The sequence below is a fragment of the Brienomyrus brachyistius genome, unplaced genomic scaffold (genome assembly GCF_023856365.1).
Source record: "Brienomyrus brachyistius isolate T26 unplaced genomic scaffold, BBRACH_0.4 scaffold47, whole genome shotgun sequence".
In the NCBI taxonomy this organism is placed as follows: Eukaryota; Metazoa; Chordata; class Actinopteri; order Osteoglossiformes; family Mormyridae; genus Brienomyrus; species Brienomyrus brachyistius.
In genome coordinates, this window is record NW_026042322.1 from 2,359,783 (window position 1) to 2,502,760 (window position 142,978).

General features: G+C 43.0%; 10 protein-coding genes and 1 long non-coding RNA gene across 15 annotated transcripts; 7 read left to right on the top strand and 4 right to left on the bottom strand.

Moving 5' to 3' along the window:
- Positions 1–301: 301 nt before the first annotated feature.
- Positions 302–28,300, bottom strand: dchs2 (dachsous cadherin-related 2). The gene is made up of 21 exons (XM_048999823.1): positions 28,289–28,300; positions 25,648–27,351; positions 22,456–22,647; positions 21,924–22,155; positions 20,331–20,567; positions 17,759–18,775; positions 17,345–17,532; positions 16,877–16,976; positions 16,500–16,654; positions 14,703–15,540; positions 14,338–14,577; positions 11,750–11,884; positions 10,306–10,515; positions 9,120–9,974; positions 8,605–8,718; positions 7,575–7,786; positions 6,795–6,946; positions 6,371–6,501; positions 5,837–6,123; positions 5,392–5,533; positions 302–3,017 (listed from the first exon to the last, which is right to left on the bottom strand). The coding sequence occupies exons 2-21, from the start codon at positions 27,331–27,333 to the stop codon at positions 460–462; spliced, it is 9,681 nt and encodes a 3,226-aa protein (XP_048855780.1). The 5' UTR covers positions 27,334–27,351; positions 28,289–28,300; the 3' UTR covers positions 302–459.
- Positions 28,301–28,917: 617 nt separating this feature from the next.
- plrg1 (pleiotropic regulator 1) lies at positions 28,918–34,329 on the bottom strand. Its single transcript, XM_048999824.1, has 15 exons — positions 34,183–34,329; positions 33,728–33,834; positions 33,469–33,602; positions 33,222–33,269; positions 33,027–33,120; positions 32,327–32,417; positions 32,052–32,153; positions 31,834–31,926; positions 31,580–31,729; positions 31,391–31,492; positions 30,802–30,904; positions 30,350–30,458; positions 30,035–30,174; positions 29,421–29,614; positions 28,918–29,274 (listed from the first exon to the last, which is right to left on the bottom strand). Exons 1-15 carry the CDS (start codon positions 34,189–34,191, stop codon positions 29,215–29,217), a joined length of 1,536 nt encoding a protein of 511 aa, XP_048855781.1. The 5' UTR covers positions 34,192–34,329; the 3' UTR covers positions 28,918–29,214.
- Positions 34,330–38,434: 4,105 nt separating this feature from the next.
- fgg (fibrinogen gamma chain) lies at positions 38,435–41,768 on the bottom strand. The gene is made up of 9 exons (XM_048999832.1): positions 41,611–41,768; positions 41,458–41,502; positions 41,065–41,251; positions 40,885–40,969; positions 40,565–40,695; positions 40,073–40,206; positions 39,798–39,982; positions 38,915–39,192; positions 38,435–38,769 (listed from the first exon to the last, which is right to left on the bottom strand). Exons 1-9 carry the CDS (start codon positions 41,737–41,739, stop codon positions 38,582–38,584), a joined length of 1,362 nt encoding a protein of 453 aa, XP_048855789.1. The 5' UTR covers positions 41,740–41,768; the 3' UTR covers positions 38,435–38,581.
- A 7,050-nt stretch (positions 41,769–48,818) lies between these two features.
- lrata (lecithin retinol acyltransferase a) lies at positions 48,819–50,900 on the top strand. The gene is made up of 2 exons (XM_048999834.1): positions 48,819–50,059; positions 50,448–50,900. Exons 1-2 carry the CDS (start codon positions 49,235–49,237, stop codon positions 50,598–50,600), a joined length of 978 nt encoding a protein of 325 aa, XP_048855791.1. The 5' UTR covers positions 48,819–49,234; the 3' UTR covers positions 50,601–50,900.
- A 1,150-nt stretch (positions 50,901–52,050) lies between these two features.
- si:dkey-30k22.5 (lecithin retinol acyltransferase family protein) lies at positions 52,051–54,689 on the top strand. The gene is made up of 2 exons (XM_048999835.1): positions 52,051–52,542; positions 54,146–54,689. The coding sequence occupies exons 1-2, from the start codon at positions 52,051–52,053 to the stop codon at positions 54,299–54,301; spliced, it is 648 nt and encodes a 215-aa protein (XP_048855792.1). The 3' UTR covers positions 54,302–54,689.
- Positions 54,690–56,891: 2,202 nt separating this feature from the next.
- Positions 56,892–61,371, top strand: si:rp71-1d10.8 (uncharacterized). The gene is made up of 3 exons (XM_048999831.1): positions 56,892–57,073; positions 57,682–58,091; positions 58,530–61,371. The coding sequence occupies exons 2-3, from the start codon at positions 58,029–58,031 to the stop codon at positions 59,883–59,885; spliced, it is 1,419 nt and encodes a 472-aa protein (XP_048855788.1). The 5' UTR covers positions 56,892–57,073; positions 57,682–58,028; the 3' UTR covers positions 59,886–61,371.
- A 931-nt stretch (positions 61,372–62,302) lies between these two features.
- Positions 62,303–69,406, bottom strand: map9 (microtubule-associated protein 9). Of its 5 annotated transcripts, none has more exons than XM_048999827.1 (15): positions 69,327–69,406; positions 69,218–69,240; positions 68,901–68,982; positions 68,527–68,617; positions 67,442–67,882; positions 66,916–67,097; positions 66,118–66,232; positions 65,911–65,981; positions 65,642–65,721; positions 65,004–65,166; positions 64,756–64,845; positions 64,372–64,533; positions 64,140–64,285; positions 63,295–63,430; positions 62,303–62,557 (listed from the first exon to the last, which is right to left on the bottom strand). In XM_048999827.1, the coding sequence occupies exons 3-15, from the start codon at positions 68,973–68,975 to the stop codon at positions 62,441–62,443; spliced, it is 1,869 nt and encodes a 622-aa protein (XP_048855784.1). In that variant the 5' UTR covers positions 68,976–68,982; positions 69,218–69,240; positions 69,327–69,406; the 3' UTR covers positions 62,303–62,440. The 5 variants fall into 5 exon arrangements, with proteins under 5 accessions (XP_048855784.1, XP_048855786.1, XP_048855783.1 ...); XM_048999829.1 differs by having other exon boundaries at positions 68,901–68,978; positions 69,327–69,380; XM_048999826.1 differs by having other exon boundaries at positions 69,218–69,401.
- Positions 69,407–85,019: 15,613 nt separating this feature from the next.
- Positions 85,020–92,880, top strand: gucy1a1 (guanylate cyclase 1 soluble subunit alpha 1). The gene is made up of 8 exons (XM_048999849.1): positions 85,020–85,461; positions 85,761–85,822; positions 86,312–86,379; positions 86,469–87,184; positions 87,647–88,132; positions 89,803–89,946; positions 91,192–91,346; positions 92,347–92,880. Exons 1-8 carry the CDS (start codon positions 85,219–85,221, stop codon positions 92,540–92,542), a joined length of 2,070 nt encoding a protein of 689 aa, XP_048855806.1. The 5' UTR covers positions 85,020–85,218; the 3' UTR covers positions 92,543–92,880.
- Positions 92,881–94,470: 1,590 nt separating this feature from the next.
- Positions 94,471–108,404, top strand: gucy1b1 (guanylate cyclase 1 soluble subunit beta 1). Its single transcript, XM_048999850.1, has 13 exons — positions 94,471–94,623; positions 95,035–95,108; positions 96,664–96,764; positions 96,866–96,984; positions 97,438–97,635; positions 98,856–99,086; positions 99,385–99,501; positions 99,597–99,730; positions 99,938–100,135; positions 102,542–102,779; positions 103,307–103,447; positions 106,402–106,556; positions 106,997–108,404. The coding sequence occupies exons 1-13, from the start codon at positions 94,621–94,623 to the stop codon at positions 107,142–107,144; spliced, it is 1,857 nt and encodes a 618-aa protein (XP_048855807.1). The 5' UTR covers positions 94,471–94,620; the 3' UTR covers positions 107,145–108,404.
- Positions 108,405–111,255: 2,851 nt separating this feature from the next.
- LOC125723361 (tryptophan 2,3-dioxygenase B-like) lies at positions 111,256–116,044 on the top strand. The gene is made up of 12 exons (XM_048999868.1): positions 111,256–111,356; positions 111,544–111,646; positions 111,828–111,918; positions 112,005–112,075; positions 112,340–112,467; positions 112,689–112,875; positions 113,321–113,428; positions 113,748–113,859; positions 114,011–114,068; positions 114,152–114,231; positions 114,453–114,543; positions 114,790–116,044. Exons 1-12 carry the CDS (start codon positions 111,322–111,324, stop codon positions 114,941–114,943), a joined length of 1,218 nt encoding a protein of 405 aa, XP_048855825.1. The 5' UTR covers positions 111,256–111,321; the 3' UTR covers positions 114,944–116,044.
- An 8,322-nt stretch (positions 116,045–124,366) lies between these two features.
- On the top strand, positions 124,367–126,299 carry LOC125723308 (uncharacterized). The gene is made up of 3 exons (XR_007386856.1): positions 124,367–124,603; positions 125,197–125,337; positions 126,246–126,299. It is a non-coding gene; the product is annotated as an uncharacterized LOC125723308 (long non-coding RNA).
- The last annotated feature ends 16,679 nt before the right edge of the window (positions 126,300–142,978 follow it).

Sequence of the window (142,978 nt, forward strand, 5' to 3'; positions counted from 1 at the left end):
TTGGCGTGATGTGGCAGCCGGCATTGGCGTGATGTGGCAGCCGGCATTGGCGTGATGTGGCAGCCGGCATTGGCGTGATGTGGCAGCCGGCATTGGCGTGATGTGGCCCCACCTGTTATGTGTCACAAGGGGAACATGTGACTGTTGCCAGATATACCCATACAGTGCTATGTGGTAAAAAATAAGACAAGAAATGAAATACAGGCCCTGACTAATGCAACAAACGCAAAGCACATCTAATACAGCGCACATGAGTCTTATATAAATTTTGTAGGGTTTTTTTTTTGTTTACTCTGTTTAGAATCTTTGTATCTTTACAGTTTATTCCATAATCAGTTACTTTGAAGCACTCACTAAATTTTATCCTGTGGAGGCCACCCTGGCAGGTTTCCGGGGCGATAAACTGTCCGTTTGTATTGCGATGAATGCAATTTCAATGCATCCTGACACGGGAGTAACCTACAGTTTTATCTCGTCGTCCGCAATTTTGCACAGATGTGAGCATGCCCTGCCGGGGCCCCCCAGTCCTGTCTCTGAAACCAATGGGGAGGCACTGGGGGTCCGCATGGTGAGCAGGGATATTGCAGGGGAGAAGCTGGGGGTCATGATGGTGGGTGTGAGACCAGTGTTCTTGCCTAGGGGAGAGTAGGAGTGTTTGGGGAACGAAGGCCTCCCTGCCATTGTAGATGTTCTCAGGGGCATTCTGGGGGCCACGGCCCTGATACTGGGGTGGGCCACGGATGTGATGAGAGGTGGAGGCTGGAGGAACCCGAGTGAATCCTTCGGCAAGCTATGTGTCCGTGCCGCCCCATCAGGAAGCAAACCGATGTCTGAGAAGACAGAGGCTAAAGGCTGGAACTGAGGCTCCCAGTCAAGCAGATAATCCCAGCTGTAGCTGCCCTGGATCTCCTCCTCACCGCACACCAGGGAGGCGAGTGAGCCGCCCATCGATATCTGGCTCTCAGACAGGGCAGTGTCGTCCCTCACACTGTCCATGCTGTCGGGCAGCCTGACCCTACGTGTCAGCCTTCCCTCCCCCACACCCTCCTCACTCAATGTGTGGAGGTTCTCGAAGCTCACTGTTCCCACCGCCATAGTGACTGGTTCCACATCGCTGTACTCTGATGGGCTGGACAGCTGGTCTGATTCCCGAGGGACCCCCGAGTTAGGGACACGGGATGCCATGTCACTGAGCACAGAGCCGGCACTCTTCTGGCAGGGATGCTCGTTGATCATTTTGATCTCCTTATCCTCTGCAGTCTCCCCTTCCGCAGAGCCCCGCCCACTGGAGTCTGAGATCCCGTAAGACCTGGTTAGTTCTCCCTTCACCTGGAGGTCCATGGAGTTGCTGAAATCACAAAACTCTGCAATATCTGGGCCCTCCATTCTGCTGCATGTGTCCACGCTATGTTCCTGTTTAGGGACCGGTGATGAACATCGTCTCTCTCGCTGTCTCAGAAGCAGGGCCAGGAAGCTAACTAGTAGCAGGAGACACATCGTCAGAAAGATGCTGAGGCTGATGGTCTGAGCGTCAAGGGTTGTTCTTGCCATCGTAGCTCCGATACCAGATATATTTACAGTTACCAGGCATGAAGCAGACCTGGAATCCAACTTTGGACCTCCGGCCTTCAACAACAGCTTGACGAGATTTTCCCTTCTCTCCCTTCTGTAAAGCGTGTCTGACAGGTGGATAGTGCCGCTCGTTTTGTTGACAGAGAAAATCATTGAGGGGCTCACTAGCGAGTATTCAACGACTCCGTCCAGGCCGCCATCACGGTCCGTTGCTTCCACTTGACCGATGATTTGCCCATGTTCTGCTTCCTCTGGCAGCTGGAAGAGGTAGAGGTGTTGAGTAAAGAATGGGCTGAACTCATCCTCCCCTTGGACATCGATCTCAACTCTCACAGTAGCTGTCTGGTCTCCTATATCTCTGGCTTCCACCAGAACGCAGTACTGGCTCTCCCTTTCATAGTCCAACACCTGTGCTGTGTGGATGTTCCCAGTGACAGCATCTATGGCAAAGGCCTGACTTGTCTCTGGGCTCCCACTTTCATAATCCAAAAAGCAAGACGAAAGGATGGAATAGGTCAGATGACCACTGGGTCCAGCATCAAGGTCGACTGCTTGGACGGCACAGACAGGGGAGAAGGTGGGCTGATTCTCTGTCACGATGCAGTTCAGCACAGGGAATGTGAAGTATGGGAAGTTGTCATTTTCATCCAGCACAGATATATGAACCACTGAGAAAGCCACGTTCCTTCTCCCCAAGCCATCCCCATCGGAAGCCTGGATGGTCAGCGCGAACCTAGCGTCTTCCTCATAGTCTAAACTCTGGTTCAGCACCAGAGAGCCAGAGAGGTGGTCCATTCTGAAGCACCCAATGCTGTTTCCAGAAATGATCTCGTACTGGATTTGGGCATTTGGCCCTTGGTCTAGGTCTTGGGCCAACACCCGTGTCAGCATGGTGCCAGGCGGGCTGCGCTCACTGAGCCGCACGTGGTACTCCATGCTTTCAAAAGCTGGCGTATTGTCATTGACATCTAGCATGGTCACCTTGACCAGGGCGGAGCCATCAAGCGGGGGCTGTCCTCCGTCAAAGGCGGTCACAGTCAGGGTGTAGCTGTCGGTCACTTCCCGGTCCAACGATGCACGCAGCACCAGCTTCCCCACAGACCTCCTCCAGGGTCCTGACTGGACCACGCTGACCTCCATGCAGAACCGCTGATCTTCATCACCCCCGGTGATGGTGTATATGAGACGGGTGTTCTGCCAGGACCAGTCCTGGTCCTCAGCTGAGAGCAACAGAAGAGTGGTGCCCACCGCAGCATCCTCGGCCACGGTCACCTGGTACGTGGCCTGATTGAAACGCGGGGCGTGGTCATTAGCATCTGCAACGTGAATGTAAACAGAAGTGACCGCTTCTAGGGCAGGGTCTCCTCCATCTGAAGCCTCCACCAGGAACTCTATGGTGCTTCCACTGGTGATGTTTCTCAGTGGTCTGCTTGTGTACACAGAGCCTGGGGAGGCAGGACAGAGTAAATGATATGGTACACGCCCATAATGGTACTTATGTCCACATTCACCAAGCACAAACAATTCATGGTTTCCATAAAATGAGTCTGTACACTGGCAGCTTTCTCTTGTACCAGACCCATCAAAATTTAACAAGAAGTAACTGGACTATCCATCCATTTTCCAAACCGCTTATCCTACTGGGTCGCGGGGGGTCCGGAGCCTATCCCGGAAGCAATGGGCACGAGGCAGGGAACAACCCAGGATGGGGGGCCAGCCCATCGCAGGGCACACTCACACACCAGTCACTCACACATGCACACCTACGGGCAATTTAGCAACTCCAATCAGCCTCAGCATGTTTTTGGACTGTGGGGGGAAACCGGAGTACCCGGAGGAAATCCCACGACGACATGGGGAGAACATGCAAACTCCATACACTTGTAACCCAGACGGACACTCAAACCCGGGTCCCAGAGGTGTGAGGCAACAGTGCTAACCACTGCACCACCATGCCGCCCCCTAACTGGACTATTGTTTGGTGAAATTTTAATTCAATACTTGGCCTTTCACTAATCTAAATTCCCCAAAGGATTGTGTTACAATACCATTTTTAGGTTCACTGCTCAAACACAGAAGTTACCCTGACTGATATCTTAAATCCATTTCAACAACTTAACTTCACTGATGAAAGTTTGACCTTGTATAATTTTCCAATTAAATCAGTCTAATATCCAGCATTTCCTGTTATTTTGTATTTAGAAACCCACTGCTTCACGATGTAGCCAAGTAATTGTAAAAACATGGTGGAACAGGAACGAATGATGCAGTGTCAAATTGCAGACACATTTTGGGGTAGATTGGGACCAAATTTTGAGAACTCCAGTTTTCTGTTGTCACTGGTCCAAATATCGCTTCCCATTAATCACTTTTCCTTGAAACATGCAACAAATCCTTTTTTTCCAGTAATAGGTTTTGGCTTGGAACAAAAAAAGGAAATCCTCGTCTAGAGAGCCAAATGACAATATTTTAGTCTCAGTTCATCTCGTCTTACCTTTGATTCTGGATGTGATGCCGAGCCAGAAAAAAAAAAAACTTTCGCCGAATTGACTTCATAACTACCTTTTACTCATAAAAAAAATGTTAATCTCATAAAACCTCATCATTTTTCTGTGAGGCTGTCCCTTCGCAAATTTGACCACTTGAGCTCACAAACTGGAAATCGTAAGGAGAATAAATACTTAGCGGTATTGTGCATAAACCCAAAACACACGGCACGAGGACGATTCCGGGCACCACTCCCTTTTGGCAGGTGGGTAAGGCACAGAAGGAAATGCCAGGACGTAATTTGTTCAGATTAGCAGAAAAAAGACGGCCTTCCAAATAGATTTACAAGGGGACTTGGAAGGGACATCAGAAGCTGTACCTCCATACAGAAAAATGTCCCTATATTTCCAGGCTTACTGTATAAATGGCAGTGATGCAGTACAAATCCGGACCAAGATTTTGTTTCAACCGACCAGCTAAGTACTCTGTGACTGTGACTCTTTATACCCAACTGGTCGGTTGAAACAAAATCTTGGTCCGGATTTGTACTCTCCGGACCTGAAATGTCCACCTCCGATAAATGGCGACCACCACGGACGGCCTCCTCACCAGACTGTCGGAAAACTAGCCTGGCCGATTCCTGCCTGTTTTGAGGGTCACATCGCGAGGGCTTATATGGACAGCTGTAAAAGTGACATGACGAAAGGCACTGAGGAATATGGCAGAGAACTGCGCCGCACCATGTCCATTTATCATGGAAATACGGCGCTGAGTCTTAGAAGAGAAAAGAAACAAATTCTGCGTACTGAAGTACAGCAAAGGAACCTGAATCAGGTTTGACCATTTTTCTATGTATTGACATGTAACATGTGTTCAGTACACATAAGACTATAATCATACATTGGTATTTAAGCTCATCTTAAGGAAGTGTAAATGTCTAAACATTAGGAATAAGCGGTTGTGCTTTTTTGTCCTGGATCTCAAAATATGACATCATCAGTTCGTTATTAAACTGTTTAAATACCAATGTGTTTAAATACATTGTGTTTGCTTTGTGTTTTTTATCTGTATTGATCATTTCCAAGCTATGTCGCCACCTGAGTATTGGATTTATGAATCTTGTGCAGGGATGGTTAATCATTTCACAGTTGGATAAGGAATGTGAATTCTCTGCAGTATATATGAATTAGGGGGTTAAAACAAAGGGTTATTCTTTGATTGTATTGCTTGTGAGGTAATTATACTTTTTGGTCTTTTGACGAATTCTCCATAGCCTGTGCACAACATTGGACATTGTTATAGGAAATGCAGGTCACAATCATCTGGTGTTACCATTCACTGGACTGATGAAGAAGCCTTCTGTGGGTGGCGAGACAAGTCTGTAAGTGACGATGCCGTTGAGTCCGGAGTCTCTGTCAGAGGCACTCAGGGTCAAGACAGAGGTATCAGCTGATGTCAGCTCTGGCAACAGGACCTGCCAGCAACAGGAGAACCGTAAAACATCGAACCATCTACAGCACCTCCTTAGACAGAGAATGGAAAACGGCTGTAAATTGCAACAATTTAGGTTGCATTATGGGAAACGGTTACAAAAGTGATCTTTTCTTGGACAGCGCCCCATAACCACAAGTGCTATCCACACAACTGTGGCTGTATTGCGACCTGTCAAAATGGATATCTGAACCAAAAGAATTTGGAAGCTCTTTGAAAGATTTTTCTGGACAACCACCCTTGGAAATCCTCCCTCCCTCCTGCTGCCTGCAGCAAAGATCCAGACCTGATAAGATTCTTCCGTGAAGACGGGAGGATTGTCGTTGGCGTCCAGCACTAGAACCTTAACCTCTGCTTCCGTCTGGTGGACGGAGTCTGATGCGCGGATCCTCAGCGTGTGTTCAGACCGGTCCTCGTGATCCAAACTTCGGGTCAGTGTGATGATGCCAGTGTAGGGGTCAATGGTAAATTGCCCACCTGAGCTGCCCCATTCTGCAAAGCTATAAGTTATGCTGGAGCTGAGGTCCATGTCGCTGGCCATCACTTGCGTGACCATGTGACCAGCTGGAAGATCTGATAGGCCAGACATGACAGATGTTTTATCCATGTTAGTTAATTACAGATTTTCTCTATTTTCTACTTTAGAACAAGAAGCTGAACTTATGCTAGAATGCCTGTAATTTATGCAAGAAAGGAACTATTCCCTATTAATATGATTTTATTACTGAATGACATAACATCAGGATCTAGTGGAAATATAACATTTCTGTTTTCTTTCTGTGAATATTCAAGGTTTTGAAAGTACGTCGAAGCATCTCACTTTCTGCTATGGTTATGGGCTCCATGGGGGTTATTACTGGTGTGTTATCGTTGACGTCCACCACCTGTATCTGGACGGTGGTGGTTCCTGTTAGACGAGGGGTTCCTCTGTCGACAGCCTGGAGAACCAGCCTGGGGCAACAGCACAATCAGTTACCAAGTGAGGGTCTCCGATCTGGTATCCCACAGACAGCCAATAGCACAGATGTAACTGTCACAGGTTTTCAACCAACCATACAGAATGAATCAGAATCAGAGTACTCTTATTATCGTGGAGTAAATTGCAGACAATTATTACGAAAGGCATCATGAAAGTTTTGTGCCTCCAAACCTAATAGATTTTTCAATGCAATAAAAAAATCAATATACAAAATGATTTAAGTCAGATGGGTAGCACCTGCACTGGATGTTAAGGTAATATTTACTTGTAAGATGGGATGACTTCCCTGTCCAGGACAGCACTCGTAGCCAGGATGCCCCTTGTGGTTTCGATGAGGAAGGAGCCGTTATGGTTTCCAGACAGGATGAAATAATCTATCTGTCCGTTGACGCCACTGTCTGCATCATCTGCAAACACCTACAGCAACAAGGCGGTGTCTCTTACTACATGTCTGAAGTGCGTTTCCTAAGATCTTAGAGGTGCTGCACTGCGACCACCAACATAGATAACACTTCTAGTGACACTTTCTATGAAAGCCATGTCTGTGAGCACATTCGTAGTGCATCATAATGCATTCATAAAACATTATAAACATGACTTTAACTATTTATCAAAAGGCACAATACATTATAGCCATGTTAATATGCATTATGAATGCTTTATGAAGCTCTCATCTATAATACACTGTAGATACCTTCATAATGCAGTACAAAACATCCTTAATACCGATCATTATAATACATTATGAAGGTATCTATAGCGCATTATAGATGAGTGCATCACTGGAGCTTATGAAGTATTATAATCAACCGTATAATTCCTTATGAAATTGTTACAATGCTTTATTAATTCTTATACCGACTGTAAAAATGCATCACGAAGGTATCTATAATGACAGCTTTAAGTAAGGATGACAGTAAAGTGTTACCACAATGTATAATGCCAGGAAACAGTTGAAGTGATGATACTAAAAGACTGACAGTAGCTATAGAAAAAGATGAGTAAATATCTTAGTGAAGGGAATCTCAGCTTACAAGGACTTTACCTGCATGATGTAAGTGTCGTGGGCTTGTCCTTCCCACACTGCCGTTCTGTAATATGTTTGCTTGAACATGGGTGCACTGTCGTTGACGTCCAGTACATTGATGACTACCACGGAGTGCGTCGTCTCTTGGCCATTATCTGCCAGAACCACCAGCCGGACTTCCTTCTTCTGCTCGAAATCGAGGGAGGTCTCCTTGTTCACAGAGACGTCACCTGCAAACCCAAACAAGCCCGCTTTCACCTGGTGCCTCTCAATTAGCATATCTCATCGCTCTTATTAATCCGTTCCTTCCATCCATCTCTTGGACCTACTTATCCAGTGAGCCTGGTGTTTACGCTCCGAATTACAGAGCACGAGGCAAAGGCCACCCTAGACGGGACGTCAGTCCAACACAGGACACATGCACAAAATCTCATGCCAGCTCTGATCAAAACAAAATATACATAGTCACCCAGTATTATAAATGGACTTTTCAGGTGAGGATCCAGGCCCTGGCTACAAAAAGGCTGACGTTAGAATCTGTCTAGTATTACCTACAGCTTGTAGCTTCCAGCACAAAATACAACTTGACTGAACTTCGCAGCTCAACATGTAGCTAAATATTGATTTAAGATGTTAACACTCTTGCCGTACCCTCCTTGGGTGCCGCAGACTAGCGCTGTTTAATAAGCCAGAGCGCCAAGAAATCAAATCCAACACGAAAAGCCATCTGGAAAAACCACAAGCGAAGGAACGCATACAATTCGGAAAAACGATCTAAAGAGCACAAGCAAGACACTGATGGTCTCCGCAGAGGTGCGGGGCGGCAGATGACGCATTGAGCTTGTGCTCCTGGCTCAGAAACAGAGCTGAGACAGATCATGCTTGCGGATCCTGAGGGCGATTAATCGAGCAACGTTTCCGAAACGGTGCCAGCTCGTTTGCCACAGCTGGCTCCGACCTGGACCCCTTCTGAAGCGATCCATGTCAAAGAATGTATGCGTTCATTGCGAAACCGGGTTAGGTCACACCAATTTTACATAGATCTTACCGGTGTCCTGGTTTATGGCAAAAGCCTTGTCATCATTGCCGTTGAAAATGCTGTACTTAATAGTCCATTGGTTGGTGCCTTGACCGACAGCGACTACAGTAACAATCCAGGAACCTAGGGACATTTAAAAAAAATCTGCTGAAAGGCATTGTTTTTCTCATCACTAAAGCTAAGGCAGATGACTATTAGGGCATGGAACTGGGGTAAGCTGGGGGGTTTCTGGAGGTGATACCACTGAACTGTAGGGAAGAGGCACATACACTACAGTAGGGTTCAGTTCTGGTCAAGAAGTTCTGGTCGGAAGAATCAACAGTAATACCTGCTTGGCCACCATGCCATTCACCGCTCAAATTAAGATTCAAAAGCAAAACCGCCACTATCAGCTGATTAAGGCAGAGCTGGAACAAAGCTTGTGATTCATGAATTTAAATTCTAAAGCTTAATAAAACATATGTTGTAAACAGTTCATGACATAGCATGTCAGAATGACGAATGACCATATACTGAAAGCTCACCAGTTTTGCTGTTCTCGGGAATTGAAGTCATGTAGGAATCCTCGGTGAACCGCAGTTTGGGTTCTTCTTCAAGATGGATGAGAAGCAGAGAGGAAGAGGACAGAGATGGAACCCCCAGGTCTGAAGCGATCACATGCAGGAGTCTTGAGACAAAGATGCCGGGTGACAGAGACGCTTTTGGCCGGATCTCCCCAGTGTTGCGGTCAATGCTAAAGAATTTGTCCGACTCGGATAAGCCAAATGTCACCGTCCCATTGTTCCCGAGGTCACCGTCACCAGCTACCATGGTGACGATGGTCTGGTTGACCACAGTGTCCTTGGAGACCAGGCAAACAATGAGGTTCTCTGCGAAGGCTGGAGCATTATCGTTGACGTCCTCGATGTCTACAGTTACCGTGGCGATGGAACTGCGTGGTCCTTGGGAACAACCATCGGTTGCAGTGACATGGAAGGTATACTGCCCCTGAGCCTCCCTGTTCAGCAGCCGGGCAGTCCTCAGTATGCCTATGGACTCGTCAATGGAGAACATGCCCAACGTGTCCTCCAGAAGGGAGAACGTGACTTCCCCATTAGAGCCCTGGTCATTGTCGGTGGCGATGACCTGCAGGATCTCAGATCCTGCGGGCGCGCCCTCACTGATAGACACATGGTAGGCCTCCTGACTGAAGACTGGGCTGTTGTCATTCTCGTCCAGAACCAGAACCTGGAGTTTGGCCAGGGAACTCCTGGGAATGGCTCCCTGATCATGAGCCTCTATGATGATGGTATAACTGCTTCTCTTCTCTCTGTCCAGACTTCGCAATGTGCTTACAGCTCCACTCGTAACATTGATGGCAAAACAACCATCGGTGTCACCTAAAAAGAATTCGTTCACACAAATGCTTGATATACCCTGGATACTTTTAGTTGAAAAGCAGTGCAATAAACTAGAGTTTAATTATATCCATTGATCTTTCACAAATCACTACATTTTTAGAATGTAGGGGGAAACTCAGAATACCTGAAACGAAATGGAAGAATATGCAAACGTACAGCCACAGAGGTGCACGGCTAGCACACTACCTACCGAGTCATAATGCCACCCTGGATCGAACTGTTTATTATTCGTAATTGCTGTAAATGTTGCCATTCACAATGACGGAAGCAGAGAGTAGTTTTAGAGCGTTAAGCTTTGGAGATCAGCCACCTTCTATGCCGTAACGTATGTCGCCATTGGGCCCAGTATCCGCGTCGTCAGCCTGGGCGATGTAGATGACTCCTGGAGGGAGGGTCTCTGGCACGCTGACCTTGGGGGTGGGTCTGGAAAAGCGGGGTGTGTTGTCGTTGTCGTCGAGCACGGTGCAGAGGACCGTGGTGGTGCCAGAGAGTGGCCCGGTCCCACTGTCTCGAGCCAGAACTAGCAAGAAGCAGAAATTGTGAATGCTTGGCCCACTGGCGCATCTTACTCAAAGTCCTGCATATTTCTGCAGCCTAAAGGCACGATAGCTGCACGCAACGATTCACCAACAGCTGCCATGTGTGAAAGCCCCTACATGTTTATTTTCTCCATCGTAACATCCGCCCACCTATTTTCCGAAACCACTTATCCAGGAGAGGGTCGTGGTACGTCTGGAGTCTATCCCAGAATGCAGAGGAGACGAGGAGAGAAACCAAGGATGGGATGCCAGGGCAGACACTCACACACAATCACACTCAATGGGCAGTTTGAGACTCCAGCATAGGTAATCACTAGTTTTTGGACTGCAGGAGGAAAAACACAGAAACACAGGGAGAAATTCAAACTCCACATACAGAGCCAGGCGTGGGAATCAAACTACAAGCTGTAGTACTTTAGCCAGGCGTGGGAATCAAACTGCAAGCTGTAGTACTTTAGCCACTTAATCACTGAGCTGCCCTCCATCGTAAAAGTGGATGCGATATTCAGATATTTTACACGTGTGATCAGCAAGTTCATGTTGAATGCAGCGATTTCTCCAACCAGAACTTAGAAACAGAGAACCAACTGAGGTCAAATAAAGGAAGATTCATTTAATATACACAACTCATTATAACAGAACTTGTTTTGCTGAAACCGCCTTTCTTCCTGCTGAGTGCTGGGAAATAGACATTGAAAGGACTGAAAATATGCAAGATATTTTATTAAGCTCAGAGGCAGAAACGGATGTGACAAGCCAGCAGGTGACCTCAGTGAAATTGGATCAAATGTCAAAGGAAAGCGTTTGGGCTGCAATCTGAAGCTCAATTATGTAAATGTAGAATTGGTTCCTGCAGGGCCGCGGCAATAATGCTAACATGAGCCAAACATGCAAACACGGAGAATAAACACGGCGCAAACATCCCCATTGTAAATCCTAGTGGACTTTCAGGGACGTTTAGGTCTTCTGGTAATGCTATTAGTCGCATCTGATCCATAATTTCATTGATTGACTTTGCTGCTTGAAGTTAAGGTACCAGCTGCCTACAGGTTATTGCCTCCAACACTATTGCCTATCCCCCCCACCCCACCCCACCCCCGGGAACTGAACCTACAAAACCACAAGGTTTCCAGGGAGGTGGTGAAGTTGGCATAGGTGCTGGGGGTGTAGTACAGATGGAGGTAGGAGTCCAGCTGACCCCAGAGTGGAGTTTACCTAGAAGTGGGAAACTTTCCTGGAGCTCACGGTCCAACTGGGCTGCCGTGCGGATCTCCCCGGTGTTAGGGTCTATGGTGAAGTATCGAAACCCTGGGCCAGGCAGAAGGCTGTAACTGACAGCGGCACTCACGTCTGTGGTACACACACACAAAGACACACGTTTGCAATTCTAGCTTTGTAGACATTTCTCACTTTAATGCAATTGATGATCCCTGACCACTTCCCAGCAAAACAGATGATAAACAGATGATAATTAAGAACAAACAAACAAAAAAAAAAAACCCTCAGCACTTTTAGACTCTATCCAAAAAATCAGGAGACGTCTGCAGACATCAACACCACACTGGTTTTTCCACTGTGTGGAGTCTATTTTTGTGTGTGGTGTAGATAAATAGATCAACGCACACCCCCCACACATTGAACAAGTGTCACAGCTAATTCACTCTCAAACTAAAAGCCTCTTCGGAAAATTAAAAATGCAAATATTGGACTTAATCAAACACTGGAATGGTTCCTAGAGTGCCAAGACTTTTCCAAACTAGTCAAGCTGTCATGACTGTTGTATAACACCGAAAGTGTGGTAAGACCCCATTGTGCGTGGAAAACTACTATATTTAAAAGATTCTGACATGAAGCCCCAGCGAGGCCCATGAACGGCTTGCTCTATGATTGCGACCTTGTCTGCCGAAGTGGTATTGGGGGGGGGGGGTCTTATCTGATCAGAAAATTAGAAACAGCAGCAGAGAACCAAGTAATTTCAGATAACATCGGCCAATTAAAAAACCTGCCGCAGACTTCAGCTGCAAAGCCCTTGGTTTAAAGGCTGGGGTCCTCTAGGTGACAAATGCATGTCCCTCTCCACAGTGGCCTTCAGGGGACCTTTCGAAAGTATCTGTAAATGGAGGGCTAATGGCCAGGCAGGTCCCCATTAGGGTTGGCCAAGCTGCTGGAGGCGCAAGACTCACAAACGTGGAGATTGACAACCCGTCTCTCACGTCGAGGCGCCCCCCCCAACCGGGGCCGGGTGGGCTTCTGTCCCAACAGCCCCCGGGCCTCCTTCACCACCACCACCAGAAACCTCCTGCATGTGGTTTGCATCAGCTCATGCTTCCACCCTCATCCCTCTGCGGCTGCCGTTGGCTGCCTCTCGTACCGCACCGGCATCGCACTAGTGACTCGTCCTCCCCGTGCGGATCAGCATTCACGCTCCATCTCGCCGTCCAAGTGCCGCAGCTGGGCCTGGAACGCGAGAGTTGCCGAGGGGCTGGTAACGCAGTGGGGGGAGGTCAGGGTGGTCTGAGGTGAACAGACCCTCAACCTTGCTTTTGGGGATTGGGTAGAGAACCGAGAATCTAGGGTCAGGGTAGGTTGGACGCCCGCAGGTCTCCCCAGCAGCGGCGGTCTGATCTCCTCGACTCGTGCGTGGCATGTCCTTTGCTAGTCTGAGATGCCTACGACGTGTAGGGAACAGGAACATCTGAAATGACCCTTTGGGAGGGCCTTGTAAGGACACAACATAAGCACCTGAACACCTAAACATCGGAACCCACAGCTGGATACATGGAACAGAAGAACATAATAAAAAAATAAACAAACCCAGCTGTAAATGTATAGTGTGATATAAATGCAACACTACTCCCATACTGGGCAATTTTTTTGTAATTGTTTTTTGTCATTTGAGGTTCTCTGATCACTTTGTAGTAACAGAGGTTGTAACCCTACAAATGGTCAGTGCCAGGGGTCATCAACAGCTTCCCCTGTCAGTCACAACCAAGAGAGAATTTCCAGACACAGAGATTTCCAGAAAGCAGGGGGTATGGCTCAGGGTTCTGCCAGAGTGTGCAAGATGACAGCTAAGATGACGGTCTTATTAGCACAGATGGTCCGAATCAGGAGTCATTCAAGGACTGCGGAAAAGCCGACCGGGTTAGGGGCTTGGTTCCTGTTCGTGGATGTTTCTGACCGCAGAGAAAGACAGGAGACATCAATACCGACATTGAGCATAAAATATTTTGAATGGGAGTTAAGACACTGTCAATATTTTTAAGAAAAATAAAATCTGGAAGGTAAGGAACAATAAGGGTGTGCCCATCCAAAGTCAAACAAACACAGACGTTTGTTCGGTTTGCATGTGATGAAGTTCAATGGGGGGGGGGGAAGAATCACCACCCAGCTCAGACAAGACAGAAACATGTGCAAACTAAATATTATGATGTCCAGAAATGTTCCAGGAATTAAAATTCTGGTTGTAATCAACTCTAAGGAACACAGAACGGCAAACCTAGCCTGTATACTCATAAAGAATTCGGTTTGAAGGCTAATGAAGGTTGAGTTTTAAGTGGGATTAGAGCCTTCCTACAGGACCAGTGTGTACTGACATTGGATGACAGGGCTGGATGCGGGTCTTCTCACTATGCTTATAATAGTACTGCCACCTTGAGGCATTATTGTGCTAAAACACCTCTGATGGGTGATCCCGAATGCTGCCAGTTGAGATCTATGAAAAACAACTCCAAGACAAAAAGCATTAATCCACTGTCATTCAGCCACTCCAGCTTACATAGACAGTGGTAAAGGAAACGTACCCGAGTCCCTGTCAAATGCCGTCACCTTGATCACATGCTCCCCAGACTCTCGGTTCTCAGCCACAGCTGCTGTGTAGACGCTGTGTTCAAACTCAGGGGCCTGGTCATTGACGTCAAGCACAGCGACCATAAAATGCTGCGTAGAGGCGTGGGGCGGCTGGCCAGCATCCACAGCCTTCATCACTATGGCGTGAAAATTTGCCAGCTCGTAGTCCAGTGAGCGAGCCAGGTGGAGCAGACCTACAGATGTTGAAGTAGATGTTTTTAGGTTTGGCTATCATGAGGAAGAAAACGTCTACAGAATTACATTTATGCAGCTGAATCGAGCTAATTGAGCAGATTAACTATTTAAGGATGTCTCTTACCAGTTTTGTCCTCTAACACGAAGAGTCCATCCTCATTTCCAGACTCGATGATGAATGTCAGCTGGCCGTTTTCTCCCAGGTCGTCGTCCCTAGCGACAAAGTGGTGCACCAAAGTTCCCACAGCAGTGTCCTCAAAGACGTGCGTGGAGTCTGAGGACATGAACACAGGGCTATGGTCATTGACGTCCTGGACGAAGACCTGCACGGTCAACGAGGCCTTCCTGCGCTCCGAAGGGTCCTCGGCCTGGTCGATGGCGGTCACCGTGAAGACGAAGCTCTCGGCTGCCTCTCGGTCAATAGGCCTGGCTGTGCTCAGGGTGCCGGTGAATGGGTGGATGATGAAAGGCAAGTTGGGATCGGCAGAAATGGAGTAGCTTAGGCCACTGTTGGCTGCAGTGCCATCTCTGTCCCCAGCATTGAATGTGTAGACAAATGTCGCTGTGGGCAGGTTCTCCAGCACACCAAATGTGAGGACATCATCTGGGAAGCGTGGGGTGTGGTCGTTCACATCTTCCACGTTAATGCCCACGAGCAGCGAGTGGTTGTGAACAGAGCGCCGGCCGCTGCTCTCCACTCGCACCCTGAGGAAGTGCTGGGTCGCAGACTCATAGTCCAGCTCCTGGCTGACGTACAAACCACCTGAGGTGGCGTCGATCCCAAACCGTAGACCGCCATCGCTCTCGGCAACCGAATACTGACTCGGCACATCGTGGTCTGCTGCTGAGCCCAGGTAGCCAATGATGGTGCCGGGCCTGATGTCCTCTCTCACAGAGAAATGCCTGAAGTTATGGGTCTTGCTTCTGTCCCCGGTGGCATCCACCCACTCAACGGAGTGAACCTAAGACAGAAATCGTCAATGTGGTGGTCTTTGTGTTGTGTTTCATACATGGTTCCATTTCATTCGCAGTTGTGATACATTTATGCTCAGAAATCTGAAATCTATATCTAACATTAAAGTTAAATGTTTCATTAATGAAAACTAGAAAGTCTGTTATTGGAAATGAATAGCAACAACACAAAATTAATATAAAACAGCAACAATAATGGGTAATGCTTCACATTGTACTTTAATAATGCCTTTATAACACATTGAAAGAACATCTAATGCCTCTTCATGATGCATTCATAAGCAGCATGTAGGTATACCTTAACATTCTAACATACAGCTTTATTATACATTAATAACAAACATTATATGATTACAATGTTTACACGTAGTGCTTGTTATTAATGTACAGCATTACCCAGTAATGATTATAATGCTCCATGACCCCATACTGGATAAGCTCTTATGGAATATTAGTATTAATCCATCCATTTTCCAGTCGGTAATGCAGCACAGGGATGCAGTATAATAATAATCATTATAATAACAATGGCCACATTATCATGTGGATGTTGGAAACTGGCCTCCTTTGTTGTGGTCTCCTTGTAGCTTCAAGTCTAGAAACATTCATCAAATAAATCCAAGTTGTTTAAAGTTCCTGTCATGTAACATTAACAATGAATGTACTGTAGTTATTTTGCTTATTGAAACCACCCAACCACCAACAAATTATACTTCAACTTTACAGAGATTGTGAAATATGATTTATATGGATTGCGTCATACAGAAATATGATTTCACTCAGAGCAGTGTGGTGTCGCATGAATCTGGATCAGACCTCTGAATGTGAGCTTTTCTTGAAAGAATTTATAGTTTAGCGAAAGTATACTTTTCGCCAGGAGCATAAACAGCAACTGATGAGTATGGCCCTAACGTGCTCGGGAACGTCCGCACGCTGCTTAGGGCAGCACCTGAAGGTGGATCACGATGGTCTCTTTGAGAGGTACTGGCCCGGAATCAGCTGCGACGGCGGTCAGAACGTAATGAGCTGCTTCACTCTCCGAGAAACGTCCCGTGGTTCGGATCTCTCCGCTGCTGCCGTCAATCTTGAAGTGACCGGGGTCGTCTAAAGCCAGCAACAACGTTGGGAAAAAGGAACAAAAGCAGCTTGGTGGATGTCTAAAATAATCCCAGACATGCTTTTGGTAAATACAGCAAAAAGTCTGAAACATGACGCTATTAACAACTAAGAGACGGTAAAGTAGTCACCCTTCACAGCCCAATGTCAACTCGAATCGACTGTTTTCTTCTTGAGCTTGAATTTTGAATCTCTAACTCGGCCTGTTACCTGACATAAGAAAGTAGTGGACTGTTCCATTTTCCCCAGCATCCACATCTTCAGCGTGAACAGTGGTCACCAAGGAGCCAGCCGGTGATCCAGCCCAAAACTATCAAGAAAAATTAGATTCAAACTGCTAGATGTACATAAATCCTTAAAAACCAAAAAAAAAATGTCCTAATTTCTAATGATGAACAAATTTGTCTGGTTCTATCAGTGTTTAGTTCATTCATCTTCCACCGGCTTGCAGTGATAAAATGTTTTATCCCTTTTAATCAGGTGAGGCAACCTTTAAGAGAATTAACCAAACAGGATGTTGTAAAAGAGCTTTAAATTCAAAATGTACGTACTCATCCAGCGCCTGAAAAAAAATTGTTACGCAGAGGTCCACCAGGTGGAGCTCTTTCGGAGAAACTGAATAAAGCTCTCTCTTCTGTGGTAGTATAAAACGGGTTGATGGCACTCAAGCAGCCCCACCTGGATGCTGAGCTGCCGGCCTGCAGTCTGGCTGGTGAACTGCGGTGGGTTGTCATTCACATCGGTGACAAGGACATGAACGTGGGCGGTGGCACTCAGGCCAGGGTGACCATGGTCAATCACCAAGACCTTCAGGAAGTGGTGGGTGTGCTGTTCACGGTCAAGAGCGATCCAGCTGACGAGCTCCCCTGAGACACAGACACGCATTCAGAAAGGGAGAGACACAGTCCCAGTTCACAAATATGGATTTATGCTGCTTTGGGCTTTTCTATGCAGGAACATCTGAACCATTGACATACTTTTAAAGCCTTGCCAAGACACTAGAGCCGCTTATCTTAACAAATAAGGCAAATACATAAACACGCTTGTTTGTTTGATGTCTTGTGTGTTGCTGAACTTTGACATGTTTCTAACCTGTGTTAGGGTTAATCTGGAAGTGCTTCCCATCAGACAACAGAAAGTAGGACAGTTGGGAATTCTTCCCGGAGTCTTTATCTGTGGCTCTGACGGTTCCCATCAGACCCTTGGGGAAGGGACCCTCTTGGACAGTGTAAAAATAGGCATTGTGGGTAAAAATGGGGGCGTTGTCATTCTCATCCAGCACCGTAATGATAACGGTGGCCGAGGCCTGCTGGGGAGCACAATCATTCCACTTGGTGGCCAACACTGTGAAGTGGTACCTGGGGACTGACTCAAAGTCCAGGCCCTGGGCGAGGAAAATCCAACCATTTTCATGGTGGATCCTGAAGGGCAGGGACAGAGTACTTGGAGGGAGAGAGTAGGAGACTCCTGTAGGTGTTGACCTGTATTGTCCATGTGCCCGGGTCTGGATGACCTGGCTGTTCAACGCGGCACTCTCACTTATCTCCACCTTATAGACCAATGCATCAAAAGTCAGGGTGTCGTTGGCAGCTAGACTCTCCACGGTGACTGAGAGGGTCATGGTGGAGGACAGAGTGGGGGTGCCTTCATCCTGGGCCTGGATCCTGATGAAATATCTCTCTGGTCCATCTAGGGGAAGGCTTCGCTTGAGAAACACGGTACCCAGGAAGGTGTCGACACTGAAGACTGCATCACCAACGTCCTCCAGCAGGTGGTACGAGACGCTGCCATTTGAGCCTGCATCTCTGTCATGAGCATGGGCAATGAAGAGCGCCGTTCCAACCACTGTACCCTGGGTTACTGTGACAGCCTGTCTATCCCTGAAGAAGATCGGCAGATTGTCATTGACGTCGGCGACGGTGATATTAACCCGTGTGCTGGTGTGGACAGGCGAGGCACCTCCCTGGCACTGCAAAATGAGCAAGAAGTAGGGCTGGGTCTCGCGGTCCAGAGCCCCCCGGGTACTGATGAGCCCAGAATGTGGGTGAACCGAGAACAGGCCCTGGGGGTCCCCTGAGGAGATGGTGTATGACAGGGACTCCGGCGAGTCTGCAGGTACGGAGAACGTAGATCAATGAGAATGGACAGCTATGAGCAGCTCTTTCAGATTAACAACATGACCAATATGATGCCAATGACGGTCACATGCTACAAGATACTACATTATATTTACATTACACATTAAAATAGGATGTATGATGTGTGTATATACACACACAAATATATATATATATATATATATATATATATATATATATATATATATATATACACTTTCGCACATACACAAACATATACATCCATCCATCCATCCATTTTCCAAACCGCTTATCCTATTGGGTTGCGGGGGGGTCCGGAGCCTATCCCGGAAGCAATGGGTACGACGCAGGGAACAACTCAGGATGGGGGGCCAGCCCATTGCAGGGCACACTCACACACCATTCACACACACATGCACTCCTGTGGGCAATTTAACAACTCCAATTAGCCTCAGCATGTTTTTGGACTGTGGGGGGAAACCAGAGTACCCGGAGAAAACCCCACGATGACATGGAGAGAACTTGCAAACTCCATACACATGTAACCCAGGTGGAGACTCGAACCTGGGACCCAGAGGTGTGAGGCAACAGTGCTAACCACTGCACCACCATGCCGCCCCCAAACATATACATATATACACTAATTTTTAACGTTTTTTAATTACCAGGAGAGATGCCGCAAAGCCCCCTGGATTCCCCAGTGTGACCCAGCACCAGACCAGAGGATCAGACTGCCCCCCTCCCTGCCACAGCCCCCTCATCTCTTCAGCCCTGAGCTGGATTAACCCCTCACCCAGTGTTTCAATGTGTGATGCATCCAGGAACGTAAACCAAGCTACATTTAATGGACAGCATCCAGCTCTCAACTATAAGACCGGGACAGCCAGTTCTATTCCATGGAGTGACCATCAAGAAGACTGTCTACTGATCGTTGGTGGCAGTCATAAGTTAACCGAGTCAAAACCTGCACTATTCATACAGGATGTTTGTTTATTTATTCATATTTGTCTTGTGTAAAGCCATTTGAAAAGCCTTAGATGAACACTATTTTGTTTCACTGTATGCCTACTAGGGGTGGCATGGTGGTGCAGTGGTTAGCACTGTTGCCTCACACCTCTGGGACCCGGGTTCGAGTCGCCGCCTGGGTCACGTGTGTGGAGTTTGCATGTTCTCCCCATGTTGTCGTGGGGTTTCCTCCGGGTACTCCGGTTTCCCCCCACAGTCCAAAAACATGCTGAGGCTAATTGGAGTTGCTACATTGCCCGTAGGTGTACATGTGTGTGTGAATGGTGTGTGAGTGTGCCCTGCGATGGGCTGGTCCCCCATCCTGGGTTGTTCCCTGCCTCGTGCCCATTGCTTCCCGGATTGGCTCCGGACCCCCCGCGACCCAGTAGGATAAGCGGTTTGGAAAATGTATGCCTACTTACGTTAAAATGATAGTAGAGCTTGACTTGATTTGATATTGACTTATCAAATTAAGTCAAGTCAATAGCAAGTCAAGTTATTTAACAAGGTCAGTAGTGACATTTTTCATAATCCTCACCCCCAAAGGCCTGGACACTCACCCTGGGTACTGGTGGCCCGCACCGTGCCCACAGTGCTTCCCGCGGGGGTGTCCTCGGACACCACAAAGGTGTAGTGTGACTTTTGAAATACGGCGGGAGCTGGAGAGCTGTGCAGGATATGGACGGTAATATCCGCCGGGTGGGCGCAGACGAGGCCCACGCCGTCACGGGCCGACACAGACAGGCGCACGCTGCTGCCGCTCAGGTGACTGAGCGAGGAACTCAGACTAACGCCCCCTGTGGCAGGAAACACAGACACGCTCAACTCGAGACTCCTAGTGCACTCAAAGTCATCAGCCCAGGTTGGCCACTGTAATACTTACAAACAGTATTCAGCACATTCAGTGACTAATGATCATTCTTGGAGGAGTATTATGTTTTTATTACATAAAGGCGGATCTGTGTGGCGCTGGCAGTAATGCGGACGATGTACCGTTCTGTCGTGGTAACGAGAAAGCTGAGCTAGAAGGCAAAGCTATTGATTTACTGGTCGATCTGCGTTCCTACCCTCACCTATGAACGCCTCCCTAGGGAGGTGTTTTGGCCATGTCCAGTCCCAGGGCAGACCCAGGACACGATAGAGAGATTATACCTCCCAGCTGGCCTGGGAACATCTTGGTATGACCCTGGAGGAGTTGGAGATGGTGGCTGGGGAGATTTGGACTACTGCCCCCGCAACCCAGACCCAGATAAGCAGCAGATGATGGATGGATGGATGGGTGTACAGACAATATGCTAATTCCTACTACCAGTTACCTGTTTCCTTTCATTTAGACAAACACATAATGGTTTATTGCTACAAATAAAAAGGAAGGAGTAAGAGAATTTATACATGAACATATTATTTCACGTTACTAATTAACTGTGAGCGTTGCCATCTTTCCCAATTATCTTGCCGTTTACAGCCATGTGGTCGCCTCCCTGTAGCCCCTATATTTCCTGGTTTACAGAAAACCCGATACATTCTGGATGTGTACGAGCTTGGCCATGATTTAATCTCTTGGAGTCTCACCCGCTCTGTGTCCGGAGTCAGACGTGCAGCAGATGGTGTGGGGTCCACCTCCAAATCTCCCTGAGCTACTTGTACATTAAATTGATCTGTAAGCCCCTTTTAATGCCCCCCATTAACCGAAAATGGGGGAGGTACAGATGGCCTACTCAGTAATTATATTACCCATTGTGCGTTAATTAAGGCCATGCTGAGGAAATAAAACAAACTGATCTTATTATTGTATTAGGATGCAGTTTGTCAGACTTACGGCACAATATGAGTTTGATTATAAGGCTTAAACAGTTTGATTCATTTTTCAGCTCCATAAATTGTACAGAATATCCATGAGAGATCGTTACTGCTGCCGGACATTATGGCACAAGGCTCAAAAATGGTACTGCTTCGGTAACAGAAATAAAAGCAAAAACGTTTGAAAATAAATAGGTGGGAAATTCAGTGGAAAAGTGGGTGACGACTTATAAGTAAATGGGGGTCCTAAACTTCACTTACGTTTTAGCATGACGAGTCTCGAAGAATGCATGACTGGGACTCCCTGCCTACCTGTGTGATGCACCTCTGCCGGTGCATGACTTTCTGCCTACCTGTGGACTGATCTACTATGAAGAGATAGGAGAAATCCCCGGGGAGGAGGTCATAAGAGACATGGCCGAATATCCCAGCATCCCGGTCGGTGGCGAACACACTCAGGATATCAGTGCCAGGCAGAGAGTAGCTGCTGATGCTTGCTGTGTACACCTCTGGACTGAAGATGGGCCGGTTGTCATTGATGTCCTCAATCTCAATGTGAACGTACACCTGGGCACTCAGTCCATCCTGTTGGAGACAGGAAAAGGAGGTGATATTTAGAGATGGGCAAAAAAGGTTTATGAACCATTTGCTGTATTTTCTGACTCCACTAGATGGAGCTCTTGGTTTGCTTTGGGTTATGCTTTGAGCCCTTTTCTGAACAGAGAGCACCAAATAATGGCCATCACTGGCGATTTTCCTACCTCTTTAGCTTTTCTGTGTTCAATTTTTAACTATTTGGTCATTTGGTGATGTGACAATATGACTTCAGACCAAAGCAATACAAGTGATTACGTGTCATTGTGATGTGTGCACAACAATGCCCACCGGGTCTTCAGCCCTGACCAGTATGTTATAATCCACCGTCCCTGCATCTCTGTCGAGATCCTGGCAAATGCACATGCTGCCGGAGTTGGGATGAACTCGAAAGGGAGGCCGTCGGTCATAGGGATGGAGGCCACCACGGAGGGAGTATCGCACCACGCCAAAGGCATCGCCGTCAGTGTCCAGCGCAGTGACCTGGATGGGGAGGCAGCATTTCCACACTGACCAATAACCCAGTTTTTCCGATTCAAACGCCAAGGATCTTTGCATTTCACGGTGTACCTTTATATACCAGATATTTCGGAGATAGCAACCTCTTGGTACCTGGAAGATTTGGTTTGCCGAAACTAAGCTATTTACAGCAATATCAGTACTGTAAGGCACACACAATATATGACCAAAAGAATGTGAATACCAGGTTGTCCGACATCTCATTGAGAAACCAAGGGTATTTATTTGAAGTTGGTTGGCCCATTGTTGCTATAATAGCCTGTTCTCTTCTGGGAAGGCTTTCCATTAGATGCTGGATCATTGTTGGCGGGATCTGCTGCCATCCAGGTTGGGGACTGGTGTTGGGTGATCGGGTCCCTTTCTGAGAGTTTGTATTATCGAACATTTCCCTATTGAACTTGCTCCCAGATGTTTCCAATTCACAGTCACTTCACTTGGAGATGACGAGGGCTGCTCTAGCAGGACAGAAATTTGGCAAACTGATCTGCTGGGATGATGGCATCCCGTAATGGTGCCAAGTCACTAGCCTCTACTGTACATCAGCCACCCATTCTTCTGCTAATGCTTGCTGCAGGAGATTACATACTGCGTACTTAATTATACATCTGCGGCAGCACTGGGGGTGGAATAAATAGGAGATACTTTTGGCCATATAGTGTACTGCAGGAGATCCTGCAAACGATGGCCTTCATATGAGAATGGCCTAATTTGCTTCAGTTAGCACAACCGTCGTTATCTTAAGCCAATCATAAGCCAGATGTCTCCAGCAAGGCGCCACCATTTTATAGCAATTTATGGCACAGCTGTAAAAGCAAGCAGTGGTGGAGCGTGCATGTGACAGGTCAAAAAAAAAAAAGGATAAGACATTTACAAAGCTGGGGCATTACGTCATGCTACAGTCAGATGCAGGTCAGCAAAGGTCACTAGCCAGCTTTGGTGCCTGAAGCTCCGCAGAGTACAGCGACTTTCCCCATTCACGGGCGTTACTTTTTAATCGAGGAACGCGCATGCAGCTATCATAAGAAAAAGTCTTTCAATAAATCTGCCAGAGATTAGATCAGAGTTTAGAGCGATGATGTTACTTCAAATCATCATATTAAACGTCAACACACAATGCTTAAAAAGTTAACCCGGACCAAAAACTCTTCGTTTAGGATTATGGTGACCTTAGTAGTACACAGAGAAGTTCTGTGCAAAATTTAACGTCGACGTCAGTGAACCAGCTACTTCAAGCAATATCAATTATAGCTAATTGTTCTTTTTTTTCTATGGCGTGTCAAGTCACTGAGTTTTCTAAAGGCAGACAACATCCTAATGACACCGGAAAGGTAAGTAAAGACTTAAGGGCTTTGCAATCCACTCAGGGATGTGTCAAGCCGATTAAAATTATCCAGAAGGCCAACAGAGCTTAGGCCTCTAGTGCAGCTGGACCTTTTCCAATGCAGGTTTCTCAGTGGCCCTGCCATCCTGTCCAGGACCAACGGCTGGAAGTTGCATGGATGGATTTCCTAACACAAAGCTTTGTGGTTCATGTACCTTTCTTATTTTGTAAATACAAATGCAGAGTAAGCGACAATGAACAGTGGCATCTGTGAACTGTCACATGCACAGAATGGACGGTTCTTACAGATACCAGAATGAATGCAAGACCAGTCATTCATCAAAAGCCCACCAGCTCACCACTGTTGTCATTCCTATTGACTGGAGTCCACAAAACCAGCCACTGGGAGCTAATGGAGTGTTTGGGATGCGAGCGACAACATAAAAAGCCATGTTTAATTGCCATCCCGTGAAAAGATAATTAATCACAATGCCCTGCAGTGGAAAATGTGTTAGACCGCGACACAGATAATAGTGGTCGCACAATAATCTCACTCAGAAGCAGTGGTTAAAAAAGGGTTCCTACGAATTCTGTCTTTGTAGTTTGCAGCTTAGAAGAGATATCCACAGAGATGCGAATACTGCAAAGAACAGGCTGTAGACTGGTATGTTAATAATAATAGAAACATTTTAAGTAAATAACATTAAATATATCAAAATCTTAAAGTTTAAAACCTATAAGAAATGCTGAAGTATCTAATTGTGTGTTTTTTTTTATCATCTCACCAAAGGTCTTGTGTCATGTGCTGTGATTCTAACTGGCCTCCTTTGAAGTTGTGCTGGTTAAACAATCAGTGAAATGACTTCATGGTAGAATTTATTACTCTGACAAATGTTGCAGGTTTTACTGTTGGAGGTCATGGTCACCCTGTATAAACAGCCGCCACAGGTGGTGCTGCACAGCTCGACTGCTCGCGCAGGTGGTGCTAACATTATGGGTTGATAGTGTGCACGCATAGTACCTTTTATGAGCTGCTTCAACGTTATTTTTGACAGGGTACGGCTTTGGGTCAATATCATCCTGGCACTAATGCGGAAGAATGAACTTGCAACCGCACTGGAAAAACAAATCACAGGTATGACTTTTGTTCGACTGCAGAGGAGTTTACTGTAGCGATAGTACATTTACTAAAATAAAAGGAAAACGTAATTAAAACAAATGCATAATGTCCTTACATCTTGTACCTTTTAATCTGACTATGTTGGTATGGTATTGTAACCCTGTGCCAGGTTGAAGGAAATCCTCTGCAAAGCTAGTAATGGGTGAGCTGAAGGTTTGAGTCTCACTGTGGATGGATTAGCATGTACTGTCAATCATCTCATCAATAATCAGAAAGCTCCTTCTTCACCAGCAGACCCACATCTTCCATATCATTCGACGTCCTTCTTGAGTTTTTTAATGCATGTAAATGTGGAGATTTGGGGTCTCAAAACCATCTAATGACACCTAACATAAATCAATGCAGATAATTCTTATTATGTTTTATATAAAATTATGTGAATCTGGGCCTCATACATGCTCAAGCCAACCAACCACACGACGTTGCCATTTTGTAAACAAGAATGAAGGGAAGAGTGCCCTACCTGAAGGACGCAGCTTCCGATTGCCAAGTGTTCCGGAATAAATACGTTATACACTTGCTTCTCAAAAACTGGCCTGTTGTCGTTGATATCCTCCACATATACTGTCACACTGGCCGTGGAAGATAAGGGTGGAGATCCACTATCCACTGCGACTACCGAGAAGTGGAATTCACTTTCTTGCTCATGATCCAGCGATGTTTCTGTAGTAACGAGTCCTGCTTCAGAGTCTATATGGAACGGGAAGCCTTGGTCTGGTTTCATCATTGAGTAACGGACAACTGAATTGACCCCTTCATCCAGGTCTCCAGCTCGAACGTGCAGAAGTGTGCTTCCAGGAAATGCATCTTCCGAAATGTTCACAATGTAGAGGTGCTTCTCGAACACTGGTGGGGAATCATTCTCGTCGGTCACTCTGAGCAAGAAGGTCCGCTCACTGGACAGGGAAGGGGCTCCAAAATCAGAGGCCACAATCGTAAGCTCATATACGTCACTCTTCTCCCGGTCCAGCTCACCGCTGACGCAGAGGGAGAAAACAAATTCATCTGATCGTTTAAGTGTGAATTTCCCATCACCGCCTTCCAGGGAAGCTCTGACACCGTTGACCTCCCCCAGATCAGGGTCATACACAGAGATCCTGGCTACGTAATGGCCCATACTAACCCCCTCCGAGACCTCCCCAGCCCCAGACTCACTGAGGAACATTATGTTTATGGTGGGCCTGTTGTCATTAACATTCAGGACCGTCACCGCCACCAGAGTGCTGGTGTATTCTGGCTGGATCCCGTTATCTCGAGCTCTGACGATCAGCTCGTGGTATGGCTGGCTCTCATAGTCCAGTGGGTTATTTACCCGAATTAACCCAGTGGCACTGTCGATGACAAACAGCTCTCTTGGGTCACTTAGCCGGCGACTGATCTCATAGACCACTTGTCCATTCCTACCGAGGTCTGAGTCGGTAGCATACACTTGGCATACCGAGGTCAATAGTGCTGCATCTTCCCTAAGAAGCGCATGGTATTTGCTTTGGCTGAACACTGGGGTGTTATCATTCTCATCTAACACGTAGACCTCCACCTGCAGACTACCGGTCTTACATGGAACGCCCCCATCAAATGCTTCAATACTAATGGCATAAAAATCCTTAATCTCTCTGTCCAATTTGCCAGACAAAACGAGATCCAAGTTGAACAAATTTTGTCCCCCACTACGGCACTCAACCTTAAACAAATCTCCAACTGTATTGTCTATAATCCGGTACCCTTGGGTCCCTAACCCACCCTCATCTTCATCATGAGCACCTTCCAAATGAAACCTGGTTCCAGGGGGACTCTGCTCAGAAATGTTCAAAACCACAGTATCCCTTCTGAAAGCTGGAGAGTGGTCATTTACATCCTGCACCTCAATCCTTACCTTTATCACTTCTCCAGTTAAGGTGGCTGCCACAAATTCATACTTATCTCTGCTCTCTCTGTCCAGTACCACCGCGGTTGCTATTACACCAGTGTTTCCATTGATCTCCAGATCTTTAAAAACGTACGATTCTCTGCTCTCCGATATAAAGAATCCACTGCTTGAAGTGTTTTCGGGTAAAAGGGCACTCAAATCTCCCAAAATTGTTCCAGCTGGCATCCCTTCCTCAATTGTGAGACTGAGATTATACATGAGAGCAGAAGACGCCTCGAACATAAACCAAACTGCGGCGATCTGAAGAAACAGACATCGCAGCCCTGTAACGGTGCGCTCTTTTCCAAGACATCGTAAAAACATGGCAGGCTTCAGCATATATAAAGCCCAGTCCACAAAAAAAAAAAATAAAACAGTCATGTCTCAGCACACCAGATCTCCAAAATACAGGGATTAACAGAAATCCCACAGATTGTTGCAAAAGGAGTGGGCTTGTCAAAGTTTACTCAACAAAAAGCTGCGTGCATTGAGAGGTATATATTTCCAAAATACGCATTTAAGATGCTGATTTTCCCCCCTTGAATTGCGCGTAGATGGATTATCCTTAAAACCGTTCCCATCCACAGACCGGTTATTACGCCTGGAGCTCTTAACCCGAACTGTAGTGAGTCGGCGATGTCACGTGACTCGCAGTTTATAATGTGGATTTAAACGCCACGAACCAAGGTAATAATCCCGTAAACAATCTATCACCGAAAACGACTCTCTGGGCCTAGTATCTATCATGGAAATGTGCTTGCAGAAAGAGAATTGTTAATCTAGAAACACCTGACTTTCAAAATCTAAGCATTATACTGACTTTATATAGTCGATAGGATTACGACACATAAAAAAGTTGTAAGTTTATTAGGTACACCTGCTTATCACACAGTCTGCGAAAAGAATATATACCGTAATAAATAATATCATGTACAAAATATAATAGTTATTGTGCGGCTAAACAAAACGGCTATGCCGCCTGTTCTAAGTGATTCTTAAGATGCAGTGCGTCCAGCATCTTATAAACACCCACCCTCCTCATAGGATATTCACTACAAAGCTTGGAGGCAATAGTGCAAAAAGGGAGAACGGGGTCGTACCTGGGACTACGCAGAGGCACCTAATAAATTGGCAAGTCTGCCTTATTGTTTCCAGTGCAAATAGGTTAGTATTTGTGAAGCAGGCTGTGGGTCCATACCTGTGGGTCCGATCGATTGCCGCACTCATCGCTTTTAAAGGTGAATGCGTACTCTCCTACCAGTTATGTGCATCCACGTTAATAAAGTATAATTCACAACAAAAGCGCGTCATTAACTGCGGGGCGCTTGTCGCCATCTGCAGGTGGCACCGGTAAATGCACTTGAGTGGGCAATTTTGACCAATCGGCACGATTCCCTGGAACTTATCTGCTATATAAGTGGTTAAAAGCCTTGTCTGGATGACATTTGGAATTCCCTCCTAATGTTCATACAGCCTTATAAGGAGGCATAGTGCTGGTCCCCGTCAGGGGTGTGATTTGCTTTCCATCCACAGGCAGGAGGCCTCATGGTCAGGAGACCGGCCTCAGGGATGAGCAGCGGTTTGCATCTCAAAGACGGTCCCTACCCATTTTCACACATTTACTGTTAGTTAAAGCACCAGTTTCCTACTGATTTAAACTGAACATAGATTGACATGTTTTTTCCTAAAGTAACACCACATTGTCATAAAGTTAATACTTTTGACTGGCAAGTCTTTATTGTACAGCACAAAAAGCCTAAACCAAGTATATTAATCTGTCAATCTGATTATATGCTATTGTTAGATTGTGGATGAATAAAAAGCAACTTGTCAAAAATGTAAAGAAATTTAATTTGGGAAAATTACATGCAGAAAAGCAATGGATTTTCCAAACATGTATTTCATATCAATGTCTGCCCAGTTATGAAAACCTGAAGTTTTAAGTACAAGTCTAGTCTTGCAATCAGATCTCAGTTCTTTCTGAAAATGACTTGCGTTATTCTAGAAGAATTGAAGTTTTGATATGAAACGATCGAAAACGTCGCACAGGTTCGGGAAAGTGGGCAATACTCAAATTAAAGCAAACATTAAAAAAAAAAAGAAAAAAAAAACGACAGTAAAATTCTAAAATCTCTTTCTCTTGAGGATCTCGGGTTTCCAGTTGATGGGGTGTGTTTCCTCAGTCTGAAAGCAGGAATAGAGAAAAGGTCAAACACTGGCCGCCAGGACACGGGAAACCCTTCCCGGCGCATTCTGACATGTAATATTCCAGAACAGCCTAAGGAACGCAGCAATCAAAACCGCGACAGAACCAGCAGGACAGTCCTTACCGCGGTGTCGTCCTCCCGGTACACTTTGATGGTCTTGTCGGCTTCAGCAGTGATCAGCCGGCTCTCCGAGTGGTCAAACATGCAGGCGAAGATGCCCGACTCACTGTCCAGGGATCCAGGCTGCACTGCCGCGTGGATCCTCTGGAAGTTGTAGCCAGTCCTCCAGTCCCACATGTGGATGGTGCCGTTGTCCGCTGCAGAGAAACAGCAGGCTGTGAACAGGCGTGCCCCCACCTCCCAAAACGTAACTACGGTACGCGGGGTGCCCGCTTAACTACACCACTAAAGTAGAATTCGCGACATGGGTCGCTGACCTCAATTCCAAACGTCGCATTACATGCGATTTTGAACAGCTCAAAACAGATTATCTTCCATATATAAAAGTTTAAAGTAAGCTTATAAACATCAAACCACTACTCACTCTCAGTAATCAAGCGTTTCAAAGCATTTGTATGGCTGAGGCTAATGCGACTACGCGGCAAAACATTTAACACTTCATAATGGAAATCCTTCTTGTTTTTAAACAAAATGTTCAAGGCAACAACCGACTCGGTCTAAACAGGAAATGCGGCATGCGGATTCCGCGCGCAACAGCGACGCCCTGGCTTCGTTACCTCCAGACACCAGCACTCCGTCGGAGTTGACGGCCAAGGTGTTGATGATGGCGTTGTGGCCAGAGAGGTTCTGGATGAAGTTCCCGTCCGGGAACTTCCACTGCTTGATGTTGTCAGGTGAACCAGAGGCGAAGGTGTACCTGTAGTAAACATGGAGAAACGGGATGGTATGTTCTAGCACACGCGTGCAGCATGTCGGAAGCTTTGGGAATTTATGTACGTTTTACACTAAACATGTTAAGTGGCGTGTAATATGATCAATGTATTCCTATTGTCATGCCTTTGCACCGCAGAGAAACGAAGCGAGTTACTTACAGTCTGGGGTGCAAAACGAGAGAGCGGACAGACTTCTTGTGATTGGTCAAGGTGGTGCGCGTCTTGCCCGCGATGAGGTCCCATAGCCTGATGGTCGTGTCGTGACTCCCTACAACAACAAAAAAAAAAAAGAGAAAAAATGGCCAATGAGGAGAAGACGCTACAGGGCACGCATGTTCCCATTGGTCCAATGAGACACGTGGCACCCAGGTGTGCCAAGGCACCGTTTACTCATCGACTCATTGCCGACTCATCTCGGCAAGTCGGTTATGCTAGCTAGCTAGTCAGCTAATGTTGATGCTTAAAGCCATTCTACTTAATGTTATGAGCTGTAAAGTTTTCCGTTTTGAAATGCATATTCTCTCGAATCGTTAATGGAGTTCGATAATGTCGGCGTTACACCCAACGACTTGAGCATCACACCACGAGCGTGGGCACAGCACACGCCTTACCCGTGATGATCTGAGGCTCTGCGCCCTGGCACTTGACTGTGGCGACCGTGTTGGTGTGCCCGGAAAGCGTGTGCACGTTGGCCTTGGTCCTGATATCCCACACCTTCGTAAACAAAAACAAAAATCGAACAACATACATCGACGCAAACTGCTCTCCATCACTAGGCATGCCAGCAGACAATACAAAGTACCCCGGAGACCAATACTCTTACTGTCCACTCTCTCCACTTAAAAAAAAATTAAAAATCCCACCAACAATGTATGTCTGTAAACCGTTTTTCCCCTGACGAGGTTTTTATACAACGTACTTAGCGGAAGCTTGGTTTTAATGACAGCTGTTGAGTTTAGGTCTAAGCTTATAGATCGAAGAACAGTCACAGACGAAAAAGCACCGTTGCAAATGCAAATTAATCTTTAGTCCAAAGTGTCTCGGTGCGACAGTGAAGCTAGACTGTGAACAATCGATGTGAAAAAACAAAAAGCTAAAAGAAACCTCTATATCACAAAAAAAAAAAAAAAAAAAAAAATAAAACATTCATAAAAAGCCATAAGGAGGCCAAGAACCCAACAGTCAGCAAAGACATCTCACCCTGGCAGTCGAGTCACGGCTACAAGTCACGAGCACGTCGATGGTGGGATGCAGATCCAGGTCATATACAGCACTTAGGTGGCCATGGTAGTGCCTGATGACCTAAACGATATAGATGCAAAAGAATTATTCAGTGCCTTTTTAGTGGTCCGACTGGATGGCAGGAGCCATAGAAGGTTGTAGGCGTACCTTGTTATACTCCAGGTCCCAGCACTTGACCTGCTTATCTTCTCCACAGGAGAACAGGTAGGGGCTGCGGGAGCTGACAGCCACCCCACGGACGGTGCTGATGTGGCCGGTGAGAGAAAGCTTAAGCTTCCCGCTGGCCAGGTCCCAGATCTGCCAAAGGAACGCGAACTCTGTCAGGAGGTCCCCAGCGACTTCAAGCAGTGCAGCCTCTGCCACAAGACGACTCCCAACTGACTTAAGGACATCGTACTTGCCTTTATGGTTCTGTCAGCTGACCCGGTGACAAACCACTGATTTCCTGGTTCCACTGCAATAGATCGCACCCACCCCAAGTGACCACTGATAACCTGTGGAAGAGGTTTTTAAAAGTATTATATACATCTCAGGCGGCACGTAAAGGAAAGCGCCCATCGACGTGAGCCACGAAGATCCGGAATGGCTCCACAACTGTACAAAGGTCAAACTTCCGTACCCGATACAGCTTCCACGGAGGGTGCCACTGCGGCTTGGGCATGGTGGGGGCTTTTCTCGCCATTAAGGAGGAGGACTTTGTACCTCCCATTTCCAATAGAGACTAAAAACACAAAACCAAGAATACAGAAGTTACGTAGCCAACGGACATCACTGATACCATAAAACAGCGAAAATTACAATATGTAAATTAACACATGCATCTAACTCAGGCTCTGTCGGTGTCTTGTCTTTAATTTTTGAATTAAATAATAAGGAAGAGCGAGGTGATCTTACCATGGCATGTGAAGGCGGCTGTGATCGTTCAGGAGCCCCAGCGTGCCTGTGTATGTCCGCAACACTGGCCGCCGTGCGGCTGGCCTCCTGCCTGTGGATCGAAAGCAAATCACACCCTGACGGGGACCAGCGCTGAGCGACTATGTCGTCTCTTTATAAGGCTGTCTGAACATTAGGAGGGAAGCTCCATTAAGAGACAAGGTTTTTAATCATTTATATAGCAGATAAGTTCCAGGGAATCATGCTGATTGGTCAAAACTGCAATCTATCAACAACTACTGGCCAATACATTACAGACACTCCCTGGGTCACGATAGTTGGTGTTACGATATTTCAGCTTTACAATATCATAGTACTTTTTCTTCCCACAACCTTGAGCAGGATGGCTAGAAGAGGGATGGACGGACGGATGGATGCATGGACGGACAGATGGATGCATGGACGGACAGATGGATGCATGGACGGACAGATGGATGCATGGACGGACAGATGGATGCATGGACGGACAGATGGATGCATGGACGGACAGATGGATGCATGGACGGACAGATGGATGCATGGACGGACAGATGGATGCATGGACGGACAGATGGATGCATGGACGGACAGATGGATGCATGGACGGACATGCAACAATGCCTCAAAGGAATACGTCTATGTACAATACATGTGAAGAAGTGGAGAGAAAGAGAGACTGTACCCTGCTTGTGAAGGGGGCAGAGCGAGGGCCATAGACTGTATGCCACCCTCGCTTGGCATCGTCTGTATCTGAGTATCTGCTGTCAGGGCGAGACCTGCGGCAGAAGAGAACACAGGCACGTCACACACGTACCATACAATTTCACAATTAAATAATGATCAGACACATGAGTAACAGCAGAAGTTGGTACCATACCAGGTCCTGATGGATATGGGTGTGTTCCAGTAATGAGATACTCCGGATCTGAACGTTAGGAAAAAATGAAGCAACTCATGTCAAGTTTAGAACAGGCAGCCTGTTACAGAAGGTGTCCAGCACTATACATATGTTTTCTGTATAATATGTACAAACCGATGCTGTGATTTTTCAATGATCAGCCTTAATCTCAGTTCACGTATTCAGACACATACATACCCATAGCCCAGGTCAGGATAATACTCACCAGGATGAGAGTAGCTCTGATGTTCATATTGGTCAGACATGTGGGAGACGCGGTCCTTCCCCTCTTTAAGCACAGGCATGTGCAGAACTGCACTGTACTCCGCACGTAGCTTGGCTGCCATCTTAACCTTATGGCTATTGGACAGAGAACGCACGAACAAAAATGTTTCTCTAAAGTTCCATCTTAAGGCTGTCATCGCATTTTATAATTAAGAAGTTCGCACAATGTCTATTTGTAAAATGATGGAAAATCATCTGACCTTTTTTCATCCATGGAAATGGGTTTGGCGTGATCAGACACAAACATGTCGTGCGTCCTTTTCAGCGATCTAAACACCAACGTGTGCACGGAATGCTTCTGCACCTCCTGCAAAGGCACAAATTTAGAGGCTTGCGACGTTAGGTTAACTTAAAACCGTATTTTATTACTCAAAAACCAAACACTGCAGCATTTTAACCGCAAGTGGCCCTTATAATAGTAACGCTCAAATTCAAGTTAGACAAAACACAACATCCTTAATCACACTACAAAATACTCATCTATAAACGTCATATTTTAAACCGAACTTAATGTTTACAAGCCAACAAGCCGCGCAATTATTCACTACAGCCATCAAGATATGAATAAACCTTCAGCTGCGCGGGTAAAACGGAGCAGCCTAAATGAGAATAATCATAGAAATATTCGGACGTCGTTTCACTACACATATATTACCTCAACCATTGTGAACGCTGTCTAACAAAACGTCGTAAAGATAATCGCTTTATTGTATTCTTTTGCAAAAGAAACACAAGCGCGAGCCGCTACGCGTGGAAAAAAGCATAACAAGGTGTACAATTCCGAAGTACTTCCGGCTCAACTTCCGACACAAAATACGTGGAACTATTACCAGCGCCACCTGTTGTTCAGGAGGAAAAACTTATTTTATTAATCATTGATGTATTGAGCCCATCAAGCTATTTTGTAATATGGTTTATGTCTGGCTATTTATATACACTAGTTGCAGTTATTAATCATTACAGACAAGTTATACATCCTTATACACACTACTTTGAAAAGAAATATATATTTTTATTTGATGTATTTGTTTGCAAATATTTTACAGACTGAATTCTTTTATTCATAAAACACATATGTCACATATTGTGGACCTAACCATAATAATTGTATTACATTTCTGTAAGTAATTAAAATGCTTGTTTAAAACGCCACTCCTTCTATGTGGATTATGCAGGTTGTTCTCATCAGTAATTTAAGATTATACTAGTCACAGGATCTAACGAGAATGTCTGGATCACTTAATTTTGATTCTTGTATTGGAATAACAGAGTAATGATGGATTGTTGTTTGTTTGTTTGCATGTTTGTATTTGTATTTTGCAAGAGTACAAAGTGTCTGTTTAACCATCCTCTTTGGGGCCCTGTCCTGTTTCACCACAAGTAGGGGGGGTGTTGGGCGGTCAAATGTTTATCAGGCAAAGTACACCGGTTCTTCAAGTTCGCTTGAAAGCACGATCACATGAGAATGTGAAACATTACACGGCCGAGTTACAAAAACGTTTTTTGGAATCATTAACCTCGTTCTAAATGAAATTTAGCATTTGTGAGGTATTTTGAAAGGATCTGATAACACTCAAAGTGATGAGTCAGATTTACTGACAGCGTTACGCACAACATTCCTACTTTTATGTCTCAGGATAAACACTGAGTCAGTCATGCCTGCCGCTCAGTGGCAAAAGCCTTTGATTTATAAGATTCATTCTGGCACTGGGCTGGACTGGGATTAAAAGTCAGTCCTGGGCTGTTTCCCAGACACGCGAACCGCACATACATATCTATGTCACATGTTGCTGATTGTGTGTGCGGGGGGGGGGGGGGGGGGGGTGCACAATGAATTTTGCCAATCAGTGGGGTCCCCTACTATAAATTTTGCCGACTCAGAGGTCAGTAGGTCCCCTGGGAAAATGCCCAGGATGCCATAAGGCAAGTTCATTTGGTCTGAATTTACTGTTGATGATGACGATGATGTTAAGACGAAAGTAAAGAGCTGGAATATGGCTTATGAAATATGTCTATAAAAAGAAATCTACAGTACAAACCATACTGAACAATTGTTTCAGTCGCAAGTATTGTCATTGTAATAATCCTTCGTATTTTCATAACTGCAGCCTTATCCTGTGAAACCTTCTAATTTAAGTGAATATTACTCACTGCTTGTAGGAAACTGATCACACTGCAGTTACACCTTAATTGAATTGTGCAATTGAATGCTACAATGTATTTGATTTTTGACTGATTAAAAAGATAAGCAGGGCGCCCTGGTGGTGCACTGCTGCCTCACATGTTCTCCCAGTGTCATTGTGGGGTCCCTTCTGGGAACTCTGGTCTCTCCCACAATCCAAAAATGTGCTGAGGTTAATTAGAGTCACCAAATTGCCTGTAGGTAGGTGTGTTGTGTGCGAGTGTGCCATGTGACGATCGACATCCCCTCCTGGGTTGCTCCCTGTCTTGTTGCCAATAGGTTCCAGACCCCTGACACCCCCCCCCCCCCATCCCCATTTTAGAACTTGTCAGTATCCATATAAGGACGTTTCATCCTCTATGCACTCCCATGGCATCCCAGTGTATCTGCACTGCACTAGGCTCCACAAAAACAGTTTTTCAGACGGTGTTAGGCAACATTACAAATTGTTGGGTAGATTATTCAGCTTTATTTATTTTGGCTTATGGTCCCTTTTTCAAATGGCTGCACCAAAATTCTAAAATGCATGCCTGTGGTATACGGCCCACAGTTAGTGGTATTTACTAGTATACCGCAATTATCTGATAAGCAGAGAGACCGACGTATGGTATTTCAGGCCAAAATTAAAGAGAGAAGTGTGTGAAACAGCTGAACCCAGAATCTGACCAGCTTTGTTTGTTTTGTGGTCTAATAAACAGCCTGTCAGTTATTTGTATATATTAACGGCTTCTCATTTAGCTACTGCATTCCATTACAACATCCAGGTCGTTACACGAAACGGTAGCCTCCGAGTGACGGCGACCGTGTTTCACGCTGCCAAGATCACTCCTCGCTGGCATCTCACTCTGATAAATCTCTCGTACAGCTACACCAGCGTTACTCTCACTCCGGCGTGCATCGTTGTTAGAAAAAGTTTTGCCCTTAAATTCGCACATTGGTCAGAAATTATTTTTTTTTTATTATCCTTGTTTTCACTAGCTGAGGAAGTCGCTAAATGAGGAGAGGGTCCATTAGTATTTTAACTCATCACTGGCCATCCATCATTGTTAGTTTGGTGGTTTAGTAGATAGCAGTACTGCTCCCACACTTCCCGGGTTAGGGGGTTCAAACCTGCATGTTTTCCCTCTGTTCTCTCCATTTCTGTTGCATACTGCTGATACCACTATGCAGCTTTATAGCCTTATTCAGTGAACTGGGTTCCTATTGATCGTTTGCTAGTACACAATAAAGTAAATATGATTAGATATGTTTTCTCAGTGACTGGGTCTGGCCTGGAGCCTATCGAGCAGCACAGGCCAGCCGTAAATCCCAAATGGGATCCTCGGGCGTCACGGGGCACATGCACACACACACGTGATGTGCAAGACAGGAAATGGAGCAACCCACACGAGATGGGAAGAACATGCGAACGTCAGGGTCCGATCAAAGCGGGGGGGGGTTTGTTTTTGCACTGAATCAGTCAGTCTGCTCCACTGTGTACTCAAACAGTCATTGGTGTGTTAAGAAATAGTGTAACGCAATGGCCTTCTCTTCTGGCTGACCCAGCAGTGTACCAAACCGAAGCCGGTCAATATTGACTCTGCTGCATAACCACTTACATAACTTGCACCATTGATTACCAATGAAGGAGCTTTAGGGTGGAGTGGACAGTGGGTGATTTTAGCTAAATATTCTATAGAATATTGAAATTGATGCTGCTATTTTATTATTGGTTATTTATCCAAACTACAAGATCACATACCTGTTAGATTTCGTGTCAATGCGGTTTAACTAAAGTGATGTAACCGTGAACCGATGGGACAAAATTTCCTTCTCCGAAGTATCAAACAACCCCGAATTTGTGTCTAAATTAGGGGTGACCAATCATACTCAGAAAGGGCCATTGTGTATGTGGGTTTTCGCTACAACTTCCTAATTAGATTACTAATTAGAGGACTGATTGGCTGAAGAGTCCTCACACCTGGGTTTGGACAGCTGGCCTAAAGGTTACCCCAAAAACCTGCCGACACACCGGCCCTTTGCAGATAGTGGAAAAGATTACCCGCCCCTGGTCTAAAGGTCACTGTTTTTATAGCTTTTCTCTTAGACTTTTTAATGGAGGGGAAACAATTTTGTCTTTTTCCCATGAATTGATTGATGATTCTTGCACCATAATTGCTAGCAGAAGTCCAGAAAGTACAAATCCAGACCGAGATTTTGCTTCAACCAACCATTTGAGTATAAAGAGTCACAGTCACAGAGTACTCAACTGGTTGGTTGAAACAAAATCTCGATCTGGATTTGTACTTTCTGGGCCTGAACATCCAACCTCTAATTGCTAGTTCTTTCACAGCTAGTTAGCCTCCCAGTAAACTGGCACCCTCTTCTACACTCCTGATCTCCTGTTCTGGTAGCCTTCCAAGTCTCTGAAGGCCTCATCACCAACGTCGGACTCAAACCACAGATTGCTGAACCTGGGTGGACACAGCACCGAATGATAAAGAAAAAAACACGTACAAATCATTCAGCGACGAAAAATTACCTACAAACAATTTCATGGAAACAGATACTGTAAATAATTAGAAGCCTGAATTATTTCCTTGATTTTTAAAACAAAAGGTTATATCAAAACCCAGCAGACAAATGGACATGAATTTAAATTCCCTCATGGACTCCCCTTGCTCATATGTATCCCACGATCCATGACTCAAACACTTGATTACGAATGACTCTACAAGACTTAACACATGGTGCACAAAAAAAATTTATTTGTCAAGTGGTCAAGCAGCCTCCAGTCAATCGAATTGACTAAATCCTTGGCATACATCTGCCCTCGGTGACCAACACTGGAGTACAGCATCACGAACACAGCTAGGTGTTTGGAAAGTGTCCTTCAAATGTCCCCAATACCACCCATTTGTTTGACCCCGGTGGTCTGCTGGCCAAGTGTGCCCATCCTGTTGATGGGGATGATCTTCATGGTGGTCTCTTTCATGGAATACCATCGACTCTGCCATGTCACCCAGATGATGCCGTTGTCGAAACCATGTGGCCCAGCTTGCTCTGCAGTATACTTTCCACCTTTTGGTTTGAAAAAAGAAGTTAAAATTAATGACAGCAAAATGAGGGAATGAAATGTTGCCACGGTAACAGGCTCCATCACCCAGGCTACCAGCACAGATTTGACCGTGAGGAACATGGAGCTCAGGAGCTGTGAGGTCTTTACCTTGGTAGTATTTGCCATTGAGGTGCGCAGCATGGCAGCGGTTCATCCACCAGCCCGAGCCGTCCTGCGTTGCACAGTTGCCATCATATTTGTCGTTGTCCCGGTCGCTGGTGCTGAACTGCATCCCGTTGTGAGAGGTGAAGATTTTGTCGCTGGCGTCGTCACCGAAGTCAAAGCCATCGAACGCATCGCCCGCATCTCCTCCTAAGTGGTAGGCGTAGATCAGCCGGTAGCTGTCTATCTCAGGGCCCACTTTGAAGCTGGCGTAATCTGCATACCTGGAAAGCAGTGACGGACAAAACGAAGCTTCATGAACTATTTGCTGTATTTGACGTTACTAGATGGTGCTCTATGGTAAAAAAAAAAAATGGCACAGAACATGCCCCAAAGCATCCCAAGAGCGCCATCTAGTGGGATCAAAAAATACAGCAAATGGTTCAGGAAGTGTCATTTTGTTTAATCACTACTGGAAAGGTATGAATCAGCAGAGGCTGATGCCCAGAGGCCTCCATAAGACGGAACTTCGGATCTAACCTAACTAATGTTTAATAAAATTGACAAGATTTAATATCGTCACCACTGTGGTTGACAACTACAGCATCATAGAAAATAGCCCTGGGGTCTCCAAACCATGTTAATGTGTCTCTATGGACGACACACATTCGCTGATCTATTCCCTTAGCCCATCTGTTACATAATTGCCCAGAGGTGTCACTGTTGCACATCTAGTATGACTCATCAAGATATAAAAAAGTAAATATTTTTGTTGTAATCGGTTAAACTATGACCTTCTGTACACCAATATTAACATAAAAAACATTATATACAAGTTATTTTTTGCTTAGCAAAATATTTAACGCTTAACAATTTAAAATGTATTTACTTTTTGTTTCCCTCCCAGTCTGTCATCTCTATCCTGAGCACATATGGAATAGTAGACTGTGAAGTGATCAGGTGCATCTTCTCATTGCCCAGCCAGAACTCGGTGGTGTCATCCGGGGATAGGTAGCCAAAGCCCTCCTTGTACGGGATCCAGGGCCGGGAGAAGTCAACGCTGCCGTCGCGCCTCTGAAAAGTCAACACAGCAGCTTGAAGCCTCCTGGGCATCGTACGGCCCTGCGTCCCGCAGGAAGGAAGTCTGCAGGAAGAAGTACTTACCCTCTGGAGCACGGTCCAGCCATTCCCATTGTTGTCCATCTCACAGTAAACCAGGAACTGTTCTTTGGCCTTCAGGGGCTTGATGAAATACAGGCCACTAGTCTTGCCACCTTTATTAGCAACGTCTTGACAATCTGATGACACAAAACCAAGAACGTAGGCACAATTTTCGCCATTCCCCCTCTGTGGTATTTTTTTTTTTCAGTCAGCATACCCGACTTTCCTTCCCAGTTCGAAAAGTAAGGTATAGCAATCTTTTTTGAAGACCAATCTAAGCCGGTGTTTGTTAAGCCAGTCCTCAGGGACCCTCAGACTTCAGAGTCTTTGCTTCCTTCCAACTCTCAGCCAGTCAAGAACCACGAATACCTGGTACAGGTGTGCTGGGAGCTGGGAGGGAGCAAAAATGTATACTGTCTGGGGGCCCCCCCCAAGGACCGGGTTGACAAACACTGATTTGAGGAACTTTTAATGTGCATTGGCGTTGTGGCTCACCTTTGCCTGTGACGGTCTGAATCTTGACAGTGTCCTCACAGGGAAGCTTGCACATCTGTTCCAGGTTGAGCATCATCTGCTTCAACTGAAGCATCCTTTTCTCATTGGAGTCAATCGATTCCTGAAGCTTACTAAGGAGAGACAGAGGAAAACCGACTTTTATGCTTTTGGTTCATTGACTTTTTTTTTTGGATTTCAGAAAAATTAATCTTAAAAAGCTTTTAATATAACGAGGTGCCGTCTAGAAGATAGTGTTTAGCTTTAAATAAAAAAAAAAAAAAAAAATGCACGCCACATTATCAGCTAAGGATGTGACTTACTATATTTGGGATTCCTGGGAAATGATGCTCTTTTCGAACCTCAGAATGTCGTCCAACATGTTTGTCGACTTTTTAATGTGAACATCTGTAAAGAAATCGTACTGAAATCGATTTCTCTCTATATATGAGTTAAGCAGATATTATTGAATGTAAATAAGCAGAAACAAAGCTGTTTCTTACCTGGATCGCTGGATTTCTTTGCTGCGGTAGCCGAGTCTCTCATGTACGTCACTTTGTCCTGCGCCCCCTTTGTTTGGTTGGATATTTCCTCCAGTAAATACTCAAGATCATTAAGGTCCCTGTCAACCACAGGCTTGTACCTGTTCAGATAATCGGCGACGCCACATGTGGTGGGACAGTATGTACCCTGTTAGGGACAAAATTAACAACAAGGAAAGAAACTAAAATGATCAGATCTGATTAAATATATTAATTGCATGCATTGCAATTTTCTTAATGCTTAAATTGATATAGTTTCAAGTCCAATTGAGAGACTGTGACTCGGGGAAGTGGAAAAACAGAGTGTGTGCGTTTAGAGATACGTCATTTAAAGTGTCATGTGAAGATACTCACAAAGCCATCCATTAGGCTGCATGAATCAAAATCCCCCCTCATTTGCTGTTGTAGAAAAAGCAGAAGATACAAAACAAAATTTCAAGACATGGTCAGAGATCGGAAGAAGGACAAGCCAGGTTTGTGCACTGGATGCCGGTGCAGATTACTTACGGCAGATGACATGGAAAATATGACAAGTAAGAACAGGGCGCTGTGTATGAGCAGGTCGGCCATTTTCTTCAGGAAGCCTCCACTGGATCGCTCGAATGAGAGTGAGGACCTCTGGAGGAGTCCGGTCATTTATCTAACCAAGGTCCGAGTTCAGACACAGATAATGGCTGATGTGTAAACATGAAGCGGCGGCCGATCCAACCTCCGCATCACTTTGACTCTGTGCCCCTCTTACTCACTGTTTGAGGAACACTGATTAGTCACCCTGTTCTTTGTGCGGTGCAACAAAACAGGGTGAAGAGCTGACGAAAAATGTAGCAAACTGGTGGCGGTTTGAAACATTGCATTTAATTCCTTGACGTTTCGCTGGTCACTCCTGAGTCAAGACTCTGGCTAAGAATCATTTGAAAACCAGAGTGCATTGAGACAAGAAGCCCAATCTGTTACTGAGCTGCTGGTATTTGAGCAATATTACCGTATGTGTTTTGATTTATTGGAGGTTTTGTTTGTTCAGGTAGTACGTCCAGTGCTGCCGCGGGACTTAAGCAAGCCTTCACACGCGGGACCGGTCAAAGCCCAGGGGGTGCTTCACTGCCAGTACCCTCCCCCCCCCCCCCCCACCAGCAAATTTCCCTGCTGAGACTCACTCCAGTGGTAAAAATATTCATTCGGGGGGGTTATTCTGGCTGTCCTTCAGAAGATTTAAATCATGCTGACACAGATATCTGCAGTGTAGATACGACATCCGAAAAATGTTCATTACGGTAAGCCTGACTCATGGTAAATACATACAGTTACCGTCCAGCTATTTACATAATTACCTAATTTCCTGTATGCAACTTTTTCCCCCTGCAGATGTAACAAATGTTGCAAGCGACTCTATCAGTTTAGCTTAGCAGCTTCACCTTGGAGTGCCGGGGTTCATCAGTGGGTGGTGCGGGGCTGCGGGTTCAAATCCCGTCCGAGCTCAGCTTGCGGAACCAGCACATTCAGCTTACACCTATATTGGTTTCTTCTTACAATTTAGGGGCGGGCTGGTGTCTCTAAATTGCGTATTGTGTTTGTGTGTGTGCGTGCATGCCCTGTGATTGATAGATAGATTGGTAGACTGATTAGCTGGTGCCTAATGCACTTGTGAAATTCACAGTTGTGTCAGTAAAGCAGAAATATCAACAACGCCCAGAACACTTTCACTGCTGTTTCAAGACACAACCACTAGTGGGAGCCCTTACATCTCAGCAGTAACTAACAGGAGGAATGAGGCAGGAAGAATGACAGATCACAGAACCCAGCATGTGTGTCGTTTTTCTGTACTTTCACTTGCTTACTGACGGTCTAATTTGGTTTTAGCTATTTCTTCTTGATAAATCCAGCAGAAAAGCTGAGACTTACTAGCTGGTAATAAAAAAAAAACACTGATAAAAAACCTTTCACAAGATGAATGTGTTTAAGGAGCGGTAATAGAATGTTTTGTAAACTCTAGCTCCAGAACCAGGCTTCTTTTTCATAAGGACAACGGCCTTATGAAACACCGAATACTAAACAAAGCGCGTCGATTAAAGTTTGATCTAGACCCCCATTATCTTCAGTTTGGTTTAATACGCGTATTTCACGCACACAAACAAGCTGTGAGATTTTTAATCCACAGGGAGGCTGAATGTGCGGATAGTTATCATTTATGGGGGATGTAGTATTTCTGCTTTGGTTCCAGGGTGATTTGTCAAAGGAGAAGAGGGACAAAGAGGCAACAGGCCTTTCAGCAGCTTTTCAGACCCCCGAGTAGCGCCTAAAGCCCAGCAATGCTAATGCGAGCCAGATTGTTACGCGGCTTGAGGTCTTTGCCTAGACCCGGTAGCAAGGAACAAGAAGGCCGGCAGAGGACCGGACAGGGAAATCTGTGCTCATTGAGGTTCCCATAAAAGCCTCGCTAGGCGGGTAGCTGTCTGGGAACTCTTTTGGGACAAAACGGGATGGACGGGGCCATGAAACGCGGTGGCACAACAAGCCCAACAGTGGGATTGGACCGTGGCTTTGCATGAGGCTGGTGCATCGAATTAACGCAGTTAAGATGGAGGTCGATACAACTGAAGGATTTAGCAGCCATGAAATTCCAATACAGGCTCTTTAGACTGAGGCAATGCGACAAAAATAAATCACTAGGCTCCTGAACTCTTTTCCTTATTTTAAAAAAAAAAAATTGCACTTTCCCAACTGAGTATTCAGATAGATGGGATTCATAGCCCGGGTCTTAATTGAACTAGTATCGGAAGATTCATTGCAGAGTCTTAATATATATTAATAATATATATTAATTAATATAATAATATCACATAAATGATCGCTTTTTTATAGAAATTGAACAAATAAAGGTTTCAAGCATGATATTGTTTCATTAAGAAGTTATAAGTTGATAGATCTAGATAGATCTAGATAGATAGAGCGCAGCTTCAGGTCCCAAACCTCATCTCAGGGGCACCTCAGCCATTCTATATATGTCATATATTCTATATTCTATATTACATTTTAACACCAGCTCACTTCCTTAATTAACTTAATTAGTTAAAAAGTCAAAGAGATATCGATTAGTTACACTAGGTGTGCTACACGGGTGTATTGTACGGCTGATGGAATTTATGGGGTGAGGTTTTGGATAGAGGAATGGTCAAGCTGACACACTTTCACAGCCATAATAGCACAGTTATACACCAACATGAAGAACATGTAATCATTTTCTTTTGCTGCCTAAGAGTTTTGCACAGTACTGTACTTTTCACGATTTCTCAATCCAGGTGTCCATCCCCTCCAATAACCGTAAATATTTACTGCCCAGCGAGACCAGATCGTCAGGGTAATACCGAAAGCTGTTTGGTGTTTATTTGGTGTTTTCATTTACTATCTAATATTTCTTTGGCTTTGACGTGGATGTAAACATTTATATTAGCCTAATAATGTATAATTTCCATGACCATCTCGCAGCACAGATAAAGGGAGCTCTGCCTCCCGGCCACGGCCTGCATGTAAAACATGACACGCTGCAGATAGCTAGTGGGTGACCTGGAGCTGAACTGTGCCTCGTTAATGAACCTGAACAGAGATGAACTCCTGGTGAACCGCCCCCACAGGAGAACGGGACCAGATCCCACCACACGCGTAAAATTCCATATGGCGTCCAACAAACTCGCAGCCCTATCGATAACATTTATTTACTCTGCAGAGAGGCAATTAAAAAGGTCTTAAAAAAACAAGCGCGACTTCAGTCTTCTGTCCGTCCATTTATAGAATTCCGGTTACACCAGCAGTACCTCAAGAGAGACTTCAGTCTTAAGCTTCTCCTGGTATAACCAGAATTCTACAATGCGGAGATGCTTAGAATGTATCACAGGAACATGATATATTGCACATTTTAATGTTACAATAAACTGGAAATGATTTAACGAAAATCAAGCCCGAGATGTTGGCATTTGTTGCAAATTTAGACACACAGCTATTGCTACACATGCAACTGATTTGCGCTCACATTTTCTCTACATATTTCTTAACCGTTTTCATTCAGATCAACAATCAGGGATCTACGTCCTGCCATCTTCAGCGAGCAGCTCTTGGCTTTTCAGTACCACGCTCTTTTTTGGCACAAACACACCAACAGCATCCCCGCGATCAACACGCAGATTTACAAGCTCACACAGAGGATCCCACATTCCAGCCTTTGATAAACACTCAATGATAAAGCTTAACAACAGACTCCCTGGAGACAGTGTTCTTTCCAGACACTGTTTTGAAACAGAGGAGAAGCCCGATAATGCAGAATTAAGACAAATATCGCTTCTGCCAAATGGGTCAATGCTAATACGGGGCCGAGCGTCGTCCTGCTTTTGCATTTCATCTGCAAACGAGACACAGGAGGGTTTGCTTAAGGCCTCGGCCTTTCAAAACCACAGCAATGTGAAAGCATGGGGATTGTAAATGAGCACAGTTACACTCATTTAGGTTACAACAGCATCTCGCTTCTGCAAAGCTTCATATCTGAACTGATCGACAGACAGAAAACATGGTTCGCCAATCCTGCCTCACCGCACCCACCTCCTGGGTACCGTTTGTGGAATACTCCGACCTATAGCGCCGAAGAATTTTCTAATGCAATGCCACTTTGGAATTTCAGTATAAAACAGAGCAGTATATAATGCTTTTATTATAAAAACTTTACAGGCTTTGCATTGGATTTTAAGTGATTCATTCTATACCAAGGACTTCTTACAAAACAACTACATTCTTTGTTTTGTGTCTGAGTCAGCCATCATCCGTTTCAAAATAAATTCATATTTTTGTTTCGGTCATGATCAGTAAAACACATATATTACTGCATTAAAGGGCTGTGTCGAGTGACATTTGGGTTAGTGGCTTATAGCGATGCCTTTTAAAGTCAAATGGATACTGTTCCCAAACTGACCCCTGTTATACATACCACAGATGCAGAAGAACATCAGGAATTCTGGCTGGATGGGTTATGAGCTGGACACTTGTGTGTTGACCTGGACATGACTGGAAGCTGACCCAAGTTTGACTCCAACCTCACAGCAGGCAAACGCTGATCTGCAATTAATGTGTCTGCAAACATCACACTTCAGTGTAAGGACTTTGCTTATTAATCCTTCTTTGCTGTGTACAAATCATTTAAGAAAAGTATTTCATTCTTTCATTAAAATCTGAAAAAAAAGCCTTTTTAGCAGGTAATTCATTTTAAATTATGAAAGACAGCTTATCTTCATGGAAAACCCTTATTTCTAAACAAACGATGTGTTCCCAAAAGACGGAAAGGTTATCTGGTTTAGTTGTTTTCATCATAAGCTTGAAAAAGTCCAAACTTAAACTAGGAGGCCCACATTTGGAGGTTTCAGTTGCGCAGATACCAAAAAAAATATTGCCTGTTGCTTAACTCTTAAACGGCAGCTCTAAACTACCGGATCAATGTAATCTGTATACTCCAATGGCCAAACGTCGCAGAGCAAGTGAACAGGAACATCCCATCTCATTTAAAAAAATAGCAAAGACAGCAATTAATATTTTAGACAAGACTTCTATTACATTTTTGTGACTTTTTTTCCAGTGAGGACTTCCAAAATATATATTGTCACCCTGAGAATGGAGCTTTTTATTTTCAAATGTGTGGATCTAAAAACTTTGGGATTATCAAGCCATTTGTTCTCCCGAGATCATGTCAAATTCTATGCAGACGTCCTTGGACAATTAAGTCAGTGAAAACAAGATTTCAATACAAGACTTGGGTTATCTTCTTTAACCATGGATAACAAACTGATAGTACCTTCTATTGTTAGCAAGAAATTAGATTCAAGCTGTAATTAGCGTTTTACATTTCACTGTGACGAATGAGTCCAGATTCGTTTTAAAATAACTACAGCATTTCCGAGAAAGCATCGCAAGTATTGAGAGCTATATACTGAACATATGTCATCTTATGTTAAAATTCATTAAACAAATATGCAATTAATAGTCTACGTGAAAATGCCGTTTTCCCACCGAATGTTATGGAAATGTTTGTAGACTATAGACCAGATGGCTGGGAAAACACAAAATATTCTGTATTACAATGCACATTATGTAAATATTAATAATTCGTTAATTTATTGTAAGCATCGTTTGTCTTGGCGGTGGAATTCTGTTTGCTTTCAGCCAGGCACGTTTCCTGATTGCTTATTCAGAGCGATATTAATTCAGGCATAAAATGCATATTAATTCATCTATAAACTTGCAGTCTGGCGAAGGAAAGCGGCTTGTATCTGAAAGGAGGGTCACCCGCAGCAGGTCATGCCCTCTGATCTCGGGGAAGAAGGAAGCGATGGTTGCCGTGTTAGTAAAGTTCAAGATTTACAAGCTAGTAAAACCAAATGAGGATCAAAGCTGTTGGCTGGCAGATAATCGTGGCTGCTTTTAAGAGTCTGAGTCAGTGCCAGTACTGGGGCAAACCATCCATTCATCATAAACACAGCACAACTAAGTGAAGCGCTACAGTTATCTCTGAGACGCTAGCTTCTCATTTACTCATTTATGTAGTGTGTTAGTAAGCTGCCACAAATGTTTCCATTGCTAAAGCTTGGACTCCATACTCGGTTTGGTTCAGCTTGGTTTCTATCTATATTTCCCTACAAACAATGATAGCCCAAAGTGCGCAACAAATATTCAGCAATGGCGTGCCTATTTAATTTAAAGAAGTTAATGTATTGAAAGTATGTGGACAAAAAGCCTGTAAAACAACAGAAAAGCATTAAGAGGGTTCAGCTCCTTGAAGAAATGTAGGACGCCATGCGATGAAATTTGCCTGAGCGGGGGTGTACGAAAGTTATACGAAAAAAAAATCGAAAATAAGTGACAAATCGCAAAATAGATTTAGAATCATTTAGAATGGTTTGATGATATTTAAAAGAATAGGGGGGCGGAATCTGTTTTTAAACAAGAAATTCTGTTCTGTTGCAGACTGATCATGATTAATTCCCATACGTGACACCGCCGTCTTAAGCGCATTGTTTTGGGGGCACTGTGTCTACTGGTGCTTAAACCGAATTGGCATCCACTGAAGGGGGAATCATCCACGGTCATCAGTCTCTGCTGTCAGCGGTCTGTCAGTGGGGCAGATTCACTGGGAGCGAAGCGCCGCGCCATTATCCATGCGCGCCCCGCATCCCGATTAATCAGGGGCCGTTGTCATGGAGACAGCAGTGTATCCCCCCCCCCAAGTCCCTATGATGGACGACGGGGATCGGCACCACGGGGCTGAGAGCCATTCATCATCTCCCCGAGCGTCTCTGGCATGTAGGTGCTGCCACTGCGAAATGCCATAGATATCCGAGGCACTGCGCCGCGTGCGTCCTGCAGGATGGGGTTAGTCAGTCCGCGCACGATGCTTATAGTGTGCCATGTAGAGAATTATTTCCAGTCAGTCATAAGTTTTCCGGCAGCTATTTCTTCAGCCCAAGACAAAAAAACCTTTCACCTTCACAATCTCCCTATGTCTAATAATGCTGCCATGCTGGAATATGCAATTAGTACCCCACCATTACTACTGACACCTTAAAAATTCACATGTTTGACGCTAGTCTTTTCTCCCATACAGCTTGCTGACAAGATTTCCATTTCCTAATCCAATTTTGGGTACGGAAGGACCATAAAGATTCACAAAACACTTGAAATGAGTCATGCTACTCATTCTCGCGTTACATGCACCAGTAAAAATTAAGAAACGTGCATTATGGGCTGACAATAAGATTGGAGAATCCCTACCTATAAGTTTTGCCATTATCCTAAATGTAATGTCTTGTTTTACAAAGGGCTTCTACGAGGGCAATCTATTAATTAATTTGTGGATGCTGAAAATAAAATCAGTCACGAAGTTTTGATAAATACATCAAATTAAAAAATGTATTAATTAGGCTAATTATTTAACAAAGCTTTTAGACTGCATTGTTAACCCGTTCACCATATAAATGAGGGCCTGGATAAAAAAATGCAGTTGAATATGATAGCATGACATGATAGTATCACCGTAAATATGGAATTTTCAAAGAGGCTACGAACATGTGTACAATTAAACTTGTGTTTGTAGCCCTACTAAATGCATCCAAATCTCATGAAACAATTTGAAATGCCATCGACCAATATCACTAGTATATTAGCTGAAATGTGTCAATGTAATTTTTTTCAGTTAAAATTCATCTCTAATTCCCACGCTACGGGGTTTGTACACATAAACGTCATTATTAACAACCTCACAGCTACACTTTCTTTGAAAATACAGATTCTTGTAAACCAATCGTATCTCTGGGAGACGCATGATGTAATCCCGACCCTCCTTATATTCCAGCGGATAAAAGCCTTGAATGAAGTAACCGCACTTACTTGGAAACATAGCAAAATGTTTGACTCGCTGACGTTAATTATTGGTAAGGTTTTGGTACTCTCAAATCTGAACATTTTTAAGTTCATTACGCAAAAGGAAGAAGCCCGCACAAATAACTGCCAGACACTCTCCCTCCAGAGGGGCGATCTGCTGGAGGTGCCTCGGACACTGTTCATTCACTTCGGAATTTACTTGGGTGACAACAAAGTGGCGCATCTCATGCCTGACATCCTGCCCGCGTTTACGAGTGACAAATGCCAGATTAAAAAGGTTGTCACGAACAAGAGGTTGCTCTGGGGTGTAATTTCCAAGAATGCCACCATTCGCGTTGACACGGTTGAAGATTTTGCTTACGGATCAAACATCTTAGTCAATGATATGGATAATACAATGAAGAGGCCGCCTTTACCAAACGAAGAGGTTGCGAGGAGAGCTGAAAAACTGATCGGAGTCATACCGTACAGTCTGCTTTGGAATAACTGTGAACATTTTGTCACGTTTTGCAGATACAGCTCTCCTATCAGCCTACAAACGGATAAGGTAACGGCACAGTCTGTCATACAATAATCTACTATTAGTCTATATACGAACAAAATATAGATGACGACTGGAATAATAAGCCACACACAAATATGTAGTTTTCAGCCTTCAGCGCAAATAACTTATGAAAGACGTATAGAAGCTATACTGCACTTGTGAATTGGTCAAATAAATTAAAATTAAGAATTTATGCCCTAGATCGCATAATCACGCATGCATCAACCAACAATATTGAAACAAATAGTGACTTAATTGTTATCCGCATCCTTAAAAGGGATGGATGTGTGTTGGGGGGGGGGGGGGTGTTGTTTTTCTGCATAATTTCATTGTATTTTAATGCTTAGCGGGAAAAGGCTGGTATTGGAAATGTCGCTTCTGCACCCTGCAGTTCTGCGAGGCCCTGAAATCGATTGTCCGCGACCAGAGGAGCGTCCTGCTCGCCGCCCTGCTGGGGATGATGTCCATTGCGTGCCTGGGACTGGCTCCTTCCACGACTCTGCCCAGCATCCTCGTTCCCTTCGTCCTCTGGATGGCTGGCTGATGTGTGGAGTCCAAACACTCGGAGTGTCCCGCTCAAACGGGAGCCATATGTGTTTAACTTATACGCTATGAATGGCTTAGGAGACGCCCGCTTCAGTGATGGATATAGATCTCCGCGGTTTGTTTTAACTTACTGTGTAAGTCCACTTTACCTGTTAGTAGCCTTGAAGGAGTAAATACTTGCATATCTTGTTGGTTTATGTACAGTATCTGTTTTTGTTTAAATATGTAACACATTTATATGCTTACATTTTAATACACTCAAACCAGGTAATTTTACATATTAATAAAGAAATTAAGAAAAAAAGTGTTGGTCGTCATGTCTTACAGTAAAAGGTTTATGCAAGCATATACTTATATTGGCTAATTTCTTCGCTTGTGAAATCCACATGTAGGAGATTTCATTCAATCTTTAAATCTATTTTGGGAAAATGGGACACTAATCTAACAATAATCCTTTGGCAAAAACATTGTCTTCCGAATAAAGAATGTGGCATAAACTAGAGATTATTCCAACTGTAATGGTGAAACTAAGGCTAAAACTGAGGGTGTCAAACCATTTCCAAAATTTGCATAATTTCTATACAAAACATACTACATAATTGGTATGTATGAACAATTTCACATTTCTTTTTGTTTCACTTCATATTTATTTTAATATTAGAAAATAAGCTTCAATTAACTTTTTCAGTATTCACAGCTTTTACATTGTGATTATTTTACTTGATTGTATAAACAGTTCACTTACACCTGATTTTATTTAAATCAAAGTTAGTCACCATTAATTATATCTGTCACTTACCGTGTTTCAGAATAGGTTTCTCCGGTCTGCTTGTTTTCTAGGTAACAAAAAGAACATATGATTCTTAAACCTTGCCAAGGCTCCAGCATCAGCGACCCTTCAAATAGCTACTGTACTTACTACACTAACAGACAGCTGACACCATGCATCATTCAAACAAATTGAGGACAGTTGTTCTGGACTGCTCATGAAAACACCACATCAATTCTTCTTGGGTTTTGAACCTGGCAGTAAGATGGTATATTGGCTTAAACTGCCTCTGTAACTGTACAAGTGTTCATTTAATCGCATTTTTACTCAATTTACTGCGTACTGGAGCACCTTCTGAAAATAGCTGCATCTCATTCTGGCACATTGAGTAAACTGAATGCTCTACTCACTGTAGTATTAACCAAGGGGGCAATTTACCACATGAGAAATCCTTGCTGTTTTCATTCAGACTTTTAAACCGGTTTATTGGCAAGTCGACACGCATTAAGCAGAGAACAAAGCCTGGAATTAGTCTTTGAGGAATCCAAGAGTTCTCTATAAACATGTGATTGTAAGAAGACTCTTGTTGCAAAGTATGTAACCCTATAATCTCCTGGCCCCGCCCACCGCTCGTGGAATAAAACAGGCAGGTGTGAAACAGTTTCCCACATTAGGCACAATGTCCCCTTTTGAGCTCCTGAGTCTGTTTTTTATTGCGAGCAAAGTTGAAGAAGACAAGGAGCCCAAATATGACATCTCGGTGTACAAGAGGGGGGACCTGCTGGAAGTTCCCCGCACTCTCTTCACACATTTCGGCATATATTTGGGGGACAACAAAGTTGCTCACCTGATACCTGACATTTTGCCAGTACTTTCTAGCAACAAGGAGGCCATTAAGAGGATGGTGACCAACAACAGGCTGGTCTTAGGGGTTATTGCCAAGGTGGCCAGCGTCAGAGTGGATTCTGTGAAGGACTTCGCCTACGGGGCCGAGATCCTGGTCAACCACACGGACAAGCTGTGCGGCCGGCGCCCATTCAGCGGCGATGAGGTGGCCAGGAGGGCTGAGAAGCTGTTGGGTACCATTTCCTACAGCCTTCTCTGGTACAACTGTGAACATTACGTCATGTACTGCAGATATGGAATCGCAGTCAGCTTTCAGACTTACCAGGTATGAGTGATCGCGTTGAAACGACACACCTCGTCGTTTGTCTGAGATGTGTGCAGACCTGTGGTGTGACAGCTGGGAATGTTCTGGAATTTTTAAAGGTGTCTTTGATGGTACTCATTAAGAGAAAAAGCACATGCTGAGTAGAATGTGTGACATAGGGATTTGGGGTTTAACTGTCTAGAAATTGCTGCGACTGAAGAATGAAAATGAAAAATTTTAATTATATGAAACAAAAGATGAAATGTAGTTTTAGGCTATAGCTACTTTGTTTACGATGGAAAATTAAAATCTTCGTTCTGGTACTTCCACAAATCCCTCCATTGTCCATTGTTGTCCTTTAAATACTTGGATTTAAATCCTTGGCAAAAGAACCACTATCAGAGCAAACAGTTCAGTTAATAGTCAGCGCACAGACTGGAAAAATCTTAATTTATTACTAATTTACTACTATTATTAAGCCATACATGGGCTACTTTTATCCATCCATCCATCCATCCATTTTCAAAACCGCTTATTCTATTGGGTCGCGGGGGGTCCGGAGCCTATCCCGGAAGCAATGGGCACGAGGCAGGGAACAACCCAGGATGGGGGGTCAGCCCATCGCAGGGCACACTCACACACCATTCACTCACACATACACACCTACGGGCAATTTAGCAACTTTTATCCTCTGCTCTATATTGTAAGAGTTTAAAAATAATTTCATTCAGTCTTTTTACACTTTTTAAAATATGTTAATAGAGATCTGATATAAAGGATTTAAGTAGCACATATACAGAAAATATAGTGGCTTGCACAGTTGCCCCCCACCTCCAGGACCGAGGGTTCAAATACATAATGTGTTCCGTGTGAAGGTCTCCTACTTGCATCAGGCAGGTATCTTCATGGAGTCTGGAGACGTATGGTTAGTTTAACTGATGCCTCTAGGTTGCACCGCTCTGTATGAATGTGTGAATGCGCCACGTGACAGACTGGCATCCTGTGCGAGGTCCATCCCAGCCCCATGAACTATGTGGCCTGGGGTAGGCTCTGGCAGCCCTGAAGGGGGGGGGGGAGACAAAATTAAGGGACATTATAGAATGTTTAGAAGTTTCACCTCTTTGTGTGCGGACTATAATCAATGACTGCTGCTAAGGGCAACCATCTCGGGGGGGGGGGGGGGGGGGGGGGGGGGAGTGGTGACTAGGTGGCATTTTTAGTCTGCATGATTGTATAGTAGCCAGGAAAAATTAGGCCATTTTTCATGGCCAGATACATCAGACTACCTCCATGCCTCCGTGACCTGAAGGAAGAGTCCAGTATCCAATATGGTTCAATAATGGTATACTGAGTAGATCCTGCAGTAGCATTCCTGTATATGCAATGCACACATTTTCAAATTTATTTAAAAATCAGACTAATTTTCTGTGTATTCATGTTTTCTCCGGGACCCTGTGCAACACAGGAGGTTTAGACATTAAAATCTAAACATCTATCTTGTCCATCACGTCACTTGTTAGTTGGCGCTATTTATTTGGTACACAGCACCATCTGTTGGTGGAAACAACAAAAATTATGAGAAGTCTATACTAGTTGCTAAAATGATCTTCTTCTGTCTTTACAGTTTTGCAAAAAGGTGCGGAAGATTGTCTGCAGCAAAAAGACGGCATTCGCCAGTGCCCTGTTAGGGATCTGTGTGATGCTGTATCTCAGATCCGTTTCAGCGTACACAACGCTTCCTACAGTGTTCATCTCGTTCACCATCTGGATGGCGTCGTAGCCCTGTTTCTCACAGCAGCACTAAAAATCAGAGGCATCCATCCATCCATATGCCAGGACATTACATGCGATTTTGAAATGGACCTTAAATACATTTCAAATACTTGAAGCACTAATACATTTTAGTGAGAAATCCACACGGAAGGTGGGTGATATTTCAACTTAAACGTTGCAGCTCACAGCGTCATGCTATGAGCTGAGATTTTATTATTTTTCTTTTTATTACCATCGCAAGATGTTTGGAATTAATTTCTGGACTATTTGATTTTTTAAATCATTTTAATATGCCAAACGCAAATTCATATTTTAACCCAATAAACATTTTTTGATGTTTAAGGAATTGGAGCTTTGTAAAATTTCCTATGGTGTCTGTGGAACTATGAATTGTATAGATCAGTGTACAAAATATTGCGTGGATATCAATTCATTTCATGACTATTCCAATCAATACTTCTCATGGGTAATGTATAATACGAACCGGATGACTTTCCATAGCATTCAGGCCTACAGCCTGTCAATTCAAATTCAAATTGTCCAGCATATATTTCTAGTATGGTTAGCTAAATTAATACCTGCGTCCAAAACCCATACATTTCAGTGGAAAGATATTAACATAAATTAATGTTACTAGAGTGTCAGAAAGAAAATTCAAAACATGAAATGTAAAATGTTAACTACACAACAAAAGCTGTGCATGCGAATAAAATCACACTTTTTACACAAATTCATAATAACCTGATTGCATACCTGATTATTATTATGATTATTATAAAAAGCTCTATATTCAAAAATGTCCATTTGAATTCAATGTCATAATTATTCCTTTAATTCCTTTTAATTAGATAGACAGACATTAAGGTTCCAGAAACTGGATTAGTTTAGTATACAAACTGTAGGAAAAAGAAGATCTTTGTAGTTATTGCTTCCGCATCATTACATATTTCAAAGTTTTTAACATCAGTGCTGAGCCTGGGCTTAGTTACACATGGTGCGTTGTTCACTGGGGTAATTAAATTTCACATTTAATGGTATTACAGCACCTGCTATGACCTGAAACTGACTACAATCCCACTTCCTTGATAGGTATGCAGCCTGACCTTGTTAGGAGTTATAATTAAGCATCAGCGCATCGTACAAAGGGTGGATTCATTCATTTCACCTAAAATGCTGACTTAAAAAAAAAAAAAAAAAAGATTTTTTTTTGTTGTTCTGATATTTTTTGTTTTTAGGGGTAGGTGGCTGGATCCTTTTCACCCCCCCCAAAAAAAACCCATGAAGAAAGATGCTTAATTCCTGACATTCCTATTTCCCATGAAAGACTCTGGGGGGATATAGTTTACATAGTTTATCAGAAACCGGCGGCGGGACATTCGTCCTGTTTTTCAGGACAGAGCTGAGGGACCTTATAAAGCCTGTGTTCTTTGTCATTATTTAAGTGCAGCAGGCTGGAATTGGAAACATGGCTTTATGTAATAATCATTCTTCCATCGCTATGGAAATCTCACTGCATGCAGCAGGCAGACAAACATAAGAAGGGTGCAAAAAGTGAGGTCATCTTCTATATTGCCTTTTCATAGGGTGCTCACTTCTTCTGAGTGTATTTCCACCCAATGGGTTTCTAATGCAAACCTTTGGGAGTGAAGAAAAACATTTGGTTTATGAAGCAGACTCAGTTGCTCAGCTGAGTACTATGACATCATGCTGGTCAATAACACAATATACTAATAACAATAACTGCACATATGCCTCTTAGAGGTATAATACTTTATTGATCCCCATGGAGAAATTCTCTTATCACGTTTTCCATGCCGCTCTCCATGACACACAGTAGGTGAGAGCGAGCTTGGTAGCGAAGGGCAGCCATCCGTAGCAGCACCCATGGAGGGCATATGATTATGAGGTGATGATTATGCCGAGGTCTGGGCTCAAACCAATAACATTCTGATCACAGGTACAGAGGTTTAGCCCTCAAGGCCACACACTGACCCCATAAACAGACAATGGAGAATGCAGTTATTGCATCCCGCTACCTCTTGCAGGCAGTCCAGGGAACCCCCTGGCAGGATGGCAGGCCATCGCAGGGCACACACAGAATCATACACAGCCACAAATGGCTCCTATTGGGTTCCTGTGGGAGTAGCTTATGAGAAAAATCACCCATCCTGGTTAGAGTGCAGTTAAATTAGCTTTTATCTTAGCAGTGGAAGTTTATATTTCGATTAAATATATGTTTAATATTATCCCACATCATTCACTCAACCCCAAAGCAAAATTATATGTCTGCAGTATGCATTTTTCCAATTAAGACATTTTAGTTTAGCCAATCACAGACCTGATCTTCGCGACAGCCCCTAAAAATACGCCTGCAAAGCAAACGGCGACGACCTACATTTTAACACAACACATTAACTTTTCGGACGACTGATGTTTCTGTCATAAAACCCCGTAGGTGTCCTTATTGCCTTTAACAAGTAGGAGCTCTTGCGTAATATTCAAAATCCTGGAGTCTAGTAACCAATAATATCACACAAGATACAGAGCAACAGTACCAAGGAAAATCATCACATCACAGCTGATACATATGTGGAAAATTCGCGTGGGAAATTTAATGAATGCACGTTCAGTATTAAAAAATTAATGTTTTAATTCTACAGTTTTATTGCATATGAATACAAAACAGTTAACGAGATAAGATATGCGGGAAACTGGAGGCAAACGTGTTAGTGACGATAAAACCATGCGTTTCCAATTAAAGGCTCCGCTGCTGGACTAGGTAAGTACAATCTAGTTATTCATCTGTTTTGGACTGAATACTAGGCATGTAAAATTAATAAGAAAAGGGAATAAATACATGAACGAGTACCTGCAAGATTCTATATGGAATAATCTCAAACACATTATTCGGGGAGAAACTGTTAGAAATTCCTACCTGTCATGCATTTAACATGTGCAGTTTGTTTTGGTAAAAACACAAATAACGAATGGGTGTGAGATGTTCGATATCGGTAAAGTGTCGCTATCACGATTGAAAGATGCAAAATCAACCTGCTTTATTTAATGCCTTTCTATCGCCTTGTCTTTTGAGCGCATCATGCATAAATTAAACTACTAGAAGGGTATAGCGTATACACATCCGAAGCATTATACATATTATTGCAAATGCATAGTCGCTATATTACACACTGGCTCTGATTATAATTATAATGCATTGTAATATAATGTTATAATAAACGCGATAAGTTTATTCACTGAACGGGCGTTTCTTTAAAAGGTGGCATGTGACTTAATACGTTTCACGTGTTTTGGGCATTGTAAATAAGTAGCCTATATAAATATGAATGATCTGGTTTAAACATCTGTTGCTGTTTACCTCTTTTTTAGGATGGTTTGTGAGACGCCGATACTTCCGACGGACTCCGCCTCAGTTGGGCGTAAATAGGGTCTCGTCACGTGACCAGACGAACCTGGACCGGCTGCTCTACGTTATCTGACCTGAATTAGGAGACTCTCTGGGGTTTAGAAGACAGCGGGGTGATGTCAGATAAACTGGGCCAGCAGTGAAAATGGGCCAGATAAGTCTGAAGCGTCTCTCCCCCTTTAAACTCCAACAGCCCATCTCTGAAAAAACAACTCGTAGTGAGTTCAAATAACGTAGGACAGTTAAGCTTTTCCCGGCTAAAGTAGAGCCAATCAGAATCATTGTTACTGAGAGCGGGTATAGAAAGCACATGATCAGAAAAACAAGATTTTATTGGACTGAAGTCACAGGTACATCGCTCGTAAATCATACGGTAAGGTCACGCTCTGTAGCTCGTATTGATACTAAGGTTATAATTAAATCTGTCATAATAAATTGTACTTAATTATGTAATTGTGTCTATGGTATACTAGTACAATAATTTAAATAAGCAAAATTATATTTATTTATTTTAAACACATTTTTTATCTGCCCCACTTTGCCAGAATAGTTAGAGAAAGTAGGACAGTTTTGTAGGTCTACCAAAAAGAGAAAAAGTACGTATTTTACATTATAGAGGCCTCAACTCCTACATATATACAAGAAGCATATGTAATAATGTAATATATAATAATATATAAAAACAATCGATTATATTTATTTTTCCACGTTTCTCACGTGTTGCATAATTCATAGTTACAAACCAATAAATGTCACAGATATTTTTTGACACAGGAAAGAATAGCTATCAGCTTCTTTAAATTAATTTTAGAACACAATGGCACCAAAGCAGAGAGGGACGGCAAAGAAAGTTGGAAAGCGGACGGGACAGCGCCGGCTGAACACGTGGAGTGAGGAACTGATGGCAGCAGCAATCAGTGAGTACAAGCAACTGGAGCAGGAAGGGCAGATGCCGAACCTCAGACTCTTGGCACGGGCCTGGAATGTGCCAAAATCTACACTCCAGCGCAGAGTGAAGGGCAAGGTTCGGGGCCATGGGCACTCAATGGGGAGAAACCCTGTACTCGCAAAGGAGCAAGAAGAGATGCTGGCAAACTTAATCAAAACCTTATCAAAAAGGGGGTTTCCAATGAGAAAGCCAGATGTACAGAAGCTGGCTTTTCAATATGCGGCAGCAAATGGCATCCGGGGTTTCTCCGAAGGCAAGGGAAAGGCTGGACATTACTGGTTTGAAGGCTTCATGGCAAGGAACCCAAGCCTCAGCATGAGGAAGCCTGAAGCTCGTTCTGCGTGTTTCACCTCCACCGCGGTTCAGCAGTGGTTTGGAAACTATGAGGAACTGTTGCGTGACCTGGAGATTCAGGACGTGCCGTCACACATCTGGAACTGCGATGAAACTCGACTGCAGGATCACTTTACCTTGTCTAAGGTGGATGTAGATCTTGGTGCCCCCTGTTACCATTTAACGGCAAGTCTGAGGGGCGAGACAACGACTGTGCTGGCCAGCCTAAATGCTGCAGGACAGTATGGTCCCTTGTTAATAATCTTTAAGGGGAAACGACTCAGGGCAGAGTGGCTGTTAGGGTCTCCAGACAACTGTATGGTGAGAATCTCAGAGAACGGTTGGATAAACCCTGAGCTGTTCTTGGAGTGGGGCAGACAGTTTGTTGCCATGCTCCCAAAGGATGACCTCCGACCACATGTGCTGCTGCTCGATGGACACAGCAGCCGTGTTTTCAATCTGGACTTCCTCATGCTAATGATGAACTCCAATGTGCATGTGGTATGCTTTCCATCTCACGCCGCACGCGCTCTACGGCCAGCAGAATGGTCCCTCTTCAAAAGTCTAAAGCATAATTGGAACCTGGAAGGCCAAAACTTGACCAGGCAGACTGGAAGAAAGAAGCTCCAAAGGATGGACTTTTTTGCCGTTTTCACCAGGGCATGGGATAAGGCAGCAGTGGCACAGACCGCTCAAACTGGGTTTAGAAGGAGTGGCGTTTACCCAGTCAACATAAATGCCACCAATCACTTTCGCCCAAGCATAACCACAGAATGGGTAATGGATCCTTCACATAACACTACCCAGCACTCATCTCACTGCCCTCCGCCAAGCGCTTTTCAGCATGGACCACCACCATGCACTGCTTCACACAATGGAATGTAGATGGTAGCTATTTCCCCATCACCCAGTTATGAAGCTGATATGGAAACTGCAGGAACCATCGTTGCAGACTATCACCATAGCCCAAACCCATCGCCCATGCCCACGCACTCTCAAACTTCGAGACGCAATCCCGCTAAGTCCTTGAGGGCTTAGGGCTGTCCTGCTGTCAGGTCGTGAACTGCACGAGAGATCTCTCATAGACGTTTTGAGCCATTTATGCACACTCACCATAAGTCACCATAATTTCTGTGACCTTTGCCTGAGGGAATTACCCACAATTCATGGTACTGTGATATAAGCGCGGAAGCATAAATGGTAAACAAACCATTTTTGTGTAATTATGCTATTTTGACAAAAAAAAGAGTAATTTGATTATTTGACAATTACCTCTCGCCCACTCTGTAAGGAAAATGCCTGCAACACGTTCAAATGAGGCAACTGGTCACTTAAGCGTCTTGGTTGTGAAGAAAGTCCTAATCTTAATGCATAAAGTCCCAAATTCACAATAATAAAGAACATGTTTTGGTGTTGCCAAGGTAACGTGATACGTTGCAACGTGCTGTCCCATTTCTATTCATACCATTCTCAACCCTTGCAGCCTCTTGTACTCAATCACTTACCAAGTGACACCAGTCAAGTCTGTGAGGGTTCAGGGCTAATGCTGTGTTCCATTTGAAATTGGAAGTTGGAATTTATGACTTACAAGTTGGAATTTTCAACTGAAACGCCCCCCTGAAGTCGGAAAACAGTTAGAGGAACCTCTGCAACAGGGACTTCAGAATTCAAGACGGCCGCACACTTCGTTAAACGAAATGAAAGCTGTAGTTTTATACCGTTTATTAGCACTTGTGTCTTACTTGTGTTTTATTAAATCAGTCATACACGCAGTACTGTCCAACCGCTGTTTGTGGACGTAATGCTATGATGTTTGTGTGTGTGTGAAATACTGTGTAATGCATTGTTATTTTTTTCTTTTGATGTGATAAGGGAACATAAAAGATTGCAGAAAATCAGAGATGGGATATTGCATCCCGCTTTCCCTGTATCCACCCCAATCCAAGTGATTCTTATCCTTGCGTATAAGACATTGATCTTCTTTGACCTGATCGGACACTCCCTCATAATTTACATTGTCTTTACGCAATGTCTTATACGCAAGTATTATGCAAGTTTTACGCAACTTCTTATTTGCAAACCTCCCCGCGGCTGATTTGCTGCATAACACCTCCTGTCTGCCCTTTGATGTATACCCTTTGTATGGATGTTTGTTCAGGGTCTTATCATGAATGTCTCCATGGCTCGTTGAACGTTACTGCGCTGGACAGATAGAATTATATTGTCCACCATATACCTTAGAACATGAATTACGTGTGGTGTTCGCATTACAGCACTCTGCTGAGGACAGGTGCCCTGCCTCATGCCAACTACGATATGCTTCAGGTAACAAGAAACCAGCGGCATAAAGTCTTTGAAAATGGGCGCATGGATGGAATAAAGACCCTTTGCTGAATGTCGACGCCCCGGTGGGATCATGCTTTCACACATTCCACACAGATTCTAGGAAATAAATAGTACCAGGAAAACAGTGTCTGTTTAACAATTCACAGACGCTGCCCGAATGGATTTTCTGGTCTTTTTACATGCAGATGAACTAAAATTGATCAAAGCCTAAGTCAAAAGAAAAAAGACAGGAAGCTATTTCTTTTTTTTTTTTAACAAATGTATCAACTTGGGGAGCCCCTTTGTCAGAATTTGCTTCATGAATATATGGCAAAGATATGAGGTGACCAGCTCTTATTAATACCTGGCTGCAGAGATGGTAAAAGTGTTAAATCACTTGAATAAATGTTGTGAATAAATGCTGAATAAATGTAAAGCAGCTCTTGTGAATAATAACGAAAGAAATCAGTCACTGGATATCCAGCACACCTATATACCATTATATATGGACGTAAACACAAAGTCATACATGCACCAAGGAGCGAAATCCTCCTACATGCTTAAGTAAGCAAACACTGACCAAAGTCTACATCCCGGAGCACAGTATGGGTGAATGACACACGAGGGTTACGAAAAGCTCACAATAAATTAGCTAATTGTACAGGGCTGTGTTGTGTAATATTTAATCATATGATGCCAAAGGATTACTGGCTTACTGGTTTTACTAACATGATATGTCTTAAATAGGCTAAACATAGTTTGCATTACATGAAAACAGGGATGTGGTTTGTTCACGAAGGTAGTTCCAGTAACCATTTATGCAGTCAGGACCAGAGGGACCTGGTTCCTATCCTGGGAAGTGCGGGGCTGTCTCGCTCGCAGGCACGCTCGCTTGCACACAGGAGTAAAGACACCCAACTCAGAGTCACCCATTCATTCGAATGGCATGTCCTTGGTGTTACCAACAACACCCCAGCTAAGCTACAATACATTTAATAAAGGATTCCAAATATATTTATACACGTTTGTCAAAATATGTACAGCCATGTTTTAGTCACAACACAGAGATCCTGGTCTGGCTGCATCGTAATGCATAAGTTAAAGAAACTGTGAGTCTATTTCCCATAGGGTACCGTCTTACTGGGTGGGCTCCATGGAGGAGGGGCCTCCAGCAGAATGGAGTCGATTCTCCTTTGTCTCCTCTCTCGTCGCCTCTGACGCTCCTTCCGTCGCTATAAAAAACGATGCGGCAGTGACAACATACTCATTATTAACATTTATATAACTGCAAAGTACATCGCTAATATTTCTCCTCCACATTGAGCGAGTTCCATTCCAACCAGCAGGTTGCTAAGTGAAAGAATCGCTAAGTGAAAGTCACGGTAGCCTAGGCGTAACCGCGACTATGCTTACGACTTTCATACGGATTTCTTTTATCCTTCATCAGGTGGGCATTTTTCACAACGTTTTGTACATTCTGCTTCAAAGGACTCTCTCACTCCGGCATGCATTGTCAGGTGCGCGAAATTTGGTCGTAAATGTGCCCTACTAATGGAAATGGGTTTTTTCTGCGACTGGTAGACGCTAAACAAGAGTTATTTGTAATTATTAGTGACAGATTAATAAAAATCAGTGATGCACTGGCATTCTGTCCCCCCCAAACAAAATATGCATTTATATATTGAAAATGCCAGGGTGGAATTTGTCCTGTATGCAGAAAATCCCTACTCCCAAACCATGTATATAAATGTAAAAATTCATTAATAAGGGAATTACTGTTTGTTTAGCAATGTGTGCCATCATGCATGAACCCAAATAGCCAAACTAGCAATTAAACACTTTGCTTGTGAGTAAACAGTTAGTCATCATTGCCAAAATGACTGTAATTATCCTCGAAGAGTCGGGAACATTAGAGTGATTTTGAGCATGTAGTTGCTGGCTACTGAGACCCCGTGCCCCGCAAACGCACCATCCACGTCTCATACATCTCCAGGGCCATTCTGCTCTTCTCCTCTTTCTCATATTTCTCTTCCTCTTCCTTTATCTTCTTCTGCCGACGCTCCGACTTCACTTTTTCTTGAATGACCTCCTCCTTTTTTTCACTCCTAAATATTTCGACAAAAAAAATAAAAAATCTGCCCAATAACTAAATCGAGAATGAGACAGACATTTGCAGAGATGCGGTGGGACGCATTAGGATCCACAAGCCTCCTCGTGAATTTCCTTTTTCCCTGAGAACCGTCTCCCATCTGTGGTGAAGCAACGTGTGTCAGGGTGACGATTAACTTGTCTGGGGGTCCTAGGCAAACATTGGTATGGACACTAGGAGGTCGTCTTTCAGGTGGGCAACTTGAGCAATCTTTTTAAGCCGAAGTGAGGGATGGGGAGATGCCGGCGGATCGACCTATTTTATAAGTTTAGCTATTCCATATGTTCCCAAGAGGGCCCTGATACTTGCCTAGGATAGCCTATGTGTTAATCTGCCTTGGTGTGTGTGTGTCTGTGTGTCAGTCCCCTGCCTTTTGCCCTGTACTTCCAGGGAAAGGTTTTAGGTTCATCTCGACCTCTTTGGATATTTGGGTCGAAGATGGACTGATTTATTTACTACATACAGCATGCTACATCGGTGTCACTCTCATCTACACCCCATAATACCAAACAAATGTAAACTGTACCTGGTCCTAATTAACTATAATTTCCTCTCTGTCATGGCTTACTCTGTGCCATTATCTTCTGATCTCCTTCAAAGGCATTCAGCAAACGACACACGCAATCATCCGTCGAGTCGCACGCTCCCCGGCGGCTCCGCCTTACCACTTGCTGAAGGCTGACGTACACTCTCTCCTCCTCATCTCCGTCTGCTCCTCCCGCTTTTGCTTCAGCCTGCTTTCGCTCACCTTCTCCGTCTGCTGCCTCTCCCTCAGACATTTGTCCTGGTCCTGCTTCCACTTCTCAAAGACCTTATGCAGAAGACAGTGAAGTCAGACGTTACAAAGAGTCACAGCGGGACTCGGGAATCAATCTGGCTGATGGATGAGCCACCTGCCTTCTTGGCCTCTTCTCTCTTCTCCTCCTTCTCGTCTGTTTCCATCTGCTGCTTCCTGATCTTTTCACGCTCTGCTCGCATTTTCGTTTTCGTGACTTCTGCTTTCTTTTCCTTCCAGGCTTCAAATGATGCTTTGGCTTCACCTGTTTTATCCAGGGCTTCCTGTGTGGCAGAATGAGCACAGGAATACCGAGCAGTGAGGCAAAAGTGCCAAATTTGGCTTGGTCTGGGTTGGGGGTTTAATATGATGCACTTCCATGGGACCCCAAAATCTCTAGCGGTGCCGATGACGACCAGATGTTTAAATTAGTAAAATTGACCCTTTGGTTAAAACTAATGTCCAAATGGTTGAACAATAGTAAAACAAGTGAAATTATTCATTACCTGAATCTTTTTCTCCGCTAATGTTTTCTCTTCTTGTTTTTTGACCCTCAGTGTTTCCTTCGTTTTCTGATCTTTACCTTTTAGCCACTCCTGTAAACACAACCAATACCGAACAGCAGGAACATGAAGGCAATAAGTTACTCTCACCATGTTATTCATATGATTCAATTGTGATTTAATGTTGTTCTGGGAAAGGTTTCCAGTGTCTGGGGAGGGGTGACTTGTCTGCTGATCATACATGTTCCTACCTGGTACACCGTGGCCCTCAAAGAGTCAGCATTTTCAGCCTGGGATTCTTTAGTGTACACTTTGTGATCCAATACTTTCAGCGTCCCCAGATATCGGGATTGTGCTGTGTGCGGGCGGCAGATTTGGGTCCTCTGAGATCTGGCCGTGAAGGAACTTGCCGGCCTTAAATTCACACAAACGTCCACTCATATACACACAACAAAACAGACTGATGACACTGCATGCGTACCCTTACAGGCAAATGCCAAATAAGAAATACTGGTGTCTTTGAGACTGACTCTGGTTATCCAGTTCTGAGAAAAAGATTTCAAAAATTGCAGTAATCTCCCTCAAAAACAACACACGGTAAACTTGGTCAAATGTAATGGCAGCTAGAGGCTAAAAAAAGAAATAGGAAGATGATACGTTGTACAATTTTACAATAGCATTTTATTCCGAAGAAGAGAGGAAATGTGTTTTCAAATGACAATAGTATTTTAGTAATTAGTTATTTTAAAATTCCTTGTTTCATAGTTTAATCCCAAAAACAGAGGATATGCCACCACCTCTGCCTCTATGGACCAGCTGCCTCTAATCGAATGATGCCCATCCTGCTCCGAAGACCAACGAGGAGACGCCCACACATGCAAATGCTCACCTCTCCCTGGCCTTGTAGGAATTTTCTGCGACACAGCTCTCCATGTTTCCGCTAAGCTGGGATCCATCTGCAGTGTCCTCCTGGATGAACGACCACACACAGCCACGTTATCCTTACTGTGCAAGCTGTCATGCTCCTATTGCTGAGGCAGGACTAATGGAGAATGGAGAAGAAGCGTTCCAGGTGCTGCCCGTAACCCAGCGTTGCCCTCTATAAATTTACCGGTCCTCGGACCAAACCCACCAACTGACATTTTATTTCATTCTCACCTGCTTCTCTTCAAAGGACGTGCTGTTTTTTTGTGAATTTCCTTCTTCTCCGTCTTCCAAAGCGCACGACTCTAAAAGGATTGCCACAAATAAACGCCAGCTTCAAACGCATAAGAACAAATTCATTTCACAGTTAACGCGACACTAACAGACAAGCTTGCAAAGGGTCAGAACGTTTAATGTGGCTTCGGAAAATGGACTCCTCGCCTTTGCTCACTGAGCCAGGTGTGGATTTGTGGACAGAAATGTCAAGCTGGTCTTCAGCAGAAAACGTCTGTGTGCTGAACTTGGCTGAAACGGAGACGTCTTCTCTGGGAGCCCTCTGATAAGTATGGACACAACAGGTCATTCCAAAAAGAACTACTCTTGTAAGACTGACCATATTCATATTTTTCCTTGCAGCCAATCACTCCAGATTATTCAGATTATCAGTCAAAGAAAAAATGCAATGATTCCAACCACCTTACATAGATAAAATTCTCCCACTAACCAATTTAAGCAACTGGGTGATTTTTATAATTTTATTTATGGTAAACTAGGTCCTGGCGCCTGTTTTACAAAGCGGGATTCCTTGCTTAGCCGGATAACTTGTAGCTGTTGTTGTAGATGGTGCTCTTGGTTTGCTTTGGTGCACACTTGGAGCCGTTTTTTGAACAAAGAGCACCATCTAGTGGGGTCAGGAAATATAGCAAATGGTTCATGAAGCTTTGTTTGGCCATCACTATTAGTCTGGGCTAAACAGACTTTATCTTCGTTCACTTACATTTAGCCCAGGCTACATGAAATCCAACAAGCTATCTGGAAGAAATCCTGCTTTGTGCAACCGGCCCCTGGTCTTTAGCTACATAGTGCAGGGGGACAGATTTCAGGCCTGGTGGAGCACCATGTTCATAAAACCCCAGGGACACCCCCAGTGCTCTCATTGTGAGCAAAACCTTTCTACGTGCAGAGTGGCCCAGAGACAGATTAGAAACAAGCCGATTTACTAGGCATGAAGGATCTTACCTGGGGACTAGAGCTGTGGAAGACCCTGTTTGTGATGCTGTCCATCTCCGTGGGGTACAGGGGGATGGACACAGATGATGTGAGAGGCCTCTCTGGCAGCGACTCGCTCTCCATGTTAGTGGGGAACTTCAGGGTCCTCTGACGAGGCTTTGGTTTGGGCAACTCATCTTCCAAAACACTACCTACAAAAGATATACATTCAGGCTCCAGGTATATAAAATAAGGCTGGCATTCTCCCAATCAAAAACAATGGTGACTTTAATGAAAATGATAATGTTGATGATGAATTGATTTTTCCCTCTATATTCAGTCTTTGTTTTTTTCCCCGTTACCGTGACAACCTGTTCCTTTGTTGTTAGAGAGCTGTCCACCAGATGGCAATATAAGCCACTGTAAGGACATGTGTTTGCATGCGAATTAAATTCCCGTTTGTGTTTAAAACCAGTTAAAACAGCAATTGAAAACAATTGTGTACATCACAAGAGAACTCTAAAATGTTCATGAGCCAAAAACTTTATTAGGGTACCAGAACATGTGGAGCTGCTCTGTAATGTGCTTGGTTCCTTAGGCTGGAGGCTGGAATCTTCTTCATCTGCAATTCTTGCCTCTGGTCTGACCTCGCCAGTGTCACGGGGTGAAGGGCATTCCCACTGACCCCTCTCCAAGGTCGGAGACTCCCTGGAATCCAGGACATTGCTTCTAGAGTGAACCGGCTGTACGAAATCACTATGGCTACCATCCGAACCATTGTCTACAGGTGCCTCCGGGCTCTGCCTCTGTTCCGGAACTTCTGGGGGTGGGCAGGATGTCTTTTTCTGTGTCTTTAGAAATGATACTCGCTTGGGTTTCGCGTTTTCGTCCTCGTCATCAGAGAGCCTGAAGTCATTGATTTTGGATTTCTTCTTATCCAATTTCAATGCCCCAGTCTTCTTCTGTTTGGAAAAATGTAGCAGTTCCTTAAATATATCTGGGGGAGACAGTTCAGCATAATGTGTTATAATGGTTACAACTGAATCGAAGGAGTTCATTTGTACTGAAAAACACACCAAAATTTTTACCCTCTTTGATACATAAAGAAGATTATAAACTGCCATGATCTACACTGCTTATTAATTTCTAGATCCATCTATCCATCCATCATTCAATAGATAGGGTTCACTGGAGCAAATTCCAAGGGTTGGGTACACCCTGGATGGGACGGAGCAGCATTTAGAATTTCGAAACACCAAATATCCTAACTATGTATCTTTGGACTGCAGCAGGCAAGGGGTACATGCAAAATCCAGGCATGTTACAGCAAAGGTTGGATTCGAACCCCCCACTCCCAGGGTAGCAAAATAACTGTCCTAGCCCTGAGCAACACTGCTACCATAACTGATAAAGGATGATAAAATTGCACGAAACCAAACATAAATAAAACACAATTTAAAGATATTTTTTTAAATACTAAGACACCTACTTTCCTTCCTGCTACAAGTTACTTAACTGACAATATATTAGCAACTACCAATGATGTAGCACCAATAATGAGAATCATGAACAGCAACACAGACGGCAAATAACACCAAAAAAACAACATATAATTTGAAGCAGAGTAATAGAAACTCTCACCATCTTCATCGTCAAAGTCATCTGCGTAAGAATACCTTTCCTCGTAGGTACTCCTCTGAGCCCTGGCTGAGATTGCAGCCTGTAATTCGTCCTGTTAATGCAGACAGAGTCGATCAGCTATCCGTTTCAATGAAAAACACTTAAAACTGGCTATACAGGAGTATTCAGGTTCATTTCCATATAGCGTAGGACTGTTAAATGCATATGTAACAATGGGCTATTTAAAGGCATAGCCACGATTACGTGTATCACATTTTAATTACATTTCTTTTGTAACGATCAAGGAAGCATTAGACGAGTCTACAGTCGACGCCACACTTCTAGCATCACATTTTTTTAAATCGTCGTATCAGCACCATATGTGTCTTTTGCACCTGAAACGTGGTTCTCCTTGAGGTTTTGCGGCTCCTTGTGTAAGCCAGCATGGTCCCCAAAGACACGTCTTCCATCTTCTTGCTAATGAGTGCGGCAGTTTATTGCTGTACGGCGCTAATCTTCCAATAACATCAATACGACAGACAGCGACCTCCCCGGGGCAGGTATTATTTATCGTATTGTAAGACAGTAATTTTGCATGTTACGGCTGTTTAACACATGGTAAGTATTTCTTTTTAATTAGGTAAGCTACAGGCTTGTTTACTTTAAGAAGCAGGCTAATGCCTTGGGTGCATACTACATTTGCTGCGCTTACCGTTATTTCAATGGAAGACTCGACTAAAAACCAAGGGACAAATCCATCAGTTATGGTACATTTAGTGACCAGCTACGTATCATATTTTTAAAAGAAATTTCTTATATACCTGCTGAAATATGTTGCCATGACACAACCACATTATAAGAGACTACAGAGTGATATGAGTTTTTGCTTGGCTGTTCCTAGGTAACGGACTGCGGCGGAAGTGTTCCCGTTTGTTTCTGGGAATTGGAGGCAATGGGCACGCTTAGACGCGAACACAATAGCACGCATTGACGCACTTGTAGGTGCGAACACAATAGCACGCATTGACGCACGCGTAAATACGCACACTAGCTCGTTTTTACAGTTGCGCCGCAAATGCGAGCACACGAGCTTTTTATACACCTTTGGCTTAGGTAAGAAGGGCTGCTAGGGGCAAAATACCGGCGCCCTCCAGTGGTGAGAAAGTCAGCATTTCTGCGCAGGTGCAACGCAAACATAATGATGTTTTCGTTTTTTGCGTATTCATTATATATTTATTGCCTTCATTTATTCTGACTCATTGTATGCCGGTTTATTTCAAGCAATTAATTAATTTTTGTAACAGAATCAAACGGCTTGTTAAGGTCATTACCTGTAAATCTCAAGTGGTTCCAAAGGTAATGGCCAGTTGGAGAAAAGGTAAAGGGAATAACAGGAAAGTTCGAGTCCCCGCCTGGGTCACATGTGTGTGGAGTTTGCATGTTCTCCCCATGTCGTCGTGGGGTTTCCTCTGGGTACTCTGGTTTCCCCCCGCAGTCCAAAGACATGCTGAGGCTAATTGGAGTTGCTAAATTGCCCGTAGGTGTGCATGTGTGAGTGAATGGTGTGTGAGTGTGCCCTGCGATGGGCTGGCCCCCCATCCTGGGTTGTTCCCTGCCTCGTGCTTATTGCTACCGGGATAGGATCCGGACCCCCCGTGACCCAGACGGATAAGCGGTTTGGACGATGGATGGATGGATGTCCCACTGGTTTTCTTAATGCTGATTTCAGTATTTGAAATGTGTTGAGGTTGATATCTTAAACAACACTGAAAAAATGCCAGAATGGCAAAAATTATTTATTAATACAGGTGAATGTTTTAAATGTATTTGTTTATAAGTTAGAGCACAAATTTAACAAAAACACTTTTATGGAATACATTCACAGTAGTTTTCACAAGTCCCTATTTGGTGATTAGTCGAAATACTGAATAATTAAATGATGTTCCTAAGTAAGACCCACACCCTTAATGAAATGTAAATCAAAGGCGATTTCTGTCATGGTCTAGTGGTGAGATTATGTATTTGATTTATAATCAATGTCTGGAAAAATAAATAGCTCAGTGATGTCCCTAAATTGCCTGGGGATAGCATAATCAATACCTATGTTTTCCTGGGAATAGCATAATCAATAAATGGGCACTCAAAGGAACAGCACAATGAGTTCACTGGGATTTCGGGGAATTCCTGAGAGGAAGATAATGACATAATTAGTACTTTTGAATAACCTTGTGGTTGGTATCTCGTGGTGTGTTAAGTGCTCTGAGCCATAACTGTAATGTTAATGGCTTGAGACACACTAACTAATGCACCCTCAGTACTTTGCCTGTGTCACATGACATTCTGACATCATTAGTAGGTGGAACGTTGCTCACATTGCCTATTTGCTTTAAGTGTGATATCATGTGTATTAACTTGTGAAAAACTATTACCCTTTGAAAAATAGTACATATCCATTAGCTTTCATCTTTACCATCTCTCCAGTACTATTACTATGCCATATTTTTGACTCACCATTTTATATATACCAGTGTAATATTTTTTTCTTCATTAATAGTATTATGCGTCTTAAAAAAATCATCAGCTAAAGTTATATGCATCTGAATGAGTTCTCACCAGGGGCAGATTAACTTAAATGGGGGGGGGTGTCCAAGGCTGACATCATTATGGACACTCAGGTATTGCTGATTTAACTAACAAACTAACATTTAAGGTGGGATGGGGCCTGTAATTTTTGTATAATTTTGGCCTGGGGAATGCCGGCTTATTATATGTAACCTGGAGGGTCTGCCAGGTAACCCTTTTACTGTTTTGTTGCCCTGCGATTTACCAGAATTACGTTATTTGTTGGCACTCCACGGAAAGTTCAATGAAATCCCCATTTTCAGAAACAGAGCGCAGAGCCCTACAAATTCCATCGTAAGTATTTATTTTACGGACTTCCCTGTGTTTTGGTTTCGGCTGTTCTAGCGTAAACTCTGGAAATAGTGAATTTCAAAGTGTGACTTTCAAAGTGCCAGCCGCAGGACAAACTGAGATTTTCCTTGGGCAAGGATGTGTCCCTTTTCCTTATTCTGCTCCGGGTTTAAAAAAATGTTCTGGCTCTGCCACATGGTGTCTGTCTTTACTCAGCTGGGAGACATTCTCATCCTCATACTGACATAGAGTAACAATGGTTGTCACTGAAATATGATCGTATAATCATAACTATTTGATATATTTCAGGAACTGATTAGTATGGGGCCCGCTCATGAAAAAAAACCGATAAAAATTATATATATCGTGGCGACGTTGTAATATATCGTGGGAATGAATTAATTAAATGTGGCCACAATTTTACTAAAACAAAGGAATGAATGAGTAAAATGTCACCATAATATATACAATTCTTATCCTGAGTCTTGAGTTGGGCTCCATAGATTAATGGTACAATTAATGATTCCTTCACAATTAAGCCAACTGTGCATTTTATTTATTTGGTCTATATGTATGTTTGTTTATAAAAACTTATATCAAAATAAATAGCTTATTTTGATACAAAGTTATGCTATGAATTCAGACCATATAACATGTATACATTTATTTATTTTGTCACCAAATGACGTGAAATTGAACTGGTTGTTTTAATATTAATTACAAATATACAGAATGATGGATTAGTTTGACTGGAGCCATAAACAACTTTTGAAAAAATATGAGTGAAAGAATAAAATCTCGAGAGCCCCACAGAACCCCCCCCCCATACACACACACATTTTTTATAAGGGATTTAGATGTTTTGCAGGATAACTGTAAAGCACTCGGTCTGGGTGCTTTTCAGTACACAGCAGATGGGAGAGGATTGGAGAAGATTGACCGGAATATGAATATCCTCTTCACTTTGCCAGATGTCACTATTAATAATTCCACAAAAACAGTCCTGGCAATTTGCCTTTCACATCAATCCTGGACTGGCAATGCCCCATACGTACATAACCCAGGGCAGTAATCTTTTAAAGTTCCCAAACGTAGTGGCTCCCCACAGTCCCTCACGCTCTGCCTGACCTTGTGTAGTGGCTGCCATTGTACTCAGAGTGGTGTGCGTCCAACAATTTCTGCACATGGTGGATCGTACAAGTGCCAAATGTACACAAGGTTTTATTCCAGTTTTGAAATGTGGAATCTGGACAAATTCTAAAATCCTCAAATTCAATGTAGATTAACTTTTTGCGTAGTTCTGTGTTGCTCTTTTCAGAGAGTTACATTCATTTTCCACTCACACTAGGATCAGTCTTCTCTTCCCATAATGTCGCACTGCATAACACACAATTGTTTGGGCATTATGGGAAATCTTTTGAAATCAAAGTACTCCGTTTTGTGACAGCTTGTTTGCAGAGACCTACCATTTAACAAACTCATTCAGCTGTAATCCAAGTAAATCTACAAAATGCGTGCTCTTAACAAACACTGTCACTGACAAATTTTTAAAGGTTGAAGTAATACACTTCCTAAAGTAACTCGCTAGCCACATGCTAATGCTAATGGTCATCATTTTAGGAGCAGTTGGTACCTTGTTTCAAGCACAGGATGATAGCAGTGTTATAAACACTAAACAAGCTGTCTAAACAATAACCAGTACTAGTTAAACAAAAGTGAAACATCATGCGTGGTATACCTGGAACAATAGCTACAGAAGACTACATTGTTAAAGTCAAATGAATTTGGATTGTTGGACCAAAGTTAGATAGATGTATAATATGATTGTAATTGCAATTGTAATTGTAACTGAGCAAGGGGATTATGGGGGGGGGGTCTTTGGACTGTGTTTTTGGATCTCGTCAGCATGTACCCACACAGAATGGCAGTTCTCACAGACAGATATAGGAGTGACAGATGCTATATCATTTTCCCAGGCTTCCCTTAAAAAAAAAACCCGATTTATTGAATGAATCTCAAAGCCCTACAAATATGCCCTGTTTCAGTATCTCTGTTCATCTTTCTTCTCCTTGGTTCCCCTGTCTTTCTTCCCCGCACTCTCAAAATTTCAGTGCACGTACAGTGTTGGCCTGAGGCCACTACCAAGTTGTCAAACTGAATCAGATGTGATAAGCTTATTTTAATTCCTGCCTTATAATCATTTGCATTGGATAATATTTGTGCAAATGAGCGATCATCCCCTGTTATTTTCAGCAATTACTTGACACGTTCAGAGACAGAATACCGAAATAACCCTGTTTGTATGTGAGAAAGTAATCCATGATTAATGTTATTATATGTATCATAAATATTATTTTCACTAGTAATGATAGTAGCGATAATAATTTATGTTGTTTTCAAAGGATCAAGACAAAACATAGAACACTATTTATAAATAAAAGCTATTATATAAAAAGTAATTCATAAATCACAAACTTTGTCCTAGAAGATAATTCTGCCTTTAGCAAGATTTTGCATGTTATATATAAGATAATAATATATAATAATTATATATAATTATAATTTAATATATGATATTAGTACAGCGATCCAAATATTACTCTTTGTGGTTACTTAATGTATGTCATTTTACAATAAATTGAATTTTTCAGAATCATTCTTGTCAGGCTTTTATAACTTTTATCTGCATCAATGTATGGGACATTTTTGAAAAATCCATGTGTTTGTGCTTCCGGACGGCTGTGCACATAGACTCAGCGTGAACAAACTTCTTCCCCTTTTCGTTCTTTGTACAGTCCGTGATTCCGGCTGCTGTTTGGACGCTCGATGCGCATTTCGTTCCAGGTTCTCCTTGTCACATTTTTTGTAAACAAATAAAACTCTGGTCCCTGTTTAATATTCAGCCTCGGGTGAGACAAACTGTGGAGATGTTACTGTTTGCTTTATTTATAGCAGGCTGTGATGGGCGCAGTAAGTTTCCTGAATGCGGGGACATAACACAATTGTTATTTTTGTCTGGATTACAAAACAATGAAAGTAAGTGTGCTAACTAACGCATGATGCAATATAACACACTGATGTGAGGTAGAAGTATTCTTCACTATAGGCCTACAGTACCACACATTTCGTTTATATTTTCCATAAATTGCTCTTTTAAATATTCTATTGTATTACAGAACACATCTACTCTGTAGTTTATGCAGATTAAATGTGTACCTGCATCTTTCCAAAACTATTTCCAGATACGGAATAACATAATTTTCATTAATATTCAAAAAACAGCATGTGCATTATAAACAATATGTCTATAAACAGTAGATATAAGATATCATATATAATAGAAGCATCAGATCAGGACAGAAGTTGAAGCTTAATTGTCTTGGTTTCTAAAAGGAACTGCTAAAATGCTTAATTTATTAATATTTGAAATTGTGCACATGTTGATGCATACTGAGAGGAAACTAAAAGTAATGCAATTAAATCAAACTTATTTTTTTATGATATTTTTTTGGATGATTACTGTGGAAAACACAATATAGGAAAAGAAACAACCCATTGAACAGGAAATGGTTTCTAAACCCACCGTCTCTGACAGCAACGTTCCGGGCTACGATAGTTGTGAATGTCAGAATCGCTTTGTTTAAGGCAGATTCCAAATAAAAGGGAAAATCACTTTAAACACAATGTAAACAATGGGTTCCTGCGCTGCGCCCATAGCTGACAGACGGCAGGTGTAAACAGTTTGCCTAAGATTTAAAGGTCTCGTGTTTAAAAAGAAAAGCCAGTTGCGGTTGAACAGTATCACTGGGACTCCTCTCGGTGGTCTTCCAAACAGACTACCCTGACCTTCAGACTGCTTCCTCCCCCAAACACTCACCTTCACAGCAAGCACAAGGACTTCCTGGTCTCCTGGTTGGACTTCTGCAGTTTGGAAATTCTGAGCTGAAAGCCCACTGTGGGTGTCACCGTGGTACAGTGGTTAGCACTGTTGCCTCACACCTCTGGGACCAGGGCTTGAGTCTCCGCCTTAGCTCTGTGTGTGGAGTTAGAATGTTCTCCCCGTGTCATTGTGGAGGTTCCGCTGGGTACTGTAGATTTCCCCCCACAGTCCAAAAACGTGCTGAGGTTAATTGGAGTTACCAAATTGCCCATAGGTGTGCATGTGTGAGTGACTGGTGTGTGAGTGTGTCCTGCTTTGTGCCAATAGGCTCCAGACCCTCCGTGACCTTGAATAAGATGGGAGGTGAGAGAAAAAGGATGGATAAAGTCCATCTGTGCAAGTTGAAAATCTGGAAATGCTTTCACTCCTCTGTATTATCTAGTTGGCAGGTCTGGGGCGCCCTGTCTTCAGTCTCAGACACATCAACAGGCAGTTCCCTCACTGGTTGCTTTAGTGAAGCAGAGTGATCGTTGCAGCTCAGCCTCCGTGTTTAATGTTGACCCTTTGCCTGCTGCTAAAATAACACTTAACTTCAGAGTGGTTCGGTAAAAAGGCAACAAGGATGACTGCAGTACTTTGTAAGAATTACTTCTGCATATCAACAGGTCATGTGTCAACTGTTTTACATTTTTCAGCCTTCAGCTATTTTTAGCTACATGGATTTTATGAATATCTTGATATTGCACCCTGAAGGATAGTTACGCCTCACTGAGTGCCTCTTTTTGCATACCTTCATCTTATCTTTGTCTTGTTTTAGTTTGACTTCATCTTCAAAACGAATAATTAATAATTATTTTGGTCTTGCATTAGTCTTCCCCTTCTGTAATACTGCCTCGTTTTTGTAATAACAAAGTAGCACACAGTCTTCGACAAATTCTTCTTTACACAACTCACTTCCAAAGTGTACAAACTGATTTTCAGCATAATCTTGATAATCCTACGACGTAATCATCTGGGAGACATCTTGTATTGTGTTTCTGCATTTTTAGACATTTTTGCAGGCAAAGATACTTAATCATTGCGTTTGCCACGTCATGAAATGCACAAAATGAACCGCTAAGATGTGAAGAGTCACAGGTCACAGGACAAAAATCGGTTATCCAGCATGATTACAGGTTAATGTCGTGTTGGCGGCAGCGATTGTTAATCACACAGCCAATGATTTAGGAAATTACTTTGTAAGCTCATTAAACAATGCCATTTCATTTTACATTAGCATTTTAATCTGTCTTCATCCCCCCCCCCCCCCAACCCCCCATCATCTCTCAAGCCAAAATTATACTGGCGTCTATATTAAACTCCCCCATATTTGAAGTCAGAGAGTAACTTCATCGCTTACCGGATGCTTTTAAACCAGCTTTTAACATGTTATAAAAGTTTTAAAAAATGAACTGGAAAGGAAGAGATAAGACATCAACAAATATGGAAAAATAGTAATTTTAGGTTTATGTGTTTATTTATACGTTGGACAGAGACATAAAGCAGACCTTTATATGTCATACTTCTCTAATTAATGGAGTGAAGACGAGGACTTTTAGAAGACTTATGACAGCTTATCACAGGAGCTAAGCGTGGGAGAGCGATCCATAAGTCACTCCCGACATTCCTCACTCCGTACTTCGTTCTCCTTTTAGGCGACCGAAAAAGGGACACTTGTCCGGCGAACTGCTGAACAGTAAAAATGCCAGCGACCTCGGTTCAAACCGAGTCATCATCCTGTCAGAAGAAAGCTGTATTTAACAAACTATCAAGATGTTCCCGTCTTTATCTTTCAGAAGCCGAAAGTCCTGCAGAGAATCATTGCACGCGTCTGTAAAGCTGCTGGATGTAACGCAGACACCCCCAGGGTCCCGACAGTGCTGCGCCGAAGGACACGATCTGCGAGTAGGGGAGTAGTTTAATTCCACCTCACCGGCTGCTTATGCATTATGCATACGTTCAGATGTTTGCTTTTCTGTGCCGACTTATGATTAAATGATGTGTCGATGGTGAATTCTATCCAGGGTTTAAAAAAAAAACGGAAAGAGTCACTGACCCCTAGCAGGAGCATAATCTTTTCGTTCCTTTTAAAATTACGTAGTTAATTGGTGATTATTATATTTTAAATCAGTTTTGCAGCCCTTATCAATTATATATGAGCACATGAAATGCTCATTCGATACAACATTCCACGCAATACTGGAGGAGTCCTGAATGAGGCACATTACCTGCATTGTGAGGGAGTCTCAGTTACGATCATATGGTGCGTTTCACTGAGGGTGTAACACCTAGATGCGGCAGATGGACGGCCATATCCGGAGGGTGGGACTGGACCGTGTGTCTGCCTGGGGGGTCGCCAGCCAGGATCCGGAGGGGTTTCGCTGTGTGGTGGGTGCATGCTGCCCAACCTGACCTGACATGAAATGCCTCATGGGCATTGGAATTCTTTTGGAAATATGCCTTATTTGGAAACATTTTTTGAAAACCCAGCTACATTTATTAACTTATTAAATCAGCACTAAATATAACCAGATAAAGGTACTTGTTTACCTCATGACAGGTGATTCTATCTCTGGTCCTGGAGAGCTACTATCTAGTAGGTTTTCTATCTTCTGATGAGTCACACCTGTTACTGGTATTTTGGCCTGCCCGAGAACAGGTGTGCCTCAGCAGAAGCCAGGTAGGACAGAAAACCTACTGGATAGTAGCTCTCCAGGACCATAGTTAGAGACCCCTGCCTTGATATCTGTGGTATTTATGTCTTTTCATGCAGCAGGGGCCTACCATAGGGGAAAATAATGCTCAAAGTAGCTCAAAGTGTCCATTAAATCTTTGGAACTGTTTGTGTGAAGATTACACAAGTGCTGGTGAATTGCGTATGTCAGCAACATTGTTATCTTTGGGACTTGGAAATACATCGTAACATAATTCTCACTATTCACAGAAAGCTGGCTATCTCAAACTTCATTTCAGGCAAGAGACTCCCGAGCAACTTCAGTGATTTCAAAATGACGGGCTTCTTAAAGTCGCAATGAATTATAAATCACAAGGAATGTTCTGTTTCTCAAATATATCTTTCGACTGACACGTTTTGCTCAAGCTCTCCCGCGGTAGGACTTCTAAAATCCAAACCTGCGTGACTCACACGGTGCTTCCTAAGACGAATCCCGTTCCGACACGGTTTCTGCACTGTGAAACGGAGCAGCGGCTCTGAAAAGAGGTCGGCGATACGTTAGCCGCCATGTGTGAGGAAACATCTTAAAACGAAGAGAAAGAAATCCCCACAGAGCAGGAAGCAGCTGTATTTACAAGCCTACACTTAAAAAAAAAACTATTTTAATCAATAACCATGAGCAGAGTCTTCTGGGATGCATGCTATGTGTCACAAAAAGAATGGTTTGTTTTTGGGACAGTTGCTAGGCAATCTATAACGCTGACAATATAATGCAATTGCAAAACTAGATGGTATCAGTAAGAGTTACTTGATTTGGGTGCACTGATACATCTTCTAAGTGTTTATCCTGTAAAAAATAGTGAGAAGCAAGGCTGGACCACATCGCAGGCAGCAAAGGACACAGAACAGGTGTACACCATGGACAGGATGTCCATCCATCACGGGACGCACCTGCTGTGGGCTATTTAGAGACGGCAATTCGCCTAATCGTATGTCTTTGAACTGCGTGGAAAAAAGGCCAGGGGGCTTAGAAAGAACCTACATGCCATGGGGCCAGTAAACATACAGCCGGCAGCAGCGGCGGGATCGAAACGTTCAACACTAAGGCTGGTGGAGCAGAAAAGGCAAGTAGCGGAAATATGTGTCGAAGGCAGAACTACACACAGAAGGTGCGTGATGTGTTCCTTTGAGGAAACCGCTCACAAAATGCATCTATTATGCAACCGTGACCTTTTTATGAATGCTTGATACCGGAGCAGCTTTCTGACTGGACAAATGGCGGATGATGTTTTTTTTTTCTGAGTGGAAAACCACCGACAGAGATTGCAATCTCATCCTCGGGCTTCGTTCCTTTCTGTCAGGAATGTGACACGAATGTTGTCACGACTCGGGGGATGCGCCATCGATCGGCTTTAACCCCATTTTCTGAGCCGTGAAAGTCGTCGAGTCTGCGCCTGAACACGGCGGGGGGGGGGGGGGGGGGGGGATTCTGACTTCTGAAACAGAGCGTGAAAGATCGGGATGGAAAGGCGGAGCTTCAAACTAGCGAGATGAGGTTACTGCCGTCGTTAGGTCACCGACCTCATGCCAGCGATACATCTGCGCTCTGGTGAACCTGGGCCTGCTGTGGAGAGGCCTGCTGCGGAGAGGCCTGCCCATCCGCCTGACTCCAAAGGCTAAAGTTAAATAAACCATTAAGGTCAGACAACAAACTTTGGCTGTAGGGGGATCCATCTGCGTATCACGTTGTTTAGCAAATGCAATACCGCCGCTCGTTTTAATGAAGAGATCGTGACTTGAGTGACCTCCTGCTCACGACGTCATGAAATTGCTCATTGCATGGATGTCCAGTGATGCTGAAACATAAGATGTTTATTTGCATACCTACAGTATTGTCTGAGTGTGTGTAAAAAGCCAATGTGCCTCACACACAGATTTATCTTGTGTGAAAAGCTTTTACGTACAAACTTGGCCATTTAATTTGGTGCTATATACTACACATGCACAGATTTTTTGCTCAGCTAGTTTGGCGTTATGAGTCGCCAGTGGAATCTAATCAACATTGGACTGAGTCTCCCGAATACGCTGCCTGTGAAATGGCAGCTTGTGTGTGTGTGTGTGTGTGTGTGTGTGTGTGTGAGTGAATGGTAGTTTAGCTAAATTTACGTAATAGAGGCTTTTGTCGCTAAAAGTTCCATCTATTGGCCTATCTGATTAATTTTAATTCATGCTCGTCATCTGCAGAGTTTAGAATTCTTTTGTAACAGAAAAATGAATGAATGTGTATTTCCTTGATTCTCCACCAGGAGGAAAGAGAAGGGGGGGTCCTTTTGTTTGGACATGATAGCAATAATAATAATAATAATAATAATAATAATAATAATAATCTATTAGAAAAAGAGGTAACACCTTGTACCTTTGAGGGTACAATCACAATTAGGGTCTTCCAGTTATACCCTTAGCTGTCGGTAAATCTACCTTTTAAGATGCAGAAATGGCTCTGAAGAACATTTTTGTACCATTGGGGTAGATTAATGTTGTTTGTACCTTAGGGAGCAGAACTGCACCAGGGCTCACTGGGCCTGCAGCCTATCTGAGGCTGGGACGCACACTGTACCACATGTCAATCCATGCTGAACATGAAAGGAAAGATCTTCTAACTAAGTCATACAGACGCTCCTCTACTTACGAACTTTCAACTTACGAACTTACGGACATACGAACGAAGAGAACTGTAAGTCCAAATTGTGTTCATTGGGCTCCCGTTTCCTATCTGCAACATCAATTTTTTTTTCTGCACGCAAATCCCACCTAGTACGACTTCTGGCCGCTACTCCCGCCCTGCAGCAGCGTAGCGTGCGTACTCCCAGCATCCTAGGTCTTTGCACTTGCATATGCCCTTAAAATCATGTTGAATAATGACTTACCAACATTTCAAGTTACGAAAGGCCGTCCAGAACGTAACTCATTCGTAAGTAGAGGAGCGTCTGTGCTCTGCTATATGAAGGGATGTAAAGTAGGGCTTTAAAAATAGGTGAGCTGTAACCTTCACAGATACAGCTTTCTCACAAATCATTTGTTGATTTTGATTAAATATAGTTGCTGTAAGGTTTGAAAGTTCTGAAAGTCAGTGCTGCGAATGATTTAGCAGAAAGTGACATTTGGGTTAGATAATTTCTTCACCTCAGTACCATGGTAAATAAAAAAAATACAACGCTTTTCCCTTTGACTGTGAAGGCTCTGATTTCCCTGTGAAGGCAGCGCCCACCGGAATCCACCCTAATGACTATTTCTGCCATTACTTCAAACTCTTCTCTTGACTCCAGCATTTTAACTGGTCCACTGTTGTACAGACGAAAGAAGAACACTTTTAATGGTCTGGCACAAACTTGAAGACCATGTGGACCTTACTAACAAAACAAACACGGTCTGTTAACAAAGGCGCGTACAAATAGCTCACAGATTAATGGCTTGTGATTGATTTGCAAAGTGAGTTACATCAAACCGCAGAAGCATCTATTTATGGAGCTGGGGATTATTATGTTTAATCACCGATAAAATGACGCTGAGAAGGCTCAGCGTTTAAGAGATCAGCATCGCCCTGGATGTTTTTAATTCTCGGTTTCAATCTGCCAAAAACAGACATCCGTCACACGAGCTTGGAGCGTAACGGATAAGGAGGATGAGTCGAGATTTTAAAACGACTCGATGGGAAGCAGATTCTTCTCTCTCCTTTGAAGCACCTTCCCCTTTCTCTTCGAGAAGCTCCAGGCTTGTGTAAAGACAGCACCCACAGGATTGTTTCCACCCGCTTCCGTAAAGATTATAGCGAAAATTCGGAGAGGGCAAACAAATCTTTCAAGAACACAAACAAGTTTTCCTCTGCTTCTGCTCGATGCCTGACATGAAATAAGTCTAGTGACAGACTGATGACCTGAATGATCTTGCGTTGGTTCAAAAACCATCAGAACCAAGCCTTGTATTTGCCAGTGATTTTGCTTGGGAATCGATACCTTTCTATCTGACACTTATGGCTGAAGCACTGTTATAATTCCATATATTTTCAGTTTTTATAGGTTAAGGTTTTTTTTTTATGAACGTACTACCCAATGAAAACTGAAGCTGAAGATGAAGGGGAAACAATGGCTGTTCTCAAACCTGCTGTGGGCTTGTAGACTAATGGTGAGAAGTCATGGATTATTAATAGCTGTGGATGCTGCTGGTTTTAACTCCACCCCCATTAATTAGTGAAACCTCTCATTAACACTTTACCCAGCGATGTGCATGTATTTATGTAGCGATGTCCTTCTACCTCACCCAATCATTGTGTGTGTACATGTACTCTACACACAGTGAACAGTGGGCAGTGGTGTCTTAATGCTTATGGAAGTGCCCTTGTAATCGAAAGATTGCTGGTTCGAATCCCTAACCAGCAATGCACCACTGAGCTGCCCCCTGCTCTGTCAAATGTTAAATGCAGAAGACACATTTTGTCGTGGTGTGTCAACAATGACCACTGATCATTAAATTAAATACTCCAAAGATCAAATATCAAGCTAGATGCTTAATCCATACTTAATCAGTACACACGTTATCGCAACCATTCCCCCATGACATCTAATTATTGAAACATCCCTCTAATATATAACGTCTATAATACAAATTAAGCATAATAAATACTAGAAGAAACTTAAGTATATGATGCACCTCAGCTAAACTTTCCATTTTCAGCACGCTCATGTGTCACAAAAATGTCCATGTTTATTTTGAGCTGTGGCTTCCATGTTACCGCCTAGACCTGGTAAGTATGCAATTGAAACAGTTTTTTTTTGTTTGTTTGCACGCCTCTGCATTTTTGGCGCTGAAGTGCGCTTTGATGGAGACCTGCGACGGAAGGAAAAGCAGAATGTTAAGGTGGAGAGAGAATGACATCAGTCGGTCGCATTTATATTCGTGACGCTTTCTCGGCTAGTATTTCCGTTGCCTCCTCGAGATATGATTCTTTCATTTTCCCACATGTAAAAGCACAAGTATGCAGCCAATAGTATCATATGATGTTATTTTAGTCGCGCTAATTTATTTTATTTTAGTCGCCCGTAGATCACAATTCTATTCATAAAATTACTGTCAAAATTCCAAAAATAAAACCATTGAATGCTCTCAGTATGATGCTGAACCATCGTCCGCTAAATTGTGATTCAGTCACTTGACTGTAATTACCTATTATTATGAATATTACTCTGTAACACTTGTTGACATGACCTTACTATAAAAATACATCCGGTTGTTTATCCGATTCACTTTAGGCACATCTACTAAAATATGGACGGTATTTAGAAATTCCAGAAGATATATCTCGTAATTGCACATCTAATCATAGACTTATGTGCCTGCTGAAATAAACTGTTGCTGAGAAATTAGCATTTTTCAAGCTGCACGTCAGAAAAATTAGATCTACCCATTTCGACGTTCCTGGATTATTCAGAAAAGAATTAAAAGTCCTCATTTATATACCACCAAAAGGTGTGCCACATTATATAACTTTGTAGATTAAGGTGTAAAATCTTGATTACAGGGTGCGCCTCATTTATAATTATAATTTAGAAACTGTTGCCAGAATAGCTTTAGGGCAGCAGGACTCGTAATCTAACAGTCCATGAAATAAACGGCCTCTTTTGGTCTCAGGATTCAGATTTGGATTGAAGATTGAGTGCTTGAGCGTACAGCACTGCAGAAAGCAGGCCTCCAGCCCCTGACAATGTGCTGCTCCGCACGTCCCTGCACTCCTGTGTCGGCTGGCCATCAGTACCAACTTCCCCTCCCCCCACGCCTGGAGGGGGCAGTGCACCTGCGGTAAACAATGAGTGAGTGTGAACCAATCAAAAACTCACCATTCCACTCCTAACATTCTCATCTCTCTCTCTCTCTCTCTCTCTCTCTCTCTCTCTCTCTCTGTCTTTCGCAGTTAACCTCGGAACAGAAAATTTTGGTTCCTTTGTGGTCTTCTTGAGGTCCTTTCCACTTAGTGTATAACTTCAGGATTAGGATGTCAAAGAAAAAAACTGCACGCATAAATCAAGGATTAAGTGTTGTGTGGTTTGTTTAATCCACAATCCTGGATTGGTTGCCGAAATGGGTTTTACATCGTTTACCGGTCTTTGGTTACCCGCATCTTAGGCTGACATTTTCATGGGACTTGTCAGCCTTAAATACCTTTCCTTGATTCTATCTCAGTAGCCTTCCTTTACTAATAAGGAAATGCAAGAGAATCACTCAAACAAAATTCTAAACAGCACAAATCACTGAATCGAGCAAATGTCCTGTTATTTTAGTCGCCCTGACTCTCAGTTTGCTTACATTGCCTGCCCTTGGTCCTTATTCTTCGTTTCTAACACACGCAGGGGATACTAAGTAGATTACTTAATATTTAAAGGACGATTTCAAAGCGAAAGATACGGAGAATTAGTGTTCCACCACGCCGATGCGCAAACAAGCGCCAGAGGAATTAAAACAGCCCAGTAAGTTAATTAACGGGAACCCCAGCTGATTCATGATGTTAGTTAGAATATTATTACCATAGTGTTTCACCGCGAATGTCTAGCGGGACCATAACAAACATACTGGTATTTACTGGTGTTATGTAAAACGATGTTGGGAAACTGGACAATGAACAATTATATGCAATTGCAATTGTGTTCAGATAACCGCATAAGGCACGTGTGGTGTGACAATAATATTAAATTGTTAGTGGAATGGATTTTTTTGTGCATCATTATGTGATATTCATGGAATCCGTATCGTTTCTCCGGGGAAACGCTTCATACGTAGCCACTCAGCACATACCACAACCCGGCTTTTACCCTTTTCGGTACGCGGCGCTCCGGGGCTCCGTGCCTTTTATGTTTTTAACAGAAGCCCAGCCTACTTGCGCATTCATTGGTCTTGCACAGTATCTCCTGCTGGTTGTTATTGGCCGGTTTTACGGCTTTTTTCCACCCATCATTTCGCCTGGCGATTTACTACGAACGTTATGTTTAGTTGTCATCTGTAGGTGATGCTTATTTGGTGGACGATGCAGGTATAGCGCGCATCGGAATTATCTATGCGTCCGTCTGTGGGGATGCCTTCACGCTGGAATACAGTTTGGCATAGCTGGGACGCATATGTCTAGTGGACAGTTTAGACGTTTGCATTGAAAGGGGAAACAATGTTTTGCACGAAATTAAAGGAGCTAAAAATTACTGGAGAATGCACCTTCTCCAAGATTGGGCAAAACACGGAGCGAAGTGACTGTGAGCAGCGTCCGAGTACCTTTGCAGGATGTGCCTTGCCAGTATTAAAAGAGGTGCACGGAAGTGCTCCGGAGATACTACAGCAGCGCAAAATCAGCAGAAGCAAAGTTAATCTACAGACATTAGGAGAAAGCGTCCGAAAATTAGTTTTCCCAGAGGTAAATGAATGTCATCCGTGCTGGCTGCCACAAAACAATTACGTCTAATAACCTGGCTTGTTCCAGTCATTGGCTTTCCAGTTAAACACGACAAAACACTGTCTGAATGTTAATTTGAGTATGTCTGAGAGCTCTGCGTATTACGTCAACTCTCAAATATTTTTTTTTACATATCACAATTCTGGAAAACTTGAATCTAATGGGTCTTCGTGTCTCCTTTAGTTTGTTTGGAAAGTATATCCGAGTAAATACATTATGCGGTATTATATGTGTTATTTACCTTATTACCGTATTTGCAGTTTCAGAGGCTGCATGCCGCTTTTCTTAGAATGGTGAAACAGCATACCTTAGACATGATATGGTAAGATTCACATTTTTTTGTATTGACATTAATTTCTATAGTTTAATTGTTTTAATTGTGGTAATAATTATGTATTATGAAAATGTCATGTAATTCACATGTACATTTGTGTGTATTATTTGTAAAATGATTAACAAAACTCAAATTATTCCATTTCCATTCCATGTTGAATGGTATTTATATTAAGTACTCGTTCGTGAAAACATATTTGAATCGTAACCAAATATGACCCGCAGTGTCCTACTCGGTACCCAGACGTGATAATACACGTAGGCTAAATGTGGAAAAATGCATAACAAGCGAATTAAAACGGAGTATGAAAGACAACGAGTTAAAATGCTTTAGATCGCGATGGGAGAATACAGAATATTTTAACATGCACCTGCGTATGAAGCATTTGTGCGCGTCCACGCGTGTGCGCGCATTTCACTTTTACTGACAACAGTTTTAAACAGAGAAATACTCATTTTATTTATTTATTTTTTCTAGGCAAGATGTGAATTTTGGAAATGTAGAGAGCCTGAAGGAGCATATGGAGACATACTCCATCAAAGCAGGTAACGTAAGGTTAGTTTTAAAACGAAACCCAAACAGTGGATATACAATTGCGTTGTGACCGATACCTTGTTCGTTCTGAATATTACAGGTATTCCTCTGAGCAGCGTTAAAGTTTCACTTGGGATCGAAGTGTTTAAGACGTGTTATGAGGAGGATGGACACATTTTGGGTGCAGTGGGGGGAGCCCTTCACGACTTCCTGAACAGCTTTAACGTGCTTTTAAAACAGAGCACGCCACACCATCCAGCCAGTGAGGATTGTGTAAACGAAGCCTCCGTGCTCTGTCTGGATAAAGATCCAGGTCTGCTGACTGTGTACTACTTCAACCCTGACAAAGCGACAGAGCTGTTCTTCCCTGGCATCATCCAGGCGGCTGCCAGTTTGCTGTACCAGACGGACGTGGAGGTGGCCATGGAGCCGCCGTGCTGCAAAGAGAGTGCCCTCCAGTCCCACCACCAGCCCCACCTGCTCTACTCCGTGCTGGTGAAAAACACCAAGCACCTGACCCCCAGTCCGCTGAAGGCACAGTTTCCAGTGGATATACCCATTTCGTTTTTTAACTCCACGTTTCCTTTTCACGTCCTGTTCGACCGGGATATGAACTTATTGCAGATCGGTGACGGGCTGAGGAAAAGACTTAGCCGCAAAGACGTCCAAAGGAAACCGGTTTTCGAGGAACATTTTGTGATCCTGTCTCCTCAGATCAGGGGCACTTTCCAGAGTATTTTATCCATGCTAAACACACAATTTGTTCTAAGAATAAAGCACGGCGGCACTTCTGCTATTGCGGAGGGCACAACTAAGGTAATGGACGTTAGCGTTTTTATCGTTCTATGCTGAGGAATGGTGAATTGCGATGTCTGAAATTACTGTTGAAAAGAAGAAGGAAAAGATAAATGAATGATAAAACGAAGGATCTGTATTCTGGGAGAGTCACTGTTGTCTTGGATGATAGCCTCAAACGCAGTGATGACCCACCCATAACACTCACTGATCAACGAGCATTTTAACGCCTCACATTAAATGCGCTTTAAAGTACTTCATGAGCTTATGACGTGTAAAACTCAGAGATATACTACAGCGTCCGTTAACTAATGAAATGTATTGGTGTTTGCATTTATTCGATAACTTCTGATACAATCTAAGTTGTCAATATGTTCTGCAGACCGCAAATAAATGATCAACTTCTGCTTGGCCTCCATACCTGAGGTTAATTTTGTTGACGAACTTATGACTGTTTATGAACTTCTTTCCATTTTTTTTAAGCTCATGGACCTCAAAGGACAAATGATCTTCATTTCAGAGTCCAACAGTATCTTGTTTCTGGGTTCCCCTTGCGTGGACACGCTGGAGCAGCTGACAGGGAGGGGTTTGTACCTCTCCGACATCCCGATTCACAATGCCCTGAGGGACGTGGTCCTGGTGGGGGAACAAGCCAAGGCACAGGATGGGCTGAAGAAGAGGTTGGGGAAGGCCAAGACCGCCCTGGAACAGGCCCACTGGGCATTGGAGGAGGAGAAAAAGAAAACCGTGGACCTCCTCTTCACCATATTCCCGGGCGTGGTGGCCCAGAAGTTGTGGCAGGGCCAGCCGGTGCAGGCTAAGAAGTTTGACAACATCACCATGCTGTTCTCCGACATCGTGGGCTTCACCGCCATCTGCTCTATGTGTAGCCCAATGCAGGTGGTCACCATGCTGAACGAGCTCTACACCAGGTTTGACCACCAATGCGGAGAGCTGGATGTTTACAAGGTATAATGCACCCAACACTCAGTCCTGGGGCCGGCTTCACAGAGCCTGGGTTCTTGCTTAGCCAGATAACTTGCCGGATTTAAGGCACCCCAGTTCTAATGGACTTCTTCATTCACTCACATTTAGCTCAGACTACCTTAAATCGGACAAGGTATCTGGCTAAGTAAGGGCTGAGTGATACAGCCCCCCTTTATCACTGCATTATTTTATTATTCAGCATTATTATGTTCTCATAAAGCATCTTCCAAACTCTCAATTTTAGATCTTAAATCATTCATACATTTAAATAAAAATACACGTCTACGCGAAAAATAAACATGGCACATCATTAGCCAGACTAACATTTTCACTTTCCTCTGTTATTGTTTTCTCTGCCATGTACCTTACCAGCATTCATTATATTTCATTTTATTTCACAAATTTGTGATAGTCCCATAATATTTTCCAACAATTTCTATGCTAGTAGAAATCCTGTTTTTATACTATGAGAGAATCATATTAATTTAATCTAATTCCAGATAATTCTTTCCTTATCGAACCAATTAAAACCGAAACTGTTTCCAAGAAAAGCTAATAGCCGCCCGCAGGTCATCCAACGGACCGCATGTCAAAACCTCTTCCTGTAAAATAACGTTCCTCATGTCATACATTTCTTTTCTCATATATTAGAAATGTACAATAAGCAGTTTCCTTTAAATTGTTAATATTTAATATATTTATATTCAGTTCAATCAATCAATTTGACATTTCCTTGCCTATAAAGTAAATGTTTGGAAAATAAATCCCAATTAGAAATGAACATATTTCTGGGGAAAAAACAGGCAAACTGAGCTCTTACTCTCAAACTAAACTGCAACGTGAGATGGAGTGTGTCCCCATATAGTCTATAGCAGAAGATGGTACAGTGTTTTTAATGTTTTATGACATTTATCTCTATAAATAGTTTGGACATAACCTTAACCAAAAAGTTCCTAAGTGCTTTAGTAGAAACATTACTTGGACGTATACTTGGACATTCGTAGACTGTTTGTTTATGTGTCTAACCGCTACATAAAAGTAGGAGATGCAAAGTAACGTTTATGTAACGTGACAGAGGAACAATCGAGGAGCGGGATTACAGCCTGAGGATTCGGCGCGCGATGACTTCCTCAAAGAAGGATATGTAAATCTTGGTGCCAGTTACTGAAAGTATGCCTGTTGGTCAATATCAGATGCAGGGAATATATTGCACTAATGTCAATTACAAATTTGCAAATGCCATATTACACTGGCATTTCTAAACCTCCCATAGTGTACAAGCGTGTGTGTTAGTGAGTGCCCTGAGACGGGCTGGCATTTAGTCTAGGGTGTTAACCCTGCCTTGTGTCCTGTGTTGCCTTGAATAGGCCCCAGACACCCCCATGACATTAGGACAGTGTCTCTTAACCTGGTCCCTGGGGACCCCCAGACAGTCCACGTTTTTTGTTTCCTCCCAGCTCACCCCCAGACAGTTCACATTTTTGCTGCCTACTGGGAGCTGGGGTAGAGCAGAATTGTAAGCCGTCTGGGGCTCTCTGAGGACTGGTTTGAGAAACTCTGCATTTGGAAGATACATCCATGGAACTTATGCATTTGTACTTGTTTGTACGGCTACAGAATGTGATAAGTACCTTATCTCCCCTACAATCTAGGTAGAGACTATCGGCGACGCATACTGTGTGGCTGGGGGTTTGCACAAAGAGAGCCAGACTCACGCTGTTCAGATTGCGATGATGGCCCTGAAGATGATGGAACTATCAGATGAGGTCATGACCCCCACCGGAGAAGTCATTAAGGTCAGCAACGGAGTCCATTTTAAAATACTTCAGCATATATTATCAGTTGCATGACGGTGCCTCTGTGATATATTTTATCGCAACCGAAAGTATTGACTTTAAATGTTAACTCAGTCGGATAATAGAGTAAATTGTTTTATAAGCATCATTAAAAAAATCTGGCCTTTTGCTTTCAAAGTGAAAATTCACCCTCTGCTTTTTTCTTGATTTTTGTTTTTAATCTTCAGCTTTGTTTTCATCCAAAATGGGACATAGACTGACACCATGCTGCTCATGATCGGCAGCTATGAAGGTCGTAGCATGTCCATGTAATTCCAGTTTAACAAGCATGGGAGGAAACACCTACCTTCCATTCAATATGATGCCCTTAAATCATTAACTTCTTAATCGTCTTGTCGCGTATAAGCGCTCTTGCTGTCTGCAACGGCGCAATCAGTCTGTACCTGAAACTGGCCACGTCAAATAAATAATCAGTTCGCTGTAGATTTAATTAATCAAACTAACTCTATCATTTGCACTCGAAAACCTCCATCTGGAGAATAATCAAGCATTTCTGGGGAACAGTGTGGTGCGGTTATGGGGGCAGCGACGGGGAACTTCAAAGGGGGGGCCGTGCTGTGACAGCCGATCCCACAGCTCTGCTCGTTGGTGGCATGGATACGGAGAGAATTAAAATTATCAGGAATAAACAGGCAGGCTTGAGACGTCTCCATGATGGTTTTCTACAGAGACAGTAATGAACCGTGACATATGACTATACATAGGAGTTTCTTTTTGGCTGCAACCAAACAAAAAAAAGAGTCTTATTGCTGTAGACTGTTGTGCTCAGTTTTTGTCATGTAGGGAAGTGAAACAAATTGGCTCCTTAATCTGTTAAAAATGGTGGGAGGAGGGAGGTCCAGTGGACCACAGGTTTTCCATCTGCGATGGCTTGCGGAGCGTCTGTACATTTAGCTAATTTAACTTAACAGAACCGGAGGTGGTAGAAGTCATCTAAAAAGAGAGCAGGACTTGTATTTAATTGTAAACAGCTCCAAAGTCAAAGCTTTCAAGATGTATTGTTTCATATTAAGTGAATGAGGTTTATTATTATTTTTTTTTATTGAACTTCTGTCAGTTTAATACGAAATCAATACAGAAGGAGACTGTCATATTCTGTATACACAATGTATGCGTATATGTCAGTTCATTTGTGGTTTCTTTTCGGACGGTGTTCTATGTTCAACAGCTTCCTTTTACTCTTAGATGCGAATCGGTCTCCACTCCGGCTCCATTCTCGCCGGCGTCGTTGGCGTAAAGATGCCGAGATATTGCCTTTTCGGCAACAATGTCACCCTGGCCAATAAGTTCGAGTCGTGCAGCCTGCCGAGGAGAATCAACATCAGCCCGACGACTTACAGGTGAAGTTTTGTCAGTTTTTGTCCTGGGGAATCCTTGGAGTTTTCTAGGCAAACAACGACGGGTATTCTCCAAATCCCAGGGATGTAATTAAACATTTTTAATAATCACAGCTATCTTGTTAGTTCATAAGGGGATGAATAAGAGACTAAAAAAATGCACTGATAACTTAAAACCCATTTTGCATCCCTGTCCAGGGTCCACTAAATCCTCACGTCTTTACTATCCATACCGAAATCTATGCCCTTGTCCCCTGTTTTGTTAACTGGTTAATCTTTGATGATGCTGATATTTAAAAATGTTATCGCAAACTTTAGCTGAAATCCCATTATACAGTACACTAGTGAAATCATCTAAACATTCCAGGAAGATGACGGAAATGTATCATCGAAAAATGTTACAGAAATCCAAATTTTGGAGGAGTCTAAGAAAAGGTCGCGCCAAACTGTGAAAGGCTACATGCCCAGTTCCGAAAATCAAGCATACAGGAATGCGGTCACATACTAACGTGATTCAGATTGTATTAACAACGAGCTACATAGGGGCTGTACAATGAAAGCAGACCATTACAGCCTCGCCGGTTTCTTTTTATCCGTGTGACCTTTTCCTGGTCTGATGATCTGTTCTCCACTCAAATAACTTACTGAGTTTTCGCAGGAGATTGAATATTAACAAATACCAAGCATTTCAAAAGAACAGCCTGGTTACGATCTCTATTCACTTAACAAACAGGCACCTTTTTGGGTATTTTAATGAGGACTGTGTTATGGGTCAAGCCTAAAGCCTTTCTTTACCTTGTATATAATTATTGTTTTTGAGAATTATAGTACATTCTGACGCTGTTTTAGATAACTAGAGTGTTGATAAGTCGTTTATTGAATAGTTGTTAGTGTGCTCAAAGAGGTAGATTTGCAGTGCAGCTTTGGACAATATCTGGATTCTTTCTGCATTTTTAGCTTTTATGTGAAAAGGTGGCCGACGTCTCTGTTGTGTCTTTCTTAGGCTGCTGAAAGGTCGGCCAGAATTCGTCTTTATACCCAGAACCCGACAGGATCTTCCGCCGAACTTCCCCCCCGATATTCCGGGCATTTGCTACTTTTTGGAGGCGTGTGATGCACAGGGCGGCTCCCTTGGGAACGAATCCACACCGGAGGCATGCGATTATAGCAATACTAACTTCTTGGGGGAGCAAATTTAACGTGGACCGTGAGCGTGTTGTGAATTAAGCTACGACGTTGTTATGTATTCACGGAGGTGAACCCAGGATTCCGCAGAGGTCACCTCTTTCACGTGTTCATTGTGCACTGTGGCATTCACTCATGATACAATATAACGTTTGCAAAATTATGGAATTTCTGTGTATTGTGTAATTTTGCAAAATGGAGGCTGTGCGTCGCTCTGTATCTGTAATATAGACACATAGTTAGACCACGATGAATGATTTATTATTTCAGTAATAAACATTTATTATTGTCATTATTTTCGCATTGTTACAGAACTCCAGTACAATAAACAATATGACCCCATTCAAACTTGTGAAGCATGTCCTGAAATTGTGTCGTCTCTGCTTTCTGCCATTCTGCCAATCATAGCTGAGTATTTGCACGGTTAAAATACAAGAGAAAAATGGAACTTTAAATTTTGCGACCCAGAACTACAGTGAAATACAAGGGCCGCAAATGAGTGAGTGGAAGCTGTATAAACATAGTCTGTACGGGGCAGTGAAGACCGGGGAATACAATCTGAATGTGTGTTTGTGTGCATGTGAAAGAGAGATAGAGACAAAGAACTGAATGGTGATTCTGTTTTTACTGCAGAATGGGAATTCATTTTAAGCCGCGTTGAAGTTCTGTAATCGAGCCCTTTTCAGTGTTTATGAATTCTCACAATGACGATTTCATAGGATGGTTGGCTCTATAATTGTCACTGTACAGTTGCCCAGGGTACTATCTAAAAATACTACCTGTTTTGGCGTCCCACAGCACTAGAGAGAGTTTATGTTCGGGGAGCATATTATAAATCTGTTCTAGGAAAGATGGTATATACAGTACGTGGGCATTTTCTTGTTTTACAGTAATTGCTCCTTGAAGGAAATAAAATAGATCCATTACAGTGTTGGAAGTTTCACTGGACAAACAGAATTCACTAGCTACAGTATTTACATTTGTAATGGAAATATATAATTAGCCCTCAATATCTGGTTGCAGAAAGACAACGGTAATGTGTGCGACCTTCCTGTTTATAAAACCCTTTGTTCGGCTGCAGGGTGTGCAGGATAACAGATTATCTCATACTTATAAACACACTACAGCACCTGAAAGCCCTCCAGCACTGCAGTCTCCATCATTTACAGAATTTAGGCTCCGTCTTAGTGCCCTTGTTAAACTGTGCTTTCTTTGGGTGGGGCATTAGTGCTTATTCTCGGCTATTCGCTGTAATATAGGTGAAGCATCAGAATCGACCACCCAAGTCGGTTTACAAGACAAAGGTCACGTGAGGTCACTGGTCACGCCCCCTTGTACACTGTGGTTATATCTAGACATATAAGTTACTGCTCTTCTGACATACTGCAAATTCATCCTTTACTCGCCTGTCACGTTAATAAGTAATACACAAGAAAATAAGCGAACATGTCAGGAGGGTATTGGGATCCAGCCCCGATCTAAATATGTACAACTACCTCCCATATCTATCCAGCTGGTTTCAGTGCTACACCAACCTGCAATTCTCTCTGGCCACCAAGACACTTCAAAATGTGTTACAATCTAATTCCCGTTTCAAATATTAACCAATACCTGATACCTTCGTAAGAAGTATAAAAAACTCATACTCGTGAATTACAGTGGCCAAAAGGAAAGACTCTGTAAAGGAACGCATAACAGAAATCGGACTCCATATTGAAACTATCGGCTAGTGAAATGAAGAAGGTAAAGATATATAAGAAAAAAAAACTTTTCGACTACGTATTAACATTTGGCATAAACGTGTGTTAAAATGAAAATGAAAAGGCACGGGAAACAGCGTAAAATGGTTGGAGCATCTTGGCAAAGAGATCCGCAGCGCCACATCCAAGCCGCATCCTTCCGCCCGCCTCCTCTCAGCGATTCATGTGAACTGGACCAGCAATTGGAGGCAGCGGACGCCAATCTAAGCAGATAACGGTACAGGGATGGTGGTACCTTATGCTACGGACTCGGGCTGTAACGCTGTTAGGGCTGTAGAGACACCTTGCCTTGCCGCTTAAGAAAACCAAGAAGATTAATTCGGTTTAAAAGCATGGTACGTAAGATCGCCACATCATATATTGTCATGCAGTGCATAGCTTATATACGACCAGACGGGCGTTTTATTAGCTGAAAACGTTTCAGGCAATTTTAATAAAAACCGATGCTGTTCTAAAAATGTTTTAACGTTGTGCTTATGGAGTTTTGTTACGTAACATATTATGTTGCATCTAAGCAAATATTGATGTCGCTTAGACGTGTGACATCTTTAGCTGCAATAAAGCAGCGTACCCTAATGTGAAATAGGCGTTTGAGACGTGATGCAGTTTCATTTGCTTCTGGGAGGGGGGGCGGTTCACAAATCATCACTCGCCTCGAATCGCACGCAAACTATCAAGATAATTTAATATCTCCCTATTTTTTTGTGTGTATATCTATTACATACGGCTGTCGTTTAATTTCGCAGTATGGCTTTGTCAATCACGCCTTGGAACTGCTGGTTCTGAGAAATTACGGGCCGGAGGTCTGGGAAGACATCAAGTGAGTTTCACAACATTCTGGTCTCGCCTGTCAGTCACAACAAGCGCACGAAACCTTGGCACCTTGTTCGAGATATGGGGCAGTGAATCAAAATTCATCTATCGTTACGCATATGTCGAACATTACTCCTACACACACACACACACACACACACACACACACACACACATATATATAAAAAACCTTGCTTGATTGATTTCGTTTTTATTTAGAATATATATATATTTTGAGCATTTGAAGATGGATTTTTAATTTTGTATCGAACAAACCACGCTATTTATATTACGTAAGTTATAACAGTTGATTTAAAAAGCGGTCGGTTTACACGGTTCTTCCATAAATTTCTTCACTTTACATTTAAAATACGAGTTAAGTACACGCACCCTATAGCCACTTAAGATCTGTGAAATCTTAAGATCTGTGTCACTGTGAAAATCGAGGACACCGTAATTCAAGCGCCCGGTTCACAATTTTTCAGTTTCTGATTATAATGCACAGTAAGTACTGTACGTAGTCTTACCTTAAACTCCCGGTATATTGTTTGAACTTTATAGGTCCAGTGTAAGTCCAAATAAGATAATGCTGATGCTAAAAAAAAGATATTATTAGTGATCTTGAGAGTATACGGTGTGTCCACAAAAGTCAAGGGTAGACCGCTGAGTGTCAGGATTGTATAAACATGTCCTCTCTCTAAGTGCACAAACATAAAAGCTAAGTTTATTTAACTTTTTTGTCTTTTTCTCGTGTCCCGGACTTGACTTTATCTCATGCTTTCAAGAACCAAGGCACAGCTGTTCTTAAATAAACATGTTTTGAATAGTCTGTACAGTGTCATCTCATGTGAAATACTTCGGCTTAATGTTATCTCAGCTGATGTAATAGCCCTGATTAATGACCCCGTTATTTTTTCTCGATTGCTTTTAGCGTTTTGTGGTCAAGTTATGGATCTGAAAAATGAATACTATATGTTTACCTTCTCGAGGCTTTCTACTCACACTGGGCCAAGTGCCACCAGAAATTTGCTTCCAGCCAGCCAAATAAACGGTGTTGTTTTCCTTAGCAGTAGTGAGCTCAACGCAGTGACCTGGTCATGGAGATGCTTCTCAGAGTGTTATTACTTTAACAAATTCAATTGCTGCTGTGCAGGTTTCCAAATAAGGGATAAAATTTTCAGTGCGGCTGGGTGCCATTTCGTTTATTTCTGTAGTAACGCAATTTGTAGTTCTGTCTGAGACAATTTGCGTTCGTCTTTCGTGGCCGAACGGGGAGGGTGGCTTTCTGGCTAATATCACACCCCCAGGGTTGGGGGTTTAATTCCCCCTAAGATCCTATATGTAGAGTTTGCACGTTAACCTTAATTTTTTTTTTTTTAATTACTCATACCTCATAGGCACATAATAATGTTTTCCGGCAGTGAAGTCTTCTTAATATTAAGACTTGAGCTGCTTCTACTTCAAACAAACGAGGCCGCAATAAGACGACACGTGCTCCTTGTACAAAAATAGGTTGAACATGATTTGACTTTTGTTTTACGTTTTCGTGAATGGGCTCCCAGGAAGGAAGCGCAGCTGGATGTGGAGGGCCAGTTCCTGGTCAGACTCATCTACGAGGATGCGAAAACCTACGACTTGGTGGCTGCAGCTAGCAAAGTTCTTAGTGAGTGACCGTTGTGTAATTGATACGGGCCGCGAGGCACATCATCGCGACGAGCGACTTCTAATCCATTTAATTGGGTCCTCTGCTGTTCCCCTGCACAGAGATCGATGCCGGTGACATTCTGCAGATGTTCGGGAAGATGTTCTTTGAGTTCTGTCAGGAATCCGGATACGACACTATCCTCCGAGTGCTGGGATCCAACGTTAGAGAGTTCCTGCAAGTACGGGTCCATGTAGAATCTTTTTTTTTCCTCATTAATCCTCACTTAAGCCTGTTTTTCCGGCTATTGTAAACTGTAGGTGTTTTGAAAGTGTTAACTTCACTTGTCTCATTGCTGCTAAATGAAATGAAACAGTCCCAGCTATTAAATGATTCTGAATGTAAATCGGGGGTGGGGGGGGGGGGGGGGAAGGTGTGTATACAATATAAAGGCATAAACAGTTCTCAGTTGATGTTACATTGTATCTGAAGATTCTTCAATGAAATATATACGTTTTTTTTTAAGAACAATGATGACATCACAGGGAATATTTAAAATGTTGGCCGAATCATACAAAAGGAAAATCAGTTTGCAAAAACATGGCAACTCGTACTTTTTCCATGGTGCTTGACCCGGGCATGAAATGTCACACAGCTTCCAACAGCTGAAAATTCTATTTGGTCGCCTCTTCAGAATCTCGATGCTCTGCACGACCATCTGGGCACCATCTACCCAGGAATGAGGGCCCCATCCTTCAGGTGCACGGATGCCGAGAAAGGAAACAACCTGATCCTGCATTACTACTCGGAGAGAGAGGGTCTGCAGGACATCGTGATCGGGATCATCAAGACCGTGGCCCAGCAGATCCACGGAACCGAAATAGAGATGAAGGTCAGTAGCGTTGGGTTTATTTACATGACAATGCTGATTTCCCCAGGTTTCTAGCACATTCTCAGTCCTGCTGTGAAGCTCATAGTCTGCTTGGAAGTCATTTTAAAATGTGCAGAACCCACAGACTGTGACTCACCAGGGATATTTTTGGACTTTTTTTTTTTTTTTAATCAACCGTGTGCCTGGCGGGTCTGTGCAGAGACATAGGTTCTAACCACCTTGATTGCCACTAGATCCAAAGCAAAGGAGGAATTTTGAACGACTGAGAGTGTTTTTTTTGCTCCCTTGTCTCCCTGTGGTGTTTCCTGCAGCTTCACATCGTGTCATGGTATTTTTAAATAATGGGCGTTATGTTACAAATAATATTCATCACCTTTATAATATCAAGGGCTGCACGACAATAAACTAAAATGGCTTCCGTTAAAAAGGCACCTTTTTAAAAATATGTAAGCTGCTTTCCTATTGTCATGGAAATATGGATAATCTAAAACGAACATCTTTCCTTTGCTTTCTGCTCCCAGCCGATCTGCCGTTTTATCTCCGAGCTACAGCATGTTACCGAGAACAGGCTGAGTGAGACGAAAGCACAGGACTGACATCCCTTCTAACGCGGCATGCGATTTATCTAAATGCTGGCCAGGGTTGCCATGGAGACGTAATGCGAAGAGACAGCAGACTGACGTCAGCAGTGAAAGGTCTATGCTTGGTAGCCCACTGGACAATGTTGGTTTCTCCATCAGCCTCATGGGTTGCCCTGTTCCAGCTTACATAACCTTCGCCAGAATCTCACCCCGATGAATGCCAGTGCACTGCAGTGTCGCATAACTTATTGCGTGTCGATTCGTAAAGTAGTGACTAATCTGCGAAGGGTTGCTACTAGGGTTGCCATCACAATACCGACTGACATTTTGGTCCTTGCCAACATGGAGTGTAGCGCTTCGTATAGAAGCAAATGTAACTCATTGAACCATTGTCACAATGAAGCAATGTAATTATCAATGATTAAAGTTTTGTCCCTGTTGCAATCTTTCGCTGGGGCTTTGCAGTAGTAGATTTGCGGCCTCAATTCCTGCCTGTCTGTGGAATTTCCATGTTTATGTATCTTTTGTCAACTGAATAAAGAAGCTGAGAGTCGAGGATGTGAAAACCAGCAGATGTTGACCTGCCCAGACCTTCTATGTTTAGCTTTGGCTCTCTGTTTTCTCTGCTGCCCACATCAGGTCATCCAGCCAAAGAGTGAGGAGTGTGATCACATTAAGTTCCTGATCGAGGAGAAAGACTCAGAAGAGGAGGCCTTCTATGAGGATCTGGATGGGTTTGAGGAGAATGGCACTCAGGAAACACGGATTAGCCCGTACACCTTCTGCAAAGCCTTTCCTTTCCATCTCATGTTTGACAGGGAGCTGGTGCTCACCCAGTGTGGGAACGCCATCTTCCGTGTCCTGCCACAGGTGCGAGCACCCTAGCGGCACAGCTTTTGTCTACCCTGGTGCACCATGTACTTTTTTATAAGTACCTGACTTCTTATTATGTAGTGTCATTCGGGAGCGGAACGGCAGGTTCAGTGCCCTCAAATAAATACTAAACACCCTTCACCCCTTCACTTTGCAACAATTACTCTCATGCTGTAGGTTATCTCAACCTGAAGCCATTAGTCTTCAGTGAGTCCAATTTGAGAAGATAGTATAAGGACAGTGATGATATGCCCACATGTGCTTGCAATAACCTTGGCCGCTCCTTCTCTCCCAGCTTCAGCCGGGGAGCTGCAGCCTGCCCTCGGTCTTTTCCCTCGTGCGTCCGCACATCGACTTCAGTTTCCACGGCATCCTGTCTCACATCAACACCGTTTTCGTGCTGAGAAGTAAGGTGAGAGCAGTAGAGTAGGCCCCGTTGCCCCATCCCGCCCTTCAACCACTTGCGCCGGATGAGTTAGCTCCGGACCTCTTGTTTCCTGTGGGAAGGAGGGCTTGCTGAACGTGGAGGCGTCAGAGTGTGAGGACGAGTTGACGAGCACGGAGATTAGCTGCCTCAGGCTTAAGGGACAGATGATCTACCTACCTGAAGCGGAAAACATCCTCTTCCTCTGCTCCCCGAGGTATGACCTTGAAGTTTCCAAGCCACCTTGGAGAGCCACCAGCCAACGGCCTCACCTTTTGTCTCTTTCTTTAAGTATGATTTGTTATGGTGATTTGGTTAGAACTTCTGCTAACATACACTGCTTTAGAGAGAAGAAATACCAGTTTTTTGTATGTCTAGCTTTTGTTGTTTCCTCCTTGACTCCTGGCTCCTGTCTTGCCACCAGCGTGATGAACCTGGATGACCTGACCAGGAGAGGACTCTACCTGAGTGACATCCCTCTCCACGACGCCACACGGGACCTGGTGCTCCTCGGGGAGCAGTTCCGCGAGGAGTACAAGCTGACGCAGGAGCTGGAGATCCTAACGGACCGCCTGCAGCACACTCTCCGTGCCCTGGAAGACGAGAAGAAGAAGACTGACAGGTACCCCCTCGTCATACCTAATCCATAGTGACTGATCTTAAATCCACATCCCCTTGATTTTTACATCCTTGGATGTATCAGTTTGGAAAACTCAGGTATGATCCTCACCTAAAAGTGTAAGGTTGTAGCAACAAATCAGAGATGTTAGGGATTGCCGTCTCAAAAAGATTCAGATGTGAAATACAGGCCGTCCCCTGTAGCTTAATAAGTTTGCTTGTTTTGCAAATCTCGCTTTATTGTGAGCATCCTGCAGAGTCCATCTTTTCAAATAAGTATGGATCGTGAAGGCAGTAGAGTGGAACAAGACCGGTTCTCCAGGTAGTCAGCTAATTTTTATGCCGAAAATATATCCGCAGCAGAAACGGAACTCTGAACGATAGCCTGTCTAAATCTTTGCATACTTCACACTCGATTTTCAACCACCCAGGAAATATTTCCACAGCGTTGACAGCATTTTATTCCAAGGTGAACGTCAAACTCCCGCCTGTCACGCATCCACTTTCCTATGTGGACATGTAAGGCATTGGACATTTATTTTCCATATTAGATTTCCCTACTTAAGCCATATTCTGGCGTTTGAATCTGATAAATAATGCAACCATTTTTCTCTTTAACCTGCTTTTAAGCAGTAAACAGTGATTTTAAGTACATGAACTGGTTCATGGATAGAGGCCTCCGAGCAGATCCAGGACATGCTGGAGGGATTGTACCTCCCAGATGAACTTGGGATTGTCTGGAGATCTTCTAGAAGTAGCTAGAAAGGTCTGGTTTGACCAGATATGGGTGCTGGCTCTGCTACCCTCCCCAAGAGAAATGGCTGGAAGATGGATGGATGGATGGATGGATGGATGGATGGACGTCGACAGTTTTTTTTGGGGGGGGAGGGGGGTTGTATTATTATATATTAATCATATTAGTAAGAATTTTAATATACAAATTCCAGCCAAAGTAGCTTTGTTACGGTACCGTTGAAAACATCCCTAAAACGATTTTCAATTTCTTCACAGCGTCGAACTTTCCGACAGACACACACAGGCGTCCCCCTGTGTCATATACACAGTCATTGTTTCACTCCCATTGCTTCTGCTTTGGACGCTTGCTGCTGTGATCTCACCCCCAGCTGAGTACGACGTGGTCTGCCGCTCGCCTCCCGCTCACGACACGCCCAGATACATTTCGGAGCGGCCGTGCGTGGGCTGATCCATTTTGCTCACCGCCTGTCGGACTTTGCCTTGCTTTTTCCGTTACTTCCCGTGCCTCTCTGAGCCTGCCACGGTTTGGAGTTGGTTTTCACGCTACACTTCATTAACTGTGGTTATTCAATACCCCACCATTGACCTCTTTATGATTACAACCCACTTCTCTAGATAAACTATGCAATCCCAGTAAAATGTATAGCCGTATGACAGTATGCATAGCAATTGTTGTTAATTTGAATGAAAAAGAGGGTCACATAGAGTCAGTTATCATTAGTTTGATTTATTTATGTTCCTGGGCCTCATTTATATGCAAATTAATTTTTTTGTAGCTACTTTGATAATTACTCTGTAGTATTTGTGTCAGTTGTCTGTTATCCAGGTATTTGTATATTCAAAAGTGCTTTGTAGTATGGTTGCCCCTGACCCCCCCCATCGTGCTTGGGGCTGTCCTTTCCCAAGAGTAACGTCAACTGCTGCGTCACAAATACAGGCAGCAGCACCACGGCCTGCCTCATGCGGGGCGTCTTCGCCGCAAAATGCTAAATCACGATATTATCTTGCGGAACTAAAAATAAACACGGCATTACGTTTTGTTTTTGAGCCGCTTTCGACCGGTGAGTCGGGCTGACGAGATTTCGGCACATTTTGTGCCTCCTTACGCCAGGCCATCATTTACAACATTTTGCGCTTTGGCAGAAAGTACGGCTTAAGTTAGTTACCATGGCAACATCCCCATCTGCTTCATGTTTGAAGCTTGGTCGTGGAAAGCCGAAGTTTCTCATCCTCCGACTTAATACAGACTTTTATAGACAGTTTATATACACAGTGTGCTATACATTACATACATAAAACAGGTGGCAGTAAAACTGTAATAGCTAAATATTATTTCAATATAAAAATGGAAACACTGGTTTTGACTTAAAGAACACGACACTTAAAAATCAGCAACTAGATGAAAATGTCCATCCATCCATCCATCCATCCATCCATCCATCCATCCATCCATCTATTTTCCATACACGCTTGTCCTATGCAAGGTTGCGGGAGGTCTGTAGCCTTGGGGATTGCAGTAGATGAAAACATATATATAAAAAAATAAAAAGTAGCTTAGTAATGGCATGAAAATGTGTCGCTATGAATCACGATCGATGACTTATTGACTGGAAAATGACAAAAATCTTGGAGAACCGTTCTGTTTTTCCCGCAGACTTCTGTATTCCGTTTTGCCGCCGTCTGTGGCAAATGAGCTGCGACACAAGCGGCCCGTCCCAGCGAAGCGCTACGACAACGTCACCATCCTCTTCAGCGGCATCGTGGGCTTCAACGCCTTCTGCAGCAAACACGCCTCAGCGGAAGGTGCCATTAAGATCGTCAATCTGCTCAACGACGTCTACACCCGGTTCGACATCCTGACAGACTCCCGCAAGAATCCTTATGTTTACAAGGTAAGATGAGGCAAGCGTTTGCCACCTTGTCCCTTATCCAGCTTGCCTAGGGAAGGTTCCACTCCGTAACGGATACGATGGCTGCAAATTGTCAAATAATGCTCCATCCTATCTGCTGGCACCAGAACCCCTAGAGGAGGGGGGACCAGTGCTGACCTTGGGTGGGTGGGTGATCCTCAATGATAAAATTTGTCGACCCTGTCCCCTGACAATCAAATTACTTGGCCAGGGGAAATAAACGATCACACGGCCTGGATTCAACTGTATTTTGGTCCGTATGCAGTCTGCTGGTTGGTGGCCACTGCTCCAGAACCTGGGAGACGTTTTCTGACTAGATTGATCTCAAGGTATGGGTAGATTTTTCATGTCAAATTCACACAGAAGAGCAAGGACAAGATTGTGACGGGACATTTTTATGGACAGCTGGATGTAGCCAGCTGTTTCCACTATGAACCCAGGGACTAAAAATTCACCCGTGGGCCTCAGTGGACAGAGCAGACGATGGAGGAGTGTCTCTTATCTTGCAGGTGGAGACGGTCGGGGACAAGTACATGACGGTGAGTGGGCTTCCAGAACCATGTACTCACCACGCACAGTCCATCTGCCACCTGGCTCTGGACATGATGGAGATCGCCGGCCAGGTGAAGGTGGACGAAGAGCCTGTTCAGGTTAGGAAGGTGTTTTTTTTCTACCTACCCATAGGAGGCACATTTTTAGCCATCTACAGTGGTGCTTGCGGTTCACGAACTCTGTGGTCTACGAACAATTTGGTTTGCGAAAAAAATGCATTGGTTCACGCACAAAATTCGGTCGTCGAACGAACGGATCTCTTGGCCAGATTCCTTTTTTTATACTAGTGTAGCACCGGCGGGGCGCATGTCCCAGCATATCCCAGCATGCCCCTCATGCAATTGTAAATAGAATTATCACAACAGGCACCCAAAGAGCACCGAACCCAAATACAGATGGGAAATGCAAGGTTGTAAGACGCCGAACTGTAAGATGCACACACACTAAATACATGTGAGGATCGGACTGGGTACACACAAGACACGGGCAAACACACGCGCAACAACAGGGAACCATTGCAACCATTAACATTAACAACAACTACAACAATACAAGCATTAAGGACTGTTAATAAAGAGCGTGATTTCCCCGGCAAGTAAGTCTCCATGTCTCTCTCTGCTCCTGCGATGCCTCAGTCCATCCGTCGCCACACTATAACGTGTTTTTCTTGAAAGTTTTTACTATAAAAAAACAGAAAATGAATGAACAAAAATTATTTGGTAGGCTTGTGGAAAAATTGATCGAATTTCAATGCTTTTTTATGGGAAAAATTGCCTTTGCAATTTCGAAATTCGCTTACAAATTGGTTCACGACCACTTCGCTGGAACGGATTGTGTTCGCGAAGCGCGGGCACCACTGTGCTTACTTTATTATTCACTGCAACCCTTCACTGCATAAGCAGGGGAATGTCGCATTTTAAGGTACCAAAAACCGCAGCTCCTAAATATTCATGATATTGAAAAATTTTATGTTCAAATGCTACTGGCTCCTAGCAAACCATGAGACTATCTGACATTTTGGTGACTCAGGTCTTCAGCGTTGCAGTCCGGAGAGTGTGTCAACATCACATGTGTTTGGACACAACCTTTTGCTACGAGAGCCAGCTGTGATAACAGTCTGCCATTTTTATTCATCTCTGTCTGAGTGCTGTTCTGTCATGGTACTGTCATGAGTGTTCATTTTGCTGCCTTATTCCATCATTGGTGCTAACCTAGCAACTGGAGAATTTATTTATTTTTTTTTTTGCTACAGAACTACAGTAGTATGTTTACAGGCAGTAAGGTGACCTTTAGGGCTTTAAACCTGGAAGTGTGTTGAATGCATTAGTAATGGACATGATATCAGGATTCCTCATCTGCAGGGAACTGCAGTGACATATAATGCACCCCCCAGGGCCGACTTCAGCGATAAACAATATATAATTAATTAAAACGCCCGGAAAAAGCCTTTTTATTACTTGTATAAACAGCCGCAGCCATGTTTAATCCAAACTCCAAAGTCAGGTTGCATAATATTTTTTTTTGTTTGTTAAATGGAAACTTTTACTTCTCGCATAAAGCATGATTATATTAATTAATCTCTATAAAAAAAAGAATCCAAACAATGTTCCGCTAAAACAAATTTCCCCCACTGCAGGAATCACAAAGTACCTAGTTCCAGTTATGTAAATTCAGAAAATGGTTCTGTTGCCTTTGCAGTAGAGGAGGAAGGTTTGACTTCAGCCATATATATATTCCTTAGTTATAATACCAACCTCCTTTCAGCGTCCCTAAAATAGCTACAAGGATCTAATTGGCCAAAGCTGGCTGTGGCAGACTTGATCTTAGACAGCGTACTTTTGTTTAAACCAAGGAACGACGTTTGTTATTGTATCCGTGACGACGAGCGCTGACGTTCCGGCGGGCCGCGGCTTGTTTATTGGGCAGATGGTACTGCAAGGCAGAGACATGGAGGTTGGTACCAGACAGAGCCTCAAATCACATCGACATCCAGCTCATGTCAGCGTATCTGCCTGCGGCTACAAACCGTTGATCTTCCTTTCTTCCGAGTTAGTTTTCTTGAGCATGTCATGCTGTGTCACATCCTGTGGGCCCACAGGAAGTCAGGGATACGTCCGAGTAAACAAAAAAAAAAAACCTGTACTTGTGTTTGTTTTTTTTAACGTTTTCTTATTGGGGGGTGGTTCAGATGAAGCAGAACAAAAATGAGCAGCAAAACAGAAACCAATGGAGGAAAAGCCCGAAACAGCTCGCGCGAACACTTCACTAGCGCCTGGTTTTCAGATCGCCCCAGTAACGCTGGAAATGTGTTATTTTCCTGACCTTTTGCCAGCACCAGTCGAATCACTCTGGCTACTTTTAAGCCATTGGGGACAGCTGGAGAATAGCGTGACCCAGTTCCATCAAAGGAGATGGATTTGCGTAACCAGGCAAGTGCTGAGTACGGGAGTGGTACCATTTCACCTCGGGGGGTGCCCCCCGAGGAGCTGATGTCACGACGTTTCCTGCTGAGCACAATCTAAAGCCCAGAAATAGGTGGCGCACGAGCATCTCAAACCGTACAGTCGAGCTGTCGTGCGGTTATCTGCTCGAGGTCGCTTAGCCCTCCTGTCGGAAGGCAGGGACTGATCTGAGATACATTTTATTTTGTTTAATCTCATTACGTTCCAATCTGCTCTCGGCTTTCCCTCCGGTGTTTACTCATTACAATCTGCTGGTTGTACCACCCACGTACTCGTCTGACTGATATCCAAAGCAAAATTCAAATGGTGTCAAAACAGATATGACATTTATTCTCAGCATAAATAAGGCGTTGCTTAGTAAACAAAAAAGGGACCAGACCTAACAGACACCTTTATTTCATGAAGGCATGTGAAGTGTTTATGACGTGTGAGAGGCTAAATCTCTTAGCAGAGTTTGGGCTTGATTTTCCTTTAGTCCTGAGCTCACGGGTGGCCTCTTTGGAGTTACTGTCGAGCCATTTTCAAACCCGCTCCGCCGGACAGAGGCTGTTCAAACGCGCTGACTTGTTCTTTGGCCGTTCTGCGTGCAGATAACCATCGGGATCCATACGGGAGAGGTGGTGACTGGGGTCATAGGGCAGAGGATGCCTCGCTACTGCCTGTTCGGAAACACAGTGAACCTGACGAGTCGTACCGAAACCACGGGCGAAAAAGGGAAGATCAATGTTTCCGAGTACACGTACAGGTGAGTTTTGGGAGGCCCCTCACTCTCACCACATAAGCAGGAGCATGCTTATAAATTTGTTCAAAATTAGACATAATTCGCAACGATGGATAGCTGTGAGGAACATTTAATAAAATTAGACGTTATTCGATCATTAAAAACTTAGAAAGCAAAACTGACTTGGGTTTATAGTTGCTTAAAACAGTAGTAGAAGAGATGGATAGATGTTACAAACTTCCAAATGGGCTTTCTGAGTCACTGATGAGGCAGTTTGCATAGCAATCACAATAATGCTGTTGAAACATGGGACTTGTGTGCTGTCAATCACCGTGAGGTTCAAACAAAGGCGATGAAGCAACCAATGGAGACAGCGGACAATAGCCAGCGCATGGTAGTGCCGCCCATAGGGGGCGTGTAACCGCCCTGTCAGCCATCACTGATACAGGCAATCTGTCCCGTAGGTGTTTACAGTCAGCAGAGAACGCAGATTCCCAGTTCCACCTGCAGTACCGGGGACCCATCAACATGAAGGGGAAAAAAGAGCCCATGAAGGTGTGGTTTTTATCCAGGAAGAGCCCAGAAGCTGCTAAACAAACAGCAACCAACTAAAAGCAGAATTCACTTCCAGGCAAACACAATGTTATATGAGTTGCGCTATTTTACACCTTAAAACATACATGGATATGTTTTAAAATTCCCAGAAACAAATCCATTTCATTTCCTCGTGTCTGCTAATTTGTTCTTTGCAAACCATTAGTTATTACCTCGAATAATTTGCTACATTCATTTACTATTGTTTCCCTGTCTCCATAACTACCGATAAACTGTGAGTATTGAATAATGTTATTAACTGATTAGAGTTATGGAAATTACAAACTGGTATGATATTAGTCCAGAATCCTAGATGAACCATCATATTCCCATTTCCTGTATTGCGCCAAGAATATTAGAAATTGTTGTTTTGGTAATATATACAGAAATAAACACCTATCAGTGTAATACATCAAACTCATGTATAGTGTATCTTATTGTACCATACTTTGATCTGTCCTCATTCTTTATCTTGCTTTGCTGTATGTGCACTATAAATATCTGAGTATTACGAATTATTATGAATAGACTACGGAGTGCTGTGAACGTTTCCCATGCAAAAAAAAGGTTCTTACAGTAAGATTTAGTGCCAGAATGCTTTATTTCTATTTGTTTATTGTAGAATTAGCTTCGTCTGAATTATTCATGAAGTGAGGTACCTGAATTTGAAGTCTCTTTGAGGAAAGTCTTTATGGCATTTACTCTCCTGCCCAGAAGAATCGTCGATGCACTAACTGCCTCACAAAATAGTGTCCTTCGTTGCAGATTTGAGGGGATCATCTTTTTCTATTTTTTTGCTGACAATTACACTGGAGCACAGAAGTTCTTTAATTCCCCAAAGTGTTTCAGGTCGAAAGTAGTCAGTACACCTATCGTAAGGGAAATTTTTGTTGTCGCATTTATTTTGTTTTTTTTTCCCCAAAGTCAATATACTAAATGGGGATATGCGACGGGGGTGTTTTCCATTCATTCTCGTCAGCTTCAATAGCCAGTGTGCTAAAGGAAAGTCCCAGAGAGAAGAACCTGCTGGTTTTAGGATTCAAGGTAATACTTTAGAAGAGACCTATACATAGTGTGGGGAAGCAGGATGTAGGGAACACTAAAGCTAGCGCTGAGGTGTGAGGATGAGCAATGGAAATGTTGAAGAGCACCAAACACTGTCAGTTTGGAGGACTCATCCATTTTTGCTTAGTTATTAAGGTAATTTTAAATGGTATTGTCTTTATATTGCTTTGACCTGCTATAGCCCATTCTGTTATTAAAATTATTAACAATTAATACTGTGTTCTGCATTTTTTTTTTATCAATACCTAAAGGATTTATCATGCATGGTAGCTACCCTGTACTGGTCTGTTGTGTTATAGGAAAACGCTGGTTCAAGGTACATGCATCACATGCGCTTATTAACATTAATGCACTTTACAAATATGCATCACACCTTCAGGTCTAAGTCTGTCTACGTGGGAATGTCAGGGGAGTGAAATACTGTACACCCCAGTGGACCTGTGGAAATGACATAGGCCTATTTACTGACATAAACCCAACACAAAACTGTAGATATCTTGCTGTTCCCCCAAACTCCATCCAAAATTAAACCCCTCCCCCTTAATTTGTAATAACCCATGACAAAATAATCACGTATAAAATATGCTGACAAAATAAAAGGTGTGATATTTTACACAAATGTAATCACGACAGGATACATTTGCACTCCGCACTGAGAAGCTTGCCTCTGACTGCAACATCAGCTGCAATTTATTTTGTTGAACTAAACTATTTTGCCCATTCTGCTTGAGAGTGACCATACGGAATAAATATATTATCCACAATGGCGAGCGCTGAAAATAAATGTTAGGACATGTGCATGTGATTTAAAGTAAAGCAAGCAACAACATTTTTTAGTTTTGAAGATTCACGCTGGCTCTTGAAGTGCACACGGTTTAATCCCTCGGATATTAATTACAGCTAAAAACGTGGCGTACAGGCCGGAGACAGAGGCTTAAGCTTTACTTCTAACTGTAATGAACTTTTATTATTTTAACCAAAAGGCATTGCGGCAAAATATTACATCTGTGTCATTCTTGTTTACTTCGAGTCTGATCAGTTTTTTGAATCTTTAAAAAGGAATTTGTAGGCCCAAGATTAAGCACTCGACTTGTAAAACACACGGTAACATTTACCTTGTGCTGTGTACCGCATACAAGTCATATTTTGTCTCAGATGTACAAGCTGGAAAAGAAGAATTTGTTGAGCTTGGATATTTACACAGCAGGATTTAATGCTGAAGGACGCTAAAATAAAAGGGACACTGGAGCAACTAGTGGTCCTCCAGTTGCTAGGCAGTGAGGCCCCTTTCCCAGTGCCTCCCTTATTTCCCAGATACACGGACAGCTGTGCTGGGTAATGACGTATAACCTGATTGGTCGGTGGGGTGTGACTGCATCAGCTGATTCGTTGGCTGTTAGTGTTGTTTGAAGTGTATGACTTAACGCTAATCACTGTGCTTCGGTTTCGCCTGACATCACGGAAATTCCCCTTCGGCTGGAGTATTGATTTGCTTTAGGTGCTGATTTAATCCATATTATAGCCTATGGTTCATTGGCCTTTCTGCTGCATCTCCAGGCCAGATCCGGGAAGAGGCGCCAAACGATAATGGGCAAACACCGATAACCAGGCTCTTTGACGGTCAAGGTTGCATTACATCTCCCTCTTGTGGTTATTCTCTGATATTTCATGCATAAATTCTTATCGGTCAAAACACTATCAGTATTCAAAGTCGGCGCTTGAGTGCATTGGATGCTATGTGAAAGACTTTGGAAGTCATCGTACCATAGTCAGTACTGATTATTTTAAATAAACATGCAAATATTTGTAACACTTTGTATGAATGTCATGGGTCATTCATAACCCATTGCGATGCATTCATAAAGCGTTATAAACATGGCTAAAAATATTTATAAAAAGGCACAACACAATACAGCCATGTTTATGATGCATTATGAATGCTTTATGAAGCTCTCTCCTATAGATACCTTTGTAATTCAGGACAAAGCAAGTTTAATTCTTATACCGACCATTATAATGCATTATGAAGATATCTGTTGTACATTATAGATGAGAGCTTCATTGGAGGTTATGAAGAATCATAATCAACACTATAATGCCTTATGCCTGTCAATACAAGATGCTGTAACGCTTTATTAATTGGTATACTGACCATTACAATGCATTATGAAGGCATCTTTAATACATTATACTTTATAGATTCAAGTTGTTACCCAAGTATTAAATCCAGCTACAGAATTTCCCATTTATTAAAAGGATGAAAAATATTTTTAATAATTTTCATAATTTGCCCAAAAGTAAACTAAATTACTAGGATATAAATTTTAAAACATCTAATTTCTTGTTACCTTTTTCTTATATAAAATGTTTATTATGTGACTGATTAACTAAAATGTTTTAAAGTACATTTTAAATTGTATTTTATATTCAAAATATACCATTTCCCTTGCATGATACTGTATACCACACTCACAGGCGTAGCCTCCGACTGCGTGGATCACAGAAGAGTGAATAGCTTCATTTTGCAAAGATCACACTATGTTTTCAGTTTCATTTGGATAAGATTACTGATTAACCACACTTCAGACTTATATGTATATATGCAGACACACACACACACACAAACACACACACACACAATACACGTGTTTTCTTTCACCCAGGCTATGTTTCTCAAAGTTTACGTCAGAGGTGTCCGCAGTCTCCCTCAGACTGGGTGACGTTGTTTTAGGTGTTTACCCAGCTTTACCACATGCACATGTACTAACATAAAGTGGTGCGGCATTGAACTGAACATTTTCTCAATTCATGTATCAGCCATCATACTTCTGATTTGCTCTTAAAATAGTATCGGTCAATTTATTAAATCACTTGTTCTGCAATTAATGAATAAAATTTCGACTGACCTCCAGTGAACTTTCCGTAAATAATAACATGCAGGTCATCCAACTACACACAAAAAACTCCCCCAAACACAGATGTCCTTGGACAAAGCTAATAGGGTGGGGTTTAAACACTTGCATCTGATTGGTTGATTAGAAAACTTTAAATACTTTATTTTGGAAGACAGGCGACTTTATAGTCTGCAAATTGAATGCTAGTCTTGTTGCGAGGAACGTCTTAATGAACCATGAGTGGATGTCCCTGTTTTGAAAAAGGGCGCCAGTATGTATCTGGACAACAGATCGGGAAAAGTTTAGGGAAATTGAATATATTGAATACTATAACATCCAATATTACTGAGAAAAAAATGATATATGTATACTATTTGCATAGAATTGTCTTCTGTAAAAAAATATATAAATATATAGTCTTTTTATAGCATGACCAATGTGCTCTCTAAAAATAATAGGTTGTTTCCAAGCAAGCATGCCCAGACTGGCCAGATGGATGACTCACAGATTGGAACTAACAAAGCTGTCAAAGGAGGCATCATCTACAAAGAATATCTGCAGGTAAACACCTTTTGAGTAGCGATACCCTAGGAAAAACACAGACGCAGAAGGCAATGAGAGTGTTAAGTCAAGCACTGTAATACTTGTGCTATGAAACAATGTGTCAAATGTGCAGTTGCTGTGCAAATGCGATGTGATGAGGGTTGTGAGCACAGAGGAGAAATGGACCCTTCATTTGTAGCTGGACAAAATCGTGACAGCACAAGTACTTCAGAGTGAACGAAAGGGACACAAGATCCACGATGAGCATCTCTTCATTGTCACCCACCAAGGTGAATTAAAATGATGAGTCAAACTAGTGGTAAAGGTGTGGCTTATGAAATACAAATGACCTGATTTGTGAAATTCTGCATTTCAGCTTATGAACTCTGGTTTAAGCAGATACTCTGGGAACTGGATTCAGTGAGAAATATTTTCCTCAAAGATCGTGTAAGTGTTTCAGGCTTTTGACTATATTTATATGGCAGCAAGTTAAATTATTTTAACAAATTACTCAGTGTTTTCAGATGACATAACATACAAATATTAAATAATTTAAAAGCAAACAGTACACTTAGTGTAATTCTACTTTTCATAAATACATACTGTATTTTCATGTAGAAAAGTGTACTTTCTGTAAACAGCCCAATGTTTCATTGCCTTATTGGATTGTAAATTTTAAACCTTGCATCGAACTAAATTACATTTCAACAGGTACGAGATGAGCGGAATATGCTCAAAGTTGTAAGCCGAATGCAGAGAATTACAATTATCTTCAGACTTCTGGTTGACCAGTTTTCTGTCCTGGAAACCATGACTGCCTTGGATTTTTACGATTTCCGGTGAGCATATTGTAAACCTGCTTATGACACGGATATATACCACACAGATCACTTATGTTTGTCTTCATTGCGCATGTACACCATCTTCACAACGGCAGATACATATTTTGGACTTGATCTATGTTCACTTACATTAAGCCCAGACTACCTTAAATCCGCCAAGTTATCCGGCTAAACCAAACTCAAACCCCAACTCCATTTCTGTGAATCACTGTTTGCAGGGAATACTTGACTCCAGCCTCTGGCTTCCAGAGTCTTCAGTTCAGGCTGCTGGAGAACAAGCTTGGGGTTTCAGACAGCCAGAGGGTCCCTTACAATCGTCGTCACTACGGAGAGCACTTCCATGGACAGGACATGGAAGAACTGCTGAGATCTGAGCAGGAACTAAGTCTTCTGCGGCTAGTTGAGGTGCAAATCAGCAACTAGATCCCGCATTGGCTGTTAAGATCACCTATCCATCATACAACCTCCTGTCCTACTCAGGGTCTCGGGGTACAGTGCTAGTGTACATCCTGCATGGGACACCTATTCATGGCAGGTCACAGACACAGTACAGGTCATTTAGAAATGTCAGTTAGCCAAACCACATGTCTTGGACAGTGAAAAGAAACCAGAGTACCTGGGGAAACACAGGGAGAATTACACACACCCACATGCCACCTGCTGTTGAGATTAGGAAATAACATATTTGAACAAAAATCACGTCCTCTGCTAAAACCCTGCCCAATATATTCTCGATAAATAAAATTATTATGGTTTCATAATGGAATCGATAGTTTTAAAAATAAGGTTCCACATTTTATTTTTGATGGATCCACTTATTTCTGAAACTTGTCGTGTTATAAATTGCTAGAAATGGCTGGAGAGAACTCCTGGACTCGAAAAAGATGGATTCGACTTTTGGGGGAAACTACAAATAAATGTTGAAGAGGGTTTCAACCATGAACTGAAGAAACTTGAGGTAAATGCCATTCTCTATATCCATATTCTCTTAACCCATGTTCTAAGATAAGTCATGGTTATTTTTAACGGATGTACTGCGGCAATAACGACACATGATCCACTGTTAATTTGCACTGTATGTTGTCTTGTCAATTTGTACTGTTATACTTGTGTCCTGTCTGCACTTATGATGTTGCTCTGTCTTTGTCCTGCTCTGTGTTGCACCATGGTCCTGGAGGAACGTTATCTCATTTCTCTATATACTGTGCGTATGGTTGAAAATTACAATAAAACCTACTTGACTTGACTTGACATGAGGTATTTTGACTTCTTGACAGCAACAACCAGGGCCAGAGAAAAAGGCAGAAATGACAGAAGAACTCATCAAACAGAGGGAGGTCTTCACTTCTTTGTTTGACGAAAAGGATCACGAGCGTCTTTTGTGCGTGGGTAAGTATTTTATTTTTGTTTTCTGTATTCAAATGTTCTAGCAGTCTGAGTTCCCTGTAGACTTGCAAAGTAACCACATGCATTGTACTCTCAGGCTTAATTAGCTAGAAAACTTGAGCTGTTGACAGGATCTCTCACTCATGACATCCAGGTGAGAGGCGATTGTCCTACAAAGCCCTCCAAGGAGCTCTGATGATCTACTACTACAGGTAAAGCTTTTCACCTTAGCGAGGCTTCTGTGTCTTCTTCTGTCTGGGAGTCCATTTCATATCCAACTCTGATGCCTGTCCAGAGAGGAACCTCGTTTCCAGGTTCCCTTCCAGGTCCTCACCTCCTTGATGGACATCGACGCCCTCATGTCAAAGTGGAGATGTGAGTACCAACATTCCACTTGGGTCCCATTGACGTATTACATACATCCCCACACATTCCTCTACTAAACATCCGGTAAAGATATTGAGGTATTACTTGTTGAGCTGCTCTTGCTTAAAGGTCACCATGGAAGTTTCATAGCTAATAGTTCATCCATCTTCAACCTGCTTATTCTGGTCAGGGATAATTGATAACAAAAATATTCCCATATTCCACTATAGATAACCATGTGTGCATGGCCCACCGCATGATTGGTAGTAAGGCTGGCACAGGGGGGTCATCCGGCTACCACTACCTGCGTTCTACTGTCAGGTAAGCAGGCTTCTCTGTAACGACATGTAGTGCATGGCCATGAACCCCTTGTTATTACAGCATCAAACGTCCGTCAAGCAGTGTTCTCTGCATATTTGATTATCTGGCCATAAATTTTAATGAAGAGAGTTCAGTAGACTCAAGGAATGACGAGATTGTGTTTGGGTCCAGTCATGTCCCCACTGGTGGCAAAGATAGCCAAGAGTGTTATTTGCCTGCTCCTGCAAGCATTTATGTCTCTTGCAGTGACCGGTACATGGTCTTCGTGGATTTCTTCAATCTCGTCACGTTCCTGGTGCCGCGGACCTGGGTGCCCAAGCTGGACCCCAGTATCCACAAGATCCTCTTCACTGCGGAATGTTACGATAGCTCCTACTGTAGCAGCGAGGACTCTGATTAGGACGGCTGGAGCGCGGCTGGCTGACAGGGCTCTGATTATTTCTGTCAGGTTCTAGAATGCCGCATAATGCATCTGAGAGTAGTGACCGCATGGCCAAAGAGGGAAAAACACAAGTGTCAGGTGCCAGGGAAGACCCATTAGTGAAGATCTGTTAGTTCAGGGTGACCTTCTAAAGCTTGATCACGTGACGCTCAGGGTTAAACTGACACGACCTGAGAAGCTCGGATCAGCCAAAATAGCTGTGGACCAACCCAAGAAATGGCCAAAGTCCACGTGTGATAGCTCCTCTCGCGTTATTAGTTGTGTGGATTACAACTTAATGCATCTTGTTAGTGATACAGCCAAGATACAGCCAAGATTCCAGCCCTGTAAAAAATGTGTAAAATAGATATAGTATATTCCTTTGTACAGTAGTATCTATACTTTGTTTATGATATATATTGATATTTAACATATTCAAAATATTTAATACCTTTTTTTAAATATGTAGATGCAGTGATTAATGTTCACTTCCGTGTATCTATCCATAAGTACTTGCTCTCTAACTCTTGCTCCACACACACACACACACACACACACACACACACACACACACACACACACACACACACACACACACACACACACACACACACATTTATAGATATATATTATATATCCTTGTTTTCACTGTTCTTACAGATCTGGCTTTGCGTGTATTAAATAACATGATGTTTAACTGTTTAAAGGACTGATCCTCAGCCCAATTTTGTTTTTTACTAATAATAACAATGGTGCATTTTAGTCCAGCAGTTCAGACTGACCACCATGCTAGAAGGATTCGCCTCCTTAATCATTCCTGCTGTTATGATGCTCTTGTTAATCATTATTAAACAGATAACCAGCTTGTCTGTTTTGAATGACACTGACCTCTGAAATTCTGAACTCTACCAGTGTGACATTGATCTCTTAAAACTGAATAACTTACTGTTTGCTTGGCTTTGTCAGAATTGCTGATCAACATTATACGTGAAGATTTATGTACAGTGGTACATCCATTCTGAAACCTTTGTCATCCCAGAAATTTTTGGGTCTTAATATTAAAATAATATTGATACACAATCTGAATGTAACTCTGGTTTTAAGTAAGACAAAGGCAACACCCTGAGACACTTTGGACAAAAGAATCTGACAATGAAATAGATGCAAATATATGTAAATGTGCATTTAATATTTGATATGCTTTATGGTGTATGGACCGCAGAGTGAAAACTACAGGGAACCCTAGTCAGTGAGAGTGCTAAGGGGATTTATAGCCATTTTTCATATGGTTTTCTGCCCTCATTGCCACATTCAACAGAAAATCGAACATGATGCAACAGCAACAGCAATAATAACATCAAAGACAAATCACTTACTGCCCTCTCACTGCAACCATCGTTTTTTTATGGCACTTTTTTGGTAGATAAAGAAACATGTTTCTATTGTTGCTTAATATTTGTTTCCATTATAGCCTTTTGACTCACACCGAAGTGATCAGCTGGAACCTAAAAGTGAAATAAACGTCTGCATGGCACCTGAAGGTGAACAAATGTAATGTAGAGTTAGTAAATGTGCATCGTGAACAGCATAACTATTAAAATACTACTTCACACAACATAGCAGCTATGTGCCCAAACCTGAATACTATACACGTGTAAGTAAAATTGCTGCCATTTCTCCCGCACGTTATTCTCAGAAGCTAATTCATGGTTTACACAAAATTACGCTGTTCACACACGTGTCCACTAGATGGCAGCAGAACTCTTCGGGAAAAAAATCCCAGAATTCTGATTAGATTTATCGTAATTTTTGAAACTCTAAAGTTCAATTTATACTTTAAGGATTATGTTTTGTAATAATTTCAGAGAAACATCGTTCCAGGCTAGCAACTAAAATTCAAATGGAGGGAAATAAAAGAACATCACATGATTAAAGGCCTAACATCCCTATTAATGAATCAAAAACGTCAAGTCTCATTTTGAGGGATTTTTAAACCAATTTTAACAGAAAAACAATGGGACCACAATGGTAGTTGACCCGCCATACAGATAGACGTTTTATAGTGTCATGGCTGCATGATCCAGGTCGGGTACGCCTAAGATGGAGTATTTCTGCTAACGTTTTCTTCAATATTTTTCTGACGAGTCCCTTTGAAGAACCCGTAGAAAATTCCCGAACAATTTTCTGCATGGCTTAGCTTAATTGGAGCGATTTATTTGCCTTTCCATGTTAGCCTTTATCTACCGATACATTTTCTTTAGCCGAATGAGCACCCAGTTCTTGACTCTGAAAACCGTGCGTTCAGCACTAAAATGTGTTTTAAACTGACAGTTGTTAAGCTGGCTGAGGAGCAGACAAATTTTTTTTAACGGTAATTCCAGTGGAATTTGTTGAAGAACTCATACTTTTTACCTACACCTGAAAACCTTAAGGGGAAGGTCAAACGAAGAAACACCATAGGAGCCACTTATGCTGTTCCCGCCAAATTTAAATTTAAACCTAACGGTTATAGTACAGATATCTCCCTACGTCATGCCCACGCCTGCTCTATGCAACTAAAATGAGGTGGTCTCGAGGACTAAAACTGAAAGCGTTATTTGTAACGCTTGTTAGAAATAGAAATGAAATACGCTATCCCGCCACACTGACATCTAGTGGCCAAATGGTGCTTATTCCGCTGGCAGACTATATCTGAATAACTTCGTTGTGACACCGTTGTGACCCAGGGTCTTAGGGGAAGACACAAATTAGCATGCCTGTGACATTTTAAAATTATATCACATAAACACCAAGAAACACAAATCGAACGTTATAAATGTGGCGACAACACAGGACAGAGAGTGTGGACCCAGGAGCACAGTTTATTTCACAATTCAGATGTGCTTATCCAAAATCGTGTTCAACAAATTACAGTAATAAAATGGCTCAGTACAAGACATTGAGAGATCGAGGTAAGACTTTGTAAAGAGCAGTAGAGATTTCCCATCCATCCATCCATTTTCCAAACCGCTTATCCTACTGGGTTGTGGGGGTCTGGAGCCTATCCCGGAAGCAATGGGCACGAGGCAGGGAATAACCCAGGATGAGGGGCCAGCTCAGTACCGGAGTACCCGGAGGAAACCCCACGACGACATAGGGAGAACATGCAAACTCCACACACATGTGACCCAGGCGGAGACTCGAACCCGGGTCCCAGAGGTGTGAGGCAATAGTGCTAACCAATGCACCACCATGCCGCCCCCAGTAGAGACTTAAATAGACTTATACAACTTAAGTTTTCAAAGGCGTGGAAAATTAGGTGTCGCCAAGTAGCACCCTATCACAGAATGGCAGATCTGAGATATAATTTTGTACCTTTAATTCAGGTTTTTTCGGGGGCCAACACGCTCTGATCCCAGATCATCAGCTTATGCTTCATTTATTTATTTCGTTTATGGGAAAGAAATTGAATCCTTTCAAAACAGTATGATGTAATGGAGCACCAATCAGGGTGGTCACATGACATAGTTTAGTACAGACTGTTTTGAAACAGTATGCTTCAAATAAACCGAAGCAGTTTTAGAATAGTACTTCCAGTCTGACATCACTAGCGAGTCGTCTCTCTGCACTCAGATGGCAGCTTGTATTTTTGGTATCGGTCTTATCACGTAATGTCAATCCAGGGGGCGCTTTACTGTTATGACGTCCATAACACGGTGTACAGTGCCACTAGATAACATTTTTCAAGGTCCACGGTGCAACATACAGACAAATAAGATATATAAACACGGACTCGTGCGCAGGTCCTAGACAACGGATCAAACATTAAACTATAAGTCTCCAGAATAATGCAGGTAAAGACTAAGAGCAACAAAACACAATGAATACAGGATATATCAAGTGGCAACAACAACTTAAGGATTAAATAAACAAGCGGTAAACTAGTATAAAAAGCAGGAACAAAGTGCAATAAATGAACAATAACAAAGTGACCAGTGCAACTGGTGGAGGGAAACAGGCCCATTTTAGGTCCCAGTGTCTTATTTGTCCAAACCAGATTCCAGTATGACATTCACAATCGCTTACCTGACATTTTGTACAGAGCGACATTACAGTTTTACTGATTTAGTTAGGCACTGGGCTCAAGGGTGTAACAGCTAAATCCTCTGAAACTTCAGGTAGCAACGTACACTACAGGGTAAAAATGCTGTCAAGGACTGTGTGGCATCTTCCTAAGGTTCTGGGGAAAAAAAGGTTTTTCAGTTTTGTTTTTTGGTAACAGACAGTGAAAATCATACCCCCACATATGTGATGTCATCTCAAAGCCCCAACTGTCCTCTTTAAGGACCAACAGGATTTAAAAGAGTAGCATGCGTGGAGTGAAAGATATGAGCAAAAATGTAATCTCAGGAGGACATTAGTATGTGCACGCATTACACAGAGACAGTCGGCAGGAAAACTGGTGCATTTTAAGCAGTGCTTGGCATGGCACTGTACTGTAAATCATGCATATGGTGGATTAACTCATAATCCTTTTGCTGCTAAATCACAAACTCTTTGGTTTTCCTTTGCATGGGACTCTTGCAATTTCTTCAGCTAAGGATGCAGAAATATTCACCCTAAGCTCTTTTTTCGCTTACTTTTTTTTTTGCATGGGGAGGTATGGTACGCTGTACGTGTCCTTGCAGGATTCCATATTCACTTTCTTGTCTACAGGAGCAGGGAAGAAGAAGGGTATGGAAAATGGATGGATGGAGGCTACTGTGTCTTTAATACGTCGTTCTCCCCTAAAGTGAGCAGTGTTTCTGCGTGTCCCACCCTGGCTCACTGTCCCACTTTGCTTAACAACTGTAACTGGAAAACCTCAAGGTTAAACAAGCTGATTTTTTTTTTCCAGTTAATCCCAAATGAGTCAGATGACTTACACAATGACACACAGGCATGCATTCTTCCTGGTAATGACAGTACATGGGGTCGCCTTTTTACATGCCTGTCATTTTTGTTATAGGTCATTTAAAGATGCTTAACACTCGTGCATTATGGGTAATTCTGTGATGCCACGTTTTCGGGCTGCTAGGTGAAATCTGCATCAACATGAGGAGAACATGCAAACTCCTCACACACAGAGCCATGGGGCCGGCTTAGGAGTATTAAGTGCCCCTGGGCAGCTGCCCACATGACGTCACATCAGAGAGAATCGGAGCTGATTGGTGGCTCACGGAATTCAGAAATGTATCTAATACAGTGTTTCCCAATCCGGTCCTCGGGGACCCACAATCGGTTCACAGTCGGTTTTTGCTCCCTCCGAACTTCCTGCCAAACAGTCCAAAACGTGGAAACACTGATCTAGCGTAGGGAAAACATTACATCGGCTTTTTATTGAGTGCCATATTAAAAGAACAATATACAATCATATTAAATACATTAGATATTAAACCGCATTAATTTGCCAAAAGACATTCATAAATGGGACTGAGCGGGCAGGCTTAAGAGGGGTTGCCTGCTTGGTGCCACCCTGAGGACGTAGTGCTCCTGGACCTCTGCCCAAATGCCCATATGCTTAATCCGGGCCAAGAGAGCCGGAGTGGGTCGCAGACTCTCAGCCACGGAGGTGTGAGTCTATAGTGCTTCACAAGCCGCTCCAGAAAAAAAAAACTTTATATATCCATAAGGTCAGATATAGCAAGAGCTATATCCCAGTTCCCTCTATTCAACAGTTACATCACCAGAGATGTGGTCCGGCCAAAGCTCACGCCCCAGACTTGGACTCAAACACAGGAAAAAAATGGAAGCAGGAGGAAGCGAAGACGCATGTACCCCAGAAAAGTAAACAGCAACGGGCACCCTGGCAGTTCTGCCAGCTGGGAGAGTTATTAGCACCTTGTTGTTTATCATCAGGACGTGGTGGACGTGTTTCTGCGGGGGGTGGGGGGGGGGGGAGGAGCTGTGTCCTGGGGCGACTGGGGCACCGCTGCTCAGTGACTCAGCTGAAATGTTCAGGAATCCCCTGTGGCCCCCCCTTCGCTGACCATTGATGAAGAGAAGGAGATTTCTTACATCAACTCTCCACAGCCTTATTTTCCCACAATGCTTTGCCACAGTTACTATGGTGGCAGCAGCAGTCCGGCGATGACTTCATGTGTTCTTCTCCATGTTTACTGCGGTGGCAATGAAGACTAAATAACCCTCATTTGGGTTTCATAAGAAATGAGTTGAGTGTTTCCATGCTTCGGGACGACCGATATTCCCACATTGTTCCTGGTCAGTGTGTCACCACCGTCCATGTCCCCCTTTCCCCACTGAACTAATGTAAAAATTAAAAATGGCTTGATAGGTGATGGCTTGTCAATGAAGATACAGAAATGTTGCCATAGGACACATGTGGAAACACGCAGCAGATCAGAAACGTCAGACAGTTGAGTGTCCCTTGTTCATCGTCATGTATGTTCTTAAAATAGCTGACGCCCACCTTCTGCTCATTGTAAGTCACTGTTCCATACAAACCAGCCATCACAGGTTACAGTGCCATTATTAAGTAGCCTTAATCAATAACTGATGCAACAATATTACAAAACATTTTAACTCCATTGAAACCTAAAACAAATAAAGGAGATAATCATTTTGGATATAAATGTTTATGCTTTTTTTCCAATTGGAAAAATTGGTAGATTTTGGCAGTAGACCCAAAATAATCCAGTAATAATGTTGCAGGCAGCTAGGGTTGGAAATGTCACAATTTAAAGAAAAGGGTTCATGTTTTGAATAGAGAACAAAAAAAATGAGGTCTAATGTTAAAAAAACCCCTCCAAGTTACACGTCTGACTTCTTTATTAGTGTTTTGGTTTTAATTGCGGTTTGATGCTGAATCGTAAAGCATAAATGATGCGGCTGGTTGAATAAAAATAACCGGTTTTTAATATGGGAGCTTAAGAGATCCAGATCCAGAACTTTCTGGGGGGATACTTTCATGGCATGTGAGTAGCTCTGAGAGTCTTCCTCCCCCACGTGCCCACAAGTGCTCAGAAGCTCCAGGTCTTTCTCCGGCAGACAGCCAGGCCTGACGCATTCGACGCCCCTCTCTGCCAATCCCAACGCCTGGCAGGCCAAACGAGGGCAGAAGATCTACCACCAGCTTGATATGTGAGATATTCTCCAGAGCCAATTACCCCTTCCAACCTTCCAGTTTTGATTTACCCTCTTGCCATTGTACTGGAAGCCCAAAACGCCCTGATCACGTTAGGGCTCAATCCTGACAGCCTGTTTTGGCAGCTCAGCGCCTGCCAGAGGAGCGCCCGTGTCCTGTGACGACCCAAATGCGTGGTAAATGAGGCTTCCTATTGCAGAGTAGGCCTAAAGGTCACACAACAGCCCCTCCCCCAGCCCCAGACACACCACATATCCAGAGTGTGTGCACACCTGGGTTGGCCTGCAGATGCACACCACTAATGAGTGGCCGGAGAATGTTCTGGAATGGAATTTCTGCAGACCGCCGCCTTATTGGTCCATTCCTGTGTGGATGCGTGAGGTTCGTAGGAGGTCAGGGAGTGGGAACGTGGTTATTTTAAGGCTTGAATATGACGGTAAGGGATTAAATATGTATTTTGCAGTATTTAGGCGGTACTTAAGATCTGTTTTTTTAAACAGAGATTTATCAGACAAGATTTTGTGAAATATAAAACACATTTCATTCAACAAACATTTGACCTTTATGATTTATGAATGTTTTATTCTGAAATTCTGATGCATTTACAAAAAAAATATTTGTGAAACAAATAATATAAATAAATAATTTATTAAATCATTATTCCTCTGATGGGGCAGGACAGGGATTCACAGTAGGTATCACAGGGGTCTCACTCCGAGGTTGGAGGTATTAATCCCACCTCTGTTTTTGTGTGCGTGCGGAATTTGTACGTTCTACTCAATCTCTTCTGGGTACTCCAGTTTCCTCCTGCAGTCCAAAGTCATGCACTTAAGCTAATCAGTGTCTCTAAATTGCCCCTTGTGTGTGATTGGGAGACTGCATGAGGCCTGTGATGGACCGGTATCCCTTTAAGCAGACGGCTTATTATAGCAATCCGCAGGTTGCCATGGCAGCTTGAAATTCTACCATCGTTATTCACACAGTTTATCGAGAGCCCGAAAAATGAACTCTTTAGCACTGGGGGGTGTCAAATCCCAGTTGATATTCTTTAGTCCATTTTGGCACCGCTGTGGACAAATAAATGGATTCCCAGCCCAGGCCAAGTGAAACATGAGGTCGGCCCCCTTCAGTCACCTTGAGAAAGTCTCCTTGTTCCTGCTTTTCCCAGAGGACAGGGGACGGGGAATTCTTTGTTTTCTCCCGAGGAACTCAGCCCAGCACACAGGCCTTCCCCCGACGACTTGCAACAAAGCCATCTTCACTAAATGCACAGCGCACCTTTCAGGGGCTTGCTGACACAGTTAATAATGATGGGGGGGGGGGGGGGGGGGGATCGGGGGCGAACAGGGATCCCTTGAAGTTCCCTGATATTCTAACAAATTCAAATAACAATTTGTAAAATAACCCCCCCCAGCCTACTCCACTTACCCATTTACCATTTTTTAAGGGTCATTTAGATGCAAAAATGTAAAAGCACGTTATATTATTATATGACATGGCTGTATCACAAGACTAACTTATTATTTTTGATTTATACCACACTTTACGAGGCTATTGTTTCCATACACAATGCACAGTGTACATGAACCCCTGTGTCTGTTTCACACTGTCCCATACTACACTGCGGTCCTGGTGTCATTTTATGCCATCGTATACCTATATATGGCTGGTCAGACAATAATGGCCACCTGACCTGACTTTGTGATGGTTCTGATAATTCCCCCTGCATCAGGAATTCGGAGGAGCAGAACAGCATGGAGTGACACTGACCTGTCTCTGTCTAACAACGGATCCTGCGCTGAGGTATGATCCCAGATCAGCACTATTACAGCAGTTGGGTCGTGGCAGTTTTAGTCTGAACACGGAATGCAGAATTTAGGTAGCAATGAAGGGGAGATTATGAAGATCATATTGGGCCTTGTATAACTTTGGATAGCGCTATTTTATTTGCAGACATCCAGATTATGGAAATTCATTGGCTTAATACAATGCCAATTACAAACGAGGCAAAAAAAATAAACCAATTAATAACATTACACTCAAATGTGATGGAATTATTCAAATGGTAATTGGTAATTTAATTGAAAGATATATCTGGTTTGCATTTGTTAAAATGTGAGTAATGTCTGTTAATAATGTTTAAGAAGAAGATCTATGGAAAATCTGTTGAAAAAATGCTGTAAAATGGCTGGCAGTACAATAAAAAAATAAATAAATCAGGCATTACCTCTAGGTGGCAGTGTTGTCCACCTGTGATCTCATGTGCCAATACTTCCAGACGGTGTCTTTTCTTCTGTCATTTATATGTCTAACTATCCCGAACATGGCCTCCGAAGTATGACAGACTCAGAGATTAGACTCACGCATTTTGCTGACTTCATCGCTTTATCGTCGAATATTATTAAAAGTGAAGTCGGAGGAGAACGGGGAAGGGCGTCAAAGATCTGCAGAGCCTGGAGATCAATAAACAGCATGGAGAATAGTGGGCAGAGAGCCTGGGCAGCGTTGGATTTGATGTAAGTCTTCGTGTAGCCTTGCGGTGACACCTTCTAGAGAGCATGCAGGTCAAGTTAAAGTTGCTGTGTTCCTTGAGGCGATCATGGATATAGGGGAAGGTCTTACTTTGTGTGGTGATGGTGTCTCATCTTCCGAACGTATCCTCAGGCACTCAAGAAACGTTTAACAAACAAAACAACACTTCTCGACAACTCAAGCGTTACAAGCACTCCTGTCCTTACACTTCGTCAAACTTCCACATTACACACCTTTAAGTGTTGATAGTAGGGTTGCCATCTGTCCAGGATTTTTGTCAACCGGATTTTGGTCGTCTGTCCTGGAAAAATAGAATTTTATTCTGGGACACACGGTGTCCCTATAAATTTTACCATCAAACAGACCTATACAAACCTTTGGAATTTTTTTCTCAACGATTGAGTGTCCAGGATTTCACAGGACTGAGGTGGCATCCGTCAATCTGTCATGGGGAAGGAAGGAATTTCCGTTCATATTAGTTTTTAGGCTGGAACAACGAGGCTGCATGCGCACAACTGGGGATGACTGAAGCTTTTGAAGTTGATACTGCAGGAGAATGTTTTCATTTCACTGACAGGCCATTATCTTGGACCCATGTGGAGAAAATGCAACCTTTCATCAAGCACCTGTGGGAACCAGCAAAAGCTGAACTGATGGGCCGATACGGACATCTAAGGAAAGGTTCGGTGGAGGCCCGTCACTGTGACAAGATGATGTGGTAGGTGCAGCTTTTTGGTGCTTTGGGCCATTTGGTCAAGTTGACTCACCAATGATATTAACTCAATAGGCACGACATGCACCACTGTGGTTTGGAGGTCTTACACCTTTTGATATAGCAGTGGGGTAGCGGGATATGGGGGGCCTCACATCTCCAGGGTTGGGGGTTTGAATCCTAACCCTGCTTGATGTTTGTAGACTTCAGGCCCCCTCTCTGTCTCTATTGGCCAGAGGTGGAAAGTTCAGGTCCAGAAAGTAAAAATCCAGACCAAGATTTTGTTTCAACCAACCAATTGAACATAAAAAGTCACAATTACAGAATATTCAACTGGTTGGTTGAAACAAAATCTCAATCTGGATTTTAACTTTCTGGACCTGAGCTATCCTCCACTGGTATTGGCTAACTGAGTAGAAGATGGACTGACTGTTGTGTAACATCAACACATCTACAGCCAAGATAATGCGTAATAATGAAAACTGCCCTCTCTATCCACAAATGGGATGAGTTGAGCAGAAGGCGAGGAATAGACATCCTGATTTCTCTGTACAACAAAGCCCTGAAAGAATCACTATTCTGTACACAGCTCCAAGTGGACACAGTCCATTCTGCAATTATATATCCCTATATGCCAAACTCTCAAGTTAATTTATTTTGGACGAACACAGCAGGTTTAAACAAGGAGTAAAAAGCAGAAAATCCCGATAAAACACTTACACTACATGAAGACAGTAAGCAGACGTCATAGTGTACCCTAACCCATTTATATTTCAGCAAAGAAAACCTTTGTTTGTACCAGCCTAGATATACTATGAAACGACTGTCTCCTTATTCCCAAAAAGTCTTCGTAATTTGAAATTAAAATATAAAGTACGTGGACGTACCATTTAAAAATGTCGTTTTTCTTACAGGTGATTTTTGGGGAAAAAAAAACACAGAGAAAGGTCATTTTACAACTAGAGAGGATAAATTCCCAGATATCAAAACAAGGGAACAGAAAAGTCCTGTCTGACATTAAAAAGCTGCCCTTTGACATCTCCGTAGAGAACTTTTTTTGTGTTTCTATCTCTTTCTATTCCCTTTGATGATCACATTTGCGATCAACATCTATTCGGAGGAAGAACTTGAACCTTCTGTGTGTGACTGACCCTGGATAAGTGCTACACCTTTATCTGAGCCGTCTTCTATAGGCTCTGAATAGGGGTATTCATTTAACGCATGGTTATTTTGGGATGTAGAGCATTCATATAGGACACTAAAACTTTCCTTATTTGTATCTACTTCGCAGTTTTCACCCTTTAGCAGTCAGAACCACTTAGCTCGTTTTAAGATCAATATGGAACGTCACGCACGTATGTTCGCACATCCCGGTCCCTTAGCTCGTTATGAAATGATGTTTCCTTTGGCTCCAGTGAAGACTATCTGATGTTATATGTTTCTCGGGAGAAGTTCTGACGAGACGGCACAAGCCTTTCGGACCGCTGACCGCCTCCCTGACGGCCGGTGAGGTAATATCAAAATATGACCGGGAGGGTGTGTATTGAAAGGACGTTTCCCAGTTACTTAGCTGCTTGGAAGTCCGCTGTTGTCTGTTTGTGATGACATGGATGCGGGTTCTTCGGCAGGGTCTTCCAAATCCATCTGATTTAGCTCTGCAACATGCCCTCAGGCGCCTGTTATGATAAAACCACGCAGAAGACGTTAAGGGCCCCTTCTATGCCAGCTCTTAGCCCCCATACCGCAAAAATCACGGCCCTCATTTCCCCACAAGTTCTGGCACCTGTCCCATCAGGCCACAACGGGCCAATCACGTCCCAGGAGGGGAAGCTCAAGCAGGTCCTACCCACGCGACTTAGCTAACAATGCAAAAAACCAGAGCTGTTCAGAGCTGAGTAAAAAAAAAACAAAAACAAAAACCCAAAAACGCTGACTTTTACACTTGAATGATTTCAAAGCCAGCCATTACCTTCAAAATCTGACAAGTAGGATCATAGAGCTCAGCCGAGCAAGCTGTCATTACATCACAGCAACAGTCACGTCGATAATTTCGATACTAATCTAGCAGCTTTTTGTATAATTGTGTTGTATTTTTTTTTTTTTTTTTTTGCTAGCTGTACCATTATGTAAAGGAGTTACCCGGAGCAACGCTGTTGTTTAGTGTAACAATGAAAGTGGGCAGAGACTTTACAAGGACTTATAATGAGTGCCAGGGAGGTGTTAACATTTACATGGAGGGTCCTTGAGCGTTTAAAGGCAATTATCTCGCACGCCTATGATCATATAAATGCAATAACCAGGAAGGATAATTAATGTAAATCATGGCTCCCAGGTCAAGGCTGTACAAAGGAGTCCTTGGTAGTTTACTGTCAAACGAATTAGAGATGAAGCCCTAACCCTAACCCTAACCCTAACCCTTCACCTGACAAAATGACCAGAGATACAAAAGTCTGCGTGTTCAGGTTGGCCGCAAATGCATGAACCTTAGCCCTCAAGTATTTTTGGTGGTGGTGCATTTGGTGACACCGTAAGATGTACACCTACAAGCTTTGACTCTCACACAGACTCAGTGGAGAAATGACTCCGGCCTAACCAGAAAGAATTGGCTGTAAGCGTATTCACTACATCGGTGCTTTCCAGCCCGGTCCTTGGGGACCCATAGCCGGTCCACGTTTTTGCTCCCTCCCAGCTCCCTTCCAGATAATCCACATTTTTGCTCCCTCCCAGCTCCCTGCCAGACAGTCCACATTTTTGCTCCCTCCCAGCTCCCTGCCAGACAGTCAGTCCGCATTCTTGCTCCCTCCCAGCTCTCTTATGGATCCCCAAAGACCGGGTTGGGAAACACTAAATGTGAAATGTGACAAAGTGAAAGCCAAGCTAACCTTTTAGGTATCCCTTTGCTGACACAAATCCAGCGTCAACAGTATTCAATGCGACGCAATTGCAATGCGATATAATGCAATACAATTGTCAATTATAACAAGTGTTTTGCGACACAGAGGAGAAATTTCCAGTGGAATTCCTCGCTTCTTTTTGCACTATCAGCTTGTTTTTATAGCTCACCTTCTAGATTACATTTCAGCCAATGCATCAAGGATTTAATTTGCTTCCTCGGTAAAGGCTTAAGGTATGCATGCATGTCCTGACCCATGCGCTGGATTGGGGCTTAAATTCTGACCATGTACGTATCGATTCCCTGTACTGTATATCCCACTGACCTCTCGTTGGATTGGCCGTCCTTTGGTCTGCAAGACACGCCCTTGACCGTACTCCGTATACGGGGAAGGTTGACAATATGCGATGATGTAATTGGATAATTGACCACTTCTGGCGACCCCTCCATGGAACCAGCTCATTCTGTTCATTATCCTCGCTGTCAGTGCTGGGGTGCCCTTTCAGCTGACCCAGCAGAAGTTACCCGGCAGTGAGAAGCTTTTCATTTCTCCCTGATTAACCTGTCGCGGGGCCCTCATCCCCAATAACGGTACGTCCTGCTTCATGGTCATACCCATCGGCCTGAATGCAGCACCAGTTTATTAAGCCTTTAATGGATTTTTATTATTTTTGTTGTTTTATTGATTTTATTTTCATTAATCATATTATGCCCCCGGCACCTAAAATAATAATGGAAAGTTGAATGTTAATTTAAGAAGTTTAGAATCTGACTCAGGTCACAGTCGAATTTATTCTAAAAAAAAGAAAAGTACCTTATACTTGTGCTTATGAATAAAAAAATCCACTAATAAAATGACATAAAAGTTCTGGAAGCTTTTGCAGCCATAGAGGAGAAACGTGCACCAACTAAAACGATTCTCCAATCGAGCAGAAATGTTCATTACAATAATATTAAGAGTTCATTATCTGCATGGTATGGAAGCTCAATGCATGGATTAAGGTTCCTATCACAGCTCAGCATGTTTTGAGGAGGTCTGTTGTAAATCTCCTTCCAGAGGTTAAGTCTGTGACTACGTGTCGCTGGACTGTGCCCGCAACTTCAATACAGCCCAGGTCAAAGAGGAGTTCGCTCGTAAATGTTCTCCTCATTAGTCAAGCGCAACGGGACTGTGATTTCTTTGACTTTGAAAGCGCCAAACTGATTCATTAACATAACGAGTTGTGCTGTCGGTTTAGTCTCTGGCAGTCGTCCATTAGATAGGTACTATGGTTAGACATTCAGGGGTTTGGCCTCAAGTGCAGTTCAAAACAGAGTCAGACAAACATGTCCTTGGCAGACTGTTATCTGGACTGACCTTGTCTCTTAGGAAACAACCTTTACAATGCTAAAAAAAAACCAATGAAGTCAGCTACCCAAAATGTTCTCAGACCAGTTCAGGGAAATCAAACAATTCCCCTGAAATTGTAACGTTCCCATATTATTTTCATGTTTTTTTAAGAAAATGTTCTGAGGTTCATATACAGAGAAATAATAACATAGTTACATATTACTGTAGGATGGAAGTACCACACTGTGTCTTTAAGAATGTATTGTAGTTTAATTTTTATTATACATAATATACATATGAATGGGAAGTGGTGGAATTAAGATTGATCATTTAAAATTCATATTTTTACTCTTGGTGTTTATTTACTTCTGCTGACAAAAAAGTATAAACTGATTGTAAAGAGACATTTAAAATATTGCCAATATCCTTCTTAACTCGGCAATCGTGGAATTTATAGTTTGCGAAGATTTTCTATTCATTCTCAGCTCAAAAGTGAATTAGAAATGGCTGCTAAATGATGAAATAAATTGCTGTTGTTTACTATTTCGCAGTTAGTAATTTCAGAGGCAAGGCTCTCAGTCCCCTCATTCGTGTTGACTTCTTGTTGTTGACAGTTTGTCAGAAAGAATTTTACGTTTTACATTGCTTTTATGTATGAGCTTAAAAAGACAGATGAACAAATCCTTAGTTATCTGGGAGATGCAAGCCCAAGGTTATTCTTCATTGAGTGCATTGGTTCGCGGCCCAAGTTTAAGTGAAGATTTGCAGTGCAGCTTTTGGTATTCAAAACAATACATGGGATGAGAAGACTCAGTGTTTGGTTGCCAGGGAACTTGCCTCATTGTATTAAACATCTACAACAACTGAGAGCACTGACCACCGACCTGCCTTAACCCACCAAGGAACAACGCTAAATATCTGAGTCTCACTCCAGTGTGCAAATAATTGTGATTAATCCATTGTGGGGGGAAAAAAGAAACAGTCAAGCAAGCGATGGTATTTTCTGCATTGTTCATATGTGTGCTCAATGTCAGTGTGTTAAATGTACAATTTTGAAAGATCTGAACAGGACAGAAATTGACCCGTGGCCACGTGACATCGACCGCTAGTTAAAATGTGGAAATTCAAGACGCCTTTGTCCGCAAACCTAAGGACAATGGGTTGTTTTATCAATGAAAGGCAATTATTTTTAACCAGGAAGAATGCATATTATATAGAACAAAACCTACACATTAAATGCAGCCTACAATGGTACAACTGGAAAAGGTCATATATTATTAAATAGTGTATATTATTTATATACACATGGTTGACTATAGTCAACATACCACCTCCTAGTACCTGATGTTTTTTTTTCGAATTCTGGTTTGCAGTTTACTTTTAAATGTATTTGGGTCATGGCTAAGGGGTGTATATCTGCAAGTGGCTGAACACAATTCTGAAGCTTCGAGGCACTTGAGGGTTCTGTGGTAGGATGACAGCACATATACAGGGAGCATAAATTGAGGAGTGGGCTCACAGTGGCTCGGTGGGTAGCACCTTGGCCTCGCGCCTCCGCTCAGAGCATGCAGGCCTCGCATCTTCTCCCGCTCCGCCTCGGTGCTCCAATTTCCCTCCACAGCACAAAGACATGCAGTTAGGCTAATTGGCACCTTTAAAGAGCCAAAATTCTACGACCCTGCGTGTATATGTGCCCTGTGATGGACTGGTATCCCGAACAAGGTGTACCCAAGCCCGCCCCCCACACATTTGGACCTGACCGGAAGTGGACAGAGGATTGATGGATCCATTTTGGCCACCCAACAGCAACTTGTTAAGTGTGGTTTGCAAACTTTCTCCAATCCCCTGATACATAAGTTTTGCTGGGGAAAAATAAACAGCCTACATCAGTCCATCAAAAAACCTCTGTCTGGAACATTGTGTAGGTGTCAAACTAGAGCTGAATCAAAATTCAGATTTAGGAGAATCACATTATATATATATATATATATATATATATATATATATATATATATATATAGAGAGAGAGAGAGAGATATTCATACACATACAAAGACATGCATGGATATCATCAAGAGTTATATATAGGCTGAAGATATTCAGTGAAATTTTAATGATCGATCTTTCTCACGTAACAATGATAAAACCGACCTTTTAAAAGGACTGCTAAAATAAGCGGTGGTCGTTAATTCATTGAATGTTGTCGTGGTAATTGAAACTGCTAGCCGCGTGAATATGGACGTCATACCTCAGCTCTGTAAAGCGGGGATAAGTTAATTGCCCTATAGTCTATAGACGCATAAATGAAGATAACGATATACGTGCAATTTGTATAAAATTATAGGTGTGAGTGCAAACACGGAGTACTGATAATTCACCACAAGATCAGGCTAAAATGGGAAGTGTATCCACCACAGACAAATGCGAAGTAGCTGTAGGACGATGAGCAGTAAGAAGGGGTTTAGCGTTTTTGTGGTTTTTACGCTAAAATTCCCATTTCCTCCCTTGCAGTTTGGGCTACAGAGCTTAAAGAGAATTAATGGTTCTCACAGAGGAGTGCAAAGTAATATGGAGCGCGTCACCATTTTCTGAGCAAGAGTAAAAGGCGGAGGCAGGGCTAGAGGCCTGGATTTTAAAGAAGCACGTTGAAATATCACATATTGAGGGTAAACGGCATCGCTAATACCAGCGTCCGTTTTGCTAATATGTAACAAATCAAAAATGAGCATGGAACTTAAATAATAATAATCCTCTGCGCGATCCGGCAGAACGAACCTCTTGTTCCCGTGACGTGATCGAAAGCAATGTGCTCCACGTACCCCGCATCGCATGCCCAATTATTTTTAGGGAGGCGCATTTAACTTTGAAGCTGTTTTAATCAGAGCTTCAGCCAGACGCTGTCGCATTAGCGTGGCTTTGCCCCACCGCTAATGGGCTCCTGGCTGTTTTGGAGCCCGGAATGAACCATTTTAAAGCTACCTGATTGACAGGCACATGTGTCTGACGCCCGACGGCAGCTTTGTTCTCAGAGACTGAGGAAGGGAGCCTGTGGGCTTGGAGGGCAGCTTAGGAGGAAGATCTTTTTCACTGATAGCCACCAGCCATCAATGCAGTGAATGAATAAATGAGTGAATGAATGAATGAACAAACTTTGGAGGAATGATTGACTTGACTGTCACATTACCATACCGCATAGTATTTTTACTGCGCTAAATATCAATGTCGTCAAGGGAATTCTTGCCAGAGAAAACGAAGCATGGAGAGATGTAGGATGTCTCATCAGCGGCACATGTGCCATCACCCTGAAGGACTTCTCGCCAAATTTCAGCAGCCAGAGACAGATCGTCGTCTGCCCTGTACTTTCAAAAGAGGAAAAAAAAAACCATACTATATTTCTGTACATCTTTAATGTAACTTTTATTGTATTGTACAGACAATAAAAACAACAAACAAACAAACAAACATTTAGACAAGATGTGGGCTTTTAGGAAAAATAAAACTCCTGGCATTGGGGGGAAGACCAGTGGCCTGTACTACGAAGCGGGGTTCCTTGCCGGATTTAAAGTACCACAGTTTAAATGGACTTCATATTCGTTCATTTACATTTTGCCCAGACCACCTTAAATCCGACAAGTTACCCCGATAAGCCAGTAACCCCGCTGGCCACAGATTGGGTAAAACACATTAATATTTTGGGAGTGGATTGCTAAACTAATGTTTAAAACATAGCAACTGCTAGGGTTAGTTATTTATGCATCACGGAAAAGAGAGCTAAACAAAGGCAGAAGACAGTACACCATAGCTTGTTTACTTACTATGCGAGACCCTTTATACCAAACGGAACAGCTTCGTCTGATAAGACTGGCCTGCACAGATTAACCTGCTTTCCTTTATAAACTTAAGTGACTTTTTTTTATTGTAATACCAGATAGAGATATGATGACAAATCCATGACTCCCTGTAGATGTTATATTTAGGAATTAAACAGGAAGAATAGGTTTTGTTGCCAAGTAGCTTATTGCTTCAGCTAAGTTGCCTCATTCCTCTGCACCAATCATGTCTCTTCTGGCCCGTAATCGCTTGATTGGCTAGAATGAGGAGTGTGTTTTTAGGGGAGGAAAATGATGTGTTACATATCAGAGCTTAATTGGCCCATAATGACTTATAATTGTTCACAGGTTTTTAATAAAGGGAGCCAAACTTGTGACATCAAATATAGAAACGCCGTTGTTTCCCAAGAAATAATGATGTGTTTGATTGTGTGTCTTAAAATAAATGAGGGAGATAAGTAATTCAAAAAAAATTTGCATTCCAAAAATTAAACTGCATTTAGGATCGGCAATTATGTGCAATCAACATTTAATGGCTATAGCCTCTGTTTCAGTCTTAAGCAAAATAAAAAAAAATATTAAGTCTTTGTCCCGCAGGGAACACGCAGGTGATCCTGTTTATTTGATCATTTTCGTTGCTAAGCGGTAAATGATGAACCAAAGTCAACTGATTTATAACACAGTCTCTATAAGTTTCCACTCTGGTTATTTTCTGTAGCCTGCCTAGAACGAAAATGTATTACAAGGTCCAAAACATTTATTCCCAACATGGCTACAGGGATCAGTATCACAGTTTATAACACATTGGCACACAGTCGGTAAAGATTAGACAGAGATACGCCAGTCAGACATTAGCGGAGACGAGTCTCACTTTGTTACAATTCAATACTGTTGGGTATTATTAGGTGTGATATATTTGGTTTTAATATCTTGCATCTGGTAACACTCCAGCGACTTGTTTGTCCCAGTGAAACACTGCTAGGTCAGAGACAGTCACGCTTAGACAAGCCCGCTTCAGATAAAGTTAGCTGGAGAAAGTTTAGTAGTATTGTGGTTCTGTCAGAGTTGCTATAATTCATGCTACTAAAAGAGCATGTGTGAATCAGAGTAGCTGAGCAATGGCTGTACTGGTAGCTAACCAGCATGCTTTTTTATTTCTGGGGGTTTGTGGGAGAAATATTGCATCATGGGTCTGGATCCCCTTGCAGGCCGACGACTGTGATCCAGCAGGATAAAATGCAGCTCACACCGTCTCCCAGACACAACATGCTCCGGCGCTGGAAAGCCGCGTTCGGTGGCTCGTAACCGGCAAAGAGCGCCGCAAACCTCTTCCCGCATGCAACAGTTTACCGGCTCCGTCTGTTTCCTGTGACTCACTGGATCATGCGGCGCGACGCTTGACACACTAAGCCTCCGCTTTCAGGAAAATGGCTCGCATTACGCCGGCAATTCCACGACGCTTTATGACTTATAAGGGGCTTATTCCGCAAGGAATGCACTCGGCGAATTTTACTTCTTGACACAGAGTATAAATAAAGACAAGAAGCGGGGTAAAGACTTGGTGGTCATTCCCACATGACTTGCTCTTTGTTCATTAAAGAAAGCTATTTTAACTTACCTTTTTGGTACTTTGTTTGTTGCTTGAGGTATGAAGTTGTTTCTTTCATCCTTGGAAAAATTCTCATCCAGACAAGAGGTTGAGACAGAGTTCCAAATGGGCCGTTCTTCCAGCTGGAGGTACCGCCACGGTCTATTCACATAAAGAACCGCAGCGGGCTTCTCCGGTGCCCAATCGTGTCGCTGAAATAACATGGAGGGGGCTTTCAAAAAACCACAAATGAAATATAGTTTGGAAAGGCAGCCTGAAGCTTGGGAATGAGCCTTTTTTCATGCGGTTTCATCGCTACAGAATAATATTCACACGCAAGGTCCATTTATCGACATTTAGTTGCAGACCCAACCATCAACTGTAATGGATTATGAAATTTATGACATCATAATCTGTTTCGCAGGTTAACTTCTTTAACCAGGTTAAACCGTGTAAACCCACTGATAATAATATTGGTATGTGCATATGGGGGGGGTGGTGGTGTTAAATTACTTGAGCACATATCTCTAAGTCACTTCAACAGAATGAACAAGGGTCAAGGCTGGTTCACAGGAAAGAAATTCATTTTTTTTCCTTGTTACATAAAATAAATATTTGCACTTATATCTCCTCTGAGAGGAAAGACCAGTAAAACGAAAAAACAAAAGAAAGACTCAAATCTGCACCCGCAACATTCAGCAACTGGGAAGAGAACGAGAGACACAATGGTACCACCTGGACCAAAAGGTATCTGCTTAGGTCACACGTAGAGCCCCCTGCCCCCCCCCCCCCCAAAAAAAAAAAAATCAACCAAAAGAAGAGAAAGTACAACACTGTAAAACAATAAAATTACACTCAAAAAACACATAACCCACAGCTTAAGTAGAACACCAAGCCTTCAATACTGTCTGCAGGTGTAGGCCGAGACCCAACGATGTACTGTAAGTAATAACCAGCGCAACAGGCACCGTCCCAAAAATGTTTTGACTGAGGAAAAAAAAAGCCATGTAAACCACAATTTTAAATACCACGTAAAAAATTGCACTTTGATCGAAATGTCTGTTATATTTGTCGCCATACTTGTTGATGACCGTGGGTCAGCAAGTGTCCTTTCGGATAATTCAAATCACCTTTATTGCATGCTTTGTATTCTCTGCAAATAGCTACGACGGACACATTTTTGTCCCCTGGTCGCTGTTCCCGTTAAAAGCCCTTTTCAGCCGCGTTCTGCGTCCAGGTCGGTTTATCGCTTAGCGGCGCTGTGCAGTTTCACTGCCCTCGGAGGCATGCTTCAGGAACCCCTCGCTCTGTTCCCTGAGACCCTGCTCCACACACTGCAGCCGTAAAGTTACACAAGCAGGGCGGCTAAGAAGGAAAGCTGTTGTTGGTTACGAATCAAAGAGGGAAAGTCCGTATCCGGAAAAGCGAGGGACACTGTGATTTAAATGTAAACATGGGTCTTCCATGTTCTCCCCATGTCAAATGACAAAGCCGTAATTTCCTCCTACAGTCAAAGACATGCAGTTCTGCTAATGGGTGACTCTAAATCGCCCATGATATACTGTATGAGTGAGCGCATGTCCTGTATATGTGTAACTGCGTATTGGCATCCTGGACCCCAGACCCTGGGTCGTACTCCTGACCAGGATAAGCATTTGGAAGCTTGATGGATAGATTTTGACAGTTATGGTAAATACCTGCATTCTTACATTCAAAAACCTACAAACCCGTATAAAATTTATTTTAAATTCATTTGGGGAAAAAGGAGTGTTTTTTACTATTTCCCTACATGCCTAGATGCATTTTTTTATTGTTTACTGAAAGATCTCAGTTGATTCTGCATGATTCAGTTCCCGAGAACCACTGTGTAGAGAAGTTATGATCGTGCCACAAACACAGGATATCGACAATTGCTGCACACCCTGTGCTGAGAGAATGTTTGGGAATCTCCTTGTTTGGACTCATTATGGCTTGGAAAGTGCAGTGGAATTCGAGTCTGGTAGCGTACTGCTCCCATTCTAGGGCGCGGTTTGGATTCCCTCATCCACGAACTGAGTATGTTGCGATTCGACATAGGTTTCACCTCTTGTGGTTGAGGTGGGTGGCCGCAACATCTGCAGATGTTACCAGGACGTTGCATGCGTGTGTACGGCCGTGCCTCAGCCTGCTCGGGCTTCGGCGTATATTAATTTCGACAGTTTCTTACCCATCTGCCAATCCAAGCATGTTTTTTTCCAGGAATTTTTCAAAAGCACCATTACTGTTCCTCTATTCCCAGTTGGGAATGCTACAAGAACGTCGATCAGCAATATATCCATCCGTTTTCCATAACTGATTATCCGGGACAGAATGGGTGGGAGCCTAACGTCTATCCCAGGCAGTGTGGAGCAGGCGGCAGTCTGGGCAGGATGCCAGATCATCATAGGACACGCATGCATAACCACGTACTATGGGCAATTTACTGTAACTGCCTGTTTTTGGACTGTACCAACACAATCTTCAGGGGAGACACATGCATGGAGAAAACATGGAAAGTGCCAACACACAAAACTGGGGGGGGGGATCAGTCCCCCAAACCTGTAGAAGTGAGGCCACCAAGCAGGTGCCAAACACACGTGTCATGCCCACATTCTGCTGCCATGATATATTTCTGCCAGTCGCCGGTCATTTCTAGTTCCAACAATATAAAAATCAGGTCGTTCAGTGTCTATAATTATCTGTTACTTACGTAATACAGGAAGTCCTCAAGTACATGTGAGAATGACACTAATGTAAGTGACCGGTCGAAATCCCAGTTGTAATTTAAGCTTGAAGTGTTATCATTCATAAATGTGCCTCTTACATTATTAATATGAAATGTTCTATGATGAGTTCACGCATCATCCCCATTCGTCAATAACCGATGCATTAATACACATGTGAATGTATGACTGAATACATGCATTAGGAATAAATTCTATTTAAACTGCGACATTGTCATGAACTGAAAATTGTAATAACTATAGACATGAATGACCTTACAATTAATATAACACATATTTTAAGACCAGTTGCCTTGCTACACCAGTCAACTTTAGCCTAAAGCAGGTGCCATCATTCAGTCGCTAAATGTGCGTACCCACTTTGGGTTTGGATGCTTAAATTAAATTTATCCCTGGTGACCACGGTTCCATCACCTGAACCTCTTTTTTTAGAGAACACAATGTTCCAGATAGGCGACGGACGAAAATGTTATCTAAACATAGATCTGCTTTCTGCCACATTTCCTTCCTCCAGTCTTGTCCTTTTCAGTTACTTCGACGTCGGCAGCTACCCCCAGTCACTCGCGAATCATTCTAGTGCCCCGTTGGAATCGTTTTCATGTGGTGGTGCTGCATTTTACCATCCACCTTGAGTAACCAGCTCGAATTTTGTATAGACCTTCCCATAGTTCCACTTGTCATTGCAGTTGTCCTATAGAAATGTGATAGTTACCGATAATGTATATTTAAACCTGGAAGAATGAGAAGGGAAGACAGGGTTTTCTTGCACTTATTTAAGTCCTTCCTGTTTAAGTTATCAGAAAATGGATGACATTTTAATTAACCAGACAGTGTTACTTGCATATTGATACCATGTTCGTTCATCATTAATCAATCATAAGAGTTCATGTATTTCATACAGATATTATGTTTGTTCATGATTTCTTACGGAGTTATTCAGTTACTTGCACCCCCCTCAAATAAAGTGTTACTTTGTATTTATAATGTATTTGTTGCTGTCCTCTGTTTATAAGCTGATTTTTAGCCAGTGCGTCACATTCCTACAAACAGTTGAATTCACATTGTATTTCAAACTTACATTGCCTAGTAGGCGAAGAGTATTAACACACACAAGCAATCGGTGAGTGTAACGTGTCTTCTGAGGCTGTACTGCTATTTTTATGCAACTTCCAATCACCTTCCAACCACTTATCTTGGTCGGAGTCACCAGGCAGCACAGGGATCAGATGGGTATTCTCGTGCATCATCGGCCACACGCACACACACACACAAACACACGTCGGGTAAACGTATCTTTATGGGGACCGCTCATTCATTTCTATGGGGAAAATGCTAATGTTAATTTTTAGTTGTTTCATTGCAATCACAGATTTTTATTAAATTGAGTTTTCCCTTATGGGGACCAGGAAACTGTAAATGGCTATGCTCTGTGATACGTATAACGTCGAGTCTGCCAAAACAATGCCCTTCTTGAATGACAGGAGTTTGTATAATAGCGAAGTAATAGCAATGAAGGATTATGTCAGTAATTACACCATTCAAGCAAAATTGTTTTGACACAATGTACTTAAGTAGGAAACGCGGACACATTACTGAGGATCCTGTAACATTTCCTGTATGGGTGTACTTGTGTCCTTAGTTTTTTGGCACTGGTTGTATTACAAGGTTACCTGTATAGCTGTGAGGGCAATTTATTGTATTATAAAGATTTGCAGTGAGGTTGCTATTTGGCATCCATGTTGCCTGTAGTGTAGTATTGTATAGTATATTTTTGATCATAGTGTACAATTGTATAGTGTAGTGTTGACCATAGTGTAGAATTGTATAATGTAGTGTTGACCATAGTGTAGTATTCTATAGTGTAGTGTTGACCATAGTGTAGTATTCTACAGTGTAGTGTTGACCATAGTGTACAATTGTATAGTGTAGTGTTGACCATAGTGTAGTATTCTATAGTGTAGTGTTGACCATAGTGTAAAATTGTATAGTGTAGTGTTGACCATAGTGTAGTATTGTATAGTGTAGTGTTGACCATAGAGTAGTATTGACCATAGAGTTATATGTGCATGTGAATTCAGGCAATCTGAAGAGTTGAACTTTGAGCTCCTTCTTGAAAAGTGAAAGCCTTAAGGCTCAGTGGGAGCCAAATACACCCGCACAAGGACATGGGTGCCATTTGGATTCCTGTCGACCCCGATCTGTTAAATGATCGGATGAAGAGGAAGTATTGACCTTTAAGAGGTGTAGGGTTTTTATTGAGATTTTTATTGAGATTTTTATTTTTATGTTATTTTTATTGATCTTGTAGATCTGGCATAGTTGTTCTCTTGGCAGGACATGTGTGTCTCAGCACCAGTATCTTGAACTTGATACCTGACCCAACTGCTGAACAGTGCAGCTTTCGCAGGTACATAACTAAAAAAAAATAGAGAGCAATCCTGAGACATCTGAACTGGAAATACTGTTGATTATCTTGCAAAACGCAGCGTACAGTCTGTTTTATAAACGGAGGCCAGGCAACCAAGTACATTAGCTAACTTTCTGTCAAATGTCACATGAATAATCTGCACTGCAGAAGAAGCCATGAGACTGGATTAGCTAATTCTCTCCCCTATAAAAGCACAATTGTTCAACGCCAGTGACACTGAAGACTGAAGACTATTATTCTGTTTTGCTTTTTTTCATCCTTTCTGTGTTATTCTATTCAGTTTAGATTCTCCAAGATATGCAGTTTCATTTGTTTATCTGCATCGTGTACAATACATCAAGACTTACCAAAGTGAGAAGTTTGGGCTTTGATTACAGTTTGCTGTGACTGTTGCTACCACAACCAGAACTTCGAGTGCTTGGTCTGAACATACCTATTGGCTTTCACAACCGAAAGTCCAAGACGGAGCACTTTGAACCAATCCGCTCATCTGCTACAGCCTGAGACCATCGTACGGCACATCTCAGGACACTGGAAACCAGTTGGACTTCTGATTGGAGGGGTGGCTCCAGGACATGATGTACAAGAAAAGAACTCAAGACTGAAGTTCAGAGCATTTGAAAACCAGCAAAAGGGACGAGATAACCAGGAAATGGGAAGGAGACACAAAAACAAAACGCGACGACTCTAAAACATAACGCTAGCTACACAGCATACCAGCCGCAGAGCTCCATCAAACCAAGACTGCAAATGCTGTAACAAGATGGCAGGACACAGAACCACAAAGCCTCTACAACCTCTATGACCGCGACCAAACCCCAAAAACAAAACACAAACTTAACTCACAAATCCAGTAGCTAGTCTCTGAAACAAATCAAGTGCTGCGCTTGTGTTTAAAGAACAATGAGGAAAGCTGAGCCTTGGGCAATGCTCACTGATTGGCTAGGAAAGTTACTCACAAAAGTAATCCATTACAGAGAGAGGTGGAAAGTTCAGGTCCAGAAAGTACAAATCCAGACCAATGTTTTGTTTCAACCAAAACTTCAGCTGAGTATAAAGAGTCACAGTCACAAAGTACTCAACTGGTTGGTGGAAACAAAACATTTGTCTGTATTTTTACTTTCTGGACCTGAACTTTGCACCTCTCTCTGTAACGGATTACTTTTGTGAGTAACTTCCCCAACACTGCTCACTTACCTTTAAGTATATATAAACATAGCATGCACAATACACAATATAATATAAAACCATATTTTTATAAATCTCTTGCTTTCATTCTCCTTCCCTGGGCTACTGTCAATCATTTTAGCCAAAAAAAAATACAAATTAATATTTGATCCATATACATTTATTGACAGCCAGTGAAACATCCGTCAATGTGAATGTAATGTTCGTTGCTAATTTAGTAGAGGCATGTGAATTCTCTCCTTTGCAGGAGTGGAGGTTTAAGTTGAAAACATATTGCTCCACTTTGGGAAAATATTTAATGCAACTCATAGATTTTTAAAATAGCCCATTGCTATATTTATATAAGAGTGCAGTGGCTTCTGGTTCGGGTTTTATATCGGTTCTGAGGCCAGGAGTCGCTGATTACGTATCCCCCCATTTCTATAATCTGTCACAGAAGCGTTTCTCTGTGAGCTTCAGTCTTATTCTCTCCTGCTTCCCTCCAGGTTTGTAAATACAAAGCGTCAAAGGTGCGCAAGAAACAGGCAGAATTACAGCGATTCAAACAATCGTGGTTGGGCCAGAGTAAGAGGTTTACTGGCTGGCTTATGGTCGTCTGCTTCTCTTATCCTCCATCCCTGTTTTTCATTTTTTTTCGGGAGTGTGGGTGAAAATAATAAGCCAAGACAGCCGACATTCGCCGGTAGTGCAAAGCATACCAAGGTGTGGAAAGCAAGGGATTGAAATACATGGCCCATATTTTCTCAAACCGAAGTTCCTTTTGTTGATTTTCTATTCTAAATATTATCCAAAGTATACTTTACAACATAAGTACTTATGAAGTTTATTTAGCTTATTTTTAACTTCAGTTTATGTCAAGACACATTTGCTTTGAATGTAATTCATTTACTACTGAGGCTCTCAATATCCTTGCAGTGTTTCCTGTTGTTTTCTATTAAAAACAATATGAAATGTTTGATAAATTGATTTAAAAGTGCAATATGAATTCTACTTGTTTTCAGCTGTGCTTTTTTAAAATCAGAAATCAGTTTCTTAATGTGGACATGAGTGTTAAGGTAAATAGAAAAAGATACATTCTGAGTAATGAAATGGTCAGTGTAGCTATTCAAAGATAATTACAACTTAATATCCATCCATCCATCCATCCATCCATCCATCCATCCATCCATCCATTATCCTCCACTTCTCCGGGGTTGGGTCTCGGGGGCAGCAGTCTCAGCAGGGAAAGCCAGACTTCCCTCTCCCCGGCCACTTCATCCAGCTCCTCGGGGGGAATCCCGAGGCGTTCCCAGGCCAGCCGAGAGACATAGTCCCTTCAGCATGTCCTGGATCTTCCCCAAGGCCTCCTCCCAGTGGGACATGCACGGAACACCTCACCAGGGAGGCGTCCAGGAGGCATCCTAAGCAGATGCCCGAGCCACCTCATCTGACTCCTCTCAATGCGGAGGAGCAGCGTCTCTACTCTGGGTCTCTCCCGAATGACTGAGCTCCTCACCCTATCTCTAAGGGAGAGCCCAGCCACCCTGCGGAGGAAACTCATTTCGGCCACTTGTATTCGTGATCTTGTTCTTTCGGTCACTACCCATAGCTCATGACCATAGGTGAGGGTAGGAACGTAGATCGACAGG

Coding starts and splice junctions, on each gene's coding strand:
- gucy1b1 (XM_048999850.1), top strand. Junction 100,136..102,541: donor GAGAAGAAGAAGACTGACAG/GTACCCCCTCGT, acceptor TTTTTCCCGCAG/ACTTCTGTATTCCGTTTTGC. Junction 102,780..103,306: donor AGAATCCTTATGTTTACAAG/GTAAGATGAGGC, acceptor CTTATCTTGCAG/GTGGAGACGGTCGGGGACAA.
- dchs2 (XM_048999823.1), bottom strand. CDS start 27,333: ATGTTCGAGGCGTCTTCTGCTCTCATGTATAATCTCAGTCTCACAATT. Junction 17,533..17,758: donor CCAGATTAACCCTAACACAG/GTTAGAAACATG, acceptor TCTGTGTCTCAG/GGGAGCTCGTCAGCTGGATC. Junction 8,719..9,119: donor TCCCGAGAACAGCAAAACTG/GTGAGCTTTCAG, acceptor AAATGTCCCTAG/GTTCCTGGATTGTTACTGTA.
- si:rp71-1d10.8 (XM_048999831.1), top strand. CDS start 58,029: ATGATCAGAAAAACAAGATTTTATTGGACTGAAGTCACAGGTACATCG. Junction 58,092..58,529: donor CATCGCTCGTAAATCATACG/GTAAGGTCACGC, acceptor AATTAATTTTAG/AACACAATGGCACCAAAGCA.
- si:dkey-30k22.5 (XM_048999835.1), top strand. CDS start 52,051: ATGTCCCCTTTTGAGCTCCTGAGTCTGTTTTTTATTGCGAGCAAAGTT. Junction 52,543..54,145: donor TCAGCTTTCAGACTTACCAG/GTATGAGTGATC, acceptor CTGTCTTTACAG/TTTTGCAAAAAGGTGCGGAA.
- LOC125723361 (XM_048999868.1), top strand. CDS start 111,322: ATGAGTGGATGTCCCTGTTTTGAAAAAGGGCGCCA. Junction 111,647..111,827: donor TCTACAAAGAATATCTGCAG/GTAAACACCTTT, acceptor CTTCATTTGTAG/CTGGACAAAATCGTGACAGC. Junction 113,429..113,747: donor ATGAACTGAAGAAACTTGAG/GTAAATGCCATT, acceptor ACTTCTTGACAG/CAACAACCAGGGCCAGAGAA.
- map9 (XM_048999825.1), bottom strand. CDS start 69,346: ATGGCAACATATTTCAGCAG. Junction 68,618..68,900: donor CAAGGAGAACCACGTTTCAG/GTGCAAAAGACA, acceptor CTGCATTAACAG/GACGAATTACAGGCTGCAAT. Junction 63,431..64,139: donor ACGTCAGCCTTCAGCAAGTG/GTAAGGCGGAGC, acceptor CGAAATATTTAG/GAGTGAAAAAAAGGAGGAGG.
- lrata (XM_048999834.1), top strand. CDS start 49,235: ATGCATCCAAATCTCATGAAACAATTTGAAATGCCATCGACCAATATC. Junction 50,060..50,447: donor TCAGCCTACAAACGGATAAG/GTAACGGCACAG, acceptor TGCACCCTGCAG/TTCTGCGAGGCCCTGAAATC.
- fgg (XM_048999832.1), bottom strand. CDS start 41,739: ATGACCGGACTCCTCCAGAGGTCCTCACTCTCATTCGAGCGATCCAGT. Junction 41,503..41,610: donor TATTTTCCATGTCATCTGCC/GTAAGTAATCTG, acceptor TTTCTACAACAG/CAAATGAGGGGGGATTTTGA. Junction 41,252..41,457: donor GCAGCCTAATGGATGGCTTT/GTGAGTATCTTC, acceptor TGTCCCTAACAG/GGTACATACTGTCCCACCAC.
- gucy1a1 (XM_048999849.1), top strand. CDS start 85,219: ATGTTTTGCACGAAATTAAAGGAGCTAAAAATTACTGGAGAATGCACC. Junction 85,823..86,311: donor CATACCTTAGACATGATATG/GTAAGATTCACA, acceptor TATTTTTTCTAG/GCAAGATGTGAATTTTGGAA. Junction 88,133..89,802: donor GAGAGCTGGATGTTTACAAG/GTATAATGCACC, acceptor CCTACAATCTAG/GTAGAGACTATCGGCGACGC.
- plrg1 (XM_048999824.1), bottom strand. Junction 30,459..30,801: donor AGAGCCTCAGATCATCACGG/GTAAGGCGTGTG, acceptor TTGTTGTTGTAG/GGAGTCACGACACGACCATC. Junction 29,275..29,420: donor ACCGGGAGGACGACACCGCG/GTAAGGACTGTC, acceptor TCCTGCTTTCAG/ACTGAGGAAACACACCCCAT.